At 59.7% G+C, this 137,515-nt stretch overlaps 5 protein-coding genes and 2 non-coding genes across 13 annotated transcripts in view; 2 read left to right on the top strand and 5 right to left on the bottom strand.

The window, feature by feature from the left end:
- The window catches only part of RAPGEF1 (Rap guanine nucleotide exchange factor 1), a 121,278-nt gene extending 118,084 nt beyond the window's left edge, over nucleotides 1-3,194 (top strand). For 2 of the 4 annotated variants that reach the window (XM_036022389.1, XM_036022388.1), the window contains 5 exons: nucleotides 195-273; nucleotides 383-484; nucleotides 1,550-1,647; nucleotides 2,663-2,791; nucleotides 2,949-3,194. In XM_036022389.1, coding sequence (XP_035878282.1) covers nucleotides 195-273; nucleotides 383-484; nucleotides 1,550-1,647; nucleotides 2,663-2,791; nucleotides 2,949-3,099 — 559 coding nt within the window. In that variant the 3' untranslated portion in view covers nucleotides 3,100-3,194. The remainder of the gene's footprint in view (nucleotides 1-194; nucleotides 274-382; nucleotides 485-1,549; nucleotides 1,648-2,662; nucleotides 2,792-2,948) is intronic. The other 2 variants (XM_028522417.2, XM_036022390.1) reach the window with 2 other exon arrangements.
- A 16,607-nt stretch (nucleotides 3,195-19,801) lies between these two features.
- On the bottom strand, nucleotides 19,802-28,850 carry PRRT1B (proline rich transmembrane protein 1B). Of its 2 annotated transcripts, XM_036022387.1 has the most exons (5): nucleotides 28,571-28,850; nucleotides 24,194-24,203; nucleotides 21,900-22,376; nucleotides 21,080-21,223; nucleotides 19,802-20,283 (listed from the first exon to the last, which is right to left on the bottom strand). In XM_036022387.1, exons 1-5 carry the CDS (start codon nucleotides 28,579-28,581, stop codon nucleotides 20,134-20,136), a joined length of 792 nt encoding a protein of 263 aa, XP_035878280.1. In that variant the 5' UTR covers nucleotides 28,582-28,850; the 3' UTR covers nucleotides 19,802-20,133. The 2 variants fall into 2 exon arrangements, with proteins under 2 accessions (XP_035878280.1, XP_028386535.2); XM_028530734.2 differs by lacking the exon at nucleotides 24,194-24,203 and having other exon boundaries at nucleotides 21,900-22,381; nucleotides 28,572-28,850.
- Nucleotides 28,851-33,939: 5,089 nt separating this feature from the next.
- On the top strand, nucleotides 33,940-37,621 carry UCK1 (uridine-cytidine kinase 1). The gene is made up of 7 exons (XM_028523533.2): nucleotides 33,940-34,172; nucleotides 34,561-34,720; nucleotides 35,471-35,567; nucleotides 35,740-35,882; nucleotides 35,976-36,070; nucleotides 36,701-36,749; nucleotides 37,034-37,621. Exons 1-7 carry the CDS (start codon nucleotides 34,065-34,067, stop codon nucleotides 37,213-37,215), a joined length of 834 nt encoding a protein of 277 aa, XP_028379334.1. The 5' UTR covers nucleotides 33,940-34,064; the 3' UTR covers nucleotides 37,216-37,621.
- A 567-nt stretch (nucleotides 37,622-38,188) lies between these two features.
- On the bottom strand, nucleotides 38,189-53,205 carry POMT1 (protein O-mannosyltransferase 1). 3 transcript variants are annotated; one of them, XM_028523552.2, is made up of 20 exons: nucleotides 53,068-53,205; nucleotides 52,178-52,329; nucleotides 50,320-50,426; nucleotides 50,122-50,172; nucleotides 49,452-49,598; nucleotides 48,616-48,724; nucleotides 48,200-48,265; nucleotides 48,011-48,104; nucleotides 47,670-47,825; nucleotides 46,897-47,027; nucleotides 46,396-46,491; nucleotides 44,907-44,999; nucleotides 44,212-44,308; nucleotides 42,878-42,970; nucleotides 42,438-42,558; nucleotides 42,010-42,107; nucleotides 41,376-41,489; nucleotides 40,725-40,851; nucleotides 39,765-39,942; nucleotides 38,189-39,080 (listed from the first exon to the last, which is right to left on the bottom strand). In XM_028523552.2, exons 2-20 carry the CDS (start codon nucleotides 52,297-52,299, stop codon nucleotides 38,906-38,908), a joined length of 2,175 nt encoding a protein of 724 aa, XP_028379353.1. In that variant the 5' UTR covers nucleotides 52,300-52,329; nucleotides 53,068-53,205; the 3' UTR covers nucleotides 38,189-38,905. The 3 variants fall into 3 exon arrangements, with proteins under 3 accessions (XP_028379353.1, XP_035878277.1, XP_035878278.1); XM_036022384.1 differs by lacking the exon at nucleotides 53,068-53,205 and adding an exon at nucleotides 52,987-53,005; XM_036022385.1 differs by lacking the exon at nucleotides 52,178-52,329 and having other exon boundaries at nucleotides 38,521-39,080; nucleotides 53,068-53,198.
- A 1,123-nt stretch (nucleotides 53,206-54,328) lies between these two features.
- Nucleotides 54,329-135,986, bottom strand: PRRC2B (proline rich coiled-coil 2B). The gene is given in 32 exon segments (XM_028507516.2): nucleotides 54,329-58,666; nucleotides 59,845-59,926; nucleotides 61,809-61,900; nucleotides 62,462-62,638; nucleotides 64,410-64,650; nucleotides 65,357-65,484; nucleotides 66,333-66,430; nucleotides 67,140-67,332; nucleotides 67,463-67,567; nucleotides 68,234-68,320; nucleotides 68,704-68,901; nucleotides 69,049-69,237; nucleotides 69,751-69,833; nucleotides 71,136-71,286; nucleotides 71,812-71,957; nucleotides 72,541-72,737; nucleotides 73,367-75,454; nucleotides 76,310-76,526; nucleotides 80,780-80,975; nucleotides 83,280-83,488; nucleotides 85,101-85,419; nucleotides 88,568-88,760; nucleotides 90,975-91,062; nucleotides 95,894-96,036; nucleotides 96,468-96,589; nucleotides 96,982-97,223; nucleotides 99,136-99,279; nucleotides 102,448-102,520; nucleotides 104,496-104,598; nucleotides 107,266-107,443; nucleotides 108,220-108,389; nucleotides 135,780-135,986. Coding segments are annotated over 31 exon segments (6,732 nt in total). The 5' UTR covers nucleotides 108,335-108,389; nucleotides 135,780-135,986; the 3' UTR covers nucleotides 54,329-58,531.
- On the bottom strand, nucleotides 63,389-63,473 carry LOC114514208. Its single transcript, XR_003685948.1, has one exon. It is a non-coding gene; the product is annotated as a small nucleolar RNA SNORD62 (small nucleolar RNA).
- LOC114514197 lies at nucleotides 66,689-66,773 on the bottom strand. The gene has a single exon (XR_003685938.1). It is a non-coding gene; the product is annotated as a small nucleolar RNA SNORD62 (small nucleolar RNA).
- Nucleotides 135,987-137,515: the final 1,529 nt, after the last annotated feature.

Genomic DNA, 137,515 nt, shown 5'->3' with positions numbered 1-137,515 from the left:
GGTAGCCTTTAATTCCTAAAGCAAATGGGGCACAGGAGCGTGCCAGTAATATATCATGGAAGACGGTGGCTCAAAAGTGCCCGAAGTCTCTGGCATTGGGGGGGGGGGGGAGGCGGGGCGTGACCGTGTGCCGACTGGTCACGTCTCCACCAGGACCCCCGGGGCCTCAGCCTCTTCCTCCTTCGGTTCTGCAGGGTCCGGTCCATTATCATGGTACAGGAAAAGGCCCAGGACAGGGAACGGCTGCTCCTGAAGTTCATCAAGATCATGAAGGTAACCCTGGCGCCCTCCCGGGCCTGCTCCAGGGGCCTTGCCCCAGGCGGCGGGAGGGCCCAGCCTGCGTGCACCCCAGTTCTCACGGCCGCCGCGCCTCTCTCTGCAGCATCTGCGGAAGCTGAACAACTTCAACTCCTACCTGGCCATCCTCTCCGCCCTGGACTCGGCACCCATCCGCAGGCTGGAGTGGCAGAAGCAGACCTCGGAGGTGAGGGCCGGGGAGGGTGCACCCCGGGCGGGAATGGGCAGCCGCCCCGAGGCCTCAGTCCCCCATCTCCAGCCTCCGCGTCCCTGGGCCGAGGGGCTTCGTGGTCGGTGCTGGGGGTCACATCACAGCGTCCTGCAGCCGGCACCATAGCGCGTGCCTTCTAGAAAGTGCCTGCCCTGCCTTCCTTCGGCCCGCGCCCCTAGAAAGCCTCCTCTGGGCTGGGGCTCCATTAAGTATGGGGGGCTGTACTGTGAAGAGGCAGGCGTGGTGTTTATTGGGCGGGTGTCTCCGGGGTGGGTGCTAAGAGGACAGAACGGGCGCCAGGGAGAGGAAGTGCTGGTCAGGCCGCCCCCTGAGGAGCCGCCTCGGGGAGGGGGGATCCCCAGCTGCGGGGACAGGAGTGCCCAGGCAGGAGAGGTGAGCAGTGGGAGCCGGCGGCCTCAGGCAGCCCAGGGCCGGCGTGGCCCGGGCCTCGAGGGCCTTAGGGGGCCTGGCGAGGGGTTGGGCCTTTGCCACCAGGTGGGTGCGTTTCCTCGACAAGGGAGGTGGAGCGGCAGGGCTGAGCACTGGCAGGGCCACCCGGGGTCGTCTCACCGGGCGACAGAAAAGGGCAACTGGAAAGCGGTGTTGTTCGGAGAAGGGGGCGTGCGCGCCAGGTGTTCTGGGGACACACAAGAGGGCCTGAGGAGGCAGGGGCTTCTGGGAGGAGGTGGCCCGTCAGAGTGAGAGGCACCTGGGCTGTGTGCAGGAGCAGCGGGGTAGGGCCACCCGCCCACCCAAGGTGGGCTTGGCCTCGAGAGCAGGGAGGAGCGGAGGGAGGCTCGGCGCCAGGAGCGACCCGGGTCAGGGTGTGCTTTCGAGGCCCGTGGGGCTGCAGTGCACCCCAGAAGGCCTGTTCTCCCTGAAGCGGGGTCGGGCACAGGCCTGGTTCCAGAACAGCGTGGTGTCGGGGGGCACCCTTGAGCACCCCAGAGGGTGAGTGACGAGCTGGTCGGTGAGAAGAGGCCAGGGCTCGGTGCCCAGCCCGGTCCCAGCGCTCACGGCCCCCGTGTCCCTCCTGCCCAGGGCCTGGCGGAGTACTGCACGCTGATTGACAGCTCGTCCTCCTTCCGTGCCTACCGGGCCGCCCTCTCGGAGGTGGAGCCGCCGTGCATCCCGTACCTGTGAGTGGACCCTTCTGCCCGGGTTCGCCCCACCCTTGCTCTGGGGCACTCCGTGAGACTCCCTGAGAAACCGGCCTGTACAGGTTTCCAACCAAGCTGTTCCCACTTCCGTCCGAACTTTAAATCACATGACAAGGAGCAGCACGTTTTACTTTGAGACAGGAAAGTGGGGTCCAGTGAGAATGGTTCTGAGGCCCCGTCCTGCCCACGTCTGCCTGACCTGCCCGCCAGCACATCCAGACATGTGTGCAGACAGATGAGCTCCTTGCCCCGGGACAGCAGGGGCGTCACGCCCGTTTCCAGCTGTCCTAGAGTTTGGGCGCACATGGCAACCTCCTGCGGGCCCAAGTCACCCCAGGGGCCCTGAGAGCACTTGGCGTGAAGAAGCTCAGAGAGCAAGTCCCAGGGTGGGCCCTGGGGTGGAGCAAATAGGTGTTTCCTGGGGAAGGAGCTGGTGGCCAGAAAGCGCAGGAAGGGAGGGAAATCGAAGCTACACAGGCTCCGCTGCTGTGGGCGCTCCAGAAGGGCGGGGAGAGCCGGCCAGCACTGTCCCAGGGCTGGGCCTCTGATAGGACGGCCCTTGGAGACACGGATCGGACAGCGATCCCCTCCCTCGCTTCCGGCCTCCTGGGCCCCTCTCAGCACCATCGCTGTCCCGCGTGGGCTGTGCTGGGGCTGGGTTCCCACCCACTCTGGTTTGGGGTTGTGTTGTTTTTCTGTCCATTTATGGATTTTAATTAGCAACCCCACAACTCCGCCGGCATTCACTGCAGCAGTGTTCCCTGACGGCCCTCTGACGGCTGGGACAGTCACTGGGGGCCTGTGGGACCGGAGCCAGGACTCCACACTGGAAGGAGCCTCCGCATCCCGGAGGCGCCGGGGGCTCTGGTAGCTTCCCAGTCCAGAGGCCTGGCTGCGTCAGCACTGGCTCGTCCCGGTGGCCCTGCCCACTGGCCTGGAAAGCAGCCGCCTTCCGGGTCGCCTCCAGGGGTGACTTGCCTTCTCCACTCCGCAGGGGGCTCATCCTGCAGGACCTCACCTTCGTGCACCTGGGCAACCCGGACTACATCGATGGGAAGGTGAACTTCTCCAAGCGGTGGCAGCAGTTCAACATCCTGGACAGCATGCGCTGCTTCCAGCAGGCGTGAGTGTGGCCGCCGGGGCTGGGTTGGGCGGGGGAGTTCGGAGCTGGGCCCCGGTGACAGAGGTCCAGTGGGGCCACGGCCTGCCCACGGAGCCGGGCCTCTGTGGGCCCGTGCAGAGGGGCCCTCACCGGCCGCCCCCCTCCCCTCCCCCCCCAGGCACTACGACATCCGGAGGAACGACGACATCATCAGCTTCTTCAACGACTTCAGCGACCACCTGGCCGAGGAGGCCCTGTGGGAGCTCTCCCTGAAGATCAAGCCCAGGAACATAACGAGGAGGAAGACAGAGCGGGAAGAGAAGACCTAGGGGCGGTGCCCCGAGCGAGAACGCTCAGGGGAGGCCGGTGCAGCGCCGGGACTGCAAGGGCCTTGGGACCCGTCAGGGGACAGCAGCGCACCTCCCGGCCTCCCCGCTCCTGCGCGCGGAGCCCGCAGGCAGGTCTTCCGGTTTGGTTTCTGCTTCCACCTCCCCCTCTCCCCACTGCCCCGGCCCCGGGAGCAGAGGAGGAGCCCCGGCGTCCTCTCTGCGTGGACCTGCCGGGTCCGGACCTGCCGGGACAACGGAGGAGGGGAGGCTCCCGGGCCCCCGCGGGGGCTGCCGCTTCTGCTTCCCAGCCTGCTTTTCGGAGCAGAGGGTGGCGACGCGGCAGGGAGCCGGGAGGGAGGGGGTGTGGCGGGAGAGGACTTGGCCGTCCGAGAGACGCATTTCCCCTGAGCTGGGCCCGTGGCTCAGGTGAGTGAGTCCCTGCAGAGAGAGGGGGCCTTTCTGTCGGGGGGGAGGCCAGCGGCCCCTCCGCTGTCGCTCGCCCGCCGTGTGCCTTAAACGCCATCTCCTGCCCCTGGCCCCAGACCCCTCCTACCAAGCTCCGTCCTGCTGGGGGGAAGGGGCTCCTCCTGCTCAGAAGACCTGCCCACCGCGGGGCACCGCGGGGCACCGCGGGGCGGGCGCGCTCTTCTCGCGAAAGGTCTTCAGAGCCCGAGGCTTCTCCATCCGCCCATCCCCCCCACTCTTGCTGCTGAGGCCAACAGTCTACAGCCAGGGCTGCGGGTCCCCCCGCCCTTCCCTGCACCCAGGGGTGCCCGGCTGGAGCCTCCCATGCCCTCAGCCCAGAGCCCTGGAAAGCAACAGAGGCGGGCTGTTTAGACTTTGTTTTTAAAGAAACAGCCACGTCCGGCGTTGGGCCGGAGCACGTCGCCCTGTTATCTAAGGAGTGAGAGAGTCGAGTCACTGTGGCCGGGTGGCGCCTGGGCTCCGGGGGCGCAGAGCGTCCGGGTCTCCCTCCGCGCTGCCACTCGAGGGCAGGTGTGAGTCTGTGGCCCGTCCTTGGCCCTGAGCTGGTGGGGTGGGGGCCCCGCCTCCCCTCAGACCTGGCCCTGCTGGCCGGCAGGCGCACTCGGGAGTCGGGGGGAGCCAGGGAGAGGGCAGGCCAGCGCTGAGTCTGAACTGAACCCCGACTCTGAGAAGCACCCCCCGCCCCCCCATGTTGTTGTAATTTGTATTCCTGCCTCACAACCTGACTGACAGCGGCGCCTCCTGCAGACATTTCAAACCTGTAACTTTTGTACGAAGGGAGAATAAACACCGAGGAAAGCCGCGGGGAGCGCGCTGTGCGGCCGCCTCTGGGGCAGGGCCGGGGTGGCTCGGGGGGGGGGGGGGGGGGCTTGACTGGCAGCCTGGGAGGTTCCGGGGCGCAGTGGCCCTCGGGTGCTCCCCACAGGAGAATGAGGAGCGTCCTGCAGACGCTGGGACGGACTGGAGGAAGGCGGCCCCTGGCTCCGCAGCGGGCAGGCCAGGTGGCCGTGGGCTGCTCCAGCCGGAAGCAGGGCGATCCCAGCTCCCCCCACACGAGGCCCAGCGCATCGGCGCCCATGCCCACACCCGGCGGGCTGCCGGTGCTCACTGTGCACGCCCGGCTCTGCCTCATTTAACCCTCTCAACCTAAAAGTCACACGAGTGACATGTCACAACCATGGTGAGCGCTACAAAGAGGCGCTCAGCATTAGAGGTAAGAAGGTAAGTCGGGCGTGAGCCCCAAACAGGCTTCACATGTGGTCTGTGCCACACAAACAGCGGGCCCAGCCTTGCCCGGGTGCCCCTCGAGAGCAGGCGAAGACCCCAGAGTGACCTCGGTGACCCCAGCAGCCCCCAGCCAGCGCTGTATACCACACAGGGCTCCCCAACCCTGTCGGGCTCACACGCTGCACTCCGACTGGGGCGCCCCATGTAGCGCTCACTCAGGGCACGGGTCCTTTGTCCCCTCAGACACTTAAACATGGAACTGCGTGCTGACCCCGTGACTCCACTTCTGGGAATACCCCCGGAGAACCCCGAAACACAAATTTGAAAGCATAGGTGCACCCCTGTGTTCCCCAAAGCGTTGTCTGCAATAGCCCGGAGTTGGAAGCAACCGAGTGCGCGTCCACAGATGAGGGGCAGAAGGGACATTCACACGGTGCGACGCCACTCGGCCACACACACAACGAAATCTCCCCATCTGCAACAGCGAGCGAGCGAACTAGAGAAAGATCCCGCACGACTTCACTTCCCGCGGGAGCTGGAGAACAGAGCACGTGGACGGGTGCCCGGCTCTCCCTGCCGCGGCCGACTCCCGGGGCTGACCGGGCAGCGTCCCCGGGGAGGAACCCCACCCCGCCGTGCCCCTGCGCTGCACTCGAGCGGACGAGGAGCCCGTGCAGACCAAGCTGCGGGGGCCTTGAGGTTTGCACGTGTTCACGGCGCGGCCTCGCCCCCCCCCCCTCCGGCGGGCGGGGGGAAGGACACCGTCTCCTCGCCTCAGCGCTCGGAAAGGCCGTCGTCAGCAGCGCGACGCCCGTTCCTAATTTTCGTTCTTAAAACAATTCCTAGCCCACTCGAAATGGGAAACCTCCTTGGTCTGATGAAGGCCGCCTTCCAAAACTCTGTTCGGACATTTCACTCAGTGATGAGATGGTCCAAGCATTTCCTGTAGGATCAGAACCAGGTGAGGACCCCACAGCGACCACGTCTGCTTAGCGTTGCCCTGGGGACCCAGCCGGTGCCGCTGGGGAAGAGGGTGACCGAGGCGACCGAGAACGTCCGTCACGGTGGCTAGCTGCACACCACATAGGACAGTCAAACGTGTCCCCCTACGCGGCCAACAATCAGAAAACATAACTCGTCAAGGGCTCCGTGGATGCCAGCACCGCAGGTCTCAAGGTGCTGGAATAAGTCCAACAAAGATGCCTGAGGACTCTCCAGGGAAAAACGGGAGTCCACAACAGGATACAATGGCTGTCAATATCTATGTGCCCAGTAGACCAGCTCCTACATGTATGAAGCCAATACTAACAGACCTAAGGGGAGAAAGACAGCAAGGATGATAACAGTAGGGGACTTAAATGCGCCGGCACATCAGACTAGATGGACTTGACAGGTACTGAACACTCTGCCCAAACCCCACGGAATACACGTCCTTCTCAAGTGCGTAAGGAATATCCTCCAGGGTGAGTCCCACTCTAGGCTGCAGAACGAGTCTGAATAAATTTAAGGAGATTGAAATCCCTTTGAGCATCTCTTCTGACACGATGGTAGGAAACTAGAAGTCAATTGCAGGGAGACTAGAAAATTCACAAAAGCTGGAGATTAAACAACATACCACTGAGCCACCAATGGGTTGAAGAGACCGAAAGGAAAATAAATACCTTGAGACCAGTGGAGATGGAGACACCTTGAGACTTCATGGGATGCAGCGAAAGCAGTTGTAGGAGGGAAGGCCCAGAAACCAGCATCTCAGACAGCCTAACTTGACACCGCAAGGGGCCAGGAAAAGAGGAACAAAGCCCCAGATGAGTAGAAGGAAGAAAATAACAAAGATCAGAAACAAACGAAATATAAACTAAAGAGACAACAGGAAAGACCAACGAAATGAAAAGCTGGTTCTTTAGAAAGATAAAGTTGACAAACCGAGAAAAGAGACAATTTCAAAATCAGAAATGAAAGAGATGGTACAACTGCTGCCGTAGAAATGCTGTGGACGACTTTGAACAATCACAGGCCAACCAACTTGACAGCCTAAAAGAAATGGATGGATTCCCAGAAACATACAACTACCAAGACTGAGTCCAGAAGAAACGGAAAATCTGAAGAGGTCCGTTACTAGTGAGGAGATGGGACCAGAAATCAAACGCCTTCCAACAAACAAAAGCCCAGGGCCAGACGGCCCCCCTGGAGAACCCTCCCAGTCCTTCTCAGCCCCCTCCCAAAACGGGAGGGGAGGGAGCACGTCCAAACTCCTTTCTCAAAGCCAGCCACGCCTGAGACCAAAACCAGAGAGAACATCGCAGATCCAACACTTCCGTTCCTGCCAAACCTTCAGAAACAAGACTTCATTCAAAAAATGAGGAGCTCTTCAGCAGTTTTCACGAGAGCAAGATTAAAAATGCATTAAAAGGGTCCAGAACTCACCCCAGAGGTGCCCTCCTGGGCCTCTGTGAGTCTCTAGTTTTTCACGCACAATTAAAAACCACCAGGAACACAGAACACGAAACAGGAACAGAAAAAGACCGGAAATAACAGCCAGAATCAGGCCCCCGGGGGCGGGGGTTTGGGGGTCTGCAGATCTCGGCTCGGGCGCACACGCTGTGCTCTAGGAGCAGGGCAGGACTGAGACTTTGGTCCAGTGAGCGGAAAATACGAAGAGAGGACAGAGGGAGATTCCTGAACCAGAAAGTGTGTGACCTCAGTGAGCATGTCGAGCAGAATCAGCGGGGATGGACCAGGAGCTACGGGTGGGGCGAAGCGTGAAGGGGGAGAGGGCGGACGACACCGAAGGGCAGGAAGAGGCGTGGGCTGGGGCGGGGCGGTGCAGCCGGGGTGCGGGAAGGAAGGGAAGGAGGCGAGAGCAGAACCCGCACACACAGCCGTGGTCTTACTCCTCCACTACAAGCAGCGCAAACGGTCGGACGTCCGCCGGCTGCTGAAAGGCTGAAGGGCCCGTGCCGTGTCCAGGCCGGGGACGCCGCTCAGCAATGGGAAGGCATGAGCTGACCTGCTGCAGCGTGAGCGAACCTCGAAACTGTGGCTGAACCTCAAAGTCATGGCTGCCAAAGAAGCAAGACGCCAAGAACTGCCAAGTGCAGGCTCCCGTGCGTGCGAAGTGTGCAGAAACAATCCAGGGACCGGCGCGGGCCGGGCTGCCCGGAGTGGGCACACGCCCCGCACACGACGGGCAGGAGGGCCCTTCCGGGCCACTCTAATGCGATTGCACCCTCGAAGTGAGTGGATGCTGAAATACACACGTTCTCCCGCAGGGGAGCTGTTTTTAAGAGGTTTTCCAACACCGTGGCCGTCCTCACCGCCTGGCCCTGGTGTGCAGGTCCACCCTTCGTCCCCTGCTCTGCCACCAGAATGTCTCTCGCAGTGAGCTCGCGTGGGTTGCTCGCAGCAGCCTCAGTGGTCGGTTCCAACCTCCCGCTCTGAGCACGGGGCTGCCGGGGCGGAGGCGTGCAGACACCCAGGGGCACCCACACTTCGCATCTCAGCAAGCTTCCAGCCCAGCCCTGGCCTGGCCACCGTCGGTCCCACTGGTCCTCCAGATATGCGCCCCCAACCTGTGCCACCCTGCAGGCAAGCAGGCTCCTGACTCCTCCACACATCCGCCGCCACCTCCAAGGGCGTGTTCCTGCTCCCCCAGCTCTGACCCGGCGCCGGCCTTGGGGACTTGGGCCCTCGTAAGTTTTGCCTCCTTGGGTACCAACCTTCAGCCCAGGTCAACTTTAGCGCTCACGCCTACCTTCCTAGTTCCAGAGTTAATAGTACCTTCATCTGAACCTTCCTCTGTTCAAATTACTCCATCGTTTCTATCCTTCTGGGTCCTTGACTGAAAAAACACGAAGCCCTAGACTCAAGAAGCCTGTGAACCAGGCGGGATAATGAACTAGGAATACACATCCATGCACGATGTGGCTGACCTCCCGGAAACAGACACGCATCTTTAGGCAGAGAAGCAAAGAAAGGCCACCTTATATTTGTGGGTCCAGCAGCCAGACCCCTCGCCGAAACAACTGGGGACAGGAGTCAATGCGTGATGCCATAACCACTGGAAGAAAACACCCACCAAGCAAACTTCTCTGTTCACTCAACATGTCTTTCAAGAACGAGGGTACGGTAGGTACTTCCGGTCAAGATGGCGGCATAGGCAGACATGGCTCGCCTCTTTGCACAACAACAACAAATTAACAACTAAGATACAGAACAACCATTGCTTAGGACCAACAGCAATCAAGTTGAATGGAAGTCCAACAACCATGGAATTAAAGAAACCACAGCCATCCAGACTCGTAGGAGGGGCAAAGATGCAGAACGGGCTGGTCCCACACCCACATGTGGTGGATAGCAATTCAGGTGGGATATCTCGGGAGCGAGGCTTCCCAGCCCCACAGCAGGCCCCCAGGGTTCCAGTGCCAGAAGGATAACTCCCCACAACTTCTGGCTGCAAAAACCAGTGGCAATTGAGTAGGTGGAAGAAACTTCTAGAATCCCAAGCAGTTCCTTTTAAAGAACCCACACATGGACTCACCTACTCAGACTCCTTCCCTCTGAGCTCTGGCGCTGGGATGGCAGCCTGAGGGGCATCAGTGGCATTTGGGGGGAGGCTGAGATGTGTGGCATCAAAGTGAGCAGAGGCCACTGTCCCTTTTCTGGGCCCTCCCCACACAGAGCCGGCAGACTAGTGGTGTAGCTAAGATTCCATCGGAGATCCCCAGAGGCTCCACCCCACCCGACTTACAGCCCCGCCCACGCTGCTTTTCCCTGTGAATGGCTGGTCTTGGCTCCTACTTCACAACTTCCTGCATCCTCTCAAACCAGCAGCAGCTGGCCTCACTGAGCCCCAGGCCCAGAACTGGCAGCCTAGATTCACAGCTTGGCTTCACCTGGGAATCTCCGAGCCCAGCACAAGGAGCAGCCATCTCAGATTGCCTTACAGCTCAGGCAGGGGGCCCCAGGCAAACATGGGGGTGGGGAAGGGGCTGGTCTTGGCTGGCACCACCCGGGAAACCCCAGAGCCAGCACACCCAGTGGACAGCTACAGACCATGTTGGAGCACCACCACCTGCCCTGCATAGCTGATCCTTCCCAGAGGGCAGAGGTTGGTGGTCAGTGGTCATAGCCAGTCCTTGCAGCTGACTGGCCTGGGCAAATCCCTCCCATGGACCTGCCAACAGCAACCAAGGCTCAACTACATGAGGAGGGTGTACTCAGGCCACACGAAGGGTGCACCTCAAGGATCCACCTTGTATGACAGGGAGGCTGTGCCACTGGACCCTACAGGACACCTACTGTATCAGGCCACACTGCCAAGACACGGAGTCACAGCAGCTCTACCTAATACACAGAAACAAACACAGGGAGGCTGCAAAATAAGGAGACAAAGAAACATGGCCCAAATGACAGAACAAGAAAACTACAGAAAAAGAGCTAAATGAAATGGAGATAAACAATCCATCAGATGCAGAGTTCAAAACACTGGTTATAAGGATGCTCAAGGAACTTAGTGAGGACCTTAACAGCATAAAAAAAAGTCCAGTCAGAAACGACGGATTCACTAATTGAAATAAAGAACAATTTACAAGTGTCCCAGGTTCGATTCCCAGCCAGGGCACATGCCTGGATTGCAGGCCATAACCCCCAGCAACCGCACATTGATGTTTCTCTCTCTCTCTCTCTCTCCCTCCCTTCCCTCTCTAAAAATAAATAAATAAATAAAATCTTTTTTTAAAAAAAAGAACAATTTACAGAGAAACAACAGCAGAGTGGATGAAGCAGAGAAATCAATTACTTGGAACAAGGAAGCAAAAAACAACCAATCAGAACAACAAGAAAAAAGAACCCAAAAAAGCAAGAGTAGTATAAACAGCCTGTGGGACAACTTTAAGCATTACAACATTTGCTTTATAGGAATGCCAGAAGGAGAAGAGAGAACAGGAAATTGGAAATCTATTTGCAAAAAAAATACTGAAAGAAATCTTCCCTAATTTGGAAAAGGAAATAGACATGCAAGTTCAGGAAACACAGAGAGTCACAAAAAAAGATGGATGCAAAAAGGCCCACTCCAAGACACATCATCGTTAAAATGTCAAAGGTTAAATTAAAGAAATGCCCCTGACCGGTGTAGCTCAGTGGATTGAGCGTTGGCCTGTGAACCAAAGGGTTGCTGGTTCAATACCCAGTCAGGGCACATGCCTGGGTTGCAGGCCAGGTTCCCAGTTGGGGGCGCTCGAGAGGCAACCACACATTGATGTTTCTCTACCCCTCTTCCACTCTTCCCCTTGGTCTAAAAATAAATGAGTCTTTTTTTAAAAGTTCATTTGGAAAAATGACAAGCAAGAGTAGTCAGGAAATTTTAAAATAAATAAATAACGATAAAGAGAATGGGAGAAGGGGTGAGCGGTGAGGGGACTAAGAAGTATGAACAGGTAGGTACAGAACAGCCAGGGGATGTAAAGTACAGCACAGGAAATGAAGGAGCCAAAGAACTTACATGTAGGACCCTTGGACTTGAACAAGGGTGGGGAGGCTGCCTGAGGGATTGGGGGGTGCTGGGTGGAGGGGAGCGAAGGGATCATCGGGACGACTGTAAGAGCATGATCGAGAAAATAAAACTGAAAAAAAAAAGAATGAGGGCAAAAGTCACCGTTCTGTCACACAGACAAAAACAGGATCCATCACGAGCAGACAAGCAGCGAGAAAAGACAACACTTTGGGGCAGAAGGAAAATAACCCCAAGTGGGAGGCCAGATGTGCAGGAGAGGACAGAGGTGACAGAAGAGTCACTGTGGATAAGCTGCATGGGACTCGCTGCATGAACTGGTAAAGGGGATGTGGCCGTAGCGACAGAGTGCAACTCGGGGAGGGGACGTGGAGTTACTCTTGAAGGAGTTCTTGCATCGTCCAGGAAGAGGGTAAAGTACAAGAACGTCAGACGTGGAGACGTCGGAAGTGCAAATTGTCGTGTTGGGAACTACTAATAGGAAAGCAAAGTCTAATAGCCAAGCTAACAAGAAGAAACGGAGTCATAAAAAAAAATAATCCACCAAAAAGAAGACAGGAGAGGCCCTGCCTGGTGTGGCTCAGTGGGTTGAGTGTCATCCCACAAACCAAAAGGTCGCTAGTTCAATTCCTGGTCAGGGCCCAGGAATTGGGTTGCAGGTGAGGTCCCCAGTTCGGGGCCTGTGAGAGGCAGACAATCGATGTGTCTCTCCCTCTCTTCCTCCCTCCCTTCCCCTCTGTCTAAACATAAGTAAAGTCTTAAAAATAAAAACATGCTCTGGCTGGTGTGGCTCAGTGGGCTGAGCACCAGCCTGTGAACAAAAAGGGTCACCGGTTCGATTCCTGGTTAGGGCACATGCCTGGGTTGCAGGCCAGGTCCCCAGTTGGGGCTGCATGAGAGGCAACCACACACTGATGTTTCTCTTCCTCTCTTTCTCCTTCTCTTAAAAAAAAATAATAAAATCTTTAAAAAATAAAAGAAGGCAAGAGAGAAGCAGAGCCCTGGTGGGACCAGCAGGAAGTACGCAGTGAGATGGAAGATTCAACCCGAATACGAATCTATACATTTTTAAACTACATTAAATAAACGTGCCAGATTCTCCAGTTGAAAGACAGGTGGTTAGACTATTTTTAAAGTGCTGTTAACAAGATGTGTCTGTCTAAAACATGGAGGGATGGGAAGATTGAAAGTAAAAATATGGGGAGAGACAGGCTGTGCAAATACAGACTCCCCATGAGGCACAATCACAGAAAAAGCAGACCTGAAGGCAAAAAGCATTAGTAGGGTTACACAAACCCACCTGAAAACATGGACAGTACACTTAACCAAAAGATTTAACGGTTTCACCCTGGCTGGTGTGGCTCAGTGGATTGAGTGCCAGTCTACAAAGCAAAGGGTCACCAGTTCGATTCCCAGCCAGGGCACATGCCTGGGTTGTAGGCCAGGTCCCCACTAGGGGGCGTGCAAGCAGCAACCACACACTGATGTTGCTCTTCCTCTTTCTACCTCCCCCCCTAAAAATAAAATCTTTTAAAAAAAGATTTAACAGTTTCTAAGTTGATATGCATCTAATTTCACAGCCTCAAAATACATAAAGCAAAGGCAGCGGGACTCCAAGAGAAACAGACAGACCTGGGGTTCGGGCAGGAAGGGTCAACACACCTGTCAGAAATCGCTTTACTCTTACACAAGAGTTCCAGAAAAAAGGAGAAGTATTTCCCAACTTTCATGATGAGGCCTCCATAACTGATACGAAACTGAAACAAAAATGAAAATTAGATCAGTTTCACTCATGAACACAGGCAAAAACCCTAAGCTAAATATTCAGTCGAATGTAATCATGTATAAAGAAGATAACACACCCTGGCTGGCGTAGCTCAGTGGATTGAGCGTGGGCTGCGAACCAAAGCATCGCTGGTTCGATTCCCAGTCAGGGCACATGCCTGGGTTGCAGGCCATGACCCCCAGCAACCACACATTGATGTTTCTCTCTCTCTTTCTCCCTCCCTTCCCTCTCTAAAAAGAAATCTTAAAAAAAAAAAAAAAAAGAATACTTATTTAAAAAAAAGATAATACATCACGATTGAGATGGGTTTATCCCAGGAATGAAAAGTTACTTTAACATTTGAAAGTCAATGATAAGTCACATTAGCAGAACACTTTTCTCAGTAGATACATAAAAGTAATAAAACTGAATATCTGTGCATAATTCTTTTTAAAAACTTTGCAAACTAGGAATAGAAAGGTAATTCCTTAATCTGAAAAGAGATATCTGTCTTGAAAGGCCAAATGTTGAAAGCCTTCCTTTTGTGACTTAGAAAAAGATACCGTTGCCTCTGTCAGCACATCTACCGGGCATTGTCTGGGGGGCCCACGGGCACGGAGGGCAAGGGAAACACCCAGAAGGGGTAGGATTGGAGACGGAGACAAAACCCACTATATCGAGGTACAATTCAGCAAGTGTAGAGAACCTTCAACAGAAGCCACAGGTAAATGATCGGGGGGGGGGGGGGGGGGAGTGAGTTTACAAAGATTACTTGATACAAAGTCAGTAGTCAAGAATCTGTTGTATTTCTGTCTACTAGCAAGTAACAAAAATATAAAAATGATCATTTATAATAGCATCAAAAATCAAATACCCAGGGCTACTAACAAAACGTGTAATATTTCTGCACCAAAACTACAAAATCAATGGAAATGTTTAAAAGTCCTAAAAAAAAAAAATGCGGAAATCCGCTGTGGGTGTGTTGGGGAACAGCGCTCTGAAGACGGCGATCATGCCCGAGTTAATTCATAGACGTAAGGCAGCTGCAGCCAAAATCCCAACCTTTACTTTGGTGAAAATCAAGTTGATTCTGAAGTTAATTCTAAAATTTTCTATACGTGTAAATGGTCTCAAATGGCCAAAACTGTCAAGACAGCGGCAGAAGTTGATGACCCAATATCGAGACTTGCCACCCAACCGCAGTAAGTGGGTGAGTGTGGTGCAAGAACAGACAGACCCCGGGATCCATTCCGGGAGGTTGGCAGATCTGAATGTGAGGATAAGCCAGTAAAGCTAAAAAAATAAATCTTTTTAAAAATATGCAGCCGAATGTAATCATGTATAAAGGGTCACTGGTTCTATTGCAAGTCAGGGCACAGGCCTGGGTTGTGGGCCAGGTCCCCAGTAGGGGGCGCTGGAGAGGCAACCACACATTGATGTTTCTCTCCCTCCCTCCCTTACCCTCTCTCTAAAGATAAATGGATAAAATATTTTTTAAAGATTTTATTTATTTATTTTTAGAGAGGGAAGGGAGGGAGAAAGAGAGAGAGAGAAACATCAATGTGCGGTTGCTGGGGCTAAGGCCTGCAACCCAGGCATGTGCCCTGGCTGGGAATCGAACCTGCGACACTTTGGTTCGTAGCCCGCGCTCAATCCACTGAGCTATGCCAGCCAGGGCTTAAAATATTTTTTTAAAAAAAGGATAAATGTTACTGTGTATAAGCTTACATTTTTTTAAAAAAGCTTCTAGGTCTAGAAAACAATATAAAAAAATATTTTCATGACCTAAAAGTAGGGAGATTTTCTTAAGCCATAAAAAGCATTATCCACAAAAGATCAACTTGAATACAGGGTGGGATTATAAACCTTCAAAAAGTAGGTTTATCGCCTTGACCAGTGTGGCTCGGTTGGTTGGGCTTCGCCCTGCAAAGCGAAAGATCACTGGTTTGATTCCCAGTTGGGGCGCATGCCTGGGTTGCAGGCCAGGTCCCCAGACGGGGTGTGTACGACAGGCAACAGGTTGATGTTTCTCTCCCTCTCTTTCTCCTTCCTGTTTCCTCTCTCTGAAGATAAAATCCTTTTTTTAAAAGTAGGTTTACAACTCCGGCTGGTGTGGCTCAGTGGACTGAGCGCCCGCTTATGAACCAAAGGGTCGCCCGTGATTCCCAGTCAGGGCACATGCCTGGGCTGCGAGCCAGGTCCCCAGTAGGGGGCGTGCGAGAGGCGGCCACACACTTGTTTCCCTCTCTCCCTCCCTTCTCCTATTTTTAAAAATACATAAAAGTAGGTTTACAGTTGTAAGTACGTGAAACAGTTTATTCCTGTGTTATTATTATTATTATTATTTATTTATTTATTTGTACCACCCTGTAAACCTAGTTTTGCCCACCCCGTACATTAACACTGAGGCCTTCCTTTCATCCGGTGGCACCCCTAAGAGTGAAAAGGGCGCTACGGAGTGGGGAGTGAGGTTCGCAACACCTGCACCTAACGCAGACCTCACCCAGGCTGCATGGAGAACTCCCCGGGATGGCTAAGCAAAGACAACCCAGCGAACAGTGGGCCCCGGGCCTGCGCAACACGCAGGAGAACCCGGGTCGCTGAAGAGCGCATCATGAAAGGCTCGACCTCACGAGCCGTCGGGAGCCACACGTCAAAGCCGCTCCGAAGGAAACCCCCTGCGGCTTCCGGGCCGCAGGCGGCGCCGAAACGCGGAGGCTGACAGCAGCCGGGGGCTGCTGAGACCGCGGAGCCAGGGGAGCGCCCTCCCCGGCTGGCAGGAGGGCCCGCAGCGCCCCGGCCCGGCACTGGGCCTGACAGTGACGCGTTCCCCGCTTCCCCGGGAGCGCTTTCCGTCCATTCGGGCACACGCATCCGCGCCGCACGAGCGAGCGTGTGCACACGCGCGCACTGACGCCCCTGAACTCAGGGCGGACTCCCCAGTGGGCTTTTCCCGCCCCCTTTCCTCCCGCGCTTCAGCACGGTCTGCCCCCGCTGCCTGATCCCCGTCTCTCCGCCGCCTGAACCCGGACTGGAGGCCTCGGGGAGACAGCGCGTCTCCCCCGCCCCGTGCGCCCTGCAACTGCGACGGCCGACTCCGAGGCGCGCGCACTCTCTCTGCTGGATTTCGGTGGCGCAGCGCGCGCGCACAGCCGTATTTTAAAATCCGGCTGCGCACGACCCGGCCCCTCCTGGTCCCCAGGCAGCCTGCCGCTGCCTGCAGCGGGCAACACGTCCGCCTAGACGCTGCCCTTTGACGCTCGTGCACATAAGTACGCAGCACACCTGTTATGAGTAGATGCCATCCGTCCAATTCCCACGAAGGCTGTGGCTACACACCCATAGCGAAAGGGCCCGTGTTCCGTGGATGTGGTCAACCTTTCCAATACTTTCCCAGCCTGCTGAGTGCAAGTCAGCGCGAGGTTCCCAGCTGTCACTCTCTGGGTGGGACTCAAATCTGCCAGTCTTTTCCGCTATGGTTTTCCAGACTCTAGAGCCCCCCTCCCCACCCAGCACCCTAACGTTATGCAGATAGTCCCCTATCGGGGTGTCCACCCCACGGCCCGCCGGCTGCATGCGGCCCAGGGTGGCTATGAATGAGGCCCAACACAAAATCGTAAATTTACTTAAAACCTCTATTTTGCTCATCAGTTATCGTTCCTGTCTGTGTATTTAATGTATGGCCCAAGACAAGTCCTCTTCTTCCAGCGCAGCCCAGAGATGCCCACAGGCTGGCCATCCGGCTAGTAAGCTTTCTCCCATTCACAGGACGTTATTCTACTTGGCTCTTGAATCCATCGGGACTTCTTACCCACAGTATGAGAACCGTTTTTCCCGTCCAGAGGCCAACTCTGCTGAGACCCTTGACTCAGTTAAAATGCCATTCTGATCAGGCCTCAACTGGCCACACATAGTAGGGATGTTCTCTGGACCGTCTGTCGCTTTTTAAGATTTTATTTATTTTATTTTCAGAGAGAGGAAAAGAGAGAAAGGGAGAGGGACATCGATGTGGGAGAGATATATCAACCAGTTACCTCTCACACACCCCCAGCTGGGGCCCTGGCCCGCAACCCAGGCATGTGCCCTGACCGGGGTTTGAACCAGCGACCTTTCCATTTGTAGGAGACTGCCTACCCACAGAGCCACACTGGTCAGGGCGGTCTGTTATTTTTCTCTGACCTACCTCTGTGGCCAAGCCATGCTGCCTTAGTTATTGTAGCTTTATGAGGTGTTAATATCTGGTGAGTCAAGTCCCCCCTCATTCAGCTTTTTAAAAAATATATATATGTCCTTACACATTTTCCTACTATATTCGTTTTTAAAACATTTCTGCCATAATTTTAAAAACTTGGTTTGTTGGGGGAATTTCATTAAATCTCTAAGAATGCTAGACTTTTTTTCTAGATTTTATTTTATTTTTTAGAGAGAGGAAGGGAGAAAGAGGGAGAGAAACGTCAGTGTTGGTTGCCTCTTACGCACCCCCTAGTGGGAACCTGGCCTGCAACTCAGGCACGTGCCCTGACTGGGAATCAAACTGATGACCCTTTGGTTTGCAGGCCGGCGCTCAATCCACTGAGCCACACCAGCCAGGGCAGAATGCTAGATACTTTTATGTTATATCTTGCTATCCAGATATTTTTGTTCAGCTTTCTCTATATACAATTTTTAAATTAAAAATCATTTTCTTCACTTGGGTCCAGATAATTCTTGTTAAATTTACTCCTTGACTTTACTGTTCTTATTACTATTGTGAGTGGAATTTTCTATTTTTTCTCTATTTTAACTGATTATTTCTATTGACTATTTTTTAATTAATTATTTATTTTTAGAGAGGTGGGGAAGGGTGGGAGAAAGAAAGGGAGAGAAACATCAGTGTGTGGTTGCCTCTCGTACATCACCCACTGGGAACCCGGCCTGCAACCCAGGCATGTGCCCTGACTGGGTATCGAACCTGTGACCCTTTACTTCACAGGCCTGCACTCAACCACTGAGCCACACCAGCCAGGGCGCTACTGACTTTTATATATTTATTTTGTATCCAACTATTTTACTGAGTTCTCTTGCTCTAACTTATTCATCGATCCTTTGGTATTACAGCTGGAAAGTGTCTCTTCGGATTTTCACACCACGCATTTCACTTTGCCGTTTGCACGTTAGGGGCTGGAACCTTACAACACAGGTGCGTAGAGCCACTAGGGGCACAGCGGGCTGACGCTGGTTACAATGGTTGTTGATGGCTTTGGTCATCTCCCGAGGAACGTGCCATTGCTGTCCGTTCCCACACGAGCTTCAGCAGCGCCGGAGGCTCATTAGAAATGCAGAGTCCCCGGCCCTACCTCCTGAATCAGAAACTGCAGCTTCCTGAGATTTCCCAGGTGGGGCCCTGGCCCGGTGCTCAGGTGCTTAGAGCATTCCCTGCCCCGCCCCCGCCCCCGCCATGCGCCAAGGTTACAGGTTCGGTCCCCAGTCAGGGCACACACAGGAATCAACCGGTGAATGCATGAACAACAACAACAAATGGATGTTTTTCTCTCTTCTCTTTCTCTCCTTTCCTCACTTTCTATAAAATCAATTAAAAAAACAAAACAAAAAAGGCATATCAGGTGTTTCCTACATACTTAAAAGTTAAGGAGCGCTGGTCTAGGTGATTTCTTTCTACCCTGATTTTACTTAAGAATTTAGCAAGAACAGCTGTGGCTGTGGAGTCCAGCAAGTACTTTCTGCCCTCTACTGAGCCCTAAAAAGTTACCTCCTGCTCCTGTTCGGTGGCTGCCAGGCGTTTCGGCGTTTGACACGCTCCTGGCCCCGTGCGGAGCCCGGGAAAGTGAGGCCCCGCCCCCCAAGCCCCTGAGTCCACGTGGGCCGCCGCGTTCAATCCCGGCCCAGCCGGGCCTCCTCCCTCCTGTCTCTGTGCGGGCGGTTGTCAGTCTTGCTGAGTCCCAGGCCCCTTTGGGAATGGGGGCGGGGGGGGTGCGCAGGGAGGAAGTTCGTGGAAAATGCCCACGAACAGATTCCCCGGCTGCCCACTGGGAAGCTCCGGGAAGCTCCCCGCAAGGCCGTCACTCCCTGCTTTGCCCGAGGAAGACCCTGCAGACCCCACCACAGCCACTGCCCGAGTGCCCTCCACGGGCTCGGCGCCGGCTGAACGCCCACGGCGCCCTCACTGCCTCGGCCCCCAACTCAGGAGGAAGAACCGCCCCCCCCTTCCTGGGGAAACAAGAAACCCCGAAGGCAGGGCTGTTCTTGGGGCTGGGGACTGGACCAGCCAGAAACTGGCTATCGGTTACAGTGCCCCCTGCCGGTGAGCCCCCGCCATGGACGCGGGCCAGAGCCCCCTTCTCCGAGGGGCGGGGGCGGCCGGGCGGGCTGAGGGCAGACGCTGCCGCCCTCAGCGGGAGCTGGGAAGGCACCTGAGAGCTCTGCCCGGGCGGTCCCCGTGTACTGCCCAGGCACGGTGGCCTTGCTTCCTGGACACAGGGCCAGCCAGAGAGAGCCTGGCCTGGGAGGGGGCAGGGGCCGAGAACCGCCACCAGCCAGGAGCCACCAAGGGGGGAGGAGGCCACTCCCACCAGCCCCCAGGAAGGAGGGAACCCAGCAGCTGGGCCCCGCGATCCCAGGGCCAGGCTGCCTGTGGGGACGGAGGCTGGGATGTGGGGTGTGTCCACCCTCTCCCCATGGTGCTGAAAGTACTGAGGGCTCTGGGCCCTGCAAAGTCCCTGGGGCAAGGCGAAGGCAAGAGACGCAGGTCCCAGGCCGGCACAGCGCCCCAAAGACCTCCAGAGGAGGTGCCATAGAAATGGGGTTTCAGGGGGCCCCCAACCCACAGCTGGGCCTGGGTCCTGGGGCCACCGCCGGTAAGGGCGCTGCCCTGGACCACCCGCGGGGCTGAGGCCCACCCATGGGTGTGTTGAATGCCCCAAACCCCCCCTCTCCTGCCCCCGGGGCCCCTCTGGAGGTGACAGACGGCCACCAGCAGGGATCCGAGTCCACGCGAGGCTGGCCAGGCTGGGTGTCTCTGGGCATGCCGTCCCCGAAGCGCCACCAGCCCTCAGGGCAGGTAGAGTGCCACCAGCACGTAGATGACCCAGCTGGTGGACACGAAGACCCCGAACAGCAGGCTGAACAGCACGAGGGAGCGGGCCTTGCGAGACGCCTCCTCGGCCTGGGCCAGGTCGCCCCGGCTCAGGGCCGCGCGGGTCTGCAACGAGACGGGGCGGGGGTGGGGGTGAGCCCCCGCAGCCCGCGCCGGGAGGCTGACACCCCAAGAAGCGTGGGGGCCGCTCCCGGCAGTGTCTCTGCAGTCCCCCGCTTGGCAGAGGAGGAAGCAGAGGCTCAGGGAAGTGAGGTGACCCGCCCAGGGCCACGCTGCTGGGGTGGGGCCAGAATTCTCAGGCAGGGGCGGCCTCCAGAGCCCCACCCCGAGCTGTCCCAAGAGGGGCCTCTGTCCCAGCCCTGGCTGGCTGGCTGGCCACGGGGGAGCTCGATCAGTGGGGGCTGTGGGGCCACGGCCGGGTCTGCCTCCGGCAGGGGCCCCCAGAGGGTTGCCTGCTCCGTCTGAGAGAATGTCCTCGCCACTGACACCAGTGGGCGCCCAGGGCCTGCCCTGTGTGGGGTGGTGGGGACGGGCAGGGGGGGCGGCCATCGAGATGGTGGGTAGGTGACTGGGTGGGGGGGGTAAGGGGTGGTGAGTGGGTGAGCAGACAGGTGGGTAGAAGAGATGAGAGGGAGGGTGGGTGGGCGAGTGGCAGTCTGTGCCCCATCACACACGAGCCCCCCGGGGCGGGGGGGGCAGCGTCTGGGGCCTTGTGGTCACCTTCAGTGAGAATCGTTTCAGCCAGGCTTCCTAGCGCAGACCTCGAGAGGCGGGGGCGGCGGCAGGAGACCGAAGGAGGTGCCCCCGCAACAGCGGCCGCCGACCCCCGCCCCTGCCTCCTTCCCGAGAGGCAGCCGCCGGAGCCCCGCCCCCACCCGGGCAGGCGGGCGGCGCCCCCTACCTCGTGGGAGTACACAATGGCGATGAGCCCGGTGAGCAGGCAGCAGAACAGGGTCACCAGCACGGACTCCATCATGTAGTCCTTGGGCAGCGGCCGGTGCTCGATGGTGGCGGGGCCCGGCACGGCGGCCAGGGCGCTGTTGTACTGCGGGCGGACGGGCCGGGTCAGGCCGCCTGCCCCTCCCGGGCAGCACCGTCGCTGCCCCCGGAGTCCTCTCAGGTCCGCCCTCCGCAGATCGCTCCGTGGGGTCCGGTCACCGCTGTGTGTTCACGTCCCCGTGGACACACCCCCGGGGACCTCTGGGCTCTCCTCCACGGGCAGCCCGGGGGCTTTGCTTGATCCTGAGATCGAATCAAACCACCTCCCACCCAGGGGCCCTGGGCCCCTCACATCGGGTCCCCCCTCCCACCCTGCACTCCTCTCCTCGCCTGGACGGCAGCCCTGGCTGGGGGCCCCTTCCTTCTCGTCTCTAGACGAACTCTCCTGTCCATCCCTCGGGGCCCAGCACAAAGGCCCCCACTTCCAGGAAGCCCCCCAGACTCACCCACTCCCCAGCTGAGCTAGCCCCTTCCTTTTCCTCCTCTGGGCACCAAGGCCCCCTCTGCAAGGGGTTGCTTATGGCGCCTTATCACCTGCGAGCCCACCCAGGGAGGGCGGCCCGTGGGGGGCAGCGAGGGGTGAACGGACGGGGTGAGTGGGCATCACGTGAGGGGCAAGCCGGGCGCGAGCACGTGGGAGGAGGGGAGGGGTGGGCGGGGTAAGGTGGGCGTGGAGCGGGCTGGCGTCGAGCAGGGGGACCGCGGGCTGGGGCCCCACTCACCACGGGGAAGGGCGCGAACAGCTGCGGCGAGGCGGGCGCGGGGTAGAGGGGCGTGGCGGGCGGCGGGTACAGCGCCTGGGGCGCGGGCCCGGGCTGGTAGAGGACGGCCCCCTGCGGGAAGGGCGGGTACAGCAGGTGCACGCCCTTGGGGTCCGGCGGCGCGTAGGGCGGGGGCTCGCCCACGAAGCCGATGTTGGGGATGCCGCCGGCCGCCACCTTGGGGCCCTGCCTGGCGTCGCCCGTGGCCTGGGCCTGGGCCTGGGCCTGGGCAGGGGTCCCCGCCGCGGCCGCGGCTGCAGCCTCGGCCTGGGAGTCGGCCGAGGGGTCCTCCGGGGCCGGGGCGCTGGCCCCGTCCGCGTCGGCTTGCTCACGGGGCCCTCCGTCCTCGTCCAGCAGCTGCGGGCGGCGCGGGAGCTGCGGGAGCTCTGGGCCCTGCGGGTCCTCGGGGGCCGTGGGGCCAGCGCCCCCTTTCGTGTCTGCTCCTGGGGAGAAACGGCAGGCGTCACGAACCCCAGGAGGACACGGCCGGGCGGGACTCCTTCCTTCCCCAGGCCCCAGAACAGCCCCGTGCGGAGGAAGCCCCAGCGGGGTCCTGACCCTTCCCGCGCCCGCGCCAGGGCCTGTCCACGCGGGGCCCTCGAAGACTCCCCGCTGCAAAGGGCAGAGACAAGACAGGAAGACCGAGGCTCAGGGAAATGAGGTGCTGGGCTGGTGGGCACGCAGGCCCTGCCTCGGCTGGGGGGCCCTGTCCTGCCCCCGGGCGGGCACTGCAGCCACAGCTTATGGGCCCAGGGAGCCCCTGCCCGCCCCCCCCCCAGAGGCTGTCCTGAGACCCAGTGGGGGAGGGGGCTGAGCCAGGAGAGGAGCTGAAACAATCCGACTCGGGGCTGGAGAGGGGGGACGGTGCTCAGGACCGGCCAGACCCTGGCTAATCAGAGAGCCAGGAGGTCACTAAGGGCAAAGAGGGGACGAGACCTGAGTGGGGGCGGAGATGGCACCCGGAAGCCGGGGTGCAGAGGCCCTCAGCAGCCCGGCTGCCCGCCCCTGGGCCCGGGCTCCAGCACCCACACAGCACACTCTGGAGGCACCCGCACACTTCCCGAGGGCACCCTTGCGCCTCCGGAGGGCAGCCAGGCCGGGGAGCGCCTCCAGGCCTCGGGCAGGGGTTGGGAGAGGGGCCGGACCTGGGCTGGGTTTCAAGGCCCCACAGGGAGGGCGGCGGCCCAGGGCCCAGGGACCGGCCCTGGAAGTTCAGTTCCCAAGTGTCCTTGCGGCTTTAGAAGGCAGAGAGGCGAGGAAGGCAGGCACCGCAGTGAGAGGTCCAGTGAGGGCACGGCCTCGCTGAGATGCCCCCCATCCCTACCACATGCCCCCCCAGAGCTGACTGGCAGCAGCAGAGGCCAGGACCCTGGAGGGAGGGGTCCCCAGTGGCAGAGAGCTCCCCGCCCCAGCGCCTCCCAGCCGCCAGCCCCCCCGCCCCCCGCAGCAGGGCCCCTGCCCCGCACACCTGCCCCGGTGTTTGTGCCTCCACACCTCTGTCCACACTTTGAAAACTAGGTCGCCGGAACAGCCGGAAAACAGTGAAGAAAATGGCAGTAGGCCCCTGCCTATCCATAATTACTTTAAACATAAAGGGACTAAATCATCCAATCAGAAGGCAGAGTGGCCAAATGGATTAAAGCAAAACAAGCCCGGTCTGCCCTCTGCCCACAGGAGACTCGCTCTGGAGCCGGGCCCAGACCTGCGTGCAGGGGCGGGAAACACGCCCCACACTCCCATGCGCGTGGGGCCGGCAGAGAGCTGGGGTGGCTGGGGTTCCGTCCAACCACACAACCTGCCGAACAAAGACTCGTGAGACACAAAGAAGGGCATTACGTGGTGATACGGGGGGCGATCCCACAAGGGAGTACGACACCCAGAAATATTTATGCACCCAGCACGGGAACACGGGCAGGCAAAGTGGACGTTAGCCGGCCCGCAAGGGGAAGCAGCATTATGATGATGGGCGTGGAGGGGGGGCGGGGCTTTAATACCACACTGACATCAACGGATGCGTCACCCAGACAACACTCAGCAACAAAACAGTGGCCTTCACCCACTCCTGAGACCGGACGGACTTAACAGATCATCCCACCCAAAACCAGTGGAACACACACCCTTCTAGAGTGCCTAGGGAACATTCTCCAGGATAGACGGCAAATCGTAAAACTTAGGAAGATTAAAGCTATATCAAGCAGCCCTGGCTGGTGTGGCTCAGTGGACTGAGTGCCGCCGGCCTGAGAACCAAAACGCTGCAGGTTCGATTCCCAGTCAGGGCACATGCCTAGGTTGCGGGTCGGGTCCCTAGTAGGGGGCACGTGAGAGGCAACCACACATTGATGTTTCCTTCCCTTTCTCCCTCCCCTACGCTCTAAAAATAAATAAATAAAATCTTTAAAAAGATCATATCAAGCATCGTTTCCAACCACAGTGGTATCAGTTACAAGGGAAAAAAAAAACCACCGACAAAGTCACAAGAGCTGTAGGTTAAACAACTCACTCCTGAGAAACCAACGGGTCTGAGGAGACACCACGGGAGAAGCCCGTGAGATCTCCTCGAGAAGGGGATCTCGAGACACACGGAAACGGAAATGCCAGACACCGACGCTAACGGGACGCGGCAAAGGCAGTTTGTTTTTGTTTTGTTTTTTTGAGAGAGGGGAAGGGAGGGGGCAGGCGGGAGAGAAACATCAGTGTGTGGTTGCCCCTCACACGCCCCCTCCTGGGGACCCGGCCCACAACCCAGACACATGCCCTGACTGGGAATCGAACTGGTGACCCTTTGGTTCGCAGGACGACACTCAGTCCACTGACCCACACCAGGTAGGGTACAAAACAGTTCTAAGAGGGAATAAATGCCCACATCAAGAAACAAAAAACAGCCCTGGCTGGCATAGCTCAGTGGATTGAGCACAGGCTGCAAACCAAAGCATCGCAGGTTCAATTCCCAATCAGGGCACATGCCTGGGTTGTAGGCCACGGCCCCCAGCAACCGCACATTGATGTTTCTCTCTCTCTCTCTCTTTCTCCCTCCCTTCCCTCTCTAAAAATAAATAAATAAAATCTTAAAAAAAAAAAAAAAGAAACAAAAAACCTCAAATAAACCTAATGCACTCTCAAGGAATTAGGTTAGGTAAAGAAGAACAAAGGAAACCCAAAGTTAGTAGAAGAAAGGAAATAAAGATCAGGGTGGAAATCAATGAAATATAGACTAAAAATACAATAGAAAAGATGAATGAAATGAAGAGTTGGTTCTTTTTTTTTTTAAAGATTTTATTTATTTATTTTTAGAGAGGGAAGGGAGGGAGATACATGGGGTGGGGGGGAGAGAGAGAAACATCAATGTGCGGTTGCTGGGGGTTCTGGCCTGCAACCCAGGCATGTACCCTGGCTGGGAATCGAACCTGGGACACTTTGATTCCCAGCCCACACTCAATCCACTGAGCTACGCCAGCCAGGGTAAACAGTTGGTTCTTTAAAAAGATAAAGAAAATGGACAAACCTTTAGCTAGACCCAGCAAGAAAAAAAATGAGAAAATTCAAAATCAGAAACGAAAGAGATGTTACAGTTAATAACACAGACATACAAAAGGTCATGAGAGACTGCTGTGAAAAATGATAAACCAACAAATCTGACAACCCAGAAGAAGTGGACAAATACCTAGAAACATACAACTACCAAGACTGAATTCAGAAGAAACAGACTCATGACTAACAAGGAGACTCAACCAGTAACCCAAAGCCTTCTGGCAGAAGTCCGGGACCAGATGGTAAACTCTACCAGACACTCGAAGGATGAACATCCACTCTTCCCAAACTCTTCCAAAACACAGGACAGGAGGGAGCACCCCCAAACTCACTTTACAAAGCCGGCATTGCCTGAGACCAGAGTCAAACAAGGACTCCACAAGGAAAACATAAAAATCACAGGCCAATGTCCCTTATGAACGCAGACGCCAAAATTCTCCAATACAACACCAGCAAACAGAATTCAACGATGCAGTGGAAGGACCATTCACCACGGTCAGGTGGGATCCCCGCCCCCGGGGATGCGAGGGCGGTTTAACACCCACAGAGCGCCACCACGCCACCCCACAGCAGCCGCACGCAGGCTCAGACTCATACGGTCATCTCGACAGATGCAGAAACCCTGAGTCAGAACAAGTGCTGTTGTTTTAAGCCCCTCAGTTTCGGGTGGTTTGTTATGCAGCAAAAACCGACGGGTAACTAACTGATAGGAAGTTTCCTCTGGCAGTGGGGGCCCCGAGCGAGGGCCAGAGGGCGGGGAGGAGGCCCAGGCTGCAGGCAGGGAGGGACTGCAGGGAGCTGAGCCCGAGCAGGGGGCCGAGGGCCGCTGGGGTGCAGGCACCTGGCCGGACTCCGGTGGTGCCGCGTGGGGACCGGGCCAGACCACACACAGGGTTGAGCAGGGGAAGGGAGCTGTTGGGGGTGACGGGGCAGAGCCCCTCCCTCCCCCTTCCCTCCCCCCCCCCCTTGGTGTCCAGGTGTCAGGGCCCAGCCGGCCGGGGCAGCTGGGTGAGGGCCTTGGGGGCCCAGTCCCTGGGCAGCTCCTCCAGGCTGTGGGGTCGCGGCGTGTAGCCCGTGAAGCGCGAAGGTTCTCTCTGACTGGCCCGGCCGCCCGCCCTCCAAAGTCTGGGTGTCTGGCCAGCCTGGGGGAGCTGGGAGAGGGGGCGGGAGGGGGCCGGATGCTCTCGGGCAGTAAGGTCCACACTCAAACGTCCCAAAGGTTTGTGACTGTTGGGTCCAGAGGGCTGGGCTCTTCCAAGAGGGCCCCGGGTGGGGGGCTGAGGGGCCGCTGGTCCACTCGGGGTGGAAGTGTGGGGACACCTAAACATCCCTGGGGGAGGCACCAGCCAGAGTTCCCAGGGCAGCATCTCCCAGCCTCACCCACCCCGCCGAGGGCTGGAGCTTCCAAATACTCAAGGCAGACGCCCCTGGGACCCGGGGAGGAAATGAGAAGCAGCGTTGGCTGAGCCGGGGGCCACCGGCCCAGGTGACTTAGTGGCGAGGCCCTCTGCCAGCACCCACCACCCTGCCCGGGAGGCCCTGAACCGCCCTGGGAGCGCGCAGCCACCTGGCAGGCGAGGCACCACCAGCCCCGCCGCTCAGCGGCCCCACGTGCTGTTGGGATGCTCCCCTGCCTCGCGCCTGCCTTCCAGGTCAGAAATGCAACCCTGTGCGCTAACCCACCAAAACACCCTAACTACCCCCCCGGTTCCTGAGCTTTGGGGGCTGCTAAGCGGACGAAGCTGTGCAGGTAAGAGGTCCGAGGGGCGACGCAGTGACGGTGCCGCCCACGGTGGGTGGGGTTCGCACCGTTTCAGGTGCCAGGCCCTCCGTGCACGACCGCGCGTGGGCGTCGGCCCTGCCCCAGCGCTGCGCCGCGGGCCGGCGGGCTGGGCGACCCGGCGGGCAGGCACGCACCAGTCCCTCTCCCGCCGGAACAGCGACACACCGCTAGTAAAAACAGCGACAGGGGACGTGCGGCCGTGCTCCTTTCGGGGTCGCCCTCCCTGCGCCTTTCTTTCCCTAAACCCCGTTTCACAGCTGCGAGAGCTGAGCGGCGACCCGCGCCGCCGCCGGCTGGGCGCTCCGCGGTCCGTCCCCGCGGGAGGCCGCGCCCCCGCGCCCCTTATCGAAACAAAAACCGCAGCTTCCCCGGGCCCCGCCAGGGCACATACCTGGCCCGATGGCCCCGAGATAGGGCCGCAGAGTAAATAAATGCGCCAGCGGCGCTGCCGGTCACCGCCGGGGCTCTCAGGTTCGGGACACCCGGCCTCCGCGGGACATTCCACAGGGGAGGGCGCCGGCAGGTGGGTGGGGAGGGGCTCCAGGGTCGCGGGCGGCGGCGGCGGTTGGAGCCAGGCCAGACGCCTCTCCTCGCCGCCGCGTCCCCGCACGGGAGCTGGTGGCCGAAGAAATCCGGGTCTCCCTCCCACCCCGGGGTGTCCCTGGAGCGCCAGGCAGGGCTCTGCACCCCCCAGCTCCCTGCAGCTGGGGGCAGCCGGGGGCTGCCCGGGGCAGGCACGGAGAGCGGTCTCGGTTGACCACCCCTTCCGGCGCCTGGAGCTGGTCGGGCCGTCGGGGTCCCCTGAAGGGGCCTTTCTGCCGTCGCGCCCTCGTCCGCTCATCTCTCTGGCTCGGGGCCCCTCTCAGGGTCTCTGATTCGCCCCTGGGGTCCCTTCCCTCCCCTTGGTCCTGTTTCTGCCCCCACCCCCCGGCCAGGGCGGCCCCTGCCCCCGCTACAAGGACTTCAGCGTGGCCAGAGGGGGCGGAGTGGAAAATGCCCCCAAACTTGCCCTGCGGGAGTCCCTGCTGCCCGCCCTGGGGAGCAATGTGGGGATGCAGGAGCCCCCCAAAGGCCGCCCCTTCCTAACCACCCCCTCTCCGGGGCACCTGCAAAGCTGGAGGGACACGGCCTAAGCTGCCGAACTGTCCACGGCAGCCTCCGGGTCCCCACACCCCGGGTTCTGAGAGGCTTGTCCCAGGGCGGGGCGGCGAGGGGCCCGGCGGAAAGACGCTCCCGCCCCTGCGCCCGCCGGCCCCCCGCCGGGACCCCGGGGGCCGGGGCTGGGGGCCGCACAGCGCGCACCGGGCCCCCCGCGTCCTCACCTGCGTCCATGGCGCGGGCCGGCGGCGGGGCGGGCGGGGCGGTGCAGCTCCTGCGCCCGGAGCCTCCCGCCGCCGTCGGGCCCGGCTCCGCTTTCGCCGCCGGCTCGGGTTTCCTGGTGCCGGCTGCACGGTCGGTTAATAATTGACCGCCTGGGCTGCCCAAATCTGTGTCAACAGGTGGCTCCCGCGCGCCCCGGCGCGGAGGCCGAGCCCGCGTGCCGCCCACCGCGCGGGGGAGGAAGGTCGCGGGCGAGGTTTGCAGCGGCGCTCGGCCGGGGAGCGGGCGGCGGGAGGGGGGCGGCGGCGGGCAGAAGTGGGGAAGGGCAGGGCGCCGCACGCAGACGCTCCCGGGGCCGGGAGGGCTCTGGGGGGCGCGCGAGGCGGCGCGGGGGCGTGCGCTAACCGGGCCGCGCGGCGGGGGGTGTGTGTGGCCAGCGAGGACCGCGGGCGACGCAGCGACGGAAGGAAGGGGCGAAAGGGAGAATCGCCGTTAGATCGGCGCGTGATAGTGGCCACGGGCGAGAGTCGCCAGCGGCAGCTAAGCTCCGCGGGTGGAAGAGGTTTTCAACGGAAACTGGGTTACCTGCACAGAGTACCTCCCGCAAGAGAGGCGGTCGGCGTCGGCATCACCCGATCGCAGACGCACAGGCGCACACCTGTGGGGCACCTGCGGCGCCGCGGCCGAGGGTGCTGCACCCCGCCCCTCGGAGACCGCAGAGGGGCGCTGCGCGCGGGGGGCGCCCTCCCAAACACTGCGACGCCTTCGCTTTTCTCTGGAAGTTCCCTTCGGCTCCTCAAGTCCACGTCCTCCCCCAGCCCCACCCCCCTTGGTGCCTTCTCTGCTGTCAGGCACTCTCTCATCCGCGTGCTTCCTCTTCAAGTGGGCTTTAAAACTTTTTTCTTGAAAACCACTTTAAGCCCTGGCTGGCGTAGCTCAGTGGATTGAGCTCGGGCTGCGAACCAAAGTGTCACAGGTTCGATTCCCAGTCAGGGCACATGCCTGGGTGGCAGGCCACGGCCCCCAGCAACCGCACGTTGATGTTTCTCTCTCTCTTTCTCCCTCCCTTCCCTCTCTAAAAATAAATAAATAAAATATTTTAAAAATACTATAAAGCACAATACACCAAAAATGCTGCCCGTTTTCTTCCATCTTCGATATTAAAATGGCTGCACAAAAATCCACCAATTTAGGTAAGCTTTTTAAAAATGCACACTGATGTGACAGCTGTCACAATACACTCTAACAAAACTGTTTCAGATGAAGTCACAGACCAGCGCTACCAGAGCCATCCGAGGGGAACGCCGAATGGACTGTACGGCCGACCCAGTAAAACCCTTTCCACACTGGCGATCCACCTCCAGCCCCTCGGACACGAGGGGGTCCACTGGCAGCCCCCGTTGCCTGTCCGCCCGCAGCCGGCACAGTCCTCCGGCCTTCGGGGTCTCGGTGAGCTCCTCCAGCGCAGGGCCTGTCTTGGGAAGCTGCCCCATGGGTGCCACACACGTGCCTGGGATGTGATGCAGTTTTGCATTTGTCTCCGGGGAGCCTTTGGGGAGTCCCCAGCGGTGGGCTGGGCCGTTTTTGTTACTCTCTCTGTCTGGGGTTTCTGCTGGGCATGGGTGGCTCCAGGGCAGTGGGGGCCCAGGGTCCGGCCTCCTTAGGGATGACTCTCTTCCTGCCCAGAGCCCCTGGGTCGAGGTTCGCCCCAGGCTCGCAGACGGGCAGTCCCTCTAGGCTCCAGCTGTGCGCAGAGGGCCAGTTCCGGAGCCCCGGCCATCTGGGGGCCTGTGGCTCCCGCTCCCACACCCCCAGGCATGACCCGGTCCCGGCCCCTTTAAGGGCAGGCTGGCTCCAACCACTGGCTGGCTGTGATGACCGTCTCCACTCAAGGGCCTATTGTTGAGTGGGGTTGGGTTTCCCTTTCTTCCTCCCAGCGGGGAGATCGGGCACTCCCCTGTCTGGCGTGTGCGGGAGGGCACACTGCCTCCCCGAGCCTGCGAGCTCAGCCCTCCCGACCCGAGAGTCCACTCGCAGCCACAAACCTCCGGGGAGTCGGCCGTGGAACCACCACCGACTCCTCAATTTCCCCCACAGGAAAGTGGGGTGATGATGGTACCCACCTCGCAGGTTTGTTAGGACCAAGAACAGCCCTGGCTGGCGTAGCTCAGTGGATTGAGCTTGGGCTGTGAACCAAAGTGTCGCAGGTTCAATTCCCAGTCAGGGCACATGCCTGGGTTGCAGGCCACGGCCCCCAGCAACCACACATTGATGTTTCTCTCTCTCTCTTTCTCCCTCCCTTCCCTCTCTAAAAATAAATAAAATAAAATAAAAAGAACAAACGGAGACCAGCCGAGAACATTCCTGGAGCGGATACAACCAGCTCAGGTGTGCTGAGCCGAACCGGCTTCCTTTGCACGACTGACTTGACCTGGGTCACTTCCTGCTTATGCCTCTGGAAATTGTAAGCAAAACTCACTTCCCAAAACTGACCCGAGGTAACCCCTACCCCGCTGACTGCCATTAGGAAAGTCCGAACATAACCGATCAGCGGGAGGAAGTCACGGGCCCTCCCCGTGGACGCGGCTCTGTGACTGCATTCCACGTTTTGGTCTGAGAGCTGCGGGTTCCCAACGGTCTGTATGGTGCGTGAGAAGTAACCGTGTGCTCACGACCACTCGGTGACCCGTGGGTTCCTCTCCCTGAACCCTCGACGGGCCGTCTGAGGCTCCACCGAGATTCAGATTCTTAGCCCAACGCCACCGAACGCCACGCCCTCGGCCGCAGCCATCTCAGGCCAGAAGCGCAAACGCCTGAACCCATGGTGCACCCCGGGGGAGGGGCTGTGGACGGGCCTCGTTTTACTTGTATTTGGGTCTTTTTCTGAGACGGACACGGGTTCAGGGAAACGGCAGGAAGCACCACCTGGAACGTCAGGCACCCGCCGAACTCTTTCGAGAGCTGAGTTTGAGGAAAAGACACGTGACCAGAGCAGACGGGTGTCTGCGGGCGGCTGGGCTGGATAAGGGGGTGGCGGGGGGAGGGCCGCCCGCGCTTCCCCAGCTCCCGCGAACTCGAGGGGCTGGGGAACAGGGAAGAGGCGCAGAACCCCAGGGGGCGGGCACAGGCCACTCCTGCGAGTTCTCCTGCCCTGGCTCCGAGAAACCCAAACCCGGGAGCGGCAGGTCTCACCCCACGCCTCGTTCACGGACAGCGGACGCCCTCTGCGCGTGGCGGGGAGGCGCGGCCAGACAGCAGCCGAGGCCCCGCCCTCCAGGGGCCTTGGCTCGCCAGACGAACCGGAAGCGGGCGCTTGCAGCATCTACTGCCTAGTCGTAGCTGTGCTGGTGGCTTCCAAGGGACATGCTGGGGCCACTGTGAGCATGGACGAGGCTGGCCCGGCCCAGCAGGGGAGGGGCCGGCACGCCTTGGGGGAAGGGCTGCTAGGAAGAGTCCGTCTGGCCGAGGATGGGGTCTGGGAGGAAGGGAGTCCGGGCCTGGGCTTGGTGGAGTGTGAGTGAGATGAGGTGGGGGGCTGGCTGGCTGGCTCCCTTCACTGTGGCTAAGAACCAGCCGGCCCAGGGAGGGGCCGTCTCTCCCCGGGTCTGTAAGGCCCCCAAAGGCATCAAGAACACAAAAGAAAACAGAGTTAACGTGGTTAACTGTGAGGAACACTGGCAAATAGACAGACACAGAATTGAGGAAAACACCCACCGGGCACCTCTCGTGGGCCAGGCCCCGTGCAAGCCCCATGCATGCCAGCCCAGCTCAGCTGCTCTGTCCGCATGGCCAAGGCAGCAGCCCGGTCACAGCAAACGTAGTTCCCGAGAGGGTCTCTCCAGCAGCGTGGACACCAGCAGTCTCCCGGCCCACCCCCCACCCTGGCACACTCCCCATCTGTGCTCCCAGATAAGGTCTGTGGGTGGGACCGGCCCATCCAGCCTCAGCTTGGGAGCAGTCCCCCCTCAGGGCCCGATGCAGGCATGCGCCCCAGGTGCTGCATCTTTGCCTGCCCCCGGCCTTGACCTCCCGGGTGGCCCCTCAAGGCCAGCGGTGCCCTTCCTCCAGGACCTGAGTAATAAACTTCTCTATTTCAAGGTCTCTCTGGTCTGAGTCTATTGCTGAACTTTGCTCACTTTCCTGCACCCCGTGCCCCACTTAACAAATGTTAATTGAACAAAGTCACGCCATTCCCCTATTTGGGAAGTCAGGACACACCGAGTGATCGCGTTACTGCCCAGGTCACTCAGCCGAGGCAGGGTCTGGCCCCAGCTCTGGCCCCGGTGCCTGGCTCCTGGCCTTGCCAGGTCACTGTGAACAGGTGGGCGGTCCTCCCATTTGGAGCTCCTGTGCAGGTTGCCCTCCACCAGGTGGAGGTTTTTTCCATGCTGACCCAGTGGTCCCTTCAACAGCTCCCCCGTGTCCAGATCCACAGAGCTCGGGAGGACCGAGTGCCCTTGCACCCCCAAGCTGCCTGTGACCCCTCCAGAGGTAGGTGAATACCTCTGAAGTTACAAGACGGGGACCTGGCCCGATGTCTGCATGCTGTTCGGCGCCCCCTTCGTCGCGTTTCGGCGGCATCAAACAGGCATGGAGCACTCCAGTGCACTGGGCGCTGGAGCCGCGATGCGTTTCGATGCCTGGGGGCAATCTACAATTCGAGCCCATCAGTATTTGCCTTCTCCACGCCAGGCACTGGGGCACGGGTGGAACCCGACAGACCCGCCTCTGCCTTCTTGGCTCAGTGCATGAGTCTCTGCCTAGCTCGGAAGTCTAAAAATCAGTCATCCGATGGCATCTGCCCACCGCAGGCGGCAGGCTGAAGAGGGCAGGAGGCGCTTGCTGCAGAAGACAGTGGGGAGCAACCGAAGGTTCCAGAGGGGGAGGCTGGCGGACGCGAGCCAGGCAGTGGTGGGATGTGGAGGGTGGGCTAGGGAGGAGGGGAGCCTCGGCGGCTAGGGGAGGGGTCTGACAGGAGCGGCTGGCAACGACTAGGTGCGGAGGTGGATGTCCCGCTCTCAGAGTGCCCGCACGCGGGGCGGTTCCACCTTCCCACCCGGGCCACGGGCCTCATGAGTCCCACGTGCCGACCTGTATCCCCACCCGAGCCCTGAAATCCTGGGAGATCACTCCCGACGGCCCTGGTACAGGAGTTGTGGATGGAGAGAGGCTTCCCCGCCACAGTCCTCTGCTGGGGAGGCCGCGAGACTCTCGCAGCCGGCTGCGCTGCTGAACAGCTTTCGTCCTTTGCAGCGAACTTGCAGCACGCGGAGCCACGGACACTCAGGCCCCGCCCGCAGGCCGCGGACAGCCCGGACTCACGCATGCGCAGCGCGGCCGGTCGCCTCAAACTACAACTCCCGCCGTGCCCCGCGCGCACCGGCCGGGCAGCGGAGCTCTCCGGACGCGTCTCCGACCTCGGGGAGGGGGTCGGGCCGGCTGGGTTCACGGGGCAACGGCAGTCAGGAACCCTATGCGGACAAGCGGGGCCGGAGATGGCTTCGGCTGGAGGCGGCGACTGCGGGGGCGCCGCGCCCGAGGCGGACCGGCCTCACCAGCGGCCCTTCCTGATCGGGGTGAGCGGCGGGACCGCCAGCGGCAAGGTAAGGGGCTGCGCGGCCCGGCGGGGCCTGCCGCGTGCCCTCGGCCCCCGAGACAGCCCGCGGCGCGGCTTTTTCTCTGTCCTGAGGGGAGACCCCAGCCCTCGGCTGCCGAGGTGCCCTCTCCCGGGCGTGGGCGGGGCGGGGGCGGAGCGCTTGCGGCCCCGGTGGAGCCGGCCTGGGCCGGGGCGCGGGCAACGGATGGGACGCTTGTCCTCGGGGTCCCGGCCCCGTGCAGCGCCCGCCAGTACGCCGCGGCCCTCCCGCCGCTGGCCGGGCGAGCTGGTGGGCCAGTGTCTTCAGCAGCCTGCTCGGCGCACAAGCACCGAGGAAAGACGCGAGCCAGGCAGGAGGTGCGGGTTCAGGCGGGGACCCCGTTTCTGTGTCCCAGTCCACTGTGTGTGAGAAGATCATGGAGCTGCTGGGGCAGAACGAAGTGGACCACCGGCAGCGCAAGCTGGTCATCTTGAGCCAGGACAGGTTCTACAAGGTGCTGACAGCCGAGCAGAAGGCCAAGGCCTTGAAGGGGCAGTTTAACTTCGACCACCCAGGTAGATCTAGAGACCCTGGGGTGAGCAGGGAGGGCAGGCCGTGGGGACTGGGCCCAGGGTGCACAGAGACCCTCAGTGGTCCTAGGAAATCACCCAGACACCCCGAGGTGCAGCCTGATGCACTGTGCGAACCCCTTGGTGGGAGCCAGTCAGGAAGTCTGCCCTGTGGAGGGGCCTTTGGGACCCCTGCTCTGCTCTGCGAGGGTGGAGAAACCCGTTCCGCTGCCCACTGCCTTTCTACACACCACTGTGTGCGGCCCTTCCTTTCCCCGCCTGCCCTGGGGCAAAGCTCCTGAGGGCGGGGGCTAGGGGAACAGGTGGAGGTGGGGTGGGGGGGCTCAGCCCGCCTGCCCCTGCCGGAAATTCCCCTCTGTGGCGTGGCTGACCCCCGTCCTCATTCTCCTCCTGGGGACCCAAGGGAAGAAGGCCCAGCCAGTGGCAGTCTGTGGTCATTTCCCAGGAGCAGAGAAGTGGACACCTGGCCAGCGTTCGCTGATCGGGGAGCCCCTGTGTTTGGACTTCTGGGTGGGATGGCAGCCCGGGCGGTGGCACTGCCTGAGGTCGGCAAGGACAGGGCCACCCTGTGGTTTGCGGGACTGCAGGGGGCTCTGCCCAGGGCAGCTCGCAGTCTGCGTGCCCCTTAGGGTCCTTGGTGCCACCAGCACCGGGCTGTGGCCAGAGGCAGAGGGCGTCCCCTCCTGTCCCGGTACAGGACACCGGACTGTCTTGCCTCTTGTCCCGTCACTGCAGATGCTTTTGATAACGACCTGATGCACCGGACTCTGAAGAACATCGTGGAGGGCAAAACCGTCGAGGTCCCCACCTACGATTTTGTGACCCACTCGAGGTGAGCTGCCGGTTCCCGGGGCCTCCCCTCCGGCCCCACAGAGACCGCCCCACAGCAGGCCCTGGCCCGTGGTGTCCATGGACACCACTCCCCCACCGCCACGCTCCTCCGGGGACTCAGTGCTCGGGGGGCGCCGTCCCCAGCGGGGCCCACGTGCCGCTCTCGCCTGCAGGCTGCCCGAGACCACGGTGGTCTACCCTGCGGACGTGGTCCTGTTCGAGGGCATCCTGGTCTTCTACAGCCAGGAGATCCGGGACATGTTCCACCTGCGGCTCTTCGTGGACACTGACTCCGATGTCAGGCTGTCGCGCAGAGGTGAGGCGGGCTCGGCCTCCCTGCGCCCGGCCTGGGGTGGGGGGGCACGTGGTCCGAGGTTCGAAGGTGGCCGCCTGGCTGCTGTCCCCGCAGTTCTCCGGGACGTGAGCCGTGGGAGGGACCTGGAGCAGATCCTGACCCAGTATACCACCTTCGTCAAGCCTGCCTTCGAGGAGTTCTGCCTGCCGGTACCCGCCTCTCACTCGCGTGGGGGTGCCCCGTCTCCCCTTCCGGAGACACTCCCCTCAAAAGCAAGCCCACTCAGGGGAGCAGAGGGTCCCCCTGCCTGCCTCCTGGGCCCCAGTTTGCATTCCAACAGCACCCAGCAGTTCCTAGGTCTGTCCCACGGGCCACCGTTTCCCCACCCCGAGCCCACTCTGCCTGACTCAGGTGCATGCCCCTAGGGTGCTGGTTGGGTCCTATCTGCCTTCCTCCCCAGCACAGGCTGGGGTGGCGAGCTGAGCTCGGCACGTGGGCAGCACGCCCACGCCATCCTGCGCGGCCCCCGGGGCTTTCCGTGCAGAAGGCCCTGAGCCGCAGAGAAGCGTGCTGTGTACGTGCTCGGAGGAGGCTGCGCTCTGCTTGGCCCCGTGAACCCAGTGTCAGCGCAGACGGAGGCCCCTGCTGCTGCCCATGTGCCCCACTTCCGGGGCGCCGCCCCTCACACCCGAGTCCCTGTCCCCTCCTGCCGGTGACGCAGGTGTCCAGGGACCCAGGGCTTGCTCCCTGGCCACTGCACCGGCGAGCCCCGAGCAGCCCGATGCCCCCTTGGGGTGGCAGGCGCACAGACCCTCACCGGCCCCCCGTTGGCCTTGCAGACGAAGAAGTACGCCGACGTGATCATCCCTCGCGGGGTCGACAACATGGGTAAGGACGGGCCCCACAGGCTGCCCGGCCCCTGTGCGCTCCCAGGGCCCCGGGTGGGCACGGCCGGGCCCCGGTCCCAGCCCCGCTGACCCCCGACAATGTTACGTCAGTTGCACCTCGGTAAAGCTGGTGGCAAAATGCACCCACAGCTGGTGGAGTCACTGTTCGCCGATCGCTGGTGGGCGCAGCCAGTGAGGGCCAGCCCCCTGAAGGCTCACCCCGTGCTCGAGGTGGGGGGCAGGGGCGGGGGGCGTCACTGACACGCTCCCGCCTGTCTGCCGCAGTCGCCATCAACCTGATCGTGCAGCACATCCAGGACATCCTGAACGGGGACATCTGCAAGTGGCAGCGCGGAGGGGCCAACGGGCGGAGCTGCAAGAGGGCACTCCCCGAGCCAGGAGACCACCCCCGGGTGCTGGCAGCCGGCAAGCGCTCACACCTGGAGCCCAGCAGCAGGCCGCACTGAGCTGCGCCGCACGGCCTCGGGTGGGGCCCCTGGAGCTGCCCACCCGCCCCCAGACACACCCACTGCTTCCCTGGGGTCTGGGACGGCCGAGGGGGAGGGTCAGGGGGTCCCCGGTGATGGGGACACCTGGACACATGTCCCAGCTCAGCTTGGTGGGAAATGGCAGTGTTTGTGCCGAGTCCTCCCTGTGCGGGGAGGGTGCGTGTCCGGCTGCTGAGTGGTGCCACAGAGAGTGACAACACTGGCGTGTCTGGCGGGTGGGGGGGGGTGGCAGCTGGCATGCACGGGCTGTGGTGTTGGGACAGCGATCTCCCAGCGGGCGGCTTTTTCTAGTACGATCTGGTTCTCACACGTGTACCGCTGAAAGTTTGAAGACATAAAACTCCCCCTTTTTATGTGTTCTGTATCCACCTGTGTTGTGTGTCGTTCTGTTCTGTAACACCGTGTCAATTAACAGGGTTGGTTGACCCAGTTCCGTGACCCAGAGCCGTCCCCTCCCTCCCGGCTGGGGCTGTGGCGGCAGCTCCGGGGACCCGTGCTTCCCCAGCGGCATCGGACAGCAGGCAGGCTCTCCGCTCGCCCAGCCCCGGGCCCACCTGGCCCCTGCAGATGGGGTCCCTGAGCCCGGGGGGGCCGTCCAGACAGGCTTCCCCTAGCGCAGCCTCGGAGCAGGCCCGGGGCTCTCCCCTCTGCACGGTGTCCCCCCGCCCTCGTCCGGGCGCGCACCTCACCTGCCTGCCATGGTCCCCGGCCATGCCCCCCTCCCACCGGGTGGCTGTCTGGGAAAGTGACCTTTCCCATCGCCGCCGGCCAAGCGGCACGGGCGCTTCGGGTTTCCTTCTGCCGGGCGGTTACGGTCACACGGCACACGACACCGGCCGAGCCCCGGGGCTGGTGTCCAATGGCCGTGCCGCCCCGCCGAGGGCCCGTGCCCTCCTGGAGAGGGAACCAATAAACACACCCACTCAAACACCGCTTTGTCCGGCTTTCATTGCACCAGATGAGGCCGACTCCGGGCGAGGAGGGGGAGGAGCTGGCCCGGCAGCTGTCTCCTGGGGGCAGTTTTTGTTCTGAGTCTCACCTGAGGATGTTGGTTTGGGGGAGGGGACAGGAGACAGGGAAGCACTGGCAGGTTGCCTCCCGGACACACTCCAGGTGGGGCTCGAACCTGCAGCCCAGGTGCGTGCCCTGACGGGATCAAACCTGCGACCTTTCGGTGCGTGGACGATGGTCCCACCATGGAGCAGCCCGGCCGGGGCTCGCGGTGGGCTCCGCCAGTCACCCCAGTGGCTCGTTCCACACCGCACCGTCCCAGGGCAGCCCCAGGCCTCCCCAGGGCAGAGGCACCGGCTCCTGGGTGCGGTGGGTGCTCGGGAGGGAGGACCAGTCCTGCCACCGCACCTGCGTCTGCAGGAGTCGGGCCTTGTCCGTCCACCCGAACACACCCCTCACTGCCCACTCCCCACCTTCCCTCTGTCCCCGAGCCCCCGCTGGCCGCTCAGCGCTCGGCCTGCCCTGACTCGGGGCTCCCAGGAACTGGTGGGCACGGCGTGTGCGCGGTCACACGGGCAAGAACAGACGTGGCTGGAGAGGCGGCGCTCAGCACAGGGCCGTGCCGGGAGCGGGACCAGAGCGGAGCTGGGCTGCGCCCGTGGGCAGCACCTCCCCGGAGGCGGTGCGGCGGGTCCCGCTAGTGTTTGCGGATCAGGATGTCCCAGCTGTCCCTCCAGCGGAGGGCCTGCAGCTCGCTGGGCGAGAGGGGCGTGTCCCCGTAGGTCAGCGGGCGCAGCACGGCGAACACGCGGCAGGCGGCGGAGTACCACGCCACCACCAGGGCACCGAAGAGGCTCCTCTGCAGCTCGGACCTGCGGGTGCGGGGCAGGGCAGGGCGTGCTGTGTGGGCGGCCCAGCCCTCCTCCTCCTCCTCCACCTGCGCACCTTCCTCCTCCACCTGCGCGCCCTCCTCCTCCACCCGAAAGACGCCGTCTCGGCCTCCACAACCTGGGGGCCCTGACCCAACCCCCCCCAGTCATCAGCCTTGTCACACACGTCCTGCCCGACGCTCCGAGCCCGGCCTTTCCCACTTGTCTCCTTCTCGGGCCTCCGCAGCTGCAGCTCCACCTGACCTCAGACACCAGTGCCCTCACGCAACCCCCACCCCCACCCCAGCCCTTGGAGGCTTAAGTCCCCGCCCTCGGCTCTGGCTGCCGGCGGGGGGGTGGGGGGGGGGGGTGGGGGGGGGGTGGCTCACACTCATGCAGCTCTCCGGCTCACGTCCTCCGCACCCCACGCAGCTTGGCCCACAGCTGGTGGGGAACACACCCTCGTCTCCCCCGTCCTGGCCTCCCCCAGTCCCCCCGGCCTTCCCATTCCCCGCCCCTGCACCGGCGGTCCCACCACCCAGATAGCTGCAGCCTCGTCCTCCAAACCTGTGGCACCTCATCTGCGCCTCTTGGGACCTTAACCCCTTCCCCATCACACTGGAACTGTCACCCAGGGGCCCCCTGGCCCCTGCCCCAGCCCAGGGGCGCGGCTGCCGAGGCCCGCACCTGCACAGGTGTTCGCCGACCTGCTGCACGACCACGGGGAGCAGCAGGATCTGGAAGGCGAGCGCGGGCAGGTAGTGGTAGAGGAAGAGCGTCTTCTCCATCAGGAAGAAGGGGAGGTAGTTCGCCGCCCAGCCGCCGGCGCACAGGGCCCCGGCCAGCACCCAGCGCAGCCAGCAGTCTGCGGGGACGGGGACTTAAGGCCATGCTGCCCACCGGGGACAGACCCTGACAGCTCTGCTGGCCCAGAAGGACGCGCTGGCTCACTCGCCCGCCCGGGTCACACGCACAAGCTCTCCGCTCTCCAGCCCCGCCCCTGCCCCTGCCCCCCTCTTCCTGCCCCCTCTGGAGGAAGAACAGACTGGGTGAGAACCCTGCAGCTGCCTGCTGGGCCCTCACTGTCCCCCCCCCCCCCCCCCCCCGAGAAATACAGCCCCTGGGGGCCAGGCCCAGCCTCTGAGTGCTAGCCCCGGTCCCTGTCGGCCACCACACATCAGCACTATCTGGCTGGCATGACTCCGCCCGGAGCTGGGGAGGGCTGTGCCACCGGTGGGGGGGACGGACCAGCTCCTGGGGCCCAGCAGAGTGGCGGTGCCTTCGGGCCCTGCCTGACGTGGCGGTTACTCCTTTTCTGCTTCAGGTGGTTTTAAGTGGTTTCTGTGACCAGCAAAGCCACGCGCGGCAGCTCTGTCCTCGGCACCGAGGCTGCTACCGCCCTGGGCTCCCGGAGCAACCCCTCCCCGCCCCCCCAGAACCCGCAGCTCCCTGGAGAAGCCTCCCAGGCCGCGTGGGAGCTGCACGGCAACATTCTGTTTCTCGGGACAGAAACAGCGTAAGTCCCCTGGATGCAGAGACGGAGATGCCCCCGAAGGCAGCGCGGCCCGGCGAGCCGAGCTGCGGCCAGAACCGGGCGGCGGAGGCGGCGGAGGCGGCGGAGGCACCAGCCGGCGCAGCCGCACTCACCCTCGGGAAGGTCACGGATGTTTCTCCGGCGCCTGAGCAGGTACCAGCAGGTCAGCAGGGCGTAGAGCGCGGTGGCCAGGCCGGCGGACGCCCAGATCACGACATTTCCCAGCAGGTGGATCTGAGCCTGCGAGCCGCAGGGGGGCGCTGTCAGCGCTGCCTGCGTCGCCTGCGTCGAGGGCACGCCCCCAGCCCCCCCCCCCCCCCCCCCCGCCTCCCCAGTCCCCCGGGAAGATGGGGTCGTTCCAGAAAGCGCTGACTAGTCTCCCCCAGGAGTAGCCGGGACCCTGTTTCACGGCGCAGAGGGCGGACGCAGAGCGGCAGCGAGCGCTGCTGTGGCGTGGCGGCGGGGGACAGTGGGTGCCATCAGCTCGCCTCGCCCCACGAGTGCGGCCGAGCGTCCTGGCCAGGCACCCAGCAGAGCACGGAGCGGGGATGCTTTCAAAACCCCGCTCATCAGGAGAAGGCAACAGCGCGCTCCCAGAAAAGCCACAAAGCCTCGCTTCCTTCGACACGCAGACAGGACCCTACTCCCCGGCGTCTGGCGGGACTGCGGCCCCAGGAGAAAACAGGGAGCCGGGGGCCGCGGGAGGGCGCTGGGAGGAAGCCCGGGCGGGGGAGGGGCGGGGAGCGGGGGGCTCCGGGGCTCACACTGGTCCTGGGGTGCAGCCAGTAGGCGATGCTGGTGTCCAGGGTGACCCAGTCCAGCGGCGTGGAGCTGTACTTGTGCTCCGAGTCGTCGCTCCGCACCGTCAGCATCCTCCACTGCAACGGAGCCCGGCCCTCCGTCACCCGGGGACTCGCGGGGGGGGGGGGGGGGGGCGGCGCAGGGGGGCCCTCAAGGTCACGGGGGACGTGCAGCGGAGGCAGTGCTCCATGCTCGCTCGCTCTCAGGAGACCTGACTTCTAACCTGTGGGTGGCCCTGCCAGGTGGCCCACCCCAGGGGCTCGTCACCTCGTTCGTGGACCAAGTGACTGGGCGCTGGGGAACAATGAGATCAGGGCCCCCGAGTTTCCGGCTCTGATGGCTCTAGGGCTCCGTCATACTGACCGGGGCCCCTCTGGGGGCCTCGGAATGGACCCTGGCCATGGGCCCGCAGAGCCGCAGGCCTGGGACGGACCGGACAGCGCCGGGTGTCCCTTGGAGTGGAGGGAGGGGCCACTCCTTCGGTGCCGAGTCAGGTCCCAGTTTAAAGGCCGACCTTGGGCGGGGAGGAGGGAGCCCCACACACTCCCAAGGGGCAGAGTCACCCCGCCCCCCCCCCCCCCCCCCGCTGCACGCCACCTGCAGCTCCGAGAACCGGGCCAAGAAGCTCAGGTTCCTGCTGACGTCCGTCTGAGCGGGGGAGTGCAGCTCCAGCTCCCTCTCCTTCTGCTCCTGGCCTGACGGAACATTCCAGAACCCAGACGGCGTGAGCGGGACGAGGGCCGGATGCTAGGCACAGCTGCTGGCCAGGCCGGAGCCGGCTACCCTGCCCAGGAGGCCCCGCACCGCGGCACCCACTTCCTCCCCCCACTGGAGACTGCCGCATGTTGGGGTCTCTGGGCCCGTGGGAAGCCCGGCTCGCCCCGCCCGCCGCAGACAGCCCACGGGATGCCTGCGCTCGGTCACAGCAGGGAGGGGGGCTCCGCTCACACCCAAACGAGCACCGGTGCCGGCGTCCCCCGCGGGCCCCCGCCCCCAGCCTCACACGCGTGTGTGGGCAGGCTCACTCCGGCCGTAGCGGTGCTCCTCCACGGTCCACACGGTGCTCTCGTGCAGGCCCCGGGACAGCTTCTCCCCGACCACCTCCAGCTGCCGGAAGCCCCAGTCGGGGAGGTGCGCCCCGCTCAGCTGGAAGACAGCGGGCAGCAGGGCCTGAGGGGCCGCACGGGCGCCGGCCTGGCCAGTGGGAAGGGCCTTCCCCCCACCCCCCCGCCGGCTCCCGAGGCCAGCAGCCGGCGAGAGCACAGACGGCCCCCCTCAGGGCCCTCACGTCAGGGCTCGGCTCTGGGAAGTCCCAGAGGCCACTCCGCCTCCACTGGGGACGTGGTGGCACTGGTTTTGAGCAGCCGTCCCACGGGGCAGGGCCGGCTCAGCCGGTGTTCGCGCGCAGGCCGTGCGAGCCCAGAGCTGGGGCGGGCCCGAGGGGCCGAGAAGCGGCGCCCCTGACCTTCAGGATGGCGGACGTGTTCACGTGCACGAAGCGAACCTCCGACAGGATGGTCTTCCAAGTCTCCGCGTCCGACTCTCGGTTCACCACGTCCTGCAACGGCGGGTCCGCGGGTCACCTCCCTCCCTCCTCAGGCCTCCTCACGGGCAGATGCGAGAACCCGGCAGCAAGCCCCGGGGGCGACGCGGCTGGCGTAAGGGGGGCCCGCAGGCCGGCCCTCCAGGGGACGCCGCACCACCCCGCAGAGGCAGCTCGGGCCTCCCTGCACTTCCGGGAGGCTGGCTCCTCCGCAGGGCTCGGCGCTCGGGCCCCAGGGCGAAGGGGGTGCAGTGGAGGCTCCAGACTGTGCCCGAAAGGCTCCCTCAGGGGACTCCTGACACCAGGTAATAAAACACTAACATCTGCCCTGGCTGGCGTAGCTCAGTGGATTGAGCTCGGGCTGCGAACCAAAGTGTCGCAGGTTCAATTCCCAGTCAGGGCACATGCCTGGGTTGTAGGCCATGACCCCCAGCAAACGCACATTGATGTTTCTCTCTCTCTCTCTCCCTCCCTTCCCTCTCTAAAAATAAATAAATAAAATCTTAAAAAACAAAAAAACAAAAAAACCCTAACATCTAAAGAGCACTCGAGAAGAGCACTCGAGTTGTCACAGCCTTGCAATGACCCCACAAGGTCACATAGCTGTTGGCAAAAACCAGAGAACCCCAGGGGCTGTGCCGTGATCAGCTGTCCTCCCCGTTCCACGTGGGACACAAAGGGCCACCAGCAGGAGAGGAGGAGGAGGAAGGGATCAGCGAAGAGCCCTCGGCATCCAGACAGCAGCACGGGGGGGGGGGGGGGTGCTGATGACAAAGGGCAAAGTGAACACCTTCCGTCGGGTGGGGACATCGGCGGAGAGGATGGCGAAGCAGAACACGTGCACACACGTGGCACGGGGCGTCTGTGACAAGGGACCTCTGTGGCACGGGGCGTCTGTGGCACCGGGGGTGACAGAGGCTCCCTGGTTGGCTGAGGGAGGCCGGAGCCCCGCCCCGTGCTCAGTGGCCTGGTCTTGGGCTCACCAAGTGACCACGTGGGAGCATCTCCTTTAGGCAGAGCCACGCGGGCCGCACGTGGCCTGGCACCGAGCCCGCACTGACTGCGGGTAAACTGTGCATCCGACACAGGAAACCCCCCGGCACCCACGGTCTCTGCTCCCTGCGAAGACCCCTACGACGGCACGTCAGCTTCCCGACTTCACCCCAGACTCAGAGTCGTCCTAAGCGAGGTTTCAAAGGCTCTATCGAAAGCATGGCCGCTGTCACGCCCCGTCCCGCCCCCACGCCAGCACTCACCAGCCGCCAGAGGCTCTGGGCGGGCATGGAGATGTTGTAGTCCACGTAGCAGGACACCTCCTGCGCGTGGGGACTCAGGGGGGCCGCCACGTCGTGCCTGCAACACCAGACAGCGCTCGCGGAGGGGTTCCGGCCGCTGTTTCTCGGAGAGGACAAGGCTGCTCCTCAGAAACAAAGGCGGCGGCTCAGCCTGAAGGGACAGCCGGCCGGTCCGCAGCCGCTACGATGCAGAGAGGCGCCACCGCAGGCTCGGCGACGGGTAAAACGGAAAAGGCAGAAACACCGCAGAGACCACGTGTCCAGGGGACAGTGTGGCGTGGCCACCGGAGGTGCTGGGTGGCAGCGCAGTGGGGGGTGGCCTGGGCACCCCCAAATACGGGGCTGCTTAGAGGTCAAGTCAGGTCAGGGCTGGCTGAGAGTCAAACATGTCCTGACCCTCCCGACCCCACGGAACCCCAGTCCTGACCCTGCTGGGCTCACTGACACTCCGGCGGCGGCGCGGACGGAGGGGCCACTGCGTCGGGCTGCCCTCCCTCGCCTGCACCCTCGAAGCTCACGGGCCGGCCTCCCGGCCCCTGGTCCCTCACTAAGGCCACCTCCTCCCTGCCCTCCCCTGCCGCTGCAGCCCCAGGGAGGGGGAGACCTGCGGCGGTGAGCGGGGACCCCCAGGGACAGGGGGAGGGGCGGGCGCTCACGTGTTCAGCAGGCGGGTGGTCATGCCGTGCACCAGCTGCACCACGTCCCTGTGCCGCACGGGCCTCGGCGGGTTGCTCACCTCCAGCTGGTGCCTGGGGAGACAGGCTGGCTGAGGGTGCTCAGGGCGCTCCCGGTGGGGACAACTGGAACTGCGCAGCCACCCAGGCCCTGCGCCCCTTCTACCAGGCGAGCTCGTGTAAAACGGAACACGTTTTATCGGACCTGCTTCTCGAACCCATGGTCCCCTTCCACGCGTCCACACGGGCCCCACTGCCACGGCCGTGCTCTGGCTGCCCTGTTACCTGCGAACCAAGGCCACAGTGCCCGCCCAGAGAGCCTCCCAGATGAACTTCTGGCCCACGCAGACCCAGGGCAAGCGCACCCGGCGCCCCACCGGTCCCCCGGTCCCAACACAGGGCTGGGCGCCGGGCGTGGCCGCCGCCACCAAGCTCCCACACCACATGGAAAACCCGTGAGCAAGTGCACACACTGCCTGTGACCGCGGACGTGGGAAGCCAGCAGGACAGTGACCGAGAGGAGGGTGTGGGGCCCTGGAGGGAGGTCCAGGCAGCCCCCTGGGGGGCCTGACCCCCAGGTCTAGGTGAGGAGGAGCCAGTCGGGCGGGCAGGGTCGGTCCAGGCTGCGGGACAGACAGCGATGCGAGCCCGCAGCCGCAGGCTGCCTGGCTCCGGAAAAGCAGGGGCAGGAGCGTGCGTGAGAGGAGCTGGAGCCAGGGCCCTGGAGGGCGGGGTCTGGACTTCATTCTGGGGGCGACAGAAGCTGAGCAAGGGGCTGCACTGGGGAGCGACTCAATGCCAGCCCCATTTTCAAGGGCCCCTTGGGGGGCTGCTGAAGCTGGGGCGGGGTGGCGGGCATGGATGCAGACCCTTATGGGGAGCGGGGAGACAGGAGCTGGGGACCTGGACGGGTAGAGCTCTCATTGGGAGGCAGAACCTTTAGGACTGGCTGGCTGGCTGGAGGGGGGTCCTCTGTCTGTGGGTCTGAGCAGGAAAATGGCTTTCACGGCGGGGGGGTGGGGCAGAGCCAGTTCTTGCTCTGCACAGAGGGGTGGGGACAGGTCTGCAAACACCAGGGGACGCTGAGCAGGCATCTCGCTGCGGGGTGATCTCACCCGTGACCGAGGGCCCCCGCCCAGGGCTGGACTCCAAGCTTCAGGGAGGGAGGGAGGGAGGGAAGGAGGGAGGGGAGGGCCGGGCACTGCCCCTCAAGGGCCCCCTCTGGCAAGGCCAGGAGGAGAGTTCTGCCAGCCACCCTTGAATTAAAAATGGCTGGTGCGGCTCAGTGGATTGAGTGCCAGCCTGCAAACCAAAGGGTCGTCAGTTCAATTCCCAGTCGGGGCACGTGCCTGGGTTGTGGGCCAGATCCCCAGCAGGGGGCATGCGAGAGGCAATCACACCTCGATGTTTCTCCCTCCCTTTTTCCTCTCCTTCTCTCTCTAAAATAAATAAACAAGTAAAACCTCCACACCTGCCCGGGTCCTTGACGATCCACCAGTTGTTCACGTCCTTGAAGGGGTAACAGGTCACCTGCTGCTGGTGGGAGCTGCCGCGGCCGTTGTCGTACCTGCGGGGCGGGGCCCACACGGAACCGCGGCTCACGGGGGCTGGCGGAGGGCCCGTCGGCCGCCCTCCCAAAGTCCCGAGAAGACCTCCCAGCAAGGGGCTTGGGGGAGCGTAAGGACCAAACGACGGGAAGCTGAAATCAAAGGGCGGCGAGAACACGCACCCCAGGCAGCAGGAATCCCGGGCAGAAGGCGGCCAGCGTGGGCGTCTCACCCACGTGGGGGGGGGCCCCTGCTCAGCAGGGGTTCACAGACAGAAATGCCGGGACTCTTCGACAGTCAGATCTCAGAGCTCCCTTTCTTTCTGTCTCGAGAACCTTTTCACGTGTAAAGTGCAGGCTGGCAACACCCCACGCGTGAAAAGCAAACCTTTCACAACCTTCCACGGAGCACGCGGCTCTCCTTACATGATGGGGTAGGTGCTCTGGTGTGAGTGGAGCCAGCAGGGCACGGGTCTGCCGGAGGCGCTCTTCAGAGTGACCTGGGAACCGTAGGCCACCTCCAGGGGCTGGCCCTGCGTGATCCGAGCCAGCCCTCCCTAGGACACGAGCAAACAGGGGCAGGCAGGTGAGAGACAGACACCAGCACGCCAGCCCTGATGGCCGCCCCTCCGTAAGGGAGCGTGTCCGGGGTGTGGGCGATCATTGTCCCACGGGGCACGACCCTGCCCTGCGACACCAAACAAAACTGCAGCTGCCCCGACTGACGGCGGCCCCCGGAGCCAGGCGCCCGCGAGCCCCGACGCGACCCTCCCCAAGCTCCGACCGCGCCCCGTGAGTCGGGGTGATACCGTCTGTCTAAGGCAGGAGAAGCCACACTTGAGTGCACGTTGCCCCCACACGCAGAACCGGCCTCAACAGAGCCAGCCTTTCAGAGCGGGGCTGAGCGACTCCGGGCCACGGTCCCCGAACACTGCACCTGGGACGTTTCGCTGTTTCCCTGAAGGCCACCTGAGCGGAGCCCGGCGCTGTGTCGGTCCCGGGAAGCACTTGCGCCGCCAAAGCCCCCGCAAGGCCTCTCCGTGGTGGTCGCAGGAGACCACCCTGGCGGAGCCAGGCCCTTACTTATTTCTGCACTGTTGGCTCGCTCCGGATAGGTGGGCGGAACGGGAGCGCACGCCGCATTTCTCCATCTGCTTTTCCCGCTAATCTCCCCGAGGGGGCGGGGCGTCCGCTCTCACCTCCAGGCTGGCCTGGAACGCGCTGGACATGATCTGGTCGTGGGGCCCGGAGCGGTAGAGCAGAGTCAAGTGGACGTAGAAGAAGAGCACGTAGGTGACGACCGGGAGGACGAGCAGCGCCACCGCGCGGGCCAGCACGTGACAGAGCACACGGACCTGCAGAGGCGGAGGCGTCGTCCGGGTCCGCACACCCGCAGGCAGGCACGCCCACCTTGCATAGCGCAGGCGCGGGGGCTCGCACCGCAGCCCCGGCCTCCCGTCCCCTCCTGAAGCCGTGCCGCTCCCACCCGCCGCGCACCCCATGCAGCCAGCCTGGAGCGGCGCCCGCCATCAGCACTCACGTTAGACAGAGCCCGGTCGCCTATCAGGTGCCAGGTGTGCACGGCGGCGACTCCAAGCACCAGCAAGTAAGTGAAAACGCCCATGTACTTGATGCTGAGAAGACCCGTGGAGAGGGAGTTAAAATGAGACAGAGACGAGGAGGGTGCGGGCGCCCCCCAGACGTGGGGGTGGGTGGGGGCCAGACTCACCCAACTGCACAGGAGCAGGCCACTCCCGTCAGCGTCAGCCAAAGCCACCAGCTCGGAGAGAAGGGCCTGGGGGCGGAGCGGGGAGGTAGGGCTGGGGATGGTTCCTCCAGCCACGTCCCCTGTGATCCCTTGGGCCCCCGGCTGCACTGAGCTTCCAGGACAAAGAAGATGAACCCTCTGCTTCAAACCATCAGCCCCAGCTAGGTTTTTCTGTTTGGCCAGAACGTTTCTCCAGATTAAGTTACAGAAAAACGAGAATGTATTTATGAAGTCACGAGCCAAAGTCCCGTCTAGGTGACCAAACACTCTCAAGCAGCTGCCCGGGACGAAAAGGCGTCAGCCCTTCTTGGGTCGACAGAACCCACCCGGCTTCCCCCTTCTCAGTAACGAGGAAGGGCAGGCCCCATGCGCCATACCTGTGTTTTTGGGAGTTGAACTTCAGGTAGGACAGCACGGCCAACAGATTAAAAAATATTAACACCGATTCCAAAAGCATGAGCCTCGCCTGAGTGATGAGAGCATTCTCTGTGGGCAAGGGGACGCGTGTCAGCGGTAAGGACGCGAGGGCGCAGGGACCAAGATGAAAACGTTCACAAAGGAAGGGAACATTCTAAATGGCTCAGAACGGAAGGGCGGGCCGTTCAGGACTTAGGGTGTCTGGAGGGGGCCCTGCTCCTCGACCCCAGGGCAAACCCTTAGGCGTGAGCCACACCCACTAAGGCCCGAGTCGGAGTCACTGCACTGTCAGGAGTCTCTCTCCTTGTCTGCAGAACTGCAGCCCTGCGGGGCTGCCGTGAACGCTTTAACACTATGTGGGCACGGGGGCTCCCTGGGAGCCGTCACTCAATACACACGAATCTTTCTGTCTGGAGTCCGACTTTGCCTGTGAGTGAATTCCTTTGGTCCGTAAGCCCGGGCTGAAAGCCCTTCCCGAACAACACCCACGGACCGCCCCCACCTCGCTGGGCTGGGCTTGGGCTTGGGCTTGGGAGGCCGTGGAAGGAGCCAGGTTATCAGCCAATCGCAGAGTGGGCGCAGGTGGAGGTGCTCACAGCTACCTGGCCACGCCCCCACAGGGTGAAGCCTGCCCGCCCACCCCCACAGCCTGGGACAGGGGTGACTCCAGAGTCCGATGTGGACAAAGTGCGGAGCTTCCTTCCCCGCTGGGAGTAGGGGCCGCACCGGAACCCAGCCAGGACCTGCGCCCCTTCCCCCCGGGGCCACACCACAGCCGGCAGGGCCCGGGCCTCACCGATGAGCATCAGCAGGGCGGCTCCCAGGGCGGCACAGTGGGAAAAGCCGAGCTCCCACACGATCTGGTAGGCCATGGGGACCGACAGGGCCCCCGCGAGGGCCGGCAGCAGGCGCAGGGACCGCACCGGCACGTTGCTGCTGTACTCTAGGAAGCGACCGGAGACGCTGAGCCCGCCACGCACACGCCCCCGTGGTCTTAAACAGCCTCACGTTCACAGACTCTAGGACGGAAGCTGACAAGACTGGGGACGCCATGGGGACCGGACCGTAGGGGGGCGCCTGCGACACCAGCTCGAGGTGCGCGCGCACAGGAACGGCGACCCCGTCTCAAAGGAGCTGATGCCTCACGTTCATAAACTGCCCACCTACGTCCTGAAATGTGGCAGCGGCACACGCAGTGTCCACACACAAACGATGCCTGAGATGCATGCGCGTGAAAACTGTGCTGTGTGTGTGTGTGCCAAAAACTAGAAATAAAATGGTTACTGTAACTAATAAACGCTGAGAGATTCACCAGGGTTTCCGAAAGCCTTTCACTTGCACTCCTGCAGCTGACCACACCCCCGGACCCGGACGCCCCGCCCACAGCTGCGAGAGCCTGCGCAGGCGCGGCCTCGCCAGGACTCGAACACGTGACCACGAACAGGGGCGTGAACTCGGTCGTTTACCTGCTCCGATTCTGTTCCACACAAAGTTACCGTCGAATCCTCCCAAATAACCTGCAACAGGATCACTCAGTAACGATCCCATTCGGCAACAGTTCGGCACTCCCGACATGTTGCCAGTAGGGAAACCGCGGGAAACCAGCAACAAGACGTGGCTCCCGCCCTGGAGAAGTTCCACCTCAAGGTTGGAAAGGCTCCTACCTCCCAGGGCCAGCAGCATGTGGCCCAGGGGCGGCCCACTGCCGTCGAAAAAGAAGACTCGCTTCATATAGAGAGAGATGTACTGCCCATAATACACTTCGTCAAAACTGAAAAACAAACCCATGTTACATTTCACTGTGAATCGTAGCTTTAAAAGGCGCCAGGACACATGTGCTCCTGTTTCCAAACGGTGTCAGGGAGTGGTCGGCAAAGGCCGGACCGGCCGCCCCAACCACAAAGCGGGCCCCAGACATGAAGACCCGACTACAGCATCACCAGTCCATAAGGACACGCCTTCCCGACACGGAGTCTACTGCTCTCTCTGGCTTTGATTTGGGGGTGAGCCATTAGCCAGCCCCCCCGAAAGGCCTCATGGACCCGGCACCAATGGTGTTGCCTATCAGCACCACATAGGAACCAGCTACAACAAGACGTTTTGCAGTGATGACCAGAAGGAATTGTTGTCGGGTGTTTTTGGGTGCGACAGTGCTACTGTGGTCGTGTGTTAAGAACCTGGATCTTTGAGAGAGAGCCAGGGGTGAGGGAAGGTAGCTTTACAGCTCTGAGTACAGGAAACAGGGTTTATTCTTGTATTATTACTTAATTTTTGTAGTATTTGCCCTACAAACTGTAAACCTATTTTGCCCACCCATGTATACTGAATTATTTATGAATGAAATATGTCTATGACTTACTTTAAAAAAAAAATCCAGTGCAGTGAGGGGCAGCTATGAGCAGGTGACTGTTGAAGCTGGGTCATGAATACTGGTGAGGGGTCATTACACTATTTTTCCTACTTCTGTACACTTAATGTTTTCTTTTGAACATTATTTTATTGATTATGCTATTACGGTTGTCCTGATCTTCCGCCCCCACCCTTGTTCATGTCCATGGGCCATGCCTGTAAGTTCTTTGGCTGCTCCACTTCCTGTACCGTACTTTACGTCCCCATGACTGTTCTGTAACTACCTATTTGCCCTTTTTAATCCCCTCTCACCCATTCCCCACACGGTCCCCTCTGATGTTTTCCATAATGAAATGTTAAATAAGCCCTGGCTTGTGTGGCTCAGTGGATTGAGCACTGGCCTGTGAACCGAAAGGTTGCCGGTTCGATTCCCAGTCAGGGCACATGTCTGGGTTGCAGGCCAGGTCCCCAGTGGGGCGCATGCGGAGGCAACCAAATCTCTGGCACGATGATGTTTCTCTCCCTTTCTCTCTCCTTTCCCTCTCTCTAAAAGTGAATAAATAAAATTTAAAATCTTTAAAAAACAATAAAAGTTAAGTGAGCCCTGGCTGGCGTAGCTCAGTAGATTGAGCGAGGGCTGAGAACCAAAGCATCGCAGGTTCGATTCCCAGTCAGGGCACATGCCTGGGTTGCAGGCCACGGCCCCCAGCAACCGCACATTGATGTTTCTCTCTCTCTTTCTCTCCCCTCTCCTGTCCCTTCCCCCTCCAAAAATAAATAAATAAAATATTTTTTAAAAAAGTTAAGCGAAAAAGAACACGTGCATTAACCAGGTAACAAACAACAGCCCTTTAATAGTGAAAGGAACCGCTTCCCACAGTGACAAAGAGCACACTCCAACGTCAGTGAGCACTCACTTCTGTACCCTCAGTCTTCTGCCCTCCACTCTCCAGTGTGTAAATGGGCACCGAGGCTACTGCGCTCGCGACAGACCTCGGGGGGCCGACTGAGCAAGTGGACTCCGGAAGGGTTTTCCTGGGGACAAACCAGTCTCCCCCTAACTGCCCCAAACATCGATCACCAACAAGCCCAGAGTTTCACTCCCCCATTGACGCTGCCACCAACAAATCACAGTTCTTTCTGATTCACCCCGAAAGGCATTGTTTGGCTTACACCACAGCCCTGGGATAGGTGAGTCGCCACAGCCGGCTCAGTAACCCCACCACAGTCAGAGCCACCACGCTGAGGTTGACATCAGCTGTCACCACTACAGGGCGCTGCAAAAATTCCAACATCCTGAAGAAAAGCAAGCCGAGGTGGAGTCCCTGGAAAAGACCGTAACAGCTGTCACCAGTACATGGGTGGCAACCAGAAAGGCTCGGAGGCTGCAGAAAGGACCTCAGATGCACCCAGGAGAACCACGCTGTGGGGCTGGCGAGAGTCAGAAGGCACTGCAGTCCAGCAAGGTGGGGCTTCAGGAACCTCCAGACTGCATACGCACTCTATCTGTTCCAGCACCTGCTGACCACCTCCTGGGAGGCAGGCCGCTGGCATGGACGAGATGGCCTCCCGGCCCTCCCTCCCACCCAGGCAGTGCAGCCGGCTCACATCTGGGTGACCTTCACCTTCACAGCCTCCGAGCCTCCGAGTCCGCCCCACGTGCCTCCCTCCCTTCCATCCTTGGGCAGCACCAGGCCCTGGAGACCCTCTTGTCACCCTGAGGCTTACTCTCCCTGGAGTGCCACTTTTCTAGGGCTGAGTCTGCCTCGCATGCCCCCCGCCCTGAAGCTGCATCTGTCTAGCAGGCCCCCGCTCCTCTTCCTGGCTGCTCCCCTTCTCTCCCGCAGGCCGCACTCGTTCCCGGCCGCTAGCTTCCCCAGAAGTTTCACCTGCCCCCAGGCGTCCTGCTACTTTCCCTTGGCGCGGCAGTCCCGGCCCCGCCCCCTGTTCGGATGGCACTGGATCACCCGGCCCCTGCTGACCCGCAGGTGGAGCACGCGCCCCCTGCACTGGCTCTCCCCGGTCCTCCCACTGGCCTCTAGTCCCCGGAGCGGCAAACGTACTCGCGTTTCTTCCAGTCCCCGCCGAGCTGCTCCCCAAGCCCGGCTACGCCTGAGATCCGTCGGGGGAGGCGTACTGTACGCCGCTCCGCGCTCAGCACCTCCCACGGACCTGCTCGACGCTCGATTCGCCAGGCCTGTCGAGTCCGACAGGCACCGGCGCGCGTACGCACTGGGTGGGCGGCGCCGCAGACTCGGAGGTCACGTGACGTGAAGGCCTCCCGTCTCCAGCACGTCGGGGAGGGCTGTGGCGTCGCAGAGTGCCTTTGCGTCTTTTAAAATAAGAGGGACCGTGACCGCCTTCCGCTCAGCGTGGGGTGCAGCCGGGACCGCGACACTGACCCGCGGGAGCGCTGCCTTCGGTCGCGACCCCCTTGTGGACGTGCGAGTTAATGCGGACAGAAAGACTGCTGCAGACTTACCTGCGGCTACGGGTCTTTGCTGCCTGCTAAGCCGTTTTTCCCACGTGTCGGTCACCCCAGCATTAGGTGGCGCCGGCTGTTACTTCTGATTTACCCGCGACGCGCCCCGCTGTGGCCAGAGGGCTCCCCGAACCGCGGGAGGAGTGGGGCTGGGCTGTTGGGCTCTCGCCTCGGCGGGACGGGAAGTTCTGTGAGCCGATGTCCCGAGGGGCAGGGGACCCAGGGGATGGGTATGCTCAGGAGCCCCCCTAGGGGCAGGGTTTTCTCATGGAAACTGTTAAACTTGGGGACAAATCACAGGCTGCCTGTATTCCTAGCCGGTGCCAGGCGCTACGCTCAGTGCTGCCCACGACCCCTTGGCATCCACACTGCTCCCTGAGGTCGGCGCTGCTCAGGAAATAGCGACCGAGTATCAACGCCTCCTAGTCACACAGCTGGGAGATCGCAGACCTGAGAATTACTGCCCAAGCCCAAGCCCTCGCCCCTTCTCTGCCCCACGCCTCTCGGTCCTTGCTCTTTCCTACCCCAGGGCGCAGCACAGCCCTCTCCTACTTCCAGGGAAAGGGACCCGAGGCCCAGCAGCTGAACAGAACAAAGCAGATGCTCACCTTGGACCCACTCCCCGTTCCCAGGAGGGAGAGGGCAGGGGACAGGGACTGCTCCTGCTGGCCCGTCGGGAAGGTGCGCCTTCCCCACAGGCTCGATCTTCCCTCCCCCACACGGCTTCCGCCAAATCACTGTTCACCAGGGAGACCCTCTGAACGGGAAATGGTAGAACTGGGGGGAACACAGCCTGAGAAAGCATGTGCAAATGTAGGGTGGGTTTCTTTCTTTTTTTACTTTTTTTTTTTATTTAAATAAGGAGAATTCTTTCATATGGAAAGAGTTAGTACAATCACATATTTGAAAGGAGAAACAATAGGTATTGAACCGTAGGGAAAGGGCGAAGGGTGAGTGTGGCCCCAGGGCCTGGTGAACCCGATACTCCATTTCCCATCCTAGGTACAAGCGCCCCAGAAATAATGTATAAACAAGCTGCACGTCACACCTTTAGCCATCGTCTGCCCTTTCAAATACCTGGTCTACATGAAAAGACAAAGAGAGAAAAGGCCAAAATAAAAACAGAAGGAAACAGAAACAACCCTCTCAAAAAAACCCCCAAACTCTCTTTACTATGCAAGGCATGAGGTCAAAAGCTTACAGTACAGTGTCCCCTTTAAACAGTGGGAGAAAGTCATCCACACAGAGCCCGGTAGACACGTCCGCTCGGAGGCTTTGCAACATGCTGCAGACAGGGCCCCGGGACACTGCCGCCACGGTGGAGGCCACCCAGCCCGGGCGGAGGACGGTGAACAGCAGGCCGGCGCGCCTGGAAGATGACTGGCCAGATACGCGCTGGTGGTCCGGGTGGAGAACACGGCCGAGGACAGAGGGGTCTGACCCCCAACACCCAGTCATCGCTGTCCTGGGTGACCCACTTGTCTCAGTTCCGTCTCACGTTCCAAACAGGAAGGGCTGGCTTTCTGCAATCCGCGTCTCCCACTCGTCACAGAACACGACAAAGCACAGACACTGCAGCATCCTCGGGTGTCGAAGGCCCATTCCGACAGACCTGCTAACCCAGGCCTGCTCTGCAGGTGGAGAGGGACGAGGGCAGGAGAAAGGCAACGTGCAGCTACTTGGTGAGGGGAACCGATGGGTGGGCAGGGAGGGGCTGCACCAGTCGGCCACGCCACGGGCCGGCTCTGACCTCGGCCGTGCACTCCCCCGGCCTCCTTGGCTCCGAGCGCCAGTCACAAACCACGCCCGCCATCCGGAAGGCGATCCAGAAGACAGGAGGCGAGGGCATCGCTGGAGAGAACGGATGCCAATGTTGAACAAGATACCCCAACGTTCCTGGAAGTGGCTGGAATGACCACAGCTTTGGAATTGGACAAACCGATTTTTCTGAATGTGTAAGAGTCATCCTCAGTTTTCCTCCTTAAGGAACCTCGAGCCATTAGTGTACGGATTCCAAGCTTGAAAACGGTAATGTGGACAAAAAGGGGAAGCGACAGTAAAGGAAAAAACCAAACAGAGCCGGCAGAGAAATCTTCAGCGGGCGGACGATGCCCCTCGGGAAACCCCACTCTGGGGTTTCACCCCCCCGAGTAGGCGATGCCACACACACTGTGGCCGCCACGCAGTGGGCGGCACCGCCGATGGCCAGGGCGAAGCTGCCAGCATCAGAGGGGAGGGCGACGTTGGCAGGCAAAGGTGTGTGGGCGGGCTCTGACACCACCCGTCTCGGCAGCATCAAAGGTCAAGTTCTGTTTTTTCACGTGTTCCCACCAAAGGCCCCAGGACATCCTGGCAGAGACCTCTGCGTGGATTTGCGCTCTGAAGAGAGGGGGGTGTGTGGAACCAAAAGAAGACCCGGAGTCCTACTACCTTGAGCTTGGCTCTAAAACCACGCGAAAGGAAGAGAGATTGCACCTTAAAACATCTCTGCACTAAAAACTGCACTTAATCAGACCAAGGAAGGGACGGCGTGCTGGGCAGGCCCGAGGCCCCCGCCCCGCCCCTCGTCCGCCTGGAGACCTGCGTCTCGGTGGGAAGAGGCTGCACAAGGGCGCTCGGAGGCGGCGACAGCACTGAACGTCACATGCAAATTCCTGGCCTTTCCTGCACAGAACAGTTCAGACATTATATATAAATAGAGCAGTGAAACATTTACTTTTTCTTCACCTAGACCTACAACATCAATACATATAAATAAAGTCTAGTGTTTTCTGTTTTTATTGGGGTGGAGAGAAGATACAGGGGTGGAGAGAAGGGCTGGAGGAGAGGTGATCCCTCTGTTTTCACTTTTCCTCAAACAGAAGTACTGTCACTCTGATGGCAGGGTCACCTGAAGGGAACAGCTTGAGTTTTAACAGCATTCAGGACTGTTCTGTTGAATTTCAAAATGAGAAAACCTTTTTTTTTTTTTCCTGGAGGCAAACAGTGGGCACCGGAACCGGGTGTGAGGGGTCTGGCCGGGTTTCCTGGAGCGCGGCCAGCGGGGCTCGTGTCTCCTGCGGGTGGGAGTGGGGCCGCAGGCGGGGCCGAGGGCACCAGCCGCCCACCTGCGGGGCAGGGGCAGAGCAGATGGGCTCCTGGGGCAGGGAAGTGCAGGCCACTCTGTCAAGTGGGCAGCCGTCTGAGAAGGGACTTCAGAGTCAAGATTCAAGGGATGAAGAAGAAAAAGAGAAGCCGGTAAAAAGGTCTGAGGGTGGCAGCAAAAGGGGGTGCTGAGGGCCACAGGCCGAGTATTAAAGCATCTTCCAAGAAAACTGGCCCTTTCCCCAGACGCCGCGTGGGGCGCACCCGGGGACTCTGCCAGGAGGCTGTGACCCTACATCCTTGAAGCAGGAACCAGCAACTCTGCGAGCGTCCCCAGCACTGCCTGCGGCGCCTCATGCCCCGTGGGCTGCACTGGACGCAGAGCTTAGAGACACAGCCTGAGCATCTGTCGCACGCCCGTGATGACACAGGAAGTGGTCACCCCCCCCCCCCCACCAGTCCTCGGGCCAGGTTCTATGGAACCAGCGGCAGCAACCCCTCTCCATAAATGGCCAATTAGTTCCTCAGAAGGCCATGTGCAAAACTTGAACTTTCCCCTTCCCTTTCCTTGGAATGACGGAATCTCGGGTGATTTTAGTTACTTTGAAAACAACAAAAACTCAGCACACAATGGCTCGTGCGAATGTTTTGCTAGAGGCAGCCCTGCAGACCTGAGAGGCTGCCCCGGCCGCTCTGGAGCCCCGGTCAGCGCTGCAGCACGGCCCCCCTGGCACCCTGCCCGCCGCCCCACTCAGGTCCTTCCGTCCAGGCAGCCCAGCTCTGCTGCTGGGGGCAACGAGGGGGGAAACGGGAAGCCCAAGCAGCCTCGCAGGCCACGGGCCCTGCCCAGGCCCCAGCACTCGGCCGCTCGGGGGACCTCGAGACTTCCTGCCCAGAGCTGTGTGAGGCAGAGGGACGGGGCGCCCAGCTGAGGAGGAGGTGGGGCGAGGAGGGAGAGCGGAGAAGGGCACGTTACAGAAGGCTCCCAGGAGAGGGGTGTGTGTGAAGGGGCAGCCCCTGCAGGGGCCGGGGCCCCGGGAGCAGAGACGCCCGTGGGTGGGGGCCTGGTGCCGCCTGCTCGCACGTCAGGCCCAACCGGAAAACACCGTGACGTCGTGCCACTGTGACTGCCTGGGGCCAGCGGTCAGCACGCCCGAGGGCGTGAGCACAGTCTGGGACAGGAATTCTGTCTAGCTCTTATGCTGAGAACGCCATCAACCTCTCTGGTTGCCTGTGAGCTCCCTGTGGTCACCAGGCTGGGGCTGGAATCCACGGCTTCCAAAGCACACAGGTGGACACGCGGGTGTTTGCGACGGGGCCCACGTGACCTCGCTTCTGTCGCAGACCCCTGCACAGGTTAACCGACTGAGCGCGCACAGGAGGGGCACACAGGCCACCTCTGAAGGTTGAGGTATCAGCTCCAACAGGAGGGAGGTCACAGAAGCTACTGGAGCACGAGGCGGGGTCAGGGAGAGGCTGGCGAAGAACTCATATAAAATAAAAGTTCAGCGACCGAGAACAGCTTGTGTTTTGTTTTCCCTTCTCCTTTGTGGAAACCTCAACTGCTTTCCAAAACTAAAACCTCCAAACCAAGGCCCCGCTGCCACACCACCGTGCGAGGGGCGGGAGGGAAGGGAGCACTGAGCAGAAGCGCCCGCCAGGAGCAGGCCCCAGGCGGGCGGCTCCGCACGGCTGAGGCGCGAGTGGGCACGGCTGGGGCGGGGAGGAGGCGGGAAGGGGACCGTTTGCTGTTGGTGTGTATTAAAGCAAGCAGGTCAACGCCACGCCACGTGGCCACGGTGCAAGCTGGGTGGACGCCAGAGCTCTCAGGAGTGCAGAGGAGAAGGGGCACATCTCCACCGGGCCAGGGGCTGGGCGGCGAGGCTGCTGCGACTCGAGAGCGTCCTGCTCCGGGAGGCCGGTGGCGGCGCTGTCCTCGGGGCGAGGCGGGGCCCAGCACCTCAGGCCTTGCTCTCCTCCACTTTCACCGCCCGAGGCTTGATGGCTCCGGTTCGCTTCATCTGGGAGGCGGCCAGGGGGGCCTCCTGCAGCTTCACGGCTCCCAGGCTGGGTTTCTCATCCACGCGTGGTTTCGCCTTTGGACAGACGAGCAGAGACAGAGGAGTCACCCTCCCACGGACACAGCCGTCTGGACTGGGTGCAAGCTGCCCCAGCCCTTCCTGCTCCCGAGTCCCAGAGAAGAGGGCCCCCGAGGAGCCCGTCCTCAGAAGAAACTCTCCTGGGGAGGGCCCGGTGGCACCGCTCTGTCCCCCCGACGGGTGCTTAGTGCAGTGATTCGGAGAGGCAGGACGCCACAGGGCCTCTGAGGGGCACGTTCAAGGCCGACTGGAAGAACCTTTCCAAATCAGTGCACCCCTGCCCACAGGAAGCAGGGGCCCCGCAGAGGTCACCTGCCTGCTGGGGGCGGGGCCTCCAGGCACACCGGGGGACTCCCGACCCACACTCTGTGGGAGCCACTCCCCAGGACCGAGCCTGCCCTGGAGGTTCCCAGTCAGTGTCCCCTCAGTCGGCAGGTCTGCACTGGGCAGTGTCTCACAGAGGACCCGCCCCGGTCCCGTCCCCACTGCGGTGTGCACTCCGGAAGGAGGCTCCAGAAGCTCCACCCCAGCAATTCGAGGGGCGGCCCTCCGGGGAGCCCCACCGGGAGGGGAAGAGCGGCCCAGGCCCTCACCAGCCGGGAGCGCTGCTTTACTGTGGACTCACACCCCACAGGTGTGGGCGCTGGTGCCCGGCACGTCTTAGTGTGGCAGCGAGAGACCAGTGCCTGACGGCCGAGACGCCGAGAAACCCCCTTCGTGACAAAGTGGGAGCACGTCACTCCACTGTCGTCCCTCCCCGCCACGACTGAGGCGAGACACGGCACTCACTAGAAGCAGCACGCACAGGCACGCACACGCACGCACACCCGTCCCAGCGGCCAGGGCCGGCCCACGGACCCAGCCCCGTCCCAGCGCCTTCGGGGCCCGAACCGCTCCAGGGGGAGCGGCCACCTTCTGGCGCCACCTCCTCCAAGGACTGCGCGCCCTCCCTCCTCTGCGGGACAAGGGAGGATCCAGACGCCCGCCCGTTGGGGGGGCAGCGCCTTCGCCAGGAGGGACCTGGGCTCCCGGCGCCGTGCTCGCAGCCGGGCACATCTCTCGTTGCGAGAGGAGCAGGCAAACCGGGGGGGGGGGGGGAGACAGTCCCTTCTCTGCAGGCGCCGGGGGACGGGCCTGGGCGCCAGGGCGGGAGGGTCTGGGAAGCCATCTTCTACCTGGTGAGCGCAGTGTCCCTGCGCAGAGCCCATGTTAACTGCTGATCCAGAGGGCTTCCCACTGGGGCTAGCAGAGCTAGGCCTGAAAAAACCAAAGGCAGGGGGTGAGAACACACGCGTCGCCGCGGAGACGGTGTCAAGCCCGGCGCGGCGGCCCCGGAGCGGGCTCGCAGACCTCCGGTGGGAGGGAAACAAGGACCTCCGCCGGCCAGAGCACGGCCGCCGGCCGCCCTGGGGATGGCCCGCGGGGCAGGCGGCCTGGACACGAACCGCCTCTCGGGGCTCGGAGGGTGTGCGGCACAGCGCCTGCGACCAGACACGAGGTCCCTGAACCCGACTCGAGGGCCGGGCAGCGCACTTTTCTAGGCTCCCTGGTTCCGGCGGGTGGGGGTGGGGGGCGTGGCGGTGAGGGGAGCGATGCTGAATGGAAACATCGCCCCAGGTGTGGGCCGCTGACCACACAACTGTGCTCTGGGATGTTAATCCGACGCCGCGTGAAAAAAGGGCTTCGTGGTCCGGAAGTGCGAGCAGAGCTGAGTGTGGGGTCCCCAGGACTCGGGACAGTGGGGCCGCTGGGACCCTGTGCCGAGGGGCCCGGCCCGACACGCCGCCTCACGCGCAGCTCTGGCCCCCACACCGGACCGGGGAGTCCCTGCAGCAGGGCGGGGCTCAGAAGCCGTTGCCAGAGAAACGGGAAGTGCTCCTCCTCTACAAAAGCACAGCACTGTTCCCAGCCCCAGTGAGAACACCGACAAAACGAAGCTACTGATTAAGGGCTGTATCTTCTAAACGGTTTCCCTTGTGTGAAGCGACGGCCACCTCTGTGCCCCACGGACTGGGGCGACCCCCGGCCCGGGAGCATCGGCTCTCTGGGTGTGCCCGAGGGAGGGGCTCTGCTGGGGCTGCCCGGAGATGGCGGCCTGCCCCCTCCCCACGCTTCCTTCCTCTTCCAGATTAGAGGCGCTGCTCTGGGCTGCGGCCCGCACCCGGACCTTACAGTTCTGTGGTTTTGGACTATGCGAAAAATATAATCAGAAAACAAAGCACAGCAACGAACAAAAACAACTGAAGCCAAAAAGTAAAAATAAGGACAGGAAAGGTGACGGAATGTGGGAGGTCCATAAAGACCCCTCTGGACGTGCAGTTGGGAGGACGGACCAGGCGGCAGGAGTGCCCCTCGGTGGACCGGGGACTGCTGGGGCACCGGGGCCTCGCCGTGGCCCTCGCCCAGGGCAAGGAGAGTCCCAAGTGTCTGTGACCCACGCACAAACAGGAACGGATGCCAGGCACCTCGCACACGTAAGGAGAGTTGGCTGCACCAACCCCAGGGCCCAAAGTGGGATCGCGCTGCCTTCCCAAGCACGTGCCTCCATGTGCTCTCTCAGCTTGAAAAAGCCAGTACAACCAGAGCTGCTCAGCCTTCCCAACGCACGGAGTAGTTCGACCAAGTAATTCACACAAAGCCATCTCCGCGTCCAGCTGAGGGACCTGGGGCCGTCACCGGAGGCAGAGACAGCACACCCAGAGGAAGTGAGAAGGGGCCGTCCGCTCTATGTGAGGCAGGGCACCGGGGCCCAAAGGAACCCCCCCACCCCCCAGGGCTGCGCCTTCTTGGCCACTGGACCCGTCTTCCCCCCACCCACTGGACCCTTTTTGAAAAGCTGGGGAGAAAGCTACGTGTCATCAGGGTCGGTCCAACACAACGAACACGTTAGCTGTTCCTCCCCTACCTTTCCAACACGCTCCCCCAACCGGAGCACCAACAACAACGATTAAACACACACTCATCCCTGGCTTTCCCAAGGCTAACGACAGCACAAGGTGTCCTGTGTACGGGCATGCACAGGACACGCCGCCAGGGCGCCCCGCACTGCCCCCCCGTGCTGCCCCCCGGGCCCTCCGACCCCTAGCCTGGCTGCACCAGCGCTCAGCCTTGTGGTGTCCGCCCCCGGGCGTCTCGTTACCTGTAGGTCTGGGCTGAGGGCACGGCGCCTCCGGGAGGGACATTCTGTTTACTGTCGGCGAAGCGGAAGCCCTTCATCTCCATCTGAGAGGACTGGGGAGACCAGGGATACAAGCTGCTCGTCAGTGGCCCTGGGGACAGCCCAGCCCTCGAGGACCCAGCTCCAGGCAGAGCCGACAGGCGTCCAGGAGGACCCAGGAGAATTTCTGGGCAGAGAGGCATCTCCTAAAAGAATCCAGGCTCGAGGGCTCACCCCTGGAAGTGCGCCGGTGCCCCTTCTGTCTGAAGGGGCTGGGGAGAGTGGCCCGTGTGCCACCACAGGGGGCTAGCTAGGCTGTGCCAAGACCTCACTGCCCCAGAGGGAGGCGTCCTCAGCGGGGCCCTGGACCGGATCCCCGCCCCCACACCGTCCGACCGCCAGGACCTGCGCCCGAACCAGCCCCACAGCAGCTCCCTCGGTCCCAACCACACACGCCTTCCTGTGCCGGGCGTCTCTCACCCGGGCCCGTCTGCGCTGCCAGCTCCCACAACCCGGGGGTCCTGGTGAGTAGGGAATGGGCGGTTGCACCCGAGACCTCTAGCGTTTTAGGCCACGACAGGGGGGGTCTGGCGGACTCGGAAGGGCCGACGAGACAAGGAAGGAGCCACGCTTACCTCTCTGCTGGTGTTAAGGACGGAAGGCTGGGAGCCGGGCGGAAGAAGCCTGCGGGGGCCCCCGACGGAGAGGCTCTGCCCCTGCGGCAGCTGGATGGATGGCGGCAGGATCAGGGGCTGCTGCCCGGAGCCGTACCGCGGCAGGGGCAGCTGGGAGCCGGGCAGCGGCATCGTCAGCTGCTGACAACGGGGACAGTCAGGAGGCGGCATGGAGGTGGGGAGAAAGCTACAAACCACCGCTGACACTCGCGTCCAGGGACAACCACACGTTAGACCTGAGATTCTTCTTTTAAAAGAATTAAAGTGAGGCCTTCATACAGCAGCGAAGGTTTGGGGTCCCCATCAAAGCGGGGCTGGTCGCCTAGACCTGACGCGTGACGGCAGGGGCAAGTCTGCTGCCGGAAGGGAGCGGGCGGCGAGGAAGCGACTGCCGGGGCTGGCCAGGGCCGCACGGCCAGCGTGCCGGCCTCTCTGCGTCCGCAGAGCTGTGGGCGTCCCCAGCCCCTCTCGCTCCCACCCAGCTGAGGCCCACGAAAGGCACGTTACGTGCTGGGGGAGCGCCAAGACCCCGGCAGGTCCGGAAACGCGACAACGGTGCTGGAATGTGCTGGACACGGCCACAGGGCCCAGCAGGCAAAGCGCAGGCAGCGAGCCCCAGGTGCACGCGGGGGCGGAACCGGGGAAGGGCACCCGGGTGCCCTCTGTGCTGCGCAGAGGCCAGCCCTCCCTGCTGTGCGTACTGAGAGAGAGGACAGGGCTCCCCCGGGTTCTGGGCATGCAAGTTCTTGGAGCCAAACTGGAGCCTCCCGGCTGCTCTTGGAGCACACGATGCCGGGAGACCAGCCCCTTCTAACGTCCAGAACAGGTGGGTGAGGGGAGGGGTGGGCCTGGGGACGCGGGCCGGAGGCCGGGGCGAGCCACACTGGGTCTCTCAGTCACTGTCCTCTTCATCTCCCTGCTTTGAGTCCACAGTGGAGGGTCAGAAGGATCTATTGGAACCGCATCACTGAGACATGTGGCAGCCAGAGCTCCAGGGCCCCAGGCTCCGCCTTGTGCACCACAGGGTGCAGGATGGACACAATGACAGCGCTGGCTTGGCGGAGGGTGGGGGGGGCGGTGGCCAGACTGGGTTTGAAAGGCCCCCGGCTGCTGTGCTGAGAACAGAGTGCTGGCCCAAGAGCAGGAGCAGACGGGCTGCCCAGGCCCAGATCACTTTCAAAAGCAGCGCCGCCAGGGCCTGCGGAAGAGGCAGAGGGGGTGTGAGGGACAGCACTAAGCCCGGGGTGACTCGGACCGGACAGCCCGGCGGACCAGGGGGAAAACCCCACGGTGGCACGGCACCCGTGCAAGTGAGGCCCGAGATGCTGTGAGGTGCCAGAGCAGAGGTGTGGGCAGCCCACCGGGGGACGTTCGGGTCCAGAGGACAGAACTGGCCTCGAGATGTCCCTTGGGAGAACTGGGAAGCATCAACGAGCATGCAGAGGGCACTCTCCCCACCTCCTGGCCTGTCAGGCGGAGGATGGGGAAGGGGTTCCAGAAGACTTGGTGCTCCCGGGGCCACGTTTTAGGGCTAAAAGGTGGTGGCACTCCGCAGGAAAGGCTGAGCACCTGGCCTCGGTTCTGGCAGCCCGAGGACCAGTGACAGCGCTACAAGCAGCATGTGAGTCAGCACACAGCAAGAGGCAGCAAGAGCCCTGGCTGGTGTGGCTCAGTGGATCGAGTGCTGTCCTGTGAACCGAAGGGTCCCCGGTTCGATTCCCAGTCTCAGGCACAAGCCTGGGTTGAGGGCCAGGTCCCCAGTAGAGGGCGCATGAGAGGCAACCACACACTGATGTTTCTCTGACTCTCTTCCTCCCTCCCTCCCCCTTTCTAAACATAAATACAAATCTTAAAGAAAACATATGAAATGAGGCCTCAACTTCAGCGTGAGACAGGCTGAATCCCTGACCTGGGGGAGCTGGGAGTCCAACATCTGGGAGGCGCCGAGACTGGCAGCCTGGCCGAGCTGGCTCTCGTAGACCAGGGCCTGGCTCCCGCTCAGGGGCTGGTAGGGCGAGCCGGACTGGGGCTTCACCATCTCCAAGGGCTGCATGCCGGGGAACGCCGAGTACGGAGGCTTCAAGGCTGTGCCTCCAGACAGGATCATGGTGCTGGGGGGCGACAGGCTGGGGTGCATGTACACCTGAGATCTGTGAAAGCCAGACAGGGGCGGGGCTCCTGTGCGTGAGTGCGCCCATGGGTGTGAAGCCCCGAGGGCCTGCGCAAACACACCGCCAGCCCCGCCCCTCGGGTTTGTCCCTCAGACCCGAGCCAGAACACGCACTTCTAACCACCTCCTGGAAGCAGGGGTGTCCGACACGCAGCACGAATGTGGTACGACACAAGGTCACAAATGTACTTCAGACCTTTTGTTTGCTCATCAGTTTTCATTCGTGTCTATGCATTTAGTGTGTGACCCAAAGCAACTCTTCTTCCAGGGTGGCCTGGAGGCGCCAAAAGGCTGGACGGCCCTGGTCCTCGCAGGTGCCCAGAGGCTGCTCTGGGGACCAGTGTGAGTGTCACTGGGTTAAACAAACCAACACACCCAACAAGACACAGGAAAACCTGGGTGACGCCCACAACACCAGATGTGAGACCCAGAACACGCAGCCTGAAGCGCGGAGGAGGGAGCAGGCACGGCAGAGGTGCGGGACGGAGCAGACCCACCTGGCCTGCAGCGCGAGTAATGACAACTGTGAGGGACCACGCCCACGCCCACCCCCCCTCCCACGGCCCCAAGGCACAGGAGCAGTGGGCCAAGGGAACAAAGGGAATGAGGCTGCGGAGGTCTGAGCCCCAGGGCCGGGGGGGCGGGGGGGGGGGGGTGTTGCCGGCCCCTCCACCCTCCCACCTCACCTGAAGGGCTGCAAGGAGCTGAAGATCTCCTGTGACTGGGAGACGGGGAGCCCGCCCCGCAGGCCCAGCTGCGCCGGAGCCTGCAGAGACGTGTGGAGGGAGATCGGGATCTGCTGGGCGGCGGCGGCCTGGGGGTGGGGAGGAAGCCAGGCAGGTCACTGTAGTGCCCCCCAAGCTGTATTCCCTGTCCCCTCCCTGCTCCCAGGCCCTCTGGCCACAGCAGCTGGAACGCTGCCCAAAACGCCAGTTCCAGGACGCCCTTCCTGCGTCCTTTTGCTCTGCTGGACCCTGCACAGCAGAGAGAGTGAGTCCCAGCCATGCACGCCAGCAGGGCAGGGTCTCAGGGGCTCCATGGTGGATGGACGATCACACGCAGAACGTGTGCCGTGTGACCCAGTCATGAGAAGACCAAACTCTTACAACGCTGAAGAACGTAACAGTGGAGGGTATGCTCAGAAGGACTCACCCAGGAGCCCCACGGGCCTGGTCTGTGCAGACACACGGGTCTGGGGGTGCCGGACCATCTGGAAGGCCCGCCCCAGCTTCAGGCGACCTCCAGGAGTCATCCCCGTGCAACGGGGAAGACACGCCAATCCCGTGTAAAAACAAACACTGCTCGTTTCTAAGACCACCTCTTCCCGACGCACTGGGCCTGGGAGGCCAGGCCGTCCTGGTCTTCACGGAAGGACACTGACCACCAAAGGGGACTCTGCGTCAGCTAACCCCCCGCTAGGACACAGGAGGGAGGACTCTGAGACGGAAAAACTAAGCCGAGGCTGGAGCACTGAGCTCCACTCCTCTTCCTGGTGTCTCTCGTGCATTCGCCCCACCAACACGGACTGGGTGCCGTAACATGCCAGGCGCCGGGCAAGAGACACGTGAGGACACAGAGCAAGAGACTGAAGACGAATAAACGAAGAAAGTAATGACATCACACCCCCACCCCCCACCAGGCCACCTGGCTTGCCGCCGTCACCTGTTGGTAACTCTGCTGCTGAGGTATCGTTTGAGGAACCAGCCGGGGCTGACTTGCAAACACATGGCCGTCCAGGTAGAGAGGTGGCAGGTGGTTACCTGGAGACAGAACCCAAGGGGGCGGAACAGGATCAGGTCTCTGTGTCCCTGAGGTCCCTCTCGGGGACGGGTTGTGTGCACACACTCTCCCGGGGAGCATGCGCAGGGCCTGCCGGTCCCCAGCTGTGAGCCCCGGGCTCCAGCAGCGCCGCAGGGCACCTGGAGAGGCCGCAGCACCAGGGCCCAGGAGGAGGGGTGGCTCCAGCCCACCCCGCCCACCCTCAGGAGCGTCTGCCCTGGACCTGAGGGCCGCCTGGGTCTCTCAGTCACTGTCCTCTTCATCTCCCTGCTTTGAGTCCACAGTGGAGGGTCAGAAGGATCTATTGGAACTGCATCACTGAGACTTCAGCAGCTGGGGCGCCCCAACCCCTGCCCTCTCCCCTTGGGCACCAACACAGGGACCAGGATGGTGACAGTGAGAACGACCGAGGACGCCCCTGCCAGAGGGCTCAGCCAGCACAAGGGTGTGAGCGCTTTCGGGTGCGGAACTCGCCCTCACTGACAGGCAGCAGTGACACGGCCCCCATGGGATCCAGGTCCAACTCGGAGCCAATGCCTGGAGCGCCTGCCAGTCACTAGGCTCTGCCTCCCAGGAGGGACAGTAGGAAGACGGGAAACAGGAAGCGATTGGGAGTCATCTGCAGCCCGGGGGGACCGCCCAGCAGGCCCCCTTCTGTCAGAGAGAATGGAGGGGCCCGGGTGGCAGTACCTGGAAGAGAAGCAGAAGGGGCGACAGAGGCCACGGGCATGGGCGGCATGGAGACTCCGCCGAAGGAGCTGTAGCTGACGCCGCTGGAGGCCCCCACGGAGGACGGGGGCTGGAGGCCCGAGCCAGCGCCTCCTGGGGAGCTCTGCTCCGGCAAACTGGGCGAGTTTTCCCACGCCTTTCGCGCCGACTCCATCTTCAGAGGCAAGGGGAGGAGAGGGGGAAAGTTACCGGGGTGCGGGCACAGGCGGGGAGGGGCTGCTCGCCCCCACCTCCTCACCGCCTCAGGCACCAAGGGGCCCGGCCCGGCGCAGTGCCGACGTTACCTTCAGAGTGAGGTCGGCAGTGGGGAAGGACATCTGGGAGAGGCCGATGGCCCTCGGGATGTGGTGGTCGCGACGGAGGATGGGGATGCTCTGTGTCAGCCCGGCCTGGAGGGGACAGGGAAGCGTGAACAAGCAAGCAGGCGCGGAGGAGCAGGACAAGGTGTCAGGACATGCTTCATGTTCGGTCGTGGGCGCTGAGACCACCAGGATGGAGCTGCCAGCGGCCCAGCCCACAGGTTGGCTGGATCCCCTCAACAGAAGTCCCGGGAGGGCCCCTCCACAGCCCTCCGGCAGGAGCCGTCGTGTGCCAGTAGCACAGATGCTGCCGGCTGCGCACGCACGCCGCAGGCTCGGGGGCCTCGGTCCCTGAGGCTCAGAGGCGCAACCGCGAGGCCCTCGTCCTGCAGAAGCGCCATGCCCGCCAGCATGTTTCGGGGCCCCGAGCAGCCTCGGGGTCAGGAAGTTCGCTTAGCCCAGCGCTCCCCACCACCGTGGGACTTGGGAGAACACAGAACTGGAGAAAGCCAGGTGGACCAGGGCTCGGCAAAGACGTCATCCCACTTAAGCTCACAAGGCTGGGCCGTGGAACACTCGAGCAGCCCGCTCCCTGGAAGGCCTGTCCCCAGCTAGAAACTGCCTCGGGTCCCAGACCCAGGTCCAGCCGGGGCAGGCTCACGCCCTGGTTTCAGAGCGCCAACCCGGCTCTCTCCTCTCAGGGCCGGCCGGCGCGGGGACCAGAGTTGGGGGCTGGAGGTGGGAGCACACACTCACGTTACTGGCCAAGGCGTCTTGAAGCTTGACCACTGGACTCCCTGCGGGACCAGAGGCAGAACCTGGCGGCAAGCTGAAATCGGAGTCCTGACAGAGAAGGGAACAGAGTCCGCTGAAATGACCCTGGCTCACCTTTTGGCAGAGACACGCCTTCAAACGGATCCACACCCCAGCAACTGGAAAAACCACTAAGGAGCCTTTACCGCGTGAGCAACATGGCCGAATGTCTCCCAACAGCACGTGCGGACAGGATGCGCCCTCCTCCCCGCTCCCTGATCCTGCCCACTGGCCGACCCCACTGGTGCAGGGGAGCCCACCAGCCTGCTCAGCCTGGCACCCTGGCTGGTGTCAGCGGGACACCTGGAAGGCCACTCCCTGGCACCTCTGTCCGCGACCCCGCGCTGACACCCACCTTCCTCCCCAAGTTAAAAAAAAAGCAAAAGGAAGAAAAGCGCCAACCGAAGCCTCACCTTTGGGCCGACTCCGAACTCGATGGGCGGCACTGGGAGCACGGCGTCCACGTGGACGTCCACCCCGTTCACGGGTGGGACGGCGGCCCCCGGCAGCCGCTCGGCCGCCTCCGAGCCCTTCCTGTGCTTCAGAGAGCGCTCGTTGCCGATGGGGCCGGGTCTGTGCTCCTTGCTCTGCCCCGAGCCTTGCTCCGCGTCCTTGACGGGAGAGCAGAGGAGCTGAGGCGCACAGACGGGACGGCCCCGATCTGTGGCTCCTAAGTCCCCGGGAACCGGGGCAGGGGACAGGAAACAACGAGCCCTCTGCCCAGGCGCTGGTCCCCGAGAGCGGGACTCCCAGGTCACCTGTGGCTCCGGCTGCTTCTGAGCTTGCTCCTTGTGGCTGTCAGCCTTGGGCTCCAGGCCGGACCCGCTGATGTCCTCCGGCTTCAGGGTGCCATACGGGGAGCTGCGCTGCGAGGAGGTCGCGGACGACTCTCGGGACTCGGCGCTCAAGTCCACGCCACTGTCTCCCTGGCTGCTCTTAAAACCCTGCTGTGCAAGGCACACAACGGGTCAGAGCTCTCACCGCAGACCACAAACCGCCGCCACCCAAGGCGTGAGGCCGAGTCTGGCCCTGAGACACAGCTCCCCCAGCAGGCCCACGCTGTGTAGCCTCGTCGGGGGGCGGGGGGAGGGTTCCTGACCTGACAACTGAAGGCGCACGGCCCAACGCACCAACCCCGCCCAAGCTCACAACCACGAGACCCCAGAGGCCCCAGGACAGAGACTGCCAAACTGAGCCAACACCGTCACAGGTTTGAAGGAGAGCCCCTCAATCACTCGCCCTACACTGGGGGGCTCCCTGGAACCCCTTTTCTTTCTCGCTCTCACACAGAGCAAAAACCGAAATAAGCCAGGACCCGAGAAAATGGCCTCTGGTCCCAGCTCAACTGTGTGGCTGAGGGCAAGCTCAGGCGGGCCGCCAGGATGGACAAGACCCGGGACCAGCTCGGCAACTGGGCAGGGAGCACGCACTCCGCCCCCAGCAGCACAGCGGCCACCCACCTCGGCGGAGCCGGGCTCGGCGCTGTTGAAGGCAGTGGCAGCTTTGGTCCAGGAGTCGCTGGTCGAGGCCTGCACAGGGAGAGCTGCCAGGGGAGGAAGATGGAGTCGGGGTGTCAAGGACAAGCACAGGCGGGGCTCACACAAACCCGAGTCCCCCCACGGCCCCCGCTGGACACGGCACGCTAGCGAACAGATCTGACACACGGATCTGGTCTGAGACTTCGTCCACCTTCCCGACACCCTCAGACGTCAGCGAACGTGACCAGATGGCGTGGCAGACACTGGCGACTTTCAGGCTCTCCCGCTAGGAGAGCGGTGCGAGGCTTCCCTTCACCGAAGCCCGCTGCTTCTGTCTGCACGCTGGCAGCGGCTCCAGGGTCTCGGAGAGGTCCGAGGCACAGGGACTGAGACGGGGTCAGCTCACAGGTCGCCCGGAGGCCCTGTGCGCGCACCGAGCCCACGGGGGCCTGTATGAGCCCAGTCCGCTCGGCCCAGCCAGCAACGACACCCATCACAGACACACTCCCCGAGTGCCTGACACCAGGGTCTCATTGGGAGAACATCACACTTCCCATCAGAGCTGAGTGTTTTCCAGCGTCATTCTGCAACGTGCTGAGACTAAGGGTTTCACCCGGAGCATGGAGACGGGCCACGCGGTCAAACGGAAAGAATCAAGGTCCAGGCCCTGGAGTCTCAGGAGATGTCGTGTGGCTCTGAGGCCAAGTCCCTCTGCTCTGAAAGCCTGGGCTGCTGGGTGTGAAACCACGCTGCAGCGGATGGTTTCTCCATGCCCCCGGGAGGCGCCAGGAGTCCTTATCTTACGCGCCTTTGTGCCTTGCAGGGCCCTAGCCAAAGCGGACATTCCAGAAGAATCTGCTCAATTAAGATGGATTTGCATCTTAATTGAGAAAAACAGCATTAAATGTAGAACTTACTTTAAAGTTCAGGGAAGCAAATTCTCTACCAAGCAAGATCCACCTCACTCTGGCCTCAAGTCCGTCTTTCCAAGAGCGTTTCTGGAAGGGGCTGAGAGCACCTCCCCACCACCCCCGGGTTGGGAAGGGCCCTCCCGGCCCCAGTCCCTCCCCCGCAGCCACTCCCCGCTCTCCCAGGGCACCGTACAAAACCACAGGCGGCTCGGGCTAGGGAGTCAGGCCAGCTCCGGTGCCTCCAGCCGGGGGGAGTGGCTGCCCCTGTCGGACCTCAGTGCTGGCGGGGCGCGCTCTTCCACCAAAGGTGAGGCGGAAACAAGCTCGCTGCTGCTCAGGGGCCGCGGCAGCGAGTGGCGCTACGACGGCGCCTACCACTCTGGCTCCACAGAGGACGCCAGGGAGCCAGTCATGCTCCCTAAATAGATAGCGGGCTAGGCCCCTGAGCCCACACACCCCGACTCTACCGGGGCTGCCGCTCTCCAGATCTCGTGCCCAGGCTGCTGCCCGGCACAGGCGTGTCGCCCTGCTCCAGGCACAGGTTGTTCTGCTTCTTGGCAAACCGAGGAGGAATGCGGGAGGAGAGGCCCCGGCCTTTGACGGGCACCTAAGGAACAAGAGGCGGTGCTGGCCGCCCTGGCCGTCCGGCAAGAAGGACACACGCTCCCCAGGGGGCGTGCGCTGCAGGCGCGGGGCCGCTGGCCTCTCCAGGCCTCCCCCCGGCCACACCACGCCTGGAAAGGGCCGTCAGCCGAGGGACTGCGATCCGAGCTCCAACACTAGGACAGCGGGCAGTGTTCCGCCAAGGCCGCGTGAGCACAGGGTCCCAACCCCCGTGACTCCCAAGGTGACGGGCCTCACCCCACGCACGCCCCAGGCTCAGTGCAAAGAGAATGAACGTGGGGGCTGACGAAGGCCTGCACCTTGCTCGGCGAGGCTTCCGCTGCTGTCATGGGGACAAGCGCCCTCCCGGAGGACAGAGGCGAGGCCATCTGCTGGCACAGGGTGGCAGGGGTGTGCTACGGAACCCCCCACCTTGGGCTTAATGCAGAACTCTCATCCTCCCGGCTCTGGTCTCCCCGCGTCACCAGCCTGCCCTCAGCCTGGCTCCCCCTCACCTAGCGCAACTCACCTGCACAGCTTGCTCCTTCTTTCTCCTCTCTTCCTCCAGCAGGCGGCGCTGCTTCTTGGTCAAGACTTCGATGAAGCCTTCGCCCACCATGGAGCCCACCTCAGGCTCCTCCCCGGGGCTGGACCCACAGTTCTCGATGATGGAGTCTGAGCCAAGAGATCACAGAAAGAGGCCATGTTATACTCACCAGAACCCAAAGAGAGCCCAGCCCCACAGGCCACGGACACCTAAGGACGGGCTCAGCTCCGAGGGCTGGGCCACGCTGGCCCGATACCTAAGGACCTGCCCTGTGCCCACCAGGGGCTGCAGAACCCAGCTGTAACCGCCCCACCCTCTCACAAACCCCTCTGACACGCCATTAACGTAAACCCAAGAGGCCTGAGGGACTCTAGGATTCAGAGAAGTCTTTGGAGACACAGATACCCAAGTCCCAGCTCTGCTCCTAACTAGCCTCGTGACCCTGGACACACGACGCAATCTCTCTGGGCCTCCTGTTTCCCTCTTTAAAACTGAGGCACGGTGGGACAGTTTTGGGAGTTCGGCAGGCTGGGAGCCACACAAGGGCAGGGGTCCTGTCTGTCTTGTCACCACTGCAGCCCTGGAGTGTGGCCCAGGGCCTGTCCAGAGGTCCAGACCGTGAGCAACAGGGCAGAGGTGGCAGCCCGCAGAGCAGGCCCCGTTCTGCCTGGGTCCTCTCCCCCCGAAGAAGTGAGGCAACGCAACACTTACTTCCATAGTTCAGGTCAAACGGCTTCATGGCTTCGCCCTGCTCATCCGCCCTCTGCACGGCCAGCTGTGCCTCCTTCTCCGCCTTCTCGCAGGCAGCTTCGGGGACGTCAGAGGGGGCATGGGCGGCCCGCTCCAGGGTGTAGTGGCCGCTCCCGCTGGGGCAGCCTAGACCTCCCGGCAAGGCCTCATCCGGGGACCTGCAAGGAAGGAGGAACCCCATCAGCTAGGCAGGGCCCAGAGCCCGGGGAAGGAGTGCAAAGGCAAAACCGCACAAGCACACAGCACGTGCCCGTGCCCGACATGCGCCGCTGTCCCTCCACCTGGACGCGGCTCCTGGCAGCAGCACGGCACCTGCAGGCCGCGCAGAAGGCCGCTGCCAGCCGCCCCTGGCAGCACCGCTGGGCCCCAGCTCTCCCTCCTCACAGAGAAGCTGCTCCTGCCCACCCTGCCCGGGGCTCAGGAGCTCTGGGCCTGCCTGCTGCGGGCCACGCTCGGCAGGGCCCCCACAAAGGATGGACGGCGAGGGCTCAGAACACAGCTGCGGCACCCGACCGGCAGGGTACTCAGGCCTCACCCTGCCCCCTGGCTCCTCGGGTTTCAGTTTTCAAGCCACAACAACAAAACGCCACAGAGAAGCAGACAAGCGGTGCAGGAGCGAGTGACGGAGACACTCACACTCAAGGGCCCGGCGGGCAGTCACCCTCGGGTGCAGGGGCGAGTCGGGGGCACCTGGCACATGGCAGGACACGCATGCATGAAGTGCTGCTCAAAGAACTGGCTTAATACAATGGCCACAGAGAGGACCCGGATTCTGCTTTTGCTTTACCTTTTGGCTTTCAGCGGCGTCCCGTTCTGCTGGCTCTCGTAACGGGGAGAAGCGTCGCCGCCACCCGGCCTAGCAGACTTCTCCCCAAACCCTCCCGGCTCCAGCTTGCGGCTCTGTCTGTCCACCAGCGGTCTCTGACCGGAGAAGCTCCTCTTGGCCAGCTCCTTCTTCTCCCCCAGACCGGCCCCGGGCAGGCTGCCGTCCACCTGGGGGCTGGGCTCGGCCCCGGGGCCCTCGCGCCGCTCTCGCCGCTCGCTGAAGTCGCTGCTCTCGGAGGCCGTCTCCCACTCTTCGTTGGCGTGATCGGAGGAGTTCTGGTAGGAGAGCTCAGGGGACCTGCGGCCCACGGCCCCGTTCTTGTCCCCGGGACAGAGCTTCGACCGCGCTGGCCACTGGCCGGCCAGCAGCGGGGGCTCCTCCTCAGGGCCCCACAGGCCCAAGGACTCACGCTCCTGCCGGAGGCGCCTGAAACGAGGGGGTTTGTCCTGGCGCGGCGGGCGCCGCCTCCTGAAGGGCCGGTTCTCCGCATTCTCGGGATCCACGACGTGGTCGTCCTGGAAGAAGGCCCTCCTGTCCTCCACGCGGCCGTCCTCGAAGGCCCGGGCACCGGATGGGTCAGAGTGTCTGTAGGCCTCTGGGATATAGTCTCTGTCCGCGGGTCGCCGGGAGCCGCAGGCGTCGGGGGAGCCGTGGTCCTGCCAGCAGGTGCCAGGACCCTTGCTCTGCCAGTGGGCCGACTCCTTGGACACGAAGGTTCTCCGCCCGTAGCTGCAGTGGCTCAGGCGGGGAGGGAGGGCTCGTCCGAAGGCCCTCGGGCCTCTGCTCTTCACCTCCGGACCGCTGTGGTCATCGGAGTACATCTTGTTGGACCGCCAGGAGTCTCTGAAGTCACCTTTCTTCAAGGCGCCCTCCTCCCTGTCCAGGGCCGAGCCTTCGGGGGGGCCGCTCTCCGAGCCCCGCTGCCGCCGCCGCTTGGGAAGCTCTTCGTACTCGGAGCCCTCGCTGTGGGTCTCGCTGGCGATGCGGCGCCGGGGCTTGGCCCGGGGAAAGTCCTCGGGCTGACCGAACTCTCGCAGCCCCCGGCCGCGGCAGCTCCTCTGGCTGTTGGTGTAGATGCCCCGCGCCCCAAGGACCCCCCCGCCGCAGATGCCGGGGCTGCCGCCGCCAGCAGGCCGGCCGCGGAAAGTGAATTCTCGGAACCCACGGCCGCGGCTCCGGGCCTGCCCTCGGCCCCCAAAGGCTTGCTCCTCGTCGATGAAGATCCAGTTATTCCTCTTCGTCGGAGGCGTGTCACTGGGCTCCCGGGAGGGTCTGGGCTCCCAAGCCCTGTCAGGCTTCTCCTCCTCTTCAGGCTTGCTGGCCGCACAGCCCGGACGAGCACGGGCCAAGCCCTGGGCCTCCAGGGCGGAGGGGGTGGAGCTGGGCAGCGGGGGCCTATTCTCCTCGTCCTCGTCCTTTCCGGCCTGGGGACTGGGCGGCGCCTCCTCCTTGGTGGCCAGGCGGGCACTCTCCTCCCCCAGCTCCTGCTTACTCTTGTCCACTTCTTTCTCTTTATCTTCCACCTTGAGGGCTTTGAGCACGGGTTTCTTGATGGGTCCTGACCTCCGGGTCCTGCTGGTCTGCTCCTGATGCTGGTTGCTGGAGCTCCGGGGCTCCGGAGTCCACTCGGACTCCAGGGGTGGCTGCTTGTGGGGGCCCCCTTCCTTCTCCCAGGAGGAGACGGTGAAGGGCGGCTCCCCCCGGGGTGTCTCCTCCACGCTGTCGGCTGCGTCAGCGGCCTTGGGCTGGTGGCCAACATCCCAATTGCTATACTCTGGCTTTTTCTCAGCCGGGACAAAGTCGGGCTGCAGTGGGGTACACCTAAGGTTTGGGGTGTGACCCCCAGGAGCGCCTGTGTCGTGTACATTTTCTTGGGTTGGAAACAAAAGCTCCTGGCCTATTCTTTGAGAAGAGACACAGCTGTCAAAGTCTGCTGGGGCCTTCTTGTCAAAAGCACTCAAGTACTCCTCCACTCTCTCCTCAAGGAGGCCGCGCTGGGCACTTATGCCCCCTGACCTTCCGGAGGGGGCAGAGAAAGAGCTTTCATTCCTGGAAAGGAACCAGAAAAATCCGTCAATGTGATTGGAAGCCTGGTTCCTGCTGTCCACGCTGAACACAGAGCTTAGTTTTAAAAAGAAAAAAATGTTAAAAAAGAGAAAAAAACGATAACCACCAATATTTCCTCTATCTTTTTAAAAAGATTTTATTTATTTGTTTTGAGAGCGCAGGGAAGGAAGGGAGGAAGGAAGAGAGAGAGAGAAACAACGACGTACGCCTGCCTCCTGCGCTCCCTTCACTGCGGACCTGGCCCGCGGCCCAGGCACGTGCCCTGACTGCAAAGCGAACCACGACCCTTTGGTTCGCAGGCCCGCGCTCAATCCAGTGAGCCATACCAGCCGGGGCTAGTTCCTCTATCTTTAAACAGGTCTCAGAGCGGCTGGGCCATGGACGGCGGTGGCCCCCGGGGTCCAGAGAGCGAAGAGCACAGTGGCTGCTGGTGGACTCAGCGTGCCACCGTGGAGACAGAGGACAGCCGGGGCTCCTCGGGTGCCACCAACAAGCTGGAGCCAGGGAGTCCGTGGAGAGCCTGGGCCTGGGCCGGCAGCGCCAGCTTGCTTTACTTTCCCAGGGAGCAGAGGCGCTCCACACCCTCGCCCTGCCTGCCAGCCCAGCGCCCCCGCCTCCTCACCCTGTCCAGAGATCTGCCCCGGACCCCAGGGGTCTCCTCAGCCTCAGCCCCACCATCAGATAAGCGCCCCTCAAAACACAGCGTGGACGCCATGCTGGCCATACCCCCAGAGGGCGCTGGCAGTGGCCCCCAGGCGTCCTCATCCCCCAGGCAGCGTGTCCCTGGACAGCGCCTCGCCCTGCAGGTGCAGGACGGCAGGACTGCGTCTGTCTCACCTGACGTGCACGTCCATGGCCAACGTGTCGCTGGATTTCGGGTGGGGAAGCGAGTAGCTCTTGCTCTGCAACGCCATGTAGCCCTCGGGGCTCCACACGGGGGCCGGGTCGATGGCAGTCACCTTCCTCTCTTGCAGCGGGGGCACGCGGCTCTGATCCTCAGAGCGACAGCCGGTCCCATTGAGGGACTCGTGGGGCACCACGGGCTTCATCAGTCCTGAAAAGGGGAAGAACTGGTCTGTGTCACCCTGTCCGAAAACCGTGCTCCGACCCCAAGGCCGAACGAAGGCCCTCAGGCAACGATAGTGACCCCCAACTGCCAGACAGAAACTCACTGTGCCCCTGGGCCCTCTGTCCACCTCTATCAAATGAGGCTGTTGGGGCGGCACAGATGGTAACGGCCTTGCTGGGCCTCAGATTGTAGGGGGAAAAAGATCTGATTTTTCAAATAATTTCTTTACAAAGCTCACTGGTAGCCAAAAATTTGTACTCATCTTTCAAAATGAGCTCAGGCAGGGAAATGGTCCGCCCCAGGCCAGCGGTTTTAAGCTTGTGTCTGTGGGGACTCTGTTCAAACGCTCCTGACCCATGACCGTGACTCCGGCGCAGAGGCTGTCGGACAGCGCTGAGCGGCGGCCCCCCCCCCCGAACGCTGCAAGGGCACACACACCGTTTCTCAGGTGTGCCGCGGGGCCGGCCGCACTGTGTGGCACTGTGCACGGACTCAGTTCCGGCACACCTTCCTGCCACGGAAACACTTCCCGGCCGAGAACGCTTTCTGCCACGGAAACGCTGGACAGAAGAGACCCGACATTCTGCTTGCAGAGCGGTACGTCCCCTGGAAAACGGGAGCCCCCCACCAGTCTTCGTGCCCTGCAGGGCTGTGCTTCCAGCCAGCACAGGGATGGGCTTCTGGGCACAATGCAGCGAGCTGCAGCTGACACGCTGCTCCACACCGAGACCCTCGAAGGGCTACGTCCTCGATTACAAGGCAGATGAGAAAAACGTTCGCTCTTCTGTACAGGGACAGGGAAATGGCGACGTTTGTGTCTCGGCCTGGGCAGCGGGAGGGAAAGAGGAGTACCCCTCTCTAGGAATCCAGAGCCACATGCCACAGGTTTGGGGAAGGGGGGTGTTCAGCTTTATACCCCCAGAGTGGTCCAGGAACACCTCAAGTTAAAATAAAAGATGGTTCTAAGCTAGCAGAAAAAAACAGAAAACACCTCTAGAGGGATATGCTCACCCCGAGCCATACTGAGTCCCCACAATGAATAAAGCTCTATTAAGAATGAACTTGGCCCTGGCTGGTGTAGCTCAGTGGATTGAGCGCAGGCTGCGAACCCAAGTGTCACAGGTTCGATTCCCAGTCAGGGCACATGCCTGGGCTGCAGGCCATGACCCTCAGCAACTGCACATTGATGTCTCTCTCTCTCTCCCTCTCCCTCCCTCCCCTCTCTAAAAATAAATAAATAAATAAATCTTAAAAAAGAGAGAGAATGAATTTGTACCCTGGCTGGGTAGCTCAGTCACTTAGCGCATTGTCCTGATATGCCAAGGTTGTAGGTTTGATCCCTGGTCAGGGCACATATAAGAATTAACCAATGAATGCATAAATAAGTAGAACAACAAATCTCTGAAACCAATTAAAAACAACAACAACAAAAATACCTTGGCTAGTGGATTGGGCGCCAGCCTGAGAACCGAAGAGTGGCTGGTTTGATTCCCAGCCAGGGCACATGCCTGGGTTGCAGGCCAGGCTAGGTCCCCAGTAGGGGGTGCACAAGAGGCAACCACACATTTATGTTTCTTTCCGTTTCTTTCACCCTCTCTTCCCCTCTGGATAAAATAAAACTTTAAAAAAAAAAAAAAAAAAAAAAAAAAAGACCCCGGATGCACCTGGACACAGCATAGCAACAGGATTACATACCCCCCTCAAGAACTTCAGGTAACAGAATAATCTGTTCAACACTAGAAAACTATGTTTTAAATAATTAAAATGAATGAGAAGGAATCGAAAAATTACAGATTTAAGAAAATTCTAGTGGTAAAAACACAGTCACTGAGATTAAAGCGCACTGGACGGCAGAGGAAGAGGAAGCAGGCGGCACGCAGCTGAGAAAGCAGTTCTGAGGCGTCTTCCCAGACGGCCCCACAGACGCCCCCTTCTCTCGTATTTGAGAGACTTGGAAAACAGAACGGGAAGGCACTGAGTACTCCAGGGGGAATTTCTAGAAGAAGGGACACAGGGTGAGGAGAGGGCAGTGTGCCCACTGCCGACCAGAAGGAGTTTCCGGAAGCGACGAAAGACGTACAACCGCCCTCGGACACGCGCCGCAGGAGCTCTCGGCGGGACGAGGGGGGCAGAGACAGACGTGCACCCGGACACAGCCCGTCGAGACGGGGCCGCAGAGGCCCGGGACAGGAAGGCGGCCGCAGAGAGAAGACAGTGGGTCGCCCACAGGGCCCACTTGCCGCAGCAGCGGGAGCCGGGAGGAATGCAAACGCCCCCCGCCCCCCAGGCCGACAGTGACCGCCAGCCTCGGTCTCCGCACCCCGCCGTACTGCCGCTCGGGAACAAGGGTGGCGTGGAGCCTTCCTCGGGCAAAGGAAGGCCGCCCACCACCTCTCCCGAAGGACTCGCAGGGCGCACCCCACGAAGAAGTAAACTGAACCAGATGAAGGGAGAAGAGGGCAGAGGGAACACAGCAGAGAAACGAGTCCACACACACAGGCAAATCTGACAAGCGCAGACTGGACAAAACCACAAAAATAACCGTGACTCACGGGTGGGCATAAAGACCAGGAAAAACTAAAATTCTAGGAAGAAATAGCAAGACCGATGAGGAGGTCATCAGAGTTCGAGTTAAGAGGAAAAATACCGACTGGCCATGTTAGCATTGAACGTGATCACCATGACAGCAGAAACAGAATGTAAAGGAAACAAACAGAAAGAACAGGAAAACCTGATTAAAAATAAAAACACACAAGAAAAGCATAGAGGGGGACAAACAGAAAACATACGCTAGGAAAGGAGGAAATCCAAATACAATCACCCGGGAATTCTCAAGGACCGGCTCTGGCCGCCAGGAAGTACTTCCGGGGCGGACGAAGCCACGCCCCTCGGACACACAAAGATGTGCTCCCCGAGACGGGCTCGGTGGGGGCGGCGGCGGAAAGCCGGAAAGAGGAGGCCAGACGACCAGGAATCCAAGGAAACCAGGAATGAGATCACTATGGACGGAGTAGACTTCAGAGACGGGGAAACTCCGGGAGCGGCAGGCAGCGAGGACGCGCCTCCAGCACCTCCAGACCGGACAGACGCGCGGACAGGCTCCCGGGACTCACGGACCCACAGCCGTCTCGGGACGCCCGAACGCAGCCCCTGAGAAACCGATCGAGGGGACAAAGACTGCAATGACATCGATATTCACACAGCACAACCAGCAAGCTCAATTCACGTCTAATTAGACAACAAAACTCTTTTAAAGCAAACATAGAATGCTTAAAAACCAGTCATAGCCTGCAAAGAAAATCTCAACCAATGCCCAGCAATCTTGACCAGGGCCTTGTTGGGCGAGTTCAGCCCTGGAGTGAAATTCGACCTGCCGCCTGTTTTAAAAATAGGTTCCCTGGAAAGCAAGGCAACACCCGTTCTCCTGCAGCTCTCCGCAGCTGTGTTTGCTCTCACACCAGCGAGGTCGAGCCGCTGCTCAGAGCCTCACATCGTACTCGCTGCCTGGCATGTACAGAACAAGCCGGTGACCCCCGGCCTCTTACCACACAGGCAGCACTACCTGACCACAGACCAGCCACATTAGAGAATCACACCATAAGAATAATCTTTAAACCCTGTTTTTGGAAAATCTACAACATACCATTAAAAAACTGTAATTAAAAAATAAATGAAAATCAGACCAACATTCAGGCCTGTACAGTAACAAAGTGCTTTCTCATAAAACTCACAGGAGACCATAGCTCAGGTGAGACTTAAGTCCATGTCTCAGAAAAGTCAAAAATTAATGAACTAAGTATCCAGCAACAATTAGGAAAACAGAATAATTTCAAAGAAAACAGAGAAAAAGCAAACATTAATTAAGTAAACACAAAAAGAGAAATTAAGACATCCAAAGCTGTTTTTTAAAAATGGCATTAACTAGACACACCTCAGGGAAGGCTAACCAAGGAAAAGGAACAGAGAAGGCAGGAAAAACACTAAGAAGGACAAAAAGGGTCAGAACAACATAGAAGAGACATAAAAATTAATGAGAGCAATTTGCAATGCATGGTCTTAGGACTCCTCCCAATAATTCTTTGTGACAGGTACTATTATACCCCCATTTTGCAAACAAGGGAGTTAAAACAGACTGGTCACGTGACCTGTGGAGGCTGCCAGGTGGAATCCCGTGGACCTAACTCCTGGGGCCCTGTCTGGGCCTCTACAGGCGGGGCCCACTGGCCCAGGGTGCTTACCTGAAGGGGGCAGGGCCGAGGGGTAGAAGTCCACCGAGGTCCGAGGGGGCGCGATGCGTGGGTCCATGTAGGAAGGCATCATCATCCACCTGGGATCGAAGCCCAGCATCTGGGGGTGGTGTGCGTAGAAGGTGCGCTGCGGGTGGGAGGGCGGCGGGTACACCTGCGGCCAGTGCTGCATCTTGTACATCTGCTCCTGAGCAGGGAGACGGGCCAGTGAGACAGGGCCACGGGCAGACACCGCCCCTGCACGCACACTGCGCCAGCAGAGGGCACCGGAAGCCCACCCTGAGCAGGAGCCCGAGAGAGGGGAAGGGTGAGAGGCTGCTGCAAGGGCCGGCTGTGCCGCCCTCACGGTGGGAGGAGCCCGCAGGCCCCTCCAATACAAAGCAGATGGGTCTCACCCAGACCACACATTCCAGGGACTGACACCTGGCCAGCACACCTCCCGGGGACTCTCCTTGCCAAGAGCCACCTGGGCACGCCACCATCCTCCCCTTCCTCTCCACTGCCCTCTTCGAGTTGCTCTCCAAGCTACAGGGGTGATCTAGTCCACACACACTTGCACACACACACACCCCTCGGACTGTGTCAACCCCGTGCTTCCAAAGGGCTTCTGAGGGCTCCCCAGAGGGTTCCATGTCGGCTACTGTGTCTGCGGGGCCCTGGCCCCCGCCTCCCTTCGCAAGGCTGCCTGCCAACTGAGGCCTCGGGAGCATGCTGGGCCCTCTGTCCGGGGAGCTCCCGTTTCCTCCACCCCCAAACCTGGCTCACTCACACTTCTCTTAGGTTCCATCTTTTAAAGCACCTCCTCTGAAAAGCCTGTCCCGGCTCCCTGCAGAAGCCAGGCCCCTGTCCTCTGCTCCCCCAGCACTGACGACAGGGCATTACTGTCTCATGACGGTCTGCCTCACTGCTTCGTGAGAGCCTGCACCCCGACTTCACGGCAGTACCCCTGGCCCGCCCACCAGAGCTGGTGTAAAGAACACTCACTGCACAAGTGGATGAACATAAAGCATCAACAGAATAGCCAACACTGAGGGCCTGGAGGGGTTCACCGCACAGCCTGCTCTGTGGCACCAGGGGCCTCTGGGGCTGCCTCCCAGGCACATCCTGAGTGGGTGCCCGGCAGGACTCCGGTTCAGAACCAGCCTAGGAGGACAGCCCAATAGGCTGCCCACTGCCAGCGGCCTGGGCTGGACACCCCCAGGCAGTTTCACTGGTCCTTAGGGCACCTCTGCGGAGCACTCGGCACCCAGCAATAGAGATCTCACAGCCTCAGAGGCGGCTGCGGGCCTCCGCCCACAGCAACCTCTCACGTCTGGACCCCAGGTCCCAGGAAACCTGACCAGACAGGCTGCCAGACCCCTTAAGGCTGTCCTGGCGCTTCCAGACTGCCCTCTGTTCTTGAGGAAGGACCTGCCCATCACTGCCCCAGCAGGGCTACCTAGGGCCACCGTTGCTGCTGTGTCTGGCTCAAGCTGCCACAGAGAGCTCCCTGGTCAGTAATTCTCCACAAGCCACGGGCCACCACACTGTCACCCACTACCACGTGGAAACGTACGAGTCTACCTTCCCGTTCAGAGCTCAGGACTTGGTGGCTCCTGCAACGCTTTCTAGGAGTCCAAAGTAAGAAGGGCCCAGGAGAAGGTTTTAAAGGCAACAGCAAGATTCTGGGAAGAGGCTCAACACCTGAATTTGCTTCCGCAGGGCTCAGCTACTGAACTAAGTAATGTCCTTGTATGGACCCTGGGTCCCACTACAAGGCACTGCTCATCGGTGACACGTTTGCTCCTGCACTGCTCTCCCGTAAGACACTTCACCGCCAACGAGTGTCCCAGCTGGACACGGTGACCAGGCTTACAAGAGACTTACAAGTGAGATTACGGCCATCACGCGCATGCCCTTGTCCAGGGCAAGAGGCAAGCCCCTTTTAAGGTTCATGAGACGCCAATGAAGACGACACGGCCAGATGAGTCCGAAGGGGCTGTAAAGCCCTCCCTGCCATGCTGAGAGGCAGGTTCTCCTGCCTCCTGGCTGGCAACGGCCTGTGAGGCCGCGCTCCACCGCAGAGGCTGCAACCTGGTCAGCACCTGCAGACCCGCGCCCTTCACCCGGAGCCGCGCGTCCCTCTCTGACAGCTCTCCGGGCAGCCCCAGGGCCACCCTTGTTCCCCGGGCAGGTCCCAGCGTGGGGCACAGGGTGCTGCTCTGAACGGGACACCCTCCCTCCGAGCTCACCCACGCCATGTCCAAGGCACATGCTGAGCACACACTCCCCCTTGCTGGTGACAGACAAGGAGGCCAGCAAACCACCACCCAGAGGAGACACCTGGAGAGATGGAGGCCAGAGCTGACCTTCCAAGGCCTGAAGTTCTGAGGTACAGCTCCTGGTGTGACTGGGAGATAGGAGGGTGGACTTATATTTGTTTCAATGGAGGGGACATCCCTCAGCAATCAGGTCTGCTTACAAGGACCTTCTCAACGTTTTCTCTCTTTACCTGTTGTTGCTGTTGTTGTTGCTGCTGCTGCTGCTGGCGCTGGAACCTGGGAGGAAGCGACTTCTGGTACTTGCCGAACTCCTGCGCAGGGGACCCAGCCTCCCGGGCCCCCTCCTCACTGCTGCCGTTCTGAGCCACAGCTGCAGCAGCTGCAGGCGCTTCTTCTGAAAACGAGCTGGGGGCCTCCTGGGCAGAGAACTCGGGGGAGCCTACAGAACAACCAACCAGAGAAACGACCGAGGTGAGCTCACAGAAGCTTGGCCAATCAAATGTTTGAAAGCACATGCTCTTCCTTGGGGGCCCTGCTACCACGCTGGACTATTCACAGCCCTGACCCTGGCACTGTGCCAATGCTTCACAGGCACGAGCTCACGAGTCCTCACGGCATCACTCGGAAACAAAGAGTTCCGATTTTAGGTGCGCTGTCTGAGGTCACAGCACCAGCAGCGGAGCTGGGATTTGGGTCCAGGTAACAGAGATCTCATTGAAAAGGACCCTAGTACATCAGCGAGCAGCCACAAGCTCGGTGACAGTCCATATGTCCACATCCCAACAGCCTGGCTCCACACGTCCAAAGGCCATGGGACCTGGGTACGGTGGCCTCTCCTGTACCACGGGGACGGCAGTGGTGCCTGAGCCACAGGGCTTGCGGAAGTTACAATCGGTGAGATAATCCGTGTAATGTACTCAACGCAGCACCTGATAGGTCGTAAGTGCTCAACACAACTGCCCACCACTCTCTGACATCCCCTTCTTTCTTGTCACATCCCAGATCCCAGCTTTGCACCCTTTCTCCCCGCCCCAGCTTTACTGAGGTACAACTGACATGTGCGCTCTTCATTCTGCTGCGGGGGGCTGAGGGACCTAGCGCGGAGCCTCCCAGGCCCAGGGATGCACTCAGGAAACACCGCAGGGGGGCGGGGCAGGTGCTGAGAGGCTCCTGAATCCCAGGCCTGCAGGCCCACCCAGGGACCAGTACCCACCGACCACGCCCCCACCGAGCGGTCTCCGCCCGGACCGCCCACCGCCCCGAAGTGAGGACCCGACGCCACACAGGCCTCACTGGGACGTCAGAGAGAGGGCAGTGATGAGGGACTTGGAGGGCCATCAGAGCAGCAACACGACCCGCCCCCCCCCCCCCCCCCCGGAGGCTCTCAGAGACCGAAACGCAGACCAGATGGACCCTTCTCTCCTGAAGGGCTGGCTTCAGCTGACGTCACTTAGAAACCACAAAGAACACAGCTGACTATGCTCTGTAAAACGGCTCGAGAGCCGCCCTCCCTCCATCATACAGCGCCACACAGCGTCCCTGAGGCGGCCACGGCATCCATTCCTCCCGGCACGCCAAGACACGTGCTCTCCAACGGCAGGCGGAGGATCCTGCGCTTCATCCGAGTCCTGCGACGCCTGCGCCTCCGGCCCATCTCTGGCTGAGCGGCGCAAGTGACGATCACAGTGATAATGACGACAGAATTGGTATTATTGCCAGGAAGGACACGCGTGATTTCTACACGCAGAAACTGTGCCAAGGGCTTCACGTCCCTCCCTCGAGTGGCCCCACAGCACGCAGGGAGGGACTCGAGGCTAGCATCCCACTGCACAGACGCCGAGAACACGGACCCCAGAGGTGGGGCGCAGAGCCATCCAGCTCCAACAGCTGAGACAGGGTGCGACTCCGGGCACAGACCCGGGCCGAAACGTAATGCCTGCGCTTCTCCCCAAGCTCCTCCGCTGCGAGCCCTGGACAGCGCCAGGAAGCCAGGGAGACGCAAACGAGAGCCGCCCAGGGTTTCCCGTTCACGGGCCGAGGCCCCCGCTCACCTTTGCGGGCGACAGGGCCGTTCTCCTGCGGGGACACCTTCTCGGTGCCTGGAGACCGGGGCAGCACTTCCTTCTCCACCTGCCTCGGGGCCTCGCTGGCCTTCTGCGCCTGCTTACACTTCTGGTCCAGCTGCTTGAGCTTGGCGGCGCAGGCAGCCAGCCTCTCCTCCCGGGCCCGGCGCTCCTCCTCCTCCCGGCGCTTCCGGGCGCGCTCCACGGCCTCGGACATCTCGGACTGGATGAACTTCTGCCTCGGGGGCGGCTTGTCCTCTTTGTCCTCGGCCGACTGCTGCCGGAACACGCTGACCGCGGAGGACTTCTGCCAGGAGAAGAAAGCCTCTGATGAAAGGAGGAGACAGGGCGGCCCCAGGGCGGGGCCAGAGCTCTCCCCGAGACCCTCAGGCACCACCTTCGGGGGGCGTGTCATCATGTGCCAGGGGGGCTGGCGCTTGAGTCCTGCTCTGCCCGTGACTGCATTTGGAAAGTTTGGGCAAGCGCCGAAGCTCTGCATCTCTGTTCATCATTTGCAAACTGGGGAGAGTACAGGAGCCGCTGGGACTGTGCAGAGGCCCTGAAGTGTCTGCCAGGCGCTCAGCCCTGGGTGGACACAGAGGGCGCTCCCGGCCCACGGACGCTCGCCACTCCGAAGGGCACCAGGGCTAGGCCTCCGCGCTGGCGGACAGGAGCTGAACAGCACACACTCGACTCCTTGCCCGTGAACATCTACAAACCTCTGCGTGTACAGAGCCACGAGAAGTTGGAATTCATGACACATGGTTTCAAGATCATTCTTTGTGTAAAAACCAAAAGGCACTGTTGTGGACAGTTCGTCCAGCCGAGCCTCTGCCGGGCTGCCAGGTACTGGACAACACCCAGGGGCCGAAGGCGCAGCGGGAAGAACGCAACACAGGACGCCTTCTCACCGGTGTGTGGGGAGGGGAGCGCCAAAGGCCACGGCCACGGGATCCCAATGCGATGTGACTATCGCAACACACAGCTTCCTGTCGTGAGTGGAAGACGTACAGGACTGTCTTCCGGTACGGACAGGTGTACAGGATTGTGGCAAGTCACCGAACGTTGAAAAAACCAAGATCTATGCCTTTTCTTACGCGTTATCTCTATCTCTACAAAAGCAATATGCCACACACTGGCTGGAGTCAGGGAGTTTTCTCCTACAAACTAACTTCTCCCAATCCAGAGACAACCGCCACAATCAAAAGATGAAGAACAACTACTTTGGAAACATGGAGGCAGTTTTCTCTGTTGAACGTTACCTTCTGTCCACGCTCTGCCGTGGGCGCGCGCTGTCCCACAGCGCGGGCTGTAGTTCCCCTAAACCCCCGGTGGCCAATCCCCTCCTGCAGACAGCCCTGACCGCATGTCCTGACCAGGTCCATCAGAGAGTCCTAGCGACGAATCAGCAGAATTAAAGGTAATGTGGACGTTGTTAGGACTGATGATGTGGCTTTCTAAACTGACCTAAGATTAGCTGTCATTTTATAGACTAAAGGTCCTGAAAAATGTCTGAATTATGACAATCTTTCCAAAACTCTGGGTGCATGGAATTTTACAGACTTCATCTTTGTTGGCGCTATTCAGTTCGTCCACACGGTCGCTCTGCGTGAGCCAAAGGGAAAAACCATGACTTGAACGCTGCACCTAAAATAAGAATGCAGCGTGGAGTAACCTCAGGGTGATTTCCGGAAGTAGCAGCGTGCCCCCCGGCCCTAGCACACGGCGCCTGGCACGTAACACGTGCTCGATAAGAAGACCAAGGGGAAGGGGCACTTTCGTTTTACGAGCAGATGTGGAACAGGAGCCCTTCACGTGGCAAAGCGCATTGAAAACTGTTGCGTTTTGCCAAGTGTATTTCAAGAACTGCCTTTACTATCCCCAGTCCTGCCTCTCCTGAACAATTTAGTCCCCGAGTCATGACACTCTGTGGCAGAACAAGGCCAGCATCTGCGACAGAGTCCTGGGGGCTGGGGGCAGGTGGCCAGAGCCCAGGCGGGGCGGGAAGGACGTCCGTGCGGCGATGTGGCCCCAGCAGCTGGCTGAGGACGGGATTCCCAAGGGGAGACGGCCCAGCAGGGACAGGCAGGGCATCCACGTGGGGCACGACGTCTGAGTGGGCGAGGGGGGCATCTGCGCAAGGGAGAGTGGTGGCGGGAACGGGGGACTGACTGCCTACAGGGGGCCTGACCAAACAGGTGTAAACGTCAGGGACAGACAGGGGACTAGAGTGGACTCTGTGGGACTGGAGCGGTCACTGTGACTTCTAGCTTTCTGTGCAGACAGACACAGAAGTAATGCAGACACACAAGCTCCCTGACTGTCCCCCGAGAGGGCCCGGGGGCGGGGACACCCTGACAGCAGTGACACTCCTAGTTCCCACATGTGAGTTTCTGCACAAGGACCGCTTCGGGGGCCAAGGCAGGGGAGGAAGGAAGCAGCTTAAGAAAACCTGTTCCACCAGAAAGCGAGGAACAGCGCAGCAGAGGGTGGTGACACGCAGAAGGGCCGGGACGCCACTCAGAGAGAGAGAGGCTCTCAGCAGCCAAGTCAGAGACAGTTTTAGCTTCAAAACAACGAGAAACACCGACCTTAACGTACGGATGTAAATAAACTCAAAGTGGCATGAGAAACAGGTATTCCAAGTCCCAAAGTGCCTGCCCACAAAATTCTTATCTGTTACGAATGTGGAAGAGAACAACTCCACAGTGTGAAACTTGGCAGGTACCACCTCAATCAAGTGACAATTGTCAGAGTGGGACAGAGACGAACCGTGGTCACCTGTCAGGATGCAACGAGAAGAGTCACACCATCTGAGAGATCCGAGCCAAAACAGGAAACCTTGATGCCAGCAGCGAGGAAGGAGCACACAAACCCACTCCGAGGTGCACTCCACAAGTAACTGGGCTGTGACCTCCCAAGGTGTCAAAGTCATGCGAAAGGCGGGAAAAGCTGTTCCAAACCGATGGGGACGACAGAGACAGGACACCTGAGGTGGAGTGTGATTCTGAACTGGGTCCCTGTGTCAAGGCCATTCACTCACAGGACAACTATTAAAAGGTGACAGCTGTGACATGTCCCTGCTAAGGTCCTGGCTGAGACTGGCTACCTAGGAGGACTGTCCTTTTGGGGGTATTACACTGCCCGGGTGTTCCATGGGGGTAGCGCCTGGTCATGCGATGTCTCTTCAAATAGCTCAGGAAAAAGTATTCTTTGTATCGTACCTCCAGCTTTCCTATGTCTGTGCCTGTTTCAAAATTTCCAACAAAATTTTTTAAATTTAAAAGAAGGCCTGTCCACCTAGGACTCTGAGAAGGTCAGCCACTGAACTCAGTGGCCAGCCACCTGGGTGCCCTGTTGCGGTCTGTCTCCTGGAGGGCCAGCCACGCACGCACGTGGGAAGGCTGCGTGCGCCCCTGCTGGTCAGTTACAGAGCCCTTCCGGCACCCCGGTACCTGGTAGTCAGGGCCTGACGTCCAGCTGTGAGGCTTCCTGGAAGGCGGCTGAGGTTCCGGCACCTTCCGGATGGCCCGGGTCATGCCCGCCGTTTCGCCCCAGTCCTTTCCTTCCTCTTGGGCACGCTTGGCATCAGCACTGTCTGCAGAGCTCAGGGACAACTGCCGCTGGCCCCTGGGGTCCCAGCTGCTCCTAGGACAAACCGCGTGCACATTAGTGTTCCCGGTCAGACCGATGCGGTCGGATCGCACTGGCCAGAGGCCCTTCTCAGTCAGCTGTCGGCACACCGACGTCCTTCATCAGAACACACCCTACTCCATACTCCCCGCGGGCGGCAGGACCTGCCCAGAACACCAAAACTGAGCACACAGCAGGGACCCGGGGGCATTCCGGAGGGCAGCTCTGGGGCTGGATGGTAAGGGGGTGCTGCGCAGGGCTCACCGTCACAGGCTATGGTGCAAACTCGGGCTCTGGGGCAGAACGCACATGCACGCACTGAGCCCCTCTTGTGTGCAAAACAAGAGCCCAGTAACACAACAGGGGCTCAGAGAAGCGGGGCCAGGCCCGGTGGATCTGTGTGTCTGTCCACGTGGGAGCTCACATGTGCACGTGATGCAGGGGGGCGGGGGGGAGAGGCAGGCAAGGTAGGCTGGGAGATCACAGCCACTCTGAGGAACTTGGGGGCCACACTCAGGCCCCTGATCCACCAGAAAAGACCTGTCTTTAGAGGACGACTAGGCACAGTGTGAGGGCGGGAGGGTAGGGCGAGAGCTGTGGCCTCTGCACGGCCCGGAAAAGGAAGGATGCTGCCTGCCCCGAGGCTCCGGTCACAGTGAGCGGGGAGGGGGTGCAGTCAAGGGCAGTTCCAGGAGTTATTGTGGTTGGGGACATAAGATGGCAAAGGGGACTTGGAGCTTGTCACAGGAGTCTCGGGGTGGGGACTGGGTATCATCAACCAGTTCAGAAAATATTAAAAAAAGAGAGCAGGTTTTAGCTCTGGCTGGTGTGGCTCAGTAGATTGAGAGCAGGCCTGTGAACCAAAGGGTTCCATTCCCAATCAGGGCACATGCCTGGGTTGCAGGGCAGGTCCCCAGCAAGAAGCAACCACACATTGACATTTCTCTCACTCTCTTTCTCCTTCCCGTCCCCTCTCTGAAAATAAATAAATCTTTTTTAAAAAATAGGTTTTAAAGTAGATTTAGGGAGAAGGTGCCCACAATTTGAGGTGTCCTTGGTCACAGCCATTAGCAAAGCTAGGTTCAAAACTCACGCCTAGCTCTTTCAGCTGAATATGCCATTAACACCAACAGAATGAGACAAGAAACAGAATGTCCTACTGATCCAACAAATCTGTGAAATTTTTTATCTTTGCCTTTGCCTTCAATTCCTGGTCACATTTCCTCCCGAGCTCAGTGTTCCAGGAACTGACCCACAGTCACTCCCCACGTGCATCCGAAGCTTAAGCTGAAAATCCAACAGCGTGAAAACAAGTGACAGAAGCCCCCACTAGCTAACGGCGTGCCATTGGAGCAAGAGTGGCAGCAGACCGTCACCGGCTTCCCCCAGACGAGGGGCACTCGCTTCAGGGGCTTTGAAGCGGAAGATGAAACAACACAGAGAGACTTGCAGGCTCAACTACACAGACATTCAACCGCTGACAATAAAATAAACAAAGGGAAACGTTAAAGCCTTAATATCTAAGCAATACAAAACAATCACATCTCAGAGAAAACCGTAAGTCTAACTGGTAATACAGGAAGAAAACAGGAGGTCTCCCATGAAAGAAAACGTTCATATTGGCTAGTACCCCCAAAAAATGCACATTAAATGAACCAAGGCACTACCTTTAAAGTGCCAGCCCACACCACTGATATCATGGGTAAAAACAAGAGGGCCTAGTCAAGTACTTTCCAAAGGGCACTGTAAGAAAACCAGTGCCATAAAATAATCCCAAAAAAGAGAGAAAACATTAAGGTAATCTAAAAGTGCAGGAAACCTGGCACGCCCTGCTCACAGCTCCCCCACCAAAAATTCCCAGCATGCCTTTGCACACATGTCCCAGGCTGGGACAGCCCCGGAAGAAAGGAGTGAGTGAACCCAGGAGGTTTCCCAAACCGGCCGGCCACACGAGCCTGCGGGGGCACGCCACCACCCTCAGCCTGCAGGACACGCTCGGGCGGAACGCCGGAGCAGCGGCTGCCATCACTAGCACTCCGCCTGGACGCCAGTCCGGGCTCCGCTCCCGAACGGCCCCGTCCCCTCGCCTGCAAACCAAACAGTGACCAGCCCTGCCAGGCCCTGGGAGCAAGCAGGTGCGCCTTCGGCACGGGGACCCGCCCGCAGCAGCACGGGAAATCCCCCGGGTGCCCTGGGGCGTGCCGTAAGCACGGGGCGGGGGAGCCTCACCACTGCGGCCTGCCATCCTTCACGTCTTCCTCCTCTTCGTCATCACTGAACTTCAGCTTCTCAGAATAGTCCACTTCCTCGTGGAGGCCTACAACAGGAGGCGGGCCGGGAAAAACACGGAAAATGAGAATTTCAGCCGCTGAGAGGGCCGGTCGGGAACTCCGCCAACCCAACAGGGGGCTAAGGCGCCCCACCCAGCTGCCACCGCTGGAACGAACTCCGGGCCAAAGTGAGGGACAGTGCTGGCATCTGCCAACAGCAAGGCAGCCCGGTCAGATTAATCTTCCCACGGACAAGAGTTCTTGAATCTGGGCAAAATATTTAACAAATGTATTAGAAGGTACAGGAGAATGAGCAGAAGTAGGCAGAATCAGATAGGCGTTGACCCTGCGATACGGAGGCTCTGCCCACAAAACCTGTGCATCACCACGCTGAGCCAGGGCACCGCCCCCCACGCCCCAGGTGGCACCGGGGGCAGGCAGTGTCCATCAACTGCTGAGTGGGTCACAAAATGCAGCAGACCCACACACGCTGCAAGTGATGAACCTTGAAGTCATCATGCTAAGTGCCAGACGCCAGACACAAAAGGCCACACATTGTACAATTCCATGTATGTGACAGGTCCCGGTGTAAATCCAGAGACAGAGAGCAGATGAGCTGTGGCCGGAGGAGGAGTTTGAGTCTGGGCTGGTCTGTGGGGGAGGGGTGACCGGGGATGACGGCTAACAGCAGAGGAGGAGTGTGTGTCTGAGTCTGTCTGGGGGGCATGGGAATGCTCTGGCACTGGCTAGTGGTGATGGTGGCACAAACCTGAGCGCATACGAAAAACCACTGAATCGTGTACTTTTTGCAAGGCGTCATTCCGATCTAAAAGCAGCACCAGCCGTGACGAAGAAGCGAGCACAGGTATGTGCCGTCTCCCAGATCAGCACTTGACACACAAACCCGAGGGGCGGGCACCGGGCGGCAAAGAGACACCCCGTGACAACAGCACGTAAGTCAGAGCAATGACACCGACACGGGACACGGCAGACTCCAGGACAAGACGCACTGCTAGAGACAAGGAACACAAGGGCAGTTCAAAGTGCTGATGTCAGCCATGAAAAGCATAAACGTGCACTGAGCCTAATAAAGTAAGTGCAGCAAAACCAGAAGAGAAGATACATGCACAACGACAGTGGAAAGTTGAACTCCTCGTTTTCAGTAACCGACAGAACTGGACAAAAGTATCAGTAGAGTAGGTAGGATCTGGACTGACACCACCAGCCGCCTGCACCGACCGGCACTTCCAGCACAGAGCCCCACACAACCGCGGGATACACGTTCCTTTCGAGTGCGTTTGGAATATCCATCAGGACAGACCACATCTTGGTCATAAATATGTTTAAATAAGTCTAGAAGATCCGAAATCACTCAGCGTACAAGCTCAGACTCAAGAATTAAATTAGAAATCTAGAAAATGCCAATAATGAAAATGAACAGATCAGTGAAACAGAAAATAGAGAAAATTAAAGCCAAAAGCTGCCTCTTTGTAAATATTAATAAAACTAATAAGCCCTCGACAGAAGTGAATGAGAAAAAGAGAAAAACCCCAAGTAAGTGCAGTGGCCCAGCTGTCAGGCGTGGAAGAGGGCGCGTCACCACAGGCGCCAGAGACGCCGGAGGAACGGGGCTGCCAGCGGTCCGTGCCAGTAGCCGCCGCCCGGAAGAAACGAGCATGTCCTCCGAAAAGGCCATCAAGAGCTGACACAGGAATCCGAGCAGCCACATAACTAATCAAAGAAATAAAACTATTATCACAAATGTCTTCACAAAGAAAACTCCAGGGCTCCCTTGTTCCGCTGGCAAGTTTTATCAAACACTAACCAAAAAATTATAGTACCAATCTTACAGAAACTCTTCCAGGAGGCAGAGAAAGAAGAAACATTTTCTGAGTCATCTCATGGACCCCACATAACCTGGTATCAAAACCCAACGCACAGTAAAAGGAAAGAAGATTACAGACCCATACCCACCACAAACAGAGACAGCAAGAGCCTCCACCAAACACCAGCAAACCGCATCAAGGCGCACAGAAGGGAGTTTAGTCTAGGAATGCAAGGATGGTTCGGCATTAAAAAATAAATCAATACAATCCACAAGATTTCCAAAATAAAGGAGAAAAACTGTATGATCACGAAGACAGGAAAAGTCCTTAACAAAATTCAATATAGACGCGTTCATGGTTTCAAAAACCAAACATTCGGCCCCCTAGAAACCGAAAGGAACCTTCCCAGCCTGGTCAAGAGCATCTCCACAGAGCTACAGCGAGCATGGTGTTTCATGGTGAAACCCTAAACATTCACCCTGAGGCCGGAAACAAAGAGCCTGAACGCAGCACTGCACTGGAAGTAACACGCCACGATAAGGCAAGACAAAGAAAGCAAAGGCGTGTAGCCTGCAAAAGAAGGCACAAAGCTGCCCCTATTGACGGGCAACAGGGCTGTTTGGCGAGAAATGCTAAGAAATCAACAAAAACTAGTAAAACTGATGAGTATATTCATCCAAGTGTCTGGTACAAGGTACCAGGAAATCCACAAAAATCCGCTGTATTTCTACATAATGACACCAGACACTTAAAACCAAAACCTAAAAAAATGAGCAGTGCCATTTCTAATGGCATCAAAGACTGTAAAATACTAAGGAATACACTTAAAAGATGGTCAAGACCTCCACCCTAAAAACTGTGAAAGCTGCTGGGAGCAACGGAGCCCTCACAGATCCACCAGGCTCCTGGGTGGAAGATTCAAAGTTACGACGTCGTTTATGCAGAAATAAATTCAATACAGTCCTCACCAAAATGCCTGCAGGCTTTTTGTTAATGCTGCCAGGCTGATTCTAAATTTATATGGGAGTGAAATGAACTTGGTATTGTCCAACAATTTTTTAAAAAGCTGGAAAACTTACACGATGTAACCGGAAGGGTTACTAAAAGCTACAGTCTGGGGCTCGCATACGGATGAATAAACAAACCGCAGGGTAAACAGGTCCAGAAATAGCCCCACACTTACCAGGTCAGTTGATTTTTGGCAAAGCTGCCAAAGCAATTCAATAGGGGAAGGAAAGTCTTACAAACAAATGGTGGAAACAACTAATATTCTTACATAAAAAAATAAATCTCAACTCCTATCTTATAACACACACATCAATTAATTCAACACGGATCACAGACCCAAAAACAAAGACTTAAAACTATAAAACATGCCCTGGCTGGAGTGCCTCAGTGGATTGAGTACCAGCCTGTGAACCACAGAGTCCCCAGTTCGATTCCTGGTCAGGGCACATGCTTGGGTTGTGGGCCAGGTCCCCAGTTGGAGTTGTGCGAGAGGCAACTGATCAATGTCTCTCTCACACATCGACACTTCTTCTCCTTTATTTCTCCCTTACGTCCCCTCTCTCTAACAACAAGCAAATAAAATCTTAAAAACAAAAAACTATAGCTCTGGCTGGTGTGGCTCAGTGGATTGAGCGCCAGCCTGCAAACCAAAGGGTCACCAGTTCAATTCCTGGCCAGGGCACATGCCTGGGTTACTGGCCAGGTCCCCAGTGGGGGGCACTTGGAAAGCAACCACACACTGATGTTTCTCTACCTCTCTTTCTCCCTCCCTCCCCCTTTCTCTAAAAATAAGTAAAATCTCAAAAACAAACAAACTATAAAACATAAGGGAATATCTTCACCACCAAGGGCGGTATGGATGGGGAGACACAAAGATCTTTTTTAGACAAGACACAAAAGTAATAACCATAAAACACAAGCCCAGAAACTTCATCAAAGCTAAAAGCTTCTACTCATCAAACAGCACTAAAAACGGACGAGGCAGGCAGTGGGGGAGACTGTGTGTGGGGTGTGAGCTGCAAGGGGCTTGTCCCGCTCACAAAGAAAAACAGAGCTGTACCTGCCGCCCCGTAGCCCACGAAAACGTGTCCATCGCCACTGGTCATTCGCAAAATGCAGAGTGAAAACACAGTGAGACACGGAGGCACAGCTGCTGGGACGGCTGAAATCGCGAAGGCTGGCAGGGAGCGCTGCGAGCGCAGCTGGGAAGGCGGGAAGGCCACCAGGACACGGTCTGGGGAGTCCTTGTAAACCTCGCCACCTGCCCACCCGTGACCTAGTAGTTCGCTCCCAGATATTACCGACTCAAGAGAAATGAGAACGTCATTCACGATGGAACTTTTGAATGGGAACACAAATCACAGCGTTCTGATGCAATGACACAGACCCCAGCGATTAAAAGCAACTATGGGGTGTGTGCATGTGCGCGCGCACACATCTGTATCTACCAACACCGACAAACCCACAGACGTGCCGCCAGAGGACCCGCGGCGCGGCTCCACCAGACGGGGCGGGGGGGGGGGGGGGGGCGGTCTGACAGGAAGGGGCGGGGGTGCCGAGGCCAAGGCCCTCTGCCTTCACGGGGGTGAGCCGCACAGGTTTCAACGGTCTGAAACCGTGCGATTGAGATGGGCGTCCTTCACGGTGATGAAAATGTACTTGAAAACAAACAGCAGCACGTGGACGAACGCAACTGGGCAGGGACAGCGCCGGCGAGGAGGGCTGAGGAGAGCTGAACGGCAGGCTGGGGGCTCATCACACTCTTTTGCTAGGTTTAACTTTTCCATTATAAAAAAATCTTAGGAAATGTTAACAGCAAAATCTACCACGGCTCTAAGATCAAGACCAAAGACCAAAGACCAGCTGACCGCCCACAGGGATCTACTGGGGCCCTGGCAGCCGCTCCCAGCCCCCGTGCCCCAGTCCCCGCAGGCCCAGAAGCCACACGACGGAGCATGGAGTCTCGGCCTCGCCCAGCGGAGACGGACGTCGGTCCTGCCTCTCCACGCCCACGGGCGGAAGCCCACCCAGAAACACGGCCCACCTGCCCAGCCGTCGTCGGCGTCGGTGTCCAGGTCGTCGAGGCCCTTGAGGTTCTCCGCCGTGATGATGGTGGGCCGCGGAGCACGCTCCGCCAGCTGCCTCAGGGGGCGGGGCGGGCGAGTCATTCCCAGCCTGCTCTCTTTTCTGGTGAGAGAGAAACGAGTCAAGACCCTACACATACAGAAGCAAAACCAAATACCTTTCAAAAAACAAGCCCCAGACCGCAGAGGTTCCCATTTGCATCGGGTATTTAAGCCGTCTCCTCTGGAGAGAAACATGCACTAAGCGTGCGGCAGAGAGAAGCCCCCTCATCTGCAGTCTGTCACTCGGTGCTAGTGCCTAGGGCGGGGGCAGCCAGCACACGACAACACTGCATCACTGCCAGGGACCGAAGGCGCCACCCAGGCTCTCACCGGGCCCCGTCCCTGCCACCCCACACCCAGGGGCTCAGCACCGGTCGCCAGGGGCACCGAGGTCCCCAGAGGACTCGGCACCTGCACTCATCGGCCCGTCCCCCTGTCCCGTGCCACCCCGGGGCTGCCTCTGCGTGCGTGCCCGCAGTGCCGCGGCCTTACCCGTCCTGGTCGTTCATCTGGAACTGCCTGAAAGGGACACGGGGCTCTAGGCGGAGCTGGGGGAGGGGGAAAGATCCTCGTTCCACTGTTCCCTGGTTCTCTGAGGACTGTGGCGAACACATCTGAAACACAACACCAACGAACAGGGTTTCGGGCAATGGCCCGACAGCTCAGGTCCACTCCCATCAGAACTGGTTTTGGAAAACGAAAAGCGGGAAAAAGAAACAGGCAAGTCTTGGGGTTCCCCATTCGATCCTGCCACCATCTCCCCCATTTCTCTCCTGCTGTAAGTACATCTGGGGACTTGAGGCTTGGGGAAAACCCGCCTTTCCTCTCTCCGCAGAGCCAAGGCTGAAATCCCGTCCACATGGCCAGGGCAGGCGGCCAGAGGCCCTCAGGGTTTGGAAAGGGGCAGAGCGCGCAAAACGGGTGGACGCTCAGCCACGTGACGCAGGTTCTGCCGGACGCGAACGGGCCGACTTCGTGGGAAAGAGCGCACACTCCGAAGACTTACAAAAGCAGGAAGCATGTCATGGTATGTAGGTGGGTGGTATGCGTTTCCCATGAACTGTGAAGCCCCTTTGCGAACAGGCTGGGCCGGGCGGAGAGAGGGGTCCTTAGAGTCGCTGCTGCCTGCCGAGGAGGGGGCTCCGTCTCCCGCGCTCGAGCTCCTGCTGCCCAGCTCAGTTGGGGGGGCGCTCAGAGACGTGGCAGAAAGCATGTTTCGCCCTCCGCCCTCCCTCCAGCTTGTCACATCTGGAAATTGAAAGGGGGCAAAAAGGGAGAGGAAAGAGGGGGAGGGAAGGATTTCATGAGGTTCTGAAGGTCAAGGGACCCCCTCATTCACAAAAAAAAAAAACAAAAAGAAACCCCGCAAGCAAGAACAAAAACCAAACAAAAAGTGAAGAGCCGAGGTGACTGGCCAAGTCTGTGGGACGGGCGGGGCAGACACCGGGCCAATGAGCATGGACGTGCTGAGGGAGGGCTGGTTTCGCGAGAGACACAAGACGAGGCCCACTCGGAGAGCAGGCAAGGCAGACGAGGTGTGGTCTTCCCGGGCTGGCCGAGCCCGCACCGCCAGCAGCCCACGGGACCGGGACCAGCGCCCCGGCGCAAACAGCCCTGGGGGATTTCTTCCAGCAACACCGGCCCAGCCCAGGCAGGGTCGGCACTGTGCCCCACTCTGGACTTGACATTAAGTCACCACGACTTCTGACACATGTTCAAACTCTGTTTAGCCGCGGCACCTCTGGTCAGAGACCTCCCCAGTTCGTGAGACAAAGCAGGGCCTGTGCTTACCCTGCCTGCTCCCGCACCGGCCGGACAGGCCCTCCCGCAGGGCACAGGTGCGGGCCTGCTGGCCCTCTGGCTCCCTTTGCGGACGGCGCCTTCCCCTGCCAAGTGCAGCAAGACCTGGTGGGGCTGCAGGCCAAGGGCAAGCCGGGTGAGTCCAGTGACTCCCCTCTGCAGTCCACTTGTGCTTCGGGGATGAAACATCCCAAGTCCCCGAGTATGGGGCCCCTAAGGACAGGAGCCACGAGGCCGGGCTCCACTCTAGCTCCTCGACCTGTCCTCACACGTGCTCTCTCGGTGGCCACCCCCTGGCTGTCTGCTTTTTCATCTTCTCAAATGAGGAGATGGCACTGCTCCCAGAAGCTTCTCCCACTTTTAAACTTTTATAGTCCTATAAAGCAACTTTTGGGCGGGGGGGGCGTGTAGAGGGTAAAATTTTTATTCACTCTCCAAGAAAGGAGGGGGCATGGTGTAGAGAGATACGCCAGCCGCAACTCATCTTAATTAAATGCAGAAAGTTATCATTCTTGGCCTAAGGAACCTGAAGATGTATTGGGAACGGACAGAAGGGCCCTGCGGAGGCGTGGTCTGAGGCGGAGCCGCAGAGAGCCCTTCCCTTGCGGGGCGCCGGCTGACGCCAGCTGCCTCGGGGTGTTGGCAAGACAAGCAAACACAAGTGCCTCACATTTCAAGACCTGATCAAGCACATCCCCAAACACCATCCCCCCCCCCCAAAACCAAGAGCCATTTCAGTCTCCAGTGAGGACAGAAAATCTCTCTCCTAAACACCTTCAACTCTAACCACTCAAGGCCTCTAAAAAAATATTACCAGCAAGTATCACCCCACAATCCTGCCGACTCCTCGGCCAGACCCCAAAGGCGGGGGGCGGGGGGCCTGGAGACAGTGCGGAGCAGGCCACGTGTGGGAGCTCGCTGCAGAACAGATGTGCTAGGGCGGCTGGGGGTGGGGAGGCCTGGAAGGCAGGCGTTTAACAAACCCCGCAGTGATCCTGACGGGGTGCAGCTGCTCTGGGAGCCAAGGGCTTAGAGCACAAGCTCCTGAACCAGGCACCAGGGCTGGCCGGGCTCACCGTGAGCACCAAGCACAGCAGACCTGTCTGATGACAGCTGGGGAGGCGCACAGGCCAGCCCGACCCGAAGGCCAAGAAAGGCATGGCCTGCAGACCAGCCAGGGGAATGCGCCCAGCAGACGCAGGGCCGGGCAGGGTGTCATGAACCGCGCTGTCCAGGCCTGGAGCCAGCCCCGGAGCGACGGCCTTCTGAGAGCCCGTGCACTCTGTCCCGAGAGAGCAGGAAGAGAAGGCGTGACCCTGCTGTCCCCACATGTGCCCGCAAGGGGCTGCAGTCCACTTACTCTGAGGGCGGAGGCTTGGTCCTGGCCCATACGACAGATCTAAGACGCCCTTTTCTTTGCCAGCCTTGTCCTGCCCTCCAGCTGCTTTCAGCGTCGGAAATTCCTCGGGAGAGAAGGATAAGAGTCGGCTTGAGGCCCTTAAACCTGTTAAGAAAACCGGAAAGACTTATGGAGCACGTGAGGTCGGCACAGCAGTTCCTGGCTTCAGCACGTCCACGCACCGAGAGCCATGCCGGCTGGAAGCGGGCTTTGGAAGCGCACTGCGGCAGGCTGGCCTCTGTGCGGTCAGAGAGGCGCTGGGCTCCCCAAGGGGCCCCAGACGCTACCCGACGGGGGCTAGGTGCGAAGGGCATGGGGGAGATAGTGTAGCTGCCCCAGCCCAGGCCCCCCCGGCTCCCGGCAGAAGACAGTAAGGTCCTCCTGGAGGCCTGGGCAATGGTCTCTGGCAGAGTCAGTGTCATGTGGAGGTAATGTGAAGAGCAGGTGCCCCCTGGCCCCAAAGACCCCGGCCCCAGATTTACATTCACGAGCACCTGCTCATTCCTCTGACCTGCCCGGGTCACCGTTTTCTACAGAGTTCCCCCAGCCCTGCAGGGCCAAACACTCTACTGCCGTGACCCTGGGAGCTATCTCCTCGTTCCGTCGCTCAGCCACCAACACCAGAAACCGCTCTAGAGAAGTCTCTCCGTCCTTCTGTGCCTCCCACTCACAGCACTCAGCAAGGGGAGCCTGCAGTCCTGTCCCAGGCGAAGAGGTAGCAAATGACCCGGTGAAGAGCCCAGACTGGGAGCTGGTCCCTCCATCCGGAACACACACACATGCCCTGCACCACGTGAGCAGCCGTGTCGCACAGCGCAGCGCCCGGCTGTGGCACGCCCTGCTCCCTGGGCAGTGGAGCTAAACCCCCCTCGGCACGTTCTCGGCACCACCGGTGCATGGACCTGTTACCTGGGCCGAGTTGCCAGGAAGGTGCAGTGGGATCGGAGTTGAAGCACAGGCATCAAATCACTCACCATCCCACTCAGTGAAAAGGTCCAGGGCCAGATAGGCCTGCCAGGACCACTACTGGACACACCCCTCGGCGGCGATGAGCCTGAGAGGCTGTCTCCAAGGGTCACAAAGGAGCCCCACTGTGCTGTGAAGGGGGCTCTGACTCCCACAGTCGCTGCATTATGTTAAGAATTCAAAAGATGAGCCCTGGCCGGTGTGGTTGGGTGGACTGAGGACCGGCCTGTGAACCTGAGGGTCACCGGTTCGATTCCCAGTCAGGGCACACGCCTGGGTTGTGGGCCAGGTTCCCAGTAGGGGGTGCCCGAGAGGCAACCACACATTGATGTTTCTCTCCCTCTTTTTCTCCTACTCTTCCCCGCTCTGAAAATAAATAAATAACATCTTTTAAAAAAATAGCGAACACATCTGATTTACTTAAAATCCCAGGCTGCAGAAAGCCGAAGAGCCAGTGTGAACAGTCCCGCGAGTGCTCAGTAATACGCCTATGCAGAGACCTGATTTGGGAGACCTGCTCCGCCTGTCCCAGCCCCTCCCACCTCCAGACCGGAGAACCCGCGGGGGCAGGACCGAGCCTCCCTGCCCTGCGTGAAGCCAGGAGCACTGGGGCTGTCCCCACGGCTCCACTGGCACACTGACTGGCACTGTCCCTCCTCCTGGACACTGAGGAGTGAGCTGTCACCTACCCTGTGGTGCCAATTCGGAAGGGACGTGTCCTTTGGGCAGGGGGTGGGGGAGATCAGGGAAGGCAGGACAAGACATGCAGCTCTCTTTCTAATATAATAAGAGCCAGGCCAGGCGAAGCCTGGGCTGGCATGGCCACACCAAAGGCCGAGCTCGGACAAGGCAGCCCGAGCTGCTCTCCAGATTCACCCTCGCACCACCACGCCCAAGCCAGCCCAGGGGCAGCGCCTGGTTTCGTCGGCACAGGGTGCCAGAAGTATTCGCGCTAACGTGGGAAAGTCAGAAGAGCTCACACAGGAAAGTCTGGGACGTCTGGCCCTGACCGAAGGTCGCCAGCTCCGTTCCCGGTCAGCGCGCATGCCTGGGCTCTAGGTGTGTGGGGCGTGTACAAAAGGTAACCGACTGATGTTTCTCTCTCACGTTGATATTTTTCTCCCACCCTTCCCCTCTCTCTAAAAATAAATAAATAAAATCGAAAGAAAGAAAGAAGAAAAAAAAGAAAAAAAAAGAAAAGAAGCGAAGCCCTGGCTGGTATAGCTCAGTGGATTGAGCGCAGGTTACAAACCAAAGGGTCACTGGTTCGATTCCCAGTCAGGGCACATGCCTGGGTTGTGGGCCAGGTCCCCAGTGGGGGCCACGTGAGAGGCAACCACACAAGGATGTTTCTCTCCCTGGTCCTTGCTGGTGTGGCTCAGTGACTGAGCATCAGCCTACAAACCAAAAGGTTACCATTCAGTCCCCAGTCGGGGCACGTGCCTGGGCTGTGGGCCGGGTCTCTGGTTGGGGGCGTGTAAGAGGCAGCTGACTGATGCACCTCTCGCGCATCGATGTTTCTTTCCCTCTTCCTCCCTTCCTTCCCCTCTAAAATCTTAAAAAAGAAAAAAAAGAAAAAAAAAAGAAAAATCTGGACTTTTGGCTTCTCTCAAAAACACCACTAACTCTGGGCCTGCCTTCTCATGGGCACCAGTCGCTGGAAGGGAGCCTGGCGACCTCCGCTCCAGCCCCACTGCTCCGGCCCGGACGTGGGAGCTGTCTGCCTGTGTTGTTCCGTGTTCATGTGGAACGCTGAGCGATGTCCCCTCCGCTCCTGCCCCCACTCCCCCACTGAAGGACCAGAGCAGCTGGCCGCCCCCACCTCCACGCGCCCCGGGTCAGGCCCGGCACCCACGGCGACACACCCCACACGGCCCTCTGAGCGCTCGGCCGTGCTGCCCGGCAGCAGGTGGCTCGGTTCGCGGGGCCGGCTGGTCTATAAACCCAGGCCCGAGGCGAGCACGCCTCACAAGACCTCCCTGTGGCCCCCGGAGAGAGGAGGTGACGCGTACTCCACTGGCGGCACAGCCGAAGGACAGCGTGGCGGGCCAGCTGCCCAGGTCCCCCCCACACCCCTCAGAAGGGAGTTTTAGCCCTAACACTCAATGAGACCCAAGAGCTGACACGCCTCCGGAATCAGCGCTTCCTCACCTGGCCCCAAGGCAAAGGTCCCGTCCCCCAGAGCGGTGACTCCCAGGTGAGAAACTCCGCAGAGCTTTGGGCCAAAGACGAGCCAGGCCACTGGAACGGACCAGAAAAGGTGCACATCCCTCCTGCCCAGCACCCGATGCCCCCTCACTCACTCACCACCTTCGTGTCCTGCTGGCTTTCCATTCAGCTGTGCCCATGACTTTGGTCCACCTGGCACTGAACTTGTGTTCTGAAAAAGGGAAGAGAATGAGAAGAGAGCCGCCCCGTCGGTCTGCCGCCCAGCCCCCGAGCAAGCTGGGATAAGGTGCCACGTTCCCGACGAGGGGCGGGATGAAGGGGGAGTGACCAGTCTGGAGTCACACCGTGAGTTACACGGCCAAGCCAGGGCTCACGCCTTCACACCGTCAGGTCGCCTGCCCACACGAAGCTGCTCTGCTTGCTCCAGAGACAGAGAGCAAGCCCTCATTCTAGCACGGGTCTCAGAAGCTTGGGCCAAAACCATGGGGACCAGAACATAAACTCGGGAATACCAACGTGTCCAACCGTCAGCTGGAGGGCCCACCGCACCCCTTTCCTAACTACTGCCGCCCCACGAGGCACAGCTCCCCATGAAGCAGGACTTGCCTGGTTCGGCCTCGGTCCGGCTGATAACCTTTGCTTACAGCTCCCTGCGGGCTAGGCATTGTGCTGGCGCCAGGTTAGGCACCAGGTCAGACAACTACTCTTTCCCACGACCCTCCTTGCCAGTGCACAGCCCGCCGTGGCTGCCACCCTCGGGGTGGCCACTGCCTGCTTCAGTGCAGGGCTGACCCGCCAACAACCCATTCACTCCTCGAGAGCTGTCCAGACTGCTTGACACAGTGGCCCGGAGTGCCCACCGTCTCCCCACAAGACCATACTCGAGGGGCGGACAGTGGGGGTTGGAGTGTCCCTCGAGGAGGGACACACGTCCCGACTGAGCAGGAAGCAGGGTGCGCCAGGCCCAAGACCTCAGAGCCGCCACCTGGAGCCTGACCGAAGGCCCGACACTGGAGGGGCACACCTGCGGGGCCCGGGGGGCCACGAACACTGCTGGCAAACCTCGTCCCGAGAGCAGAGCTCCCGCGTAACCTCTGAGGTGAGGTTTTAGATACTGGGGGCCCCTTCTCACCACCTCTGCCTACAGGAGAAAACCCGGTAACAGCCGCAGAGAGCTGTCAGTTCCAAATGCTGAGACACACACCCGCTCAACTCCACACACACAGCAGGTCCCGCCGGATCTGTGCCGATAGTAGCTATGGCGCCTGACGTGATGGGATTTCTCTTTTTTCCCTTTAATTTCAGAAGTGCAGTCTGGTGTGGGGGAGCTGCAGGGGGCCTCTCGGACCCCTACTACCCAGGCAGCAAAACGAAACTGCAGTATGAGCTGTTGTCAGAGAGCTGGGGAATGCCGGGTCCCCGGCATGAATGCCGGTTTCTTTCCGTCTAAAAGACTCAACGCCGCTCAGCCAGGTTTCCGGCTCCCCGCTGAGTCCAAGCCCCTGCCGGTCCCTGCAGCCCAGCCCCGGGCCCCACCGGCCCGCGTGCACCAGGAGCTCCTGCTCAGTTACACACGTCTCCGTTCAGAACAGCATCTAAATGCACGAACAAGCAAACGGCCGATGACAGCCGGGTGCTTCCCAGGCGTGCTCTGAGGCACCGCTAGCCCCCGGAGACCTTGTTCACAAAGGGTCCCCAGGATAAACCAACCTGAGAACCGCCGTCCCGAGGCCGTCTTCCCAACCAGCCGGGGCACACGTGAGCATGTCACAGACCCGGACAAGACATCCAGCAGCAGGGGAGCTAGCTGAATTTCGTTTCCCAGACTCGCCTCTCTGGGGCCCAGCACTCTCCGTCTGCCGTACGGCACTAGACTCCGCGGAGCACATCTGGGGGAACCCGGCGCAAGCCCGGCCTCGCCTGAGCGGCCTCACCACCACGAAGCCAACAGGAACCAAACTGGGCGTCTGCATCCTGCCCAGCGGGGGTCTCCTCTAGAAGGTGCAGGTTACAGCACTGCTTCTCAGACCACCACAGTCTCCTTTCCCAAAGTCCCCAGGGGGTCTGCCCTTGGCACAAGCACGTCATGCAAAACCACCCTTCCCGGCGACAGCCCCCACCCCAGCAGCAGGCTGTCAGGCGGCTCCACCGTCGGGACAGCATCAGGGTGGGCCCCCAGCACCTACCTCCTGACTGATTGGCTGTGTCGGCTTCTGTAAATTGGAGACAGATTTCTGCAAACCCGGCTGCGGCAGCAACTCCGGCGGCTGAGAGGCCGTCGCACTGGAACTGGACAGAGGGACAAAGGGCGAGGGTCAGACCTGGAGCAGGCCACGCCGACTTGGTCCCTCTTTCTAAACCCACAGCTGCCTGCTGGGGGCAGCCGTCCTCCGGCCAGTAGAAGCGGCACCTTCCCCAGCCGACACTTAAGTAAGGTGGCGAAGACCAGAGAGCACCGAACCACGTCTGAGGCCTGCTCACGGGCCCCTCACAGGGCAGAACAGCCCTCTGCCCCCGGGGGCCTCTGTCTGCAGCAGCTGAAAGCTCACTGCGAGCCGACAGGTCACGGAGGCTTTGCCAACAGGGGACAGTCACTGCGGGGAGGGCGCTCTGGACCCCGACCCCCTGACCAAGAGCTCACAGCAACTCAGGGGGCCAAATGCTTTGAAACAGCAAATTTTTAAAAACTTTATCTTGGCTTGTAAAAAGATACAAGCCCGTAGTAAAATAAATTTATAAAGGTATATAGCACAACTGATCGTGACCTCAGCCTCCACAGAGAACCTGAAGCAGAGTCTCCTCTACAAAACATAGTGTTTTTAACCCACGTGGAGTAGGCCACTCGTTCAGCTCCGTAACCCCCCTTTCACTCCCTCTGACATCTCTTCGTGACGATACGTGGGCACCCGCCTCTTCCTCTCAGGGACACAGCACAGCCGGTGGCCACGATGTACCTACCTCCATTCTTCTCTATTACAGATAAAGCTGCAGTGAGCATTTCTGTATCTTCGCACACTTCTGTGAAGCAGTTCAGTAGTGTGAGTTCTCAGAAATGGAACTGCTGAGTCAAAGCCACCCAGCCATGTAAGACGCTGCCACACCGCCCTCCCAAAGAGGTCGGTCAGTTCACACCCCGCAGGCGGCCCCGAGCCAGAAGCAGAGGGGCCCGAAGGAGGTTTCTGGGGCTCGGCAGCCTCCCAGCCACCCTTTCCACGGACCCTCCTCCCCACGGGACGCGAGGAGGGCGACCGTCCGCTTGGCCGGAATCTGCCCGCCGCCGGTGTTCCATCTGTAAGCTCAAGACTCTCTTCCAAGCTAACTTACCCAAGTAACTCATCACCGCACGTGACCATTACAAGATGAAGGCCACTCATCCCCTCTCACGTGACCCTCTACCTATACCTACAGCAAGCTTCCGGGAAGTGTCGCTGAAGTGTTCTCCAACTGCACAACTGTGCCCCCTGCCCACTGTGCCAACCCTGACACCCCTGGGCCGGCGTGGCCCAGGACAGCAGTGGGCCAGGCCTGGGGCTGCTGCCTCCTGTCTCCTACGCCGACTCTGCCCCTCCCTGGCAGATGCGCCCCCCCCAGCCAGCCTCACGGAAGCCGCCACATGGTGCCGATGCTTGGTGAGCATGGATGAAGGCAGGGGGCAGCACCTGGTCCTCTCTAGAACTCTCGACAGCACAGGCATTCCAAAGCCTATTGGAACGTGCAATGTCCCTTTCACTGCAGAGCACGCAGCGTGCACGTTAGAGCGAGGACGGCAGGAGCCGACACCCACCGGCACTCCCTCCGCCCTGAGCTCCCTCTGGGCTGGTGCCGTCACACCCGTTTCTCGTGGCCGCCCCTGAGGCCAAGGTTCTCACTTCACAGGACAATGAAGCTCGGACGTCACAGGACCCCCCAGGTCCCACGAAGCTAATGAGTCTCCTGGCTGGACACCACACACACACACCTGTCCCTCCGGAAGCCACACTGCACCATCAAGCGGCATGATCCCTGAGCACACTGTCAGAAAAAGTCTGAATTCGCGTCTAAGGCCCTCTTTCAGCTGCTCCTGCGGCACGACCCTCTGACTGAATCGTCCGCTCACTCTCTGCACCCCGTCTGAAGTGACCGCAGGAAGTTTCATAAAAGCTCGCACAGCCCTTTCCAGCAAGAGGAGAGGACTCTGGTCAGCAGCTGTGTCTGGCCCTGAGCATCGGCAGCCAGGCCAGGAGGCGCTGGGAGGGCTGCGGCGCTCCTGTTCCCAAACGGCAAACCCCGGTCGCAGGTGGCTGTCTGCCTGCTGGCCATAGCACGGCCCCGTCCCCGCTCAGCCCTCCCAGCGCAGACCCCAAGTCCTCCTCCCTGGACACCCTATCCTGGCCAGGGCCCCGTCAGAGGAGACAGGCAGCGAAGGAGAGAGAGGAGGGCTCGGGCACCCGTGCTTCGGCCCCCCGACGCAGCAGCAGCAGCAGCAGCGCCGGCAGTGGCTGTCTGTCTGACAATGACTTCTGTGCCAGACCCTGGGCTGCCCTCCTTCATGCCTGGGCGTGTCAGGGCGCCCGCAGCGGTCTCCTCCGGGAGGGAGGCTGCTGGGCCACAGGCAGGAGAACCGCCTTCCCACCCTGGGACCCGGCACACCCGGACCACCACAGAATGAGGCGTTCGAGCGCCAGCTCTATCCACAGAGGCTCCTGCAGGAACTGGCCCTGAGTCACTGCACAGGGGTCACTGCACTGTTGAGGCTTTTTCTAATAAGGCACAGGGGACACTGGTCACTGGGGACCAGGAGGCTCACAGAAATTCTGCCGTGCTGGCTCCAAGAGCCAGGAAAAACGCAGGCGGGAGCGAGAAACCCCGAGGCAGCAGGGGTCGGGCGAAGGACCTCCATGGGGACCTCCGCGCTCCAGCTCGGCCGGCCCTGGGCAGACAGCGAGGCTGCGGAGCCACCGGCCGCGGCGCTCTCACCTCTTTGGGTCTTGCTGGTCCTGCTTGTTTGCCCATCCCGTCCCGTCCTTGGGCACTATAACGATGTTGGGGTCGTTTCCTTTGTTTTCAGACTTCAGGCTTGGCAGGTTCGCAGGCGGTGGCATGCGCCGGGCTGTGGCAACTTTCCCGAGACTCTGTAAGCCATGTCGAGGAATAACTGCAGGGGGACAGGGGTGGAGACAGGCGTTGCACAGAAAGAAAGAGGCCAGAATCGCTCTGCTGCTCTTCCAACCCCCAAGTGACAGCAGGAAACGCAAGGGGCAGCCCGGCCCTGGAAACGACCGAGTGCTGGAGGTCACGCTCATCACATGACCAGCCCTCACCCCGCCCTCCAGAGGGGCTGCGGGAGCCTGTGCGGAGGCTCCCGCTCTACTCACGGGCAGGGCAGGAGAGAGCTCGGGAGTGCGTGACGTGGGTGAGGAGCCAGGCCCGGAACCCTCCATCCCCCACAGTCAACACCCCTCACAAGCTGAGACTGCTCCTGCCGCACGACAGCTGGGCCAAAAGGACAGTCTCAGCCTAGACCCGGGCCAAGCCTGAGCACTCACAAAACCCTCCCGGGCGGGGGCGGGGGCGGAGCGGAGAGCGTGGGCAGGGACTTTCCCGCCAAGTTCCAGAACACTGGAACCGAGACACCCAAACTGGGCAACTCGAATGCAAATTAAGCTCCGCTCTAATCGTCAGGCCAAACACAGGCACGGTTTCAGTGTGACTGAGGGGGTAACCCATACAGCAGGGGCAGGGCATTCCAGCCTCTGAAATCAGACCTCAGACTGGAGCTGGGGGAGGCTGCTCCCCGGAACTCCCAGGTGAGCTCCCTCTGCCCAGAACACTGATTTGCCTGGGCCTCTGCCTCTCCCTGCCCCTGCCCTGGAGTTTCTCACTACAAGAAAAGTGGGAAGGACCGGCCTCCAGGCTGGGTTCTTATCTTACCTGAGGATCTGATCGCGTCTACTGATTTTCCTTTATACTTATCAAACAGGCTGAGAGTCGAATACTTGCTTTTCCCATCCTTGCCCTTGGTTATTTGCCCCAAACGATCGGACATTGCGATGAAATGTCATCTAGTAAGGAAATTTTTCTAGGCACCGCCCCCGATCTGCCTTTGAAATGGAAAAAAAAAAAAGAGCGAGTCAGTCCACCAGAACCTCTAATACAGAGAACCTCTGATCCTTTAGGGATCGTGATGATCCTGAAGATCTAAAGGGAGCTGTGGACTCTGCCCCCAGGAATACGCCCTGACCACACACAGGCAGTTTTGCTTGTATTTAAAGAGCATTCTGTAGACTTGCAGACCCCGCCCCCAACGCACACCCACACCCGCTCACTCTCAAGTGGCTAGAGTCTGCTGCTCATCAACGACACCGGAGTGTCACCTCTCACAGAGTCCTCTCTCTGTGACTCGACCTCTCTTCAAGGTGAAAAAACAAACATGCGTCCCTTGCAGCACCTCCATGGAACACCACAAACCAGGCAGGCACACGGGTGGGGGAGAGGCACACGACCCACTGCGGAAGGCCATTCATTCCGAGGACACGCAAAACCAAATCAAAGGGAAGCAACCAAAGTCAGTAAATCTTCCCGGACAATTGGCTACATGCGCTCTTCAAAACACAGAACCAGCATCTGGAGAAAAACACGGGCTCAGGTGACAGGAGCGGGCTCTCCGGGGAGGTGCAGGTGTGGAAAACAGAAACGAGTGCCCCCCCCAGGGCAGCCCCGGGGGCCGTGCCATCCACAGGAGTGCCCTTCACCAGAAAGAAGCTGCCCTCCACAGCTGAGTTCCTACACCGTCTGTAAGTCTATTAGCCCTTTCCTCGTTAGTTCATTCATTTGCTCCTTCATTCAAATACTTGGTGAGTGCCTGCCACACACTAGTGGCTGCCACGTGCCAGGCACCAAGGATTAGGCTTCAGTGCCTCTTATCCTACGCTCAACCGTGGCTACAGGCTCTCCTCGAGTGAGTGACCAGTACTTCCCACTATAATTAACGTACGAAAAGAAAGCTAAAGCACCGAGTCAGGCATACTGATACCTCTCTAACAACAAACCGGAGGTGATGGTAAAAACATCTGCTAGCTAACAGAGGTGGCAGCGGCCGCGTCTGCCACCTCACCCTGTTACGAACGGCGCCTGCGGGCCCCGCAGCCATTTCACACCCCCCGAGATGCTAAGATAAAACTCTACACATTTCGGTCCAAGGCTGTAAAGCACATTTACAAACTGGACCCCCCAAAACAGTGAGAAAGGAGACACTGACTTCACACCCCTGACGCGGATGAGCCCGGGAACGATGCCGAATGTGAGCGAACTTCGTTCTTGCACGTAACTGGGCGGACCCGGCCTCCCCCATCTCACAAACCCTGACTGACAGGCACGTGGGTCGGCACCAGAAAACACTCAGGAAGAACGAACTCGGACGGACCCGAGGGCGAGCGCCGAGAGCTGGATGTGCGTGTGGGAGTCACCTCCCACGTGGTGTCAGCTGCCCTCGCCCATACTGACTTCCTTCCCACCAGATCCCAGTCCGGTCAGCCACTGGATGGAGGGAGGCTCGAGTCGGCGGCCAGGCCCGGGAAGCCAACCGCACTGCAAAGTGCCGGGGAACGGGCTCAACGAAGAACGGACCCTGCAGAAACCCCAACCGCTGCTGCTGCTCCCAGGTTCCGCTCGGAGCCGCTCGAGCCAGCAGCCCTCCCCAGCGCCTGCGCCGCCGGGTGCCAGAAGCAAAGAACAACGATGACCGGGGATGGGAATTGGCTCCGAGTTTCCCAATTCTGATTTTGGTGCCTAGGGGTTTCCTGCCCCACCCCTCAATATGCTCCCCAAGGACAGGGACTGGACCTTATTCGGGCCAGAATGACTCATATTAAACAGGCCATCAAATCTTGAAATCCTCCAATTAGGTTACATTAGATCTGATTTTTAGACGCTTCCGTCAACTCAAACACACAGAAAAGATCACTGGGGCTGGAACCAGAAGCAGCACCACACACACACGGGCAGACACAAACACACACAACACACAATCAGACGTGCCGCCACGCTGCCAGCAGCACGTGGCCCTGGCGCCACAGTGCTTACAGGCTAGAACAGGGGTCAGCAAACGCTGGCCAAGCCCCAGCCAACGGCCTGCTTCTGTAAGACCCTCAAGCTAAGAATGATATTTTTAAAATATTTTTTAGGCCCTGGCTGGCGTAGCTCAGTGGATTGAGCGTGGGCTGCGAACCAGTGTCACAGGTTCAATTCCCAGTCAGGGTACATGCCTGAGTTGCAGGCCATGACCCCCAGCAACCGCACATGGATGTTTCTCTCTCTCTCTCTCTCTCTCTCTCTCTCTCTCTCTATCTCCCTCCCTTCCCTCTCTAAAATAAATAAATAAAATCTTTAAAAATGTATATATATTTTTATAGCCCAGGCCAGTGCAACTCAGTGGATTGAGCACAGGCCTGTGAGCCAGTGTCACTGGTTCGATTCCCAGTCGAGGCACATGCCTGGGTTGCTGACCAGGTCCCTGGTAGGGGGTGTGCAAGAGGCAACCACACATTACTGTTTCTCTCCCTCTCTCCATCCCTTCCTCCCTCTAAAAGTAAATAAAATCTTTTAAAATATATGTATTTTTTATATTTGTCTAAAAAAAAAAAACCACAATGGAGACTGTGGCTGCAAAGCTGCATGTAGGCAAGGTCTGCGGACCCTGGATCTAAAGGCCGTGAACAAGCTCCAGGTCCCAGGTGGGAAACAGACAGGCAGCCCGAGAGGACCCCGCCCAGCAGGAGGCAGGAAGCTCCAGCAGGGTCCCCAGGGGGTCTGCCAGAACAGGGAGGCCCTGGCAAAAGGACAGAACAGATGTCTTCCCCCCCACCCCCCACCCCCCGCCCCAGAGAGAGCGGGGGCAGGGAGGGAGAAAGAAAGGGAGAGAAACATCAATGTGTGAGAGAAACAAACACAGACTGGCCGCCTCTCGCACACCCCCAACTGGGGTCCTGGTCCACAGCCAGGCATGTGCTCCGACTGGGAATCAAACCTGAGACCTTTTGGTTCGCAGGTCGGCGCTCAGCCCACTGAGCCACACCGGCCAGGGCAGGGCAGATGTCCCTTCCTCACCAGTAGGAGTCATTCCACTGACTATGCTGGGGATGCCCAGGAACCACTTCATCCTCTACAAACTCTGGGGCAGGGTGAGTGACAACATGTTGATGTCCTGCCTCTTAGAAGCTGTGAGTATGTAACTGTACCTGGCGAAAGGTATTCCGCGGTGTGACTAAATTAAGAGTCTCGAGCCGGGAAGGTGATCCTGGGTTATCCTCGAGGGCCCCATGCCATCGTAAGGGTCCTCAGAAGAGGGAGGCGGGGGCCAGGGTCAGAAAGGCGGGACAGTGGAGAGGTCCTCTCTGCGATGGGCAGGGCCTCGGGCAGAGCACTGGGGGCGCCTCTAGCAGCCGGACGAGGCCAGGAAACGGTTCCCCCCGAGCCTCCAAAGGAACTCAGCCCTGCTGACATCTCAGTCTACCCCAGCAAGACTCGTTTCAAACTCCCGACCCCCCGGAACCGCAAGAATACACTTGTGCTATGTTAAGTCACGAAATTTGCGGTAATGTTCTACAGCGACGAGAGAAAACTGACACACTCGTGTGTTCGCCACATTTATCTGAAGCACTGCTGTGTGCCCAGCACTGGGATGGGCCCGGGGTACAGCTGAGGATAAGCTGGACACAATGCCACCGTGTGCATGCAGTCCAGAGACGACGGGAGCCACCCACGGCCACACAGACCCTTGCCCTCTGGCCCAGTGCTGGACACTGCTGGACTGCAGCTCCGTGCGGGCCCTCACCTGACCACGGACCCCACAGGCATGTCGAAACACAGTCGTGGGGCCACCCTCACAACCACTCACCTACTCACCTACAGAGTTAGCACCATTAACTTAATTTTAACTTCTTTTCAGATTTTATTTATGTACTTTTAGAGAGGAAGCAAAACACCAACATGTGGTTGCCTCTCGCACACATCCCCTCCCTCCACTAGGAACCGGACCTGCAACCCAGGCATGTGCTCTGACTGGGAATCGAACCAGCGAGTGACCCTTTGGTTTGCAGGACAGTGCTCAGTCCACTGAGCCACACCAGCCGGGGCAAGCCCCATTAATTTAAATTCAGATAACCAGTTCTTACTAAATTAAAAACCAAACTGGCAAAGGCAAGAGCAGGAAAAATCAGTTACCAGCCACTTGGGAGCACCATTTTCCCACATTAAGTGTTAACATGCTTGATTATTAAAAAGCAAGTATTTTAATTCTGTAACTAGACCAGAAAATACTTATTTCTATAGATATTGCTAAAAAGTCCTGTTAAAATCGGCGAGTACAAACTTCTGCCAGTTCACACTCCTCTTGGATTTTGCACTGGCCGGGCCTGTGGGCAGGGGTCAGAGTGGACACAGCTCTCCACGGGTCTTCCTGGTGACACCAGCCTTCTCTGAGAACTAACCAGCCCCACCCCCACCCCCCAGGAGCCCCAGAAGACCGAAGCCTGACCACACCTGCACTGGCACCCCCTGGCGGGGGTGTGGAGGGGGACTGAGCAAACCTGAGCTGCTCTCCTGGGAATTCAGAATCAGGTCTGAGAGACGTCAGATGCTTGGACTCCGTCCTCCCGGGAAATCCAGCCACCCAGCACACACTGAGTGTGCACCTGCTATGCTCGGGCGAAACGCTCTCCACCCGCTCAACCAGGAGGGCCCCGAGAGGACGGACAGGGAGCCCTCTGGACTGACCCCGCAGTAAACCTGCCCACGCAGTCTTCTGGGAGTGCCACTGCCCACATCTTTAAACCGAGTCCTGCACCAGCTGGGCACACTCCCGGCTTCCCTCGACCTGGGCTTCCCCAGCCAACACCAGACCTCACAAGCACCACGCGGTCCTAAATGTCCGTAACCCACAGCCACGCGGTTACAAGCGATTCCCTGTCGAGCAGACGTCGCCCACCGCACATCCGGAACGGGACGCTCCGTTCCCATACAAGCCTGGGGTGCTAGCAGACAATGCGGCCGAGTTACCACCGCTGCAGAAACGGCGCCTGTGGGAGAGGGGGCTGCACAGAGGTCCTTCCAAGCCCAGCTTCCCCTCAGAGCACGGACGGGCAGGTCACAGCCACAGCCTGAGGAGGAACGCGCAACAGAGACCGTCCAGGCCCACACGCACGAGCGGAGCTGTGCAGGCCACAGACGCCCGCCGCAGAGCGTGCCCGGCCCTCCCAGTACGCCAGATTTCACGGGGCCCAAATTCAACCTACAGACATGCTCCTTCGGGTTCCCCCATGTGGCCGCATCTCCGGTCAAGCGGAGCCGAGCGTGGGGCCTGCGCAGCCCCACACCCGCCCGGCTCCTCTGCTTGCCTGCCGGCTCTCACACACACGGGCCGGGAGCAGGCTGTCAGCAGGGCTCAGTCGGCTTCCAAACCCCTGCTGCATTTCCGTCACCCCCACTCCCCCCAAGTTCAACCAGCCTCGTTCCGTGGCAGAAAGAAGCTCGACTCACGCAGCCAGCCAAGGTGACAGAACGCACTTCTCGTGGGTCAGAGGCACGCTCATTCGAGCATGGCTCACGCCCTGCTCCGTGGGACAAGAGCTGGCTGAGCGCGCCAGGCCCTTGCAGGCAGGCGCAGACCCAGCCCGGCTCGTGGCCCCGGTGTGCGGGCTGCTTTCTCTCCCTTTTGTAGGTAGCAAAATTCATTTTTGTTTTTTCCCCCAAGCAAAATCTACTTCAGCTCTTCCATGTCACACATCAAGCAGAGGCGATCCTCGTGTGCCCTGCCTGGGGGAGCCCTGCCTGCATGCCACCCCTCCTCGGACCCTCTCCCTCTGGGGGCCCGGAGCATGTGGAAAAAGCTGGCCTGAAAGAAACTACTGCCATTAAGCAGAGGAAAGGAGGGCCTGAAATCCAGTGCAGATAGCTCTGGGAGTGAAGAAAAGGGCAGTTAAAAGCGAATTGATGTCTGTGTGTTCTGGCAAGTCATCTAAAGATGTGCCCTGAGAGGCCCAGGCTTCCCGGGACAAAACAACCCAAACATTGGCAACAAAGGCACTTAACACCAAGCCCCGCCTCCCCAGACAGCAGTCCCACCTGCCAGACAGGTTACAAGGGCCTGTGATCTGTCCGGTCCTGTCGGCCAGAGGGAAAGTCTCCCTGCGCTCCACCTTATCGAAAGCTGTTTCCGGGTGAGATTAATTTCACTCTGCACTTGGGTACCAGCCAGCGTCAGCCACCCAGCCAGCGGGCAATGTGGGGTGGCCTGCGACTCACTGGGGAGCCACCAGCACTACACATTCAGGCCTAACCACAGTGGTGGCCAGCAGTCCTGAGAGCCAGGTACCCTGCTGAGCACCCACGCCCCAGCCTGAACCCCTCACAACAGCCCTTTCTGGAAGATACTCGGCCTGCTTAACCGATAAGGACGCTAACATGCAGTCGGGACAGAGAAGTGACTTGCCCAAGGTGATGGGGACGACCTAGTGCTGGGACCGGGCAGGATGCAACCAGGCTGCAGACCCTGTGCCCAGGGGACCCGACACCGGGCTGCAGCGGCTCCACCTGCGGGAGGGCAAGCACACAGGCCGGACAGACGCACTGGTTCCGACGTAAGCCGACCTAGGCTGGACGCAGCCTCTGGTCAGCCGAGTGGAGGATGGAACCGGACCGAGTCTCCAATTAACAGCCTTTTCTTTACACCAATGCTGCTCACAGCTAGATCTACGAGCTCGGCAAGTCCACGCTCTTCACTCTCCCCAGCTCCAGGGACACTCGGTCAGAACCATCTCCTCGACCCTCAGGACGTGTGCACACGTCACCACGTGGCTCTTCACTGCGGTCACCAGTGCGGACAAAGGACCCGCCATGCACTCCAGCCAAAGCCTGCCTTCCAGAGCACAGACAAGCACTTGGGGCAGACCCACCACCCGCCGAAACAGCGCATCTGCCTGTGCGCTACGGCTGCGAGGTGCGTGCAGACGCCCCGACCTGAGTGGAGGAGAAAGGAAGGCGGGTGTCTCTGTGCAGAAGGAATGGGAGCCTGGAGAGCAGGCTGGACCAACACTCCGGGAACCCACCCCATGGGTCATCAGACAGCACGTCTGTTAAGTCTCCATCAAAACTCGAAGAGCCACCAGCACGAGGTCGAGGTACAGGACTGACACCTCAGTCCGTCCTCCTCCAATACGCCGTGTCTGGCGAAAAAGAAACGGAACGAAAGGCAGGTGCCACCTGTACGGCAAACGCTCAACATCCACGGGCAACGATGCGGGCCAGGCTCCGTGCTGCTGGGTGCTGAGGACACGGAGACACCCTCGCTCCACCCATCCCTGCTGTGAACCCCGCCAACCGTTCCACAGAGGGCCAGGCAGCACGTCTGTCCCTGCTGCCCACCTGACCTCTGCGGTGACGGGTCAGACCCACGCCCCGCGCCTGCCGTAGAGGACAACACGGACTGGGGCAGCGCCCCGGCCAGGTCTGAGCTACAGCTTGCTGACAACTAGTCTAAAGGAGAAGCAGGTGTGGAAAGGAATGTATATTACAGTGAGGTGACCTCCCCAGAAAGGGTTCCACTTGGCACCAGATCGGGCAGGAGTGGGGGCCGCAGGGGGACCCGAGCTGGGTCTTTTGGGGGGCTGCTGCCCCACCCAGCACCAGGCCGCAGCCCACACCCCACACTCGCACTCTCAGGGCACCGGCCAGAAGGCAGGGCTGGCTCCGGAGAAGCGCAGAGAGCCCACCCTTCTCCACTCCCTAGCTGTCAGGGGCCCGTTCACCTGGACAGCCGGAGGCCGGGCTGGGTTTGCAGCACAGTCCAGTCATTCTACCTGCACGGGGCGGGGGCGGAGCCGGGTTCTGCAGGAAAAAAAGTATGTGGTGCACCAGCAGGATACAGCCAGCCCCAACCTGCCCAAGAATAAGCTGCTTGAGAACAAGGCACGAGGGAACAATAAGGGGGTAGAAGTGGGGTTCCTGGTAACCCAGTGTTCCTTACGGTGGACGCCAGCCACCACCGGGAGAGGGCCACACGCCCTGAGGAGACAGCACCTTCAGGAAGCAACAAAATTAAAACTGAGAAAGGAGGCATGTGGCGCAGGGACCAAAGCAGCCCCGCCCCCACTTCTCCCGCACACTTGGTGTGTTTGTCTCTGCTGCCCCATCCTCTCTGCCCTGAACCAGCCAGCTCCCCTGCTCTGTGCCCACTGCCCCTCCTCCAGGACCAAACCACGGCACGAGCACCTGTGCTGGCACCTTCCCCATCACCCCAGGGCTCCAGGGTCAAATCCAAGCCTTCTGGCCCTACACATGGCTGCCAAACTGCCACCCACCCTCGTGCTCACCGCCAGCAGCCTCATCCGTCCACGGGGCGCAGTCTGCACCCCCTCCCCGCCCCATGCGGACTTCAGGCCCGTCCCCTCCAGGACTGCATGCAGACGACACACTGCTACCCACCACGCAGGTGCAGCAGGCAGGAGCAGAGCAGAGAACAAACGCAGCACGAGCAACCCCGTGCTCACTGCCCTCGGGAGCTCTCGACCACCAACAGCCACCACCCTGGCTCCGCACTGTCCACTCCCAGCCGCCCGGCCTGCCTCATCCCTCCAGACTGCCATGCAGCCAGTGAAGCCCCGTGGCCCTGGGGGCCAGAACACCTCCCGCCTGTGCTCCTACCCTTTGTGCTCCAGGAACCTGTCCCACCGTGGCGTGTCACTGCTTACGGGCTACGGTGCGGAAAGCAGGCCTTCGGAACCAGGAGGATCAACGCCCAGACGCTCAGGATCTGCTGCGGACCCTTTAATTAATTCTCTGGAGAGAGAGGTGCACTTTAATTCTCAGAAACCCTCCTGAGATGAACTCTCCTCTGTGGCTACATCTTAAACAACACTAAACTGCCCCAGTTTCCAGGTCCCCCACTTCGGCACAAGCAGCGAGATGCCGGGAGCAAGCGCACACCGGTGTCACTTACAACAGGCCGCCCGGTGGAGGTGGGGCACGCCAGCCCCACTCGTTCGTGGATCCACAACATTTTGGCAACGACAACAATGTACATCTGACACAGAAAAACTAAAGCTTTAAGAGAAACACAGACACCGATCACGGGGAACGCCGCTCCCGCTCCACGCGGGACCTCTCTGCACCAGCGCCAGTCACCGCCCCCGGGCCCCGGGGCCCTCGGGCTGCGGTGCTCATTAGCTGTGTCTGTCGTTTCTGTTTCCGTTTCAAAAGAGTTCAGTGATAAAGGTCAGAAAGCACTGCACGTGAATGCTGAGCAGATGCACTGTTTGTTTTCAAGAACCCTGAACGTGGTTTTAGGAGAGCTCAGAGAAGCCGGCGGACGGGCAGGTGGAACAAAAAGGCACGGAGGAAGTCGCCCCAGCTGTCCGTGGCGGCGGTGGCTTTGGTGGCTTTGTTTACGCCCATGCCTTTCCCACAGGAATGGCGCCACCTGTGGCAAGCTGGGGTCTGGGCTCAAAGAAGACAACCTGGCAGGAAGCGCCCTTCCTTAGCTCGGGAGCAGGCAGTCCTTCCACCTTCCCAAACTCGTGCCTTCACGGACACGCTGCCGGAGAGGGCGCCGGGGGTGGCCGGACCTGCAGAGTCAACCCCCAGCAGCCCGCCCGCCCGCCCAGCGTGATCTCGGGGGCCGGTGAGTCCAAATGCCCACAGGCCCCTAGGTCTGCTCTTCCCCGCCGCGGGGACAGAGTGTGTACTTCCGGGGGTTGCTGGAAGGACTAGAAATAATGGTCACAGGGACTGACACGAACCCCCAGGGCACCGAGAAGGGATTCAACAGATACATGCAGTTACTCCCTCAGTGCCATCGTCCTCGAAGCTGCTGCAGGTCCCCTCCCTTCTCCAGAGTCCCTGAGGGGCCCTGGCTGGTGTGGCTCAGTGGACTGAGCACCAGCCCGCAAACCAAAGGGTCACCAGTTCAATTCCCAGTCAGGGCACCTGCCTTGGGTTGCAGACCAGGTCCCAGATGGGGAGCACGCAAGAAGCAACCACATATTAATGTTTCTCTCCCTCTCATCTCCCTCCTTTCCCCTCTCTTCTCCCTCCTTCCCCCCATTAAAAATAAATAATATCTTTAAAAAATAAAAAAAGAGTCCCTGAGGGGAAGGACAAGAACAGAGAGAGTCCACGCTCCACATGTACATGAAGCTGGTGACAAATAACCAGACATCCCTGCCCACCCTGTCAATCCTCTGCAGCCAGCACAGCAACCAGGAGCTCCAGCGGACACAAAACCCCACTGTGACCGATCACACAAAGAGCCGTGTGCCTGACACGTGCACCCGTTTACTCCACCACGCGTACATACTACGGCTGTGTGTCTGTCGGCACACACACATCCCAGAAACGGCCCTTAAATCTGCCTCCCTTCACGTCACAGACACGCTCTTTACAACCCCTGGTTAGACAAGGCAGGGAGACCAAAGGCATGTGTGGCTCACCCTCCCAACAGCCCCTCCAATGAAAACAAACAATAAGGAGAACCCAGAAGACTGAGATGTGAGGACGCGGGCACACCGAGGGCCCCACAGCTCAGGAGGCACCTGGAGTTTAAGGGCCAGCTGGGAGGCTGCCTGGGCAACAGCTGGCCTCCCTCCCTCCCTCCCACCACCACCTGCCCTCTCCCCCCACCCCCCACCCTTAAATGAAACAGGAAAAGTCCAGACTCCACAACAGTGGGGGGGCGGGGGGAGGGCTAAAAAAAAGAAGCTAAGTGAGAACCCAAGAGAGGAGCAAATCATCAGAGGAGCAAATCATCGAAGCTTTGGGGCCTTCCGCTGCTGGCCTCACAGGGAGGCGGCAGACGGACAGGCGATGTCCCTCTGTCCCTCAACACACCTGGGCAAAGGCCGAAGGAGTCTGTCTACTCAGGAAAACCTACCCACAGACACTTGGGGCTCCAGGAAAAAAAGGCTAGCCTCCCATCCACCAGCCCAGCACCAAAGGGCTCCCAGCAACCCCCACACCCAGTTTCCAATCAGCTGCGTGCACCCGAGACCTGAGAGACCCCAACTAAAAGACAGAGACCGACTAAACGGATGGACACACCTAAAGGGAATAACGCCAGGAACAGAAGACTTTTTAAAAAACAAGCAATATAAAATTAGTGTCCTCAGAAAATTAAGAAGACACTGCACCCCTGCACCAAACCAGGACGGTTTTCCCTTAAGGGACAGTCAGAGAGCCCTGCGACCCCAGGTCAAGCCTGAGAAAAACCCTGGATACGCCCGGCTGCAGGGCGCTCTATGGAACACCCGAGGGCACTCCTGATAATTCGAAGCCACCAGAAACAAGGAAAAGCCGCTGGCCGTCACCAGTCCAGAGGAGCCTAGGACGACGTGACAAGTAAATGCAGTACCCAGGGACAGAGACAGCCCTTCGGGTAAAAACTAAGGGAACCTGAACGGAGTAGAGAGTGCAGTAACACTAATGATCGGTGCTGGTTAATTAGCTGAGACAAATGTACTGGGAACAGGGCATAAAGAAACAAAGTTTTCTGCAAAGCAAACTTTCCTCATTTTTTAGGATGTTAATTTCAATAGAATATACGGAAGATAAAGTGGAGGAAATCTCAGAAAAATTAACAAGGAGATGAACGCTAGTCTTTGCTCCACTCAAAATCAAAGGATCCACCCAGGAGTCCAAATTTAGCTCGGAGCTCCAGAAGCTTGGAGGGGTGGGGGGTGGGGTGGCGGAGAAATGATCAAATGAAAATTTTAAGAAAAATTCCCAGAGTTGAAGTCCCCCAAATTGCAAGGGCCTACCAAGTGCTCAGAATAACAGATAGAACACAAACCCTGGCTGGTGCGGTTCAGTGCACTGAGCGCCAGCCTGCGAACTGAAAGGTCGCCAGTTCAATTCCCAGTCAGGGCACATGTCTGGGTGGCGGGCCAGGTCCCCAGATGGGGGCGTGAGAGAGGCAACTGATCAGTGTATCCCTCCCACATCAATGTTTCTCTCCCTCTCTTTCTCCCTCCCTTCCCCTCTAAAAATAAACATCTTTTAAAAGAAAACACGAGGCACAGCATGGCGTTTCACCGCGTTATGGATAAAGACCGCACAGCCTCTGCCAGTGCCGCACGGAAGAGCAACCAAACAGCACTGTGTGCTCACAGGCAGCGAGCGACAGGGCTTCTCACCAGCGACGCTCCCTGCCTGGGAAATTATTTTCCATCCAGAGCCCAATATTCAGCTGACCAAGTCCAGTGTGGGGACAGAGGAAGACTTTTCCAGACTCATGTAAGGGCTCAACAAGGCAGCAAAGCAAGGCGGAGGCCAGTGTCTTAGGGGCCATTCCTGCCTGCTCATCCGGCAACCGAGCCTCCCTTCCCCCTTCCCCACACAAGTGACCCCGTGCCTCCCCAGGCAACCCCCGGGCCTAACGCGGCTGGCCCACATCCAGCTGGGGTGGTCTGTGGCCCACCCTGGTTCCTTAACGACAATGTGGGACAGCGGACCAACCAACCAATCTGGAACCGTACACCTGCGGACTGCCACTTAATTGAGCCAGTAAGTGTCTCGTAAGCTGTTGTTTAAGGCAGCTTTAAATAGTGGCTGTTGACTGATGCTCAAATTACCCAACCGATACACGCGGGACCGGGAAACAAGGGATCCAACGCGGGGAACAAAGGCGAGTCCCAGAACCACCAGGAAAGGAAGTCCAGGATGGCAGCCGCAGCACAGGCAAGGGCGGCGGCAGGGACAAGAGCCGGGCGAGGGCTCCAGTGGCGAGAGGGACTGACCGGTCACCCGGCTCACCTGTGCCTTCGGGAAGGAGGATCTGCTGAATTCCAGCGGAACAGATGTAACATTTAGATGATACAAGATGGATGTGATTCAGCCTATCAATCTTCTACTGTGCTTTCTGTGTCCTATCTAAGGAGCTGTGTCTCCAAGATCACAACGAGGTTGCCCTGGGCTCTCTCCTAGAAGCTGTACTGCTGTATCCTTCACGTTTAGCTGACTGTGACTGTGATTTGAGGTGGGAGGTTCGCTTTTTCCCCAAAAGGAACACCTAATTCTCCCTGTACTGTCTTTGAAAGGGCCATCTTTTCCCCTTGTCATACACTAAGTGACCACTCGAGCACAGTCTGTTTCAAGTTCTCCATCCTGTCCCCTTGGCCTATCTGTCTAGCCCCCCGCCAACCCTGCGCTGCGTCAACCCCTACACGGCTGCTATAAAATCCTGACATCGAGCAGGGTAAGCCCTGCAGCTTTGTTCTTCTTCCGCAATGCTCCGATTATCCTTGGCCCTTTCATTTCATGTAAATTTCAGAATCAGTTTTGTCAATTTCCAAACAAAACAACAACAAAAGAAAAGCCTACTGGGACTTCAACTGGGATAACGTGAAATCTGGAGCTCCGCTGGGGGAAACCGCCTTCTTTACGATCCCGAGGGACACAGTGCGAGCGTGGAGACAGGATGAGTCTCGCACGCTACTGGTGGCTGTGTCAGTCAGTACAATCACTGGGACACTGGCAGCTGCATGTGTGCCTCTCCTGTGACCCAGGAATTCCCTTCCTGTATGTATGTCCAATACACCCGACAGAACATTCGCATCCGTGCATCCAAGGACAGGTATAAGAATGAACAGCTCAAAATGGAAACAAGCCGCCCTGGCTGGTGTTGCTCAGTGTATTGAGTGCATGCCTGCAAACCAGAGGGTCGCTGGTTGGATTCCCAGTCAGGGCACATGCCTGGGTTGCTGGCCAGGTCCCCAGTTGGGGGCATGTTAGGGGGCAACCACACACTGATGTTTCTCTCCCTCCCTTTCTCCCTCCCTTCCCCTCTCTCTAAAAAAATAAAATAAATAAAATCTTAAAAAAAATGGAAACAAGCCGAAAGTCTATCACCACTAGAATAAATCAACATTACATGCACCTAACAGAGTACTACGCATGAGATCAAAGAAATCCACATACCGCTATGTGGGTGAAACTCACAAATGTAACACTGAATAGAAACACAGACACAAGCCATTTCTCTATAATGGAAATATAACTAGCATGACCCTAATATGCAGAGTAATTTTATTTTTTAAACATTTTATTTTTTTAATATTTTATTTTATTTTTAGAGAGAGGGGAAGGGAAGGAGAAAGAGGGAGAGAAACATCAGTGTGTGGTTGCCTCTTGCACACCCCCCACAGGGGACCTGGCCCCACAACCCAGGCATGTGCCCCAACTGGGAATTGAACCTGTAACCCCTTGGTTCCCAGTCCTGCACTCAATCCATTGAGCTACACCAGCCAAGGGCCACAGTTATTTTAAAATAAAAAAATCATTGTATGTAGAAAATATTAGGGGGGGAGAGACATCTCTATACCTTAATAAATCAAGCCCACTCAAAACAGAGGTTAGGCCCTGGTTGATGCAGCTCAGTGAATTGAGTGCCAGCCTGCAAACCAAAGGGTCGCAGGTTCAATTTCCAGTCAGGGCACATGCCTGGGTTTCAGGCCAGATCCCCAGTAGGCAGAGTGCGAGAGGCAACCACACATTGATGTTTCTCTCCCTCTCTACCTCCCTCCCTCTCTTCCCCTCTGTTTAAAAATAAATAAATAAAAATCTTTCGAAAAATAAGTGTCAGATACCTGGTTTAAGTAGGTCATGTTCAAAAAGTGACTATATGGGACTTTAAGGAAAAATCCCAAATTCTGAAAAGCAAAACTCTCTGACCACAGCGTAATAAAACTAGACATAATGAAAGCAGAAAAATAACCCTAACAGGCAGAAAACTTCAAACTATTAAAAAACCTTTTGAATCAAAGGGGAATTCAAAACCACAGCTGCAGAATACCTAGATTATAGCACAAATGAAGAGCACTAGACATCAAAAATTTTAAAACAAAGACAAATTTGCCCTCAGAAAAAATTTAATTATCTAAAAACTTTAACTTCCTAACAGAAAAGAATGATATTAAACATCCAATTCAAAAAGTCAGTAAAAAGACACAAGTGAATGTGAAGAAAACCAGAAACAATGAAGAAAAAGCTGAAAGTAGTTTCATAAATGTAATGAAAAACAAGTGAATCACACTGAATGTAGAAACAGGAGTTCTCTGAAACAAGGCATGACACGACCCACCGAGAGAAAGGCATCTGCACCCTCGTTTTACAGACAAGACACCGAGGCTCAGAGAGGTTCAGCGACCGGGCCAGGGTCACGACCATCAAATCAGGACAGTGTCACAGCTGATCCTGAGCCCAGGCCAGTCTGACATCCGGAAGTGTGGGCACAAAAGAAATATCGCCCGCTACTGTCACAACAGGGCCCGTGCTGAGGGCCCCAGGGAATGACCATGTGGCCACCAAGGGGCCCTGAGGCCTAGGATGAAACAGACGCCCGCGGCATGCCGGGCTCTGCCAGCACTCCTGCGGCCATGGTACACGCACAGGGCGGGTCTGGCCCGGGGTGAGTGGGAATCTGAGGAGGCGATGCATCGGGTGAGGAGTCCGCTCTGACACGGCCCCGTGGCCCCAGGGTGCAGCAGCCCCAGGCTCCCCACCCACAGGGCTCTGGGTCTTCAGGTTCCCCAAGCACTTGCTGATGCTCCCAGTGAGCCTTGTCCTCACTTCCGCCCAACTTCAATTCCGTCATGGCTCCTTTCTCCACGGGCCCTGGGCCCGTCCCCACCCACTCATTCACAGGCACGCAGGCTGGGCTGAAGCCTGCGGAGGACTCCGGCTGAAACTCCATTCACAGTCTGCAAAGAATTGCTGGCCTACCTCACATTTTGAATATGCAGTCAATTTAGCAAGCTTAAAAAGAAGACAATTTCAAGTGCAGCTGGGAAAGGGCAGTTGCACAGACTCGCCACATGCAGGCCTCCCTCTCCAGGATCAAAACTTACCAAGGAACTGGCAAGTAAGAGAAATGTATAAGACACAAAACTCTATTTCGGTTTCTCCTTCCTTTTCCATTTCCAAACAATAGTCAATTAGCAAGTGAGAAGCACTCTGCAAATGTCACCAGAATCTACTACGTCTGCGCTGCAAAATCTGATTTAGTAGAGAACAGAAACTGGAGATGGCGTTTGTAATGGATTGCTCCTCGTAACCAAGTCAGCAGAGCGGTTTCTGAGGGCCAGCTGATTAGACCGGCAGATCCGGGTGGACCGGTGGGGCCCCAGCACCAGGAACCAGGGCCCTGGGGACGGCTCTGAGCGGACTGAGGAGCCGGAGCTGAGTGCCCACTGGGGCCGGGACCATCGGGTCCTGGCCCAGACCACCCCTCACAGCCATCTCTGTCTTTCACATTTATATGGGTTACCCTCCTGATTAGGTGCCGTTACTAACATTCAAAGTAACCAACTCAAGTGACACCGAAGTACACAAAACAAGTCAAGCCAACCCCAAAACTAACCGCTGTTATCTTGGTGGACATCCCCAGGCCCCTTTTCTCAGCTGTGTAAACCCACCTGCAGTTTGCAGTCTTCACCTTTTATTCTACAAACGCCGGAAGTCACCATCCCGCTGCAACTATGCTATACGTACTATACTGTTAAATGACTACACTGTATTGCAGCCGCATTATAAAATGCAATGCTTTCTTCTCTTAACATGCCACGGTCACCTTTCCAAGAACACACATGCCGGTCTACCTCAGCCTTCCTAAGGCTACGTACGCGGTGTTTCACTCCGCAGCTGTGCCACACTTATTTACCCACGGCCCCACACACGGGCACGTGAGCTACTTCCAGCTGCGTACTACGACAAACAATGCCACAACTCACACCCCACCGCATGCGTGTCTACATGCCTGGGCCAGTATTTCTGCACCATCTGCTATTTCTATGATGCACGTCTGTGATTTGTGTGCAAAGAACTGAACCAGCGGGAGGCGAGGAAGGAGAAGAGAACCCTCCCAGAGACCCCAGACCTGAATCCCGTCAGTTCCCGGGAATCAGACGCCCTCCAGCAGCACATGCCCCGAAGGACCCGCAGCTCAACCCACCGAACCAAAGCAAAACCCATCTTCCCACCCCAGCCCTCCTCCTACCCCTGCAGGCCAGCCTTGAGGAGGCAGAAAAGAGGCAACGATGGCCTCCTCAGAAGCCGCAAAAGAGACTCCTTAGCAACACACCACCGCCTGCCTGCCTGCCTGCCTGCCTGCCGGCCGGCCGGCCCCTACCAGGAATGAGAACCCTGCATGAGGCTGGCTGAGCAACAACCACAGCTGCCCAGAGGACCCCTCACGACTGCCTGGGCGGCTGCCCTTCCTCTCAGCCCCACTTCCAGAGGAGGAAATGGAGGCTCACAGAGCACAGGCCAAGGTGGCTCTGTGCTCTCCCTCGCTCTCTCACATCACGCCAGAGCTGAGCCCTGGGCAGGAGGTTGTCTGCTTACACAGAGAGGGTTTCTCAGCGACACAGCCCCCACGAACCCACCTGCTCTCTGATGAAAAGAAACAACCCAAATACACCGAAGGCAGGGCACTTAAAAGGGCTGAGTCAGTTCAAATGGTCTCCAACAGAACCCACATGCTATTTGTTCTCCAAGCCTCGGACTCCAGAAGAACCCAGGACGGTTTGAAATTGTTGGGCCCCCAACCAGGCGAGACCAGGGCTTACGTAACAAGAACCCAAAAGTAAGGGCCAAGTGTCCCCCAGGGGCCTCCACAGGTACTCCAACCTGCCACTTCAGCAAGGGGGAAGGAGGAGCGTGTGTCCTCACTGCAAACACACTAGCTCCGTTCGCTTCTCTCTTTAACGCTAAACTAATACTGCAAAGACCTTCCCCAGGCTAACAGAACCGTTCTCCTGACTCCAGGACCCCTCCCCACCCAGCCCGTCCCCAATTCCTAGACGAGCACCGTGATCCCGCTGCCTCTCTGCACCCTCAGGAGTTCACACCACAGAGCACACAGCATACAGCCCGCCCTGCCCCTGCACCTCCCACCAAACCCTGCAGCTTTCGGGTCCCTGGGGAGCAGCACTAGCCAGTTCAGACTGCTCTCTGCTGCTGTCAAGCGCTGTGTGATGCTACGATTCGTCCGAGAATCGGACGAAGAATTACCACGGCCCCTTCCATCATCCCTTAGGAGGACAGGAAAGGACCCAAGTGAACACGCCTGAGAATATGCTGTATATAAAATGTCTTTCACTTCTCTTCATTTACACTAAGGTACTCCCATAAACATAGCTGATTTCTGGTGTCACTTCAGGTTTAAAACTCATATGCACGGTTAAAACATCCCCATTAGTAGAAAACAAAACTGTTCTGAAGACGGCACTCCCACCTTCACCTGAAAAAGGAGTTAAAGGCAGGCACGAATGACTTCCCTCCCCTACTTCGTGCGTTTCTGAGTATCTGGGGGTTTTTGGGTTGTCTGTCGGTCTGTCTGTCTGTCTGTCGTAATAAGCCTGTGGTGCCACTGCTGCACTGTTGTCAAGGTCTCCTGAACCGAGCAACACAGAATCAACACTTGCCACCATTCAGGGCGGACTGGTGCCCTGCGCTGTGCTACACGCACCACAGCAATGGCGTCAGCCCCCCGAGCGACACCTACAGCTCCCGGGCACACGGGCTGGTACGGAGACAGGCTCAGGGGCGAACAGGACCTTCAGGGGGCGGTGTAAGAGGCGGTTATGGACACCCGGCCCCGACTGCCCGACGCCCCACCGGGGCTGCAGCCCGCAGCGCTGCAGAGCCTCTACTGCACCCGCGAACTGCCTTGGCATCTACCTCCCGAGACCTTCACCTCCAACTCTCTCTCCGAGAACGGAACAGACTCGGTGTAGGGGGGCAGCCGATGCCCCAACGCCCTTGTTGTTAGGTGGTAATCACCTTGGAGACAGGGAAGCCCTTGGTTAAAGTGTCTGAGCTCCTGGAGGTGAGGGCAGGAGCTATTTGATTTGGGTCTAAATCCTCTGCATTTAGCCCCGGGCTCAGCACACAATTAGAATCACCAACAGCTAGTACGCACGCAAACCCCAGGCGTGTAAGCCTGACTGCTCCAACCCCCAGGCCCTCCGCTAGCACTGGAGCCAGGGGCCACCCATAGCTGCCGTTCACCCAGAGCCCGCTGGCCTCGTGCCAGGGACCTCATAAACACAGACCCGCTGACTCCTCCCCTCGATTCTGATTCTGGGAGGAAGGTGTTACAATCACATTGTGCAAAGACTCCAAAAGTAAATAAGCTTCATCACCCAGCCTACAAGTGGTAGAACCTGGATCTGAAGGCAGCTGACGTCAACGCCATCAGGAAAGGGGCAGCAGGGAGGCGGCCAGGCGCTCCCAACCTGAAGTGCGTTCTCTCTGGGTTCCAGCTCCCGTGACCACCCACAGGGCCAGAGCAGTGTCACTCCAGACTGTGCCTCGCCTCCTCTGCGCACCCACCTCCCTGAGCGGGCCCTCCCCACCCCGGCCTGATGCAACGCTGCCAAGGCTGGTTTCCACGGTCACTGGACAGGCTCCCCTGGAAGCAGCGGGCGGGGAACGTGGGGCCCGGAGACCACGTGGCGGGCTCAGCCAGGCCCTGAGCAGATCTGCACAGCAGCGTTATCGGGAGACGCTGGAGAGGACCGGCCTCCAAATACACTCCACACAGTTCAGAAAGACGAGCACCAACGCACCCAAGGGTTGTGAAACGGGAGCCTCAGGGGTCTCCAGAGGGGCTGCATGTGGACTCCACTGGAGGTGGTCGCAGAGTTTCCCCGCCGGGCTCCCACGTGCCAAGCACCGTCACTTTAGCCGACACTAAAAATCAGAATCACAGTGGCTACCCGCGCCTCTCTCCACACCCCCCTCGTCCGCACACCAGCCGCCACCTCATGAGATGCCCAGGGCCACTTCTGCCGGGGAGGACCACAGTGACTTCAATGATAAGCTCGTCCAAACGGATGGAAACCTAACATCCTCCGCCAACCGCAGCAAGCCTGAAACTGCGACTGCTCTGACCTGGGAAACACGGTTCAGAAACACCCACTCTCATATACTATTCCATATAACTTGTCATCATCTTTTGGAAAAGAATTTAGCAGAATTCTTCCCAAAACAGTATTTACCCAGAAGAGCCAACACTGCAGAAACACGCTCACACACTACTATGTACAAATCGTATTAAAGAGAAACTGGGGAGAATTGTCCCAAAGCGGTATGATATCCAAAAATTAGAGCCAGCCCGAAAGCCCAATAGGAAATGGGTTACATCAAGGATACCCACAAATACCCTCCGCCGTTGCTAGCGCGGATGATGTAATGCCCCCGCCCGGGTAGTGGCGGGGACGCCGAGCCTTTTCACAAAGCGAAAGGGGCAGCACGCCGTGAAAACAGCAACTCGCGAGCGGGTGACGCGCAGCGCTCGTCTCTGGGCGGCAGCAGCACGGGGAGCTGTCTACTCGAGCGGCTCCGTCTCGGGGACTGGCGGTGGGAGCTTCTACGCCTCTCAGCGCAGCGCGAGTTTTCGGAGCGCTCCGCTTCCCTCACGAAGCCCGCCGCGAACACGTGGGCCACGGGAGTACGGGCTGTTTTTGTTTTCTCGCCACACTGGTACATTTTTCTAAAAAACCTAATAAACATCACTTTTAAAGCCCTGAAGCGTGCGTGGCACACCTGTACACACCGACGTGGGGAACGCTCGGCTCCCGCCCGGAAACGGTCGCTGCGGTGCAGGGAAGAGCAGCAGCGCACACCGCTGCTCTTCCTTCAAAACCCTCCCTGCCAAGGGCCGCAGCTGCGTCCACACTGCGAGGCCAGCAGGATGAACACACCGGGCAGGGCCACTGCCTGGGAGGCGGAGAGGAAAACAGCTTTCATTTTCCCTCGTATGCTCACTTTTTTTTTTTTGTTACAAGTTTGTATACATTTGTAATTAACTACACGTGGGGGGTGGAACAAGCACTTTAAGCCTCGGGACAATGTTCCACCCCCCCCCCCCCCCCCCGCCCCCTAATCTATTTCTGAACACTTGGCCCTTTCAGTGGCACAGACAGGCCGAGCAGGCCCGGGGCCCCTCCCAGACAGGCCGGTGTGGTGTGCCGCACTACGCAGAACAGAGCGGTTCTTGAGCTCTGGGCTGTACGTAAACAACACCTGCCGAAAACAGCTCCGAGGACACAAAGGAGCCATGGAAAGGGCTAGAGATGACCCCCTTTTTCCAGGCGGCCCTGCACGGACCATCCCACCACTGTCTACAAAGAGATGGCCCTGACGCGTGCTGGGAGAGGCAACCGGAGCTTCCTGGAGCCAGAGCCCCACCTGCCCTCTCCTCTGGCCGGCCACTGGCTACTCCAGGTCACCTCCGCCCTGTCCTCACGCCACCGGCTCTGGCGTTCCGCAAAGCGTGCGGGGCCACGTGCTCTCTTCTGGGCCCAGACTCCTGGCTTCAACTTAGAAACACGTTTCCAGTACTCGAGGGCTCGGCACGCTCTTTTCAAGAGGTGTCTCTCTCGAGTCCGCTTCATCTTCCAGAAGGCCGTCTTTGACCGCTCTGCACCCAGGCTGGGTGGGCCTGCCTTCTCGGTGGGCGCCCATGAGACCCTCTCACGTGGGTCCGCTGATCACCCTACACGTGGCACTGCAGCACCCTCTCCGTGAGACACAGAGGCCCCGTGAGGAACAGGAAGCAACAGAGTTCTACTTCCTGGTGCGCTCGCTCATTTCCTGCACTCCGGAGGAGAGGCCGGTTCAAAAAATAAAAACAAAACTGTGTTCCTGAGTTGTTGCCCAGCTACAGATGAATGGGTGAACAAAATGTGGTATGTGTCTGTGTGATACTCCGTCACTTTATGTACGTGTGTATACAGAAAATAATAAATTACTATTCAGCCTTAAAAAGGAATGGAAGTCCACCATGACACAACATGGACGAGTCCCGAAAAACATGCTCAGTGCAGCGAACCAGTCACAAAAGGACAGAGACCGGACGATCCCGCCGCCGTGAGGTGGGCAGAGCAAACTCACCGAGACGGAAAGCGGAAGGGCGGGTGCCAGGGGCCGGGGAAGGGGGAGTGGGGAGCTAGTGTTTAAGGGGGACAGGGTTTCCGTTTGAGAAGATGACCAAGTTCTGGAGAATGACAGTCATTGTACAACAATGCAAATGTACTTAATGCCATTGAATCTCACACTTAAAATGGTTAAAATTGTAAATTTCATTACGTATACTTTACCACAATAAAAATAATTGTTTTTAAAAACTCCAGTTGTGAAAAGAGCTATAAAGAGAAGCGATCAGGGCCAGGAAAGCGGCGTGGGAGGGTGAGGCTGGAGCTGGGCCGCGGGCTCCCAGAGGCCTCGTTAAAGACACTCTCCCCCGCCCCCACGGGACCACGAGCCCCTGAGAGCCAGCGGGGCATCTACATCTGTGTCCCAGGACAATAAATATGTGAGTCACTGACAGACTCAAACCAGCAAACGGAGTGAGACCCCAGGCCCCACTCGGCAGAGGGCTTAGCCAGCAGAGGCCCAGAACGCAGGGGCCCACGCAGGAGGCCGCCCTGTGCACAGGCTGGAGACCCTGTGTCAAGGGCCGCGGGGGGAAACGGACGCTGAGCCAGAGACCTGGGAAGGCGCCTGCACACTGTGACCCGGAAGTCCCACTTACAGGAGATAATCAGCCACGTGGCCCAAGATTTACAAGCAAGGACACTTCTTCAAGTTTTGTTTATAAGAAGGAAAAATGGGTAACAGCAATCTGTCTAATAACAGAGGATTAAATAAATCATGTCACAGCCACATAACTGCAACTACACAATTATTAATTTTAAGTAATTTAGGGAAATACACTGTAACACGGGGGTGTCAGCCTCAGGGTGCCTTCAAAGGGCCGAATGTAACTTTGGGACGGTATAAATGTAACTGCCCCTTACCTAGGGGCAAGGAGCTGGGCGCTGCCCCCCCAGGTAGAGAAACAAGGTGCCAGGCTGGATAAAACCAGGTGGCGGGCCTTGTGTTTGCCACCTGTGCTCTAACATTTAAGAGGAACTATAAACTGAATACTGTATATAGTATTTTTTCTAACTTTGAAAAAACGCACACAAAGGAAAGAAATACTTTAGTCCTTCACCGTATGGTGAGGTAGCAGGTAATTCGTATTTGTCTTTATTCTTTTCAGAACGTTCCAACTTTTTTTTTTCAGTGAAAACATTACTCTTACAAATATGGAGACGTGTAATTAAAAGGCCTTGCAAAATGCCGGCAAATAATAGATGCGCAAGGAGTTATCTGTTGCACACCAGTGAGTTTAAAGAAACAACGAGAACTACGTTCTGCATCACCAAGAAGAGGAAAAGCCTGCTGGCTTTCTCGCACAGGGGGCAGAGAGCCCGCAGGCAGAGCTGCAACCCCCGCTGCAGAGGTGGCAACGGAAGGAAGCCGCGGCGAACGGGAAGGGCAGCCGGCAGCTCAGACTCCTTGCCCAGACACCTCCCACCGCCTGCAGAGCTGCACACACCGACGCCACTGCCGGGAGGGAGCGAGGAGCATGGCCCTCGGCTCAGGCCGCACAACAGCCAACAAGCACAGCCAACCGCCACACTCCACCGAGACCTGCGGCTCCGGTCACTAAGGCAAGCCCCGTCCCAGGGCAGAGATTTCCCACGGGCCGCCACAGACGGGACCGGTGGCATCACGGGCGGCAGAGCGCAGGCCCCAGGTGAGGAGGGCTGGTCCAAACAGCACCTTTTCAACCTAAAAGCTCGTCGGGGCCAGTTTTACTTCCCCAGGAAGTGCATCACCTCTCTCTCTCATCTCCAGCCCCACTACAGGAAACACCTTTATTTCTTTGTCCACAACGACAGACCCAGGTCCCCAAGGCTACACAAGTCCCAGGAAAAAAAAATCTATATTTTTTAAAGATTTTATTTATTTTTAGAGAGAGTGGAAGGGAGAAAGAGAGGTAGAGAGACATCAGTGGGTCACCTCTTGCCCCACAACCCAAGCACACGTGTCCTCACTGGGAATCAAACCGGTGACCTTTTGGGTTGCAGGCTGGTGCACAATCCACTGAGCCACACCAGCCAGGGCCCAGGGGGGAAAAATCTTAAGAAAAAAGTCAAGTTATGATTTCAAAGAAGACAGTTTGGTGAGCTTGGGCTGAAATATGAGATGCAGAACACAAAGCCCAACAGATCTCTGTGGGAAATTTAATTTTTCAGAATGGAATGTATTGCTTAAAGATCAAGTGTAGACAGGCCTGTTTAACACCTGCCCGCCCCTAACAAGGTGCATGCATTTGACAGCAAAGAAGCCTCATTATCAAATCTAGAAATGTATGTACTGGCCCACCTGGCCTATTACAGTTTGAAACAGAAACCAACACAGAAATGATCAATTTTAAGCAGCAGAATAATGAGACATATAACCAGCACACAGCCATCAGCAACATGAGTCAGTACCTTGTGCAAGGCAAAGAAAAAAAATCTTGAAAGTACAATAATCCTTCAGGAAAAAAAAGGGGGGGGAGGGGACTGATATTTTAAAAAGGGAATGGTGTGAACAGGCCAACCACAAAAAAGAAAAAAAGAAAGCAAGCCTCGGCCAGGCCCCAGGCAACCAGACCAGGCCTGGAATTAGTCCCGACTCGCCATTCCTGAAATTCCACTCTCCTGAGGCCTTCTGGCTCTTCCTTCCCTGGGCTTATTTCTTTACCCGTTGGGGCCCGAAGGAGACTGGGGAGGGCCCCGGGAGCTGTAGGGGAAGGTGGCTGGCCCCCACAACGGGCAGAGACAACGAAAAGAGCTAGAATTCACAAGTAATCAAACGGCCTGGTGGGAGGGACAGCCGATTCACCTCTCTCCCTAACCAACCAGCTAACCGGCGGCCCGGAACCAGAGCCAGACCGGGCAGGATAGAAATCCGATAGAAAAGACGGGCGGAGAGGCACGGAGGGGTGGGGACCGAAAGAATGACATGACCCCATCAAAACGTCTCAGTCCCACAGACGGCCAGGAGGCCTGAAGGAGGTTACAAGGAGATTGTTTGAAAAGAACAAAACCGAGATGGTTGTGGGAGTCCAAACAAATTTCCCATCAGACTTCAGAACCCCTGTAACCCAAGCAGAGTCTCGCTCACCACGTTTGGCCCAGAGGTATCCAGGTCTCAATCCTCACCTGCGGCCAAGACTGGGGTCCATCTCCCCCCGGCTGGCCTCAGTCCTTCCTACCACCTGCCACAAAAAGCGGACACCCCCGTTCCGCTGAGCAGCACAGCTCTTCTAAGCTATGCTGGTGCCCCCAGGCAGCTGAATGGTCCCCACATTAAAACACTGGAGGGAAATGAATTTGGGGTGAGGAGGTCACACACATTTCTATCGATGAAGAGAACGGGAGAAAAAGACCAGGAACTAGGAAAAAGGAAGCAGAAAACTAGGAAGGACAAAAACAACAAACATTTTCATCACACTCCCCCGCGCCCCCTCCGTGGATGGAAGCACTTGGCTACAAATAGCACGCTGAGGCTCCCAAGGGTCTCAACAGCTTAATTAAGACAAGACGTAATTACTCCCATTTTACAGATGCAGGAGCTGAGGCTCAGAGTTGCGTAAGGTAACCCAAAGAGGACCAGAATCCAGGCTCCAAGAAACACGCGCGCCCCAACGAGCAGAGGCTCCCCAGACGATCGCCTGCTGTTCCCCAAGGAAAGCAGCTGCTCCCCAGGCGAGAGCCCCTGGGCCCCGGCTTGTTGTTCTCAACATCCCACACCCTCTCTGCCGCACACCGCGCAGCAGGCGCAGCCTCCGGAGGCACGGGCACCCTGGATTCGCGCCCAGGGACCTGCGACCACACCACCCACACCTAGTCAGTCCTCCAGGGCTCCACAGGCTGCTTTTCCATCCCTGTCTCCTCACAGGGGCCCGGGACTGAAGACGCCAGAGGCCCACACTGTCTTGTGCCCTGAGTTACTTCTCGCCCCGCCGGGCCCTAGCCCAGCACCTGTGGCATGGGCAGGACCGCTGTGCTCTGAGGGGGCACCTCCAGTGGCCAACTTCCACGCCAGGGCTTGACGGCAGCCACACGAGCAGCCACAGGAGGAACACCGGCTGAGCACCAGTGGTGCGCCAGGCCCTCTGCTAGCTTCGCCTTCCCCCATCTTCCCGACCCCAGGAGATGGGGAAGGCAACCTCCCTACTTACGCCAGTGAAGGCTCACGGATGTGGGAGTTCCCCGACAGAAGCAGGACCGGCACCCCAAAGCCTGGGCCTCCCCAGTCCCACCTCACACCCCAGGGCGGTGCACAGACAAGCCCGGATGGGTTTAGAGAAACCCCACTAGGACTTCAAACGAACGGGTCACACAAACCAAACTGGATGATAATGTATACAGCCACGTAAAAATGCACATTGAAATCCTACGCGGCGGGGAAAAAAAAAATCTCAGGGACGGTTAACAACCCTGTAAACCAAAGGCTTTTAAAGGTTTCTGCCAGGCAGCCATTTAGCAAATAACACACTCCAGAGAGCCTCCCAGCCCCCTTCTCCCACTTCCTTCAAGAGAACCACCCCCCTGAAAAACACCCCCTTCTGGCCTCAGCGTGGGCTCGGGCCTCCCACGAGATTTACACACACACACGCACACATGCAGAGAGAGAGAGAGAGAGAGAGAAGAAAACACCTTCCAACGCTATGTCGGCGAAATCCACTCTTCCGAGGCCCACGATTTCAGCAGCGCTGTTGCTTACTCAGAAAAGGGGGGAAAGGTAGGGGAAAAAATAAAAAAATTAAAAAATAAAAACATCTGGCAGGCCCTGAGCAGCGACATCCTGTTTATTATTAAACATTTTCAGCAACAGAGCCTTTAAGCCTTTTCAAAATCACCCTCTATGTCCGCACTGCAACCGCGACGGTGTCGTCGGGCTGCGACCGCCCCGCCCCTGGCCCCCCGCACACAGGCCGGCAGCCCCCGGCCGCCAACTTCACTGACACTCGCGGGGGTGTGGGGGAGACTGCCAGCTCCGCGCCCCGACTCGGCTCTGCGGCCCAGGGGGGCGCCCGACTCCCGAACCCCACCTCCGGGGGTGGTTTTGAAAGTGGGCTGGGGGCGGGGGGTGGGGGGGCCGGAGAACCGTCCCCGACGCCCCCAGCCCACACAGGCGGCCTCGGCCGCCGGACCCAGGGGTCGGCGGGGCGACTCCCGGGCCCGGGGGGACCGCTCCGCACCACCAGCCCGCGACCCCGGGGGCACTCCGGCCGCGCCGCGCCCCGGCCCGGCCTCCCGGGGCCGCCTCGACCCCGCCGCCCGCGCCGAGGCCGCGCGGCGCCGCCACAACAATGGCGAGCGCGCCGGGCCGCCCGCCCCAGGCCCGGCCCCGCGGCCCTCGCCCGGCGGGCCGGCCAACGGCGGCGGCGCGGGGCGGGCCGCGCCCGGCGCGCTCGCGGACAAAGGTCGGCCGGGCCCGGGGCTCGCCGCTGTCAGTCAGCGCCGCCGAGACAAAGCCGGGCCGCGCCGCCCCGGCGCCTCCATCTTAGCGCCGCGCCCGCCTCTCCCCCCGGCCCCGCGCCCGCGCCCCGGGCCCACCTGGTCTGGTTCCGCGGGCGACACTGGGCCGAGCGATGGCGGTCGAGCGGCGGTCGGGCGCGGAGGCGGCGGGATGGCGGCGGATTGCGAGGCGGCGGCACGGCTGCTCGCTCGCTCGCTCCCTCCCTCCCGGCTCGCTCGTCGCTCGCTCGTCGCTCGCTCGCTGGAGCCTCGGAGCCTGTGTCTCGCCGCTCGCCTCCCTCTCGCGCGCCGCTCCCCGCCCCCCCGCCTGCCGCCGCCCCCGCCTCCTCCGGCCTCCTCCCGCCGCCGCCGCCGCCGCCGCCGCCCGCAGCCGCGCCGCCGCCCGCGCAGCGCCCCCTGCCGCGCCTCCCGGGATCGCCGGCGCCCTCCCGCGGGCCTGAGGGGCTGGGGGCCGGGGAGGGGCGGGCCCGCGGCGCAGCGGGAGGGGGCGGGCGCGGAGGGGGCCGGGGGCGGGGGAGGAGCTCCCGGAAGCGGAGAGCGTTCCGGGAGACCAGGGGCGTGAGCGCGGAGGGAGGGTCCGGGGCGCCGAGACGGGGTCCGGGGCGCGGAGGGGGAGGGGCGGCGGCTCGGGGGGGGGGTCTGGGCGAGCCGGGGGCGAACGGGCCGGAAGCGGGGCTCTGGAATGGAGGGGCCGGGGCGGGGGAGGGGAGGCCGGGCGGGCGGGGGGGAGAGGCGCGAGCCCGGATCTCCGCCCCCTCCCCCCTCCGAACTGCAGCGCCCCCGGACAGACCCGGAGCCCGCATTCCTCCCTCCGAATACGTGTGCGATAGACGCACGGAACGGAAGCAGAAGTGGTACATTGTTCATTCAAAAGCAAGGCCGTTGCACAGCGCAGATACTTTACCCCATTTTAGTCGAGGGGAAAATGATAAAACCCATCCTCTGGAGTGCGTGTTTGTGGGGAGGCGAAACAAAAGGTGTGGGAGGATGCGCTCGGCTGAGTCACCTTGGCGGTCTGAGGTCGGGCAGAGGTCAGGAGCGCCAAGGAGGATTCTCGCTTCTTATTCTAGATAAGTTGGCAATTAGAGAAATCAACAATTTGGAAAAGCAAAGATGGAAAGCTTGGGGCCTGGAACCCAAGCCATCCGGCTCCCCTCTGGCACTCGCCCACACGCCCCGCAGCTGGCAGCTGGGCATGCCCGCCGTGGAGTGGCCTAGAGTGGTGTGTCTCGTTTAATCCCAGCAGCTGGGGAAATGGAGACTCAGAGGTTAAATACTTGCCCGAGGACACAGAGCCAGACCTGAGAGGAAAGTTAACCTGCTGCAGCCTAACTACCCGGCACAGGGTTTGCCCAGAGCACAGCCTGGCACCTGCTGGGCGCCCCATGAATAAATACAGGTGGGCTTGATGAAGGGAGGAAGGAGTGTTTGGCCCTTGACCTTTTGGCTGTGAAGTAAGGAACCCTGGGACTCACTAAGAATCAGGTTACTTTATTATTATTATTATTTATTATGTGACGAGAAAATATAAGAAAAAAGGCTTGGAGATCCTGGAGTGCTGTGGAAGACAGGCGAGGAAATACTAAAGACGACAACGGGGGAGAAAGGTTAACAAATGCTCTGCCCCTCTGGCAGAGCTGGAAGGGCAATGATGGCTTCTGGGGACAGCGAGGGCTGCCAGGTCCCTGGCAGTGAAAATGACAGCAGGTGCCCCACTTGTACAAACAAAAAAAAACAAAACAAAACAAAACAAAAACCCAGGGTTTTTGTCCTGGGTTCAGGAAATCCTTCTCTGTCTGCACCTCTCCGGGGTG

Source organism: Phyllostomus discolor, chromosome 3 (assembly GCF_004126475.2).
Source record: "Phyllostomus discolor isolate MPI-MPIP mPhyDis1 chromosome 3, mPhyDis1.pri.v3, whole genome shotgun sequence".
Lineage (NCBI taxonomy): Eukaryota > Metazoa > Chordata > Mammalia > Chiroptera > Phyllostomidae > Phyllostomus > Phyllostomus discolor.
This window is presented reverse-complemented; position numbering and strand designations above follow the sequence as displayed.

Coding starts and splice junctions, on each gene's coding strand:
- POMT1 (XM_028523552.2), bottom strand. CDS start 52,299: ATGTTGGAATTTTTGCAGCGCCCTGTAGTGGTGACAGCTGATGTCAAC. Junction 44,309..44,906: donor ACCACCCGCCTGCTGAACAC/GTGAGCGCCCGC, acceptor CTGGTGTTGCAG/GCACGACGTGGCGGCCCCCC. Junction 42,971..44,211: donor CCCAGAGCCTCTGGCGGCTG/GTGAGTGCTGGC, acceptor CCGCCGTTGCAG/GACGTGGTGAACCGAGAGTC.
- UCK1 (XM_028523533.2), top strand. CDS start 34,065: ATGGCTTCGGCTGGAGGCGGCGACTGCGGGGGCGCCGCGCCCGAGGCG. Junction 34,721..35,470: donor GTTTAACTTCGACCACCCAG/GTAGATCTAGAG, acceptor CCGTCACTGCAG/ATGCTTTTGATAACGACCTG. Junction 35,883..35,975: donor TGTCAGGCTGTCGCGCAGAG/GTGAGGCGGGCT, acceptor CTGTCCCCGCAG/TTCTCCGGGACGTGAGCCGT.
- PRRT1B (XM_036022387.1), bottom strand. Junction 21,224..21,899: donor TGTTCGCGCCCTTCCCCGTG/GTGAGTGGGGCC, acceptor GTCCGCCCGCAG/TACAACAGCGCCCTGGCCGC. Junction 20,284..21,079: donor CCATTGTGTACTCCCACGAG/GTAGGGGGCGCC, acceptor GTCTCGTTGCAG/ACCCGCGCGGCCCTGAGCCG.